Source organism: Schistocerca piceifrons, chromosome 3, assembly GCF_021461385.2.
Source record: "Schistocerca piceifrons isolate TAMUIC-IGC-003096 chromosome 3, iqSchPice1.1, whole genome shotgun sequence".
Classification (NCBI taxonomy): Eukaryota; Metazoa; Arthropoda; class Insecta; order Orthoptera; family Acrididae; genus Schistocerca; species Schistocerca piceifrons.
Genome location: NC_060140.1, coordinates 557023145 through 557145040, shown reverse-complemented (window position 1 = coordinate 557145040; position 121896 = coordinate 557023145). Strand labels below are relative to the sequence as shown.

The 121896-nt window shown below is 40.7% G+C and overlaps 1 protein-coding gene across 1 annotated transcript; it reads right to left on the bottom strand.

Moving 5' to 3' along the window:
* Positions 1-22024: 22024 nt before the first annotated feature.
* On the bottom strand, positions 22025-92053 carry LOC124789841 (zinc carboxypeptidase-like). Its single transcript, XM_047257348.1, has 10 exons — positions 92037-92053; positions 72242-72404; positions 67242-67378; positions 53516-53591; positions 50766-50910; positions 48071-48231; positions 37553-37637; positions 31332-31534; positions 30891-30975; positions 22025-22266 (listed from the first exon to the last, which is right to left on the bottom strand). The coding sequence occupies exons 2-10, from the start codon at positions 72395-72397 to the stop codon at positions 22058-22060; spliced, it is 1257 nt and encodes a 418-aa protein (XP_047113304.1). The 5' UTR covers positions 72398-72404; positions 92037-92053; the 3' UTR covers positions 22025-22057.
* Positions 92054-121896: the final 29843 nt, after the last annotated feature.

Here is a 121896-nt window from a genome sequence, read left to right as displayed (position 1 = left end):
TTCCAGTCCCTTGCTGAATTATCAACACAAGTGCAAGCACTAACAGTCCCTGTTTTTTCTTCTCACATATTGTGCATATACTATGACCAAACAGAAACGTGTGCAATGAAATGAAACTTAATTTGAAGAACTGGTGTCTATACACTTTTAAATTTACGACATGAGAAAGCAATTACAAAGTTACAAAATACATCATTAAAGAACATTATAGTACAGATAACATTTGTAGTAATATGGGCTTTACAAAAGAATAGAAATTGACATATACATCAGTGTTACAGGAATTATAACATAAGTACATAAATAAAATAATGAGAATAGTTTTCGGAACATTAACTTCATACAGGAGCATTAAAACAGAGCTGAATAAATAATATCTAAACATCTTTACAAAGTAAATAACATATTATTAATGCAAATTATATTTGAGGGTAACAGTATTCCTGATCATAGTGAATGTAGCTTAGTATTAGAAAAATTCTGACATAATTCTTATCAGCTAAACACATAAAAACAGGACGAACACAAACACACAAGGGTACACAAATACATAAGGGAAATGTGTAATACCGATGTCGCATCTTAACACTAGAGTGATGCAAAATGATAACTTACTTTACAAAACAAGTTACCTAATCCTTGAAAAAATTATGTATGCAATTCCTGTGATGGGAAATATCTATTTGTGCTCCCTTTTTAAAGAAGTAGATCATAAAATTATTATTTAATGCATCTGTAGAAAGAAAATAGTTATATTAGTACATCTGTCAAATTTTATTTTAACCCATGGTGCAGAGCAACTAGAAACTAGATGTTAAACAAAATGAGCGAATATATATATATATATATATATATATATATATATATATATATATATATATATATAAAGCAGAGCATGAAACATCATTCACTAGACATATGGCATTTCAGTAAATATCAACAATTACGAGCTCCAAAGTGTAACTATATGTCATCAAGTATGAGCGTGTCGTATTTGCGCTGTTTTCTACAAATAAATGTCAGTATGGGGGTTAATGGCCTGTTTTTTTCTCCACCTAATGGCTTTTTTTCAGGCGACTGTCATGCAGCTGGGAGCCCACAATGCTTGTAATTCTGTGTTAGAGAAATATTGCACCGACGTGTAAAGTTGTATATGCAAATACCATATTAGTTAGGGCTACTAGCGCTTGCCACGCGCTTAGTACACAAAGTAGGTGTGTACCTCCTGAGGATAAATGTAATTATACACTCAGATGTTACACATTACAGCAATCAAACGAAATGTATCACGGAAAACCTTTGTATCTTTGTAATTCAAAAATCTTTAAAATTAACCGTTTTGAGTAAAAAATTAATCACTCAATTGCGTGTACTGTAGCGCTAAACTGTACGTCTTGTTGTAAGATAATCTCTGTCATTACTTAATGTTAAAAATGTGCCAAGTGTCGTAATTATCGTCCCCCGTAACCAAAATTCTGCAAAAGTCAATGTACTTACCTCATCAAAAACAAAAGTGACCATAACCAAAATTCTGCAAAAGTCAATGTACTTACCTCATCAAAACAAAAGTGAAATGCTATGCATGTAGATATCGTAGTTATTATGTACATCATCATAACCAAGAAAGAACTGTACTATAATGTATTGTTGTGTAACGAAAAATATCTATCTCACTGTAGCTATACCACAAAAGTTACTACTAAAACATGTTTTACTTTCCAGAATAATACAGAAAAACTGTGCAGATATAAAACACATAAAGTGCAAAAGGAATAATGTAAATTTTGTTACTCATTAATGGCACCATGACATAATCGTGTAGCTGTCAAATAAACTAATCACTGTGTCATCGGTCATCTCTCAGAAATTCTTTAAATCCAGAATGTCTTTTCAAGTAAACCAATATGTTGTATTAAAATCTCATTAGCAGTATATGTTCCAAATATGTAAGCTTATAGTCGTTACAAAATCGTGCAACTGACAAGCAAGAATGTACACACAATAACATTGTGTCGTCTGTTCACTACAAAAATGCATTCTTGATTACTGTCTAAATAAGTTCCCTACGTTCTTGCCTGGATAGTTGACTTCAAAACATTGTTGCATGTTAACAGTTTCTAAGTGTGACAAAGCGTACTAGTAACGTGAAGTGAAAAATTTTGTGTTAAAGACTAACTCAGAAAGCAAATTATCTCTCAATAAATGGTTTTACATGTGAATTGTGGTGTAAACCTATACTCTTCCTAGTACACAGAGCTTCAGCTTCAACACAATTATCATGTGGTATGCATCGGTAAAGAATGCTCAAATTTTTCTCAAGGTTAGCGTCTATGTTATTTTTCACGGAGCCAGCCGGCACACGTGGCTGCTTGCGGTGCGGGTCATTGTCTATTGTCTCTTTCGAGCGTCGTTATTGGGATTAGGAGACCTAATTTCTACAAATTCACCTTGCCGGGAGGCCCCTGCCCTGTTAGAATCCCGCCATTTCTGATGAAATTCAGGTCTGTCGCTATGATTATAACGTCTGCCGTCGTGTCGGTAGCTCTGTAATTTCTTTCTTGTCGGTCACGTGGTGGAGAATTTCTCCCTGAGTAGTAACTGAGCGGTGGACCGTTGCATGTGAAGTTATTCTCTCTCCATTGATAATAATTATTTTAGTTTCCATATTGTTTTTTTCTCTGATCGTCTCTGTCATATTCATTACTACGGAAATGCGATCTTTCTCTGCAATTATTATTACTCTGCCAACGGTTGTCATACGGGTGGTGTCTGTTTTCGTCACGATTTGCGTTGTAAGAATAGCATTGTCGTGCCCAGTTATTATGTCTGTCGTCACGTAATTGTGATGGATGTGACCTGTAATTGTTGTTCTCCTGGTTTCGCGTCCTGCGATTGTCAGTGTCAATTTCCAATTCTTGTAACAGTCCCTGAAATGCTTCCCTGTTTCCTTGCAACGTCCTGCCAAAATAATATGTCGTAAATATTCAGGCAATTTGATTAAGCAAATGCGGATGATTTCTGAGGGGCTGTATGGATTTAACAGGTACTGATTCTTGTGCAACATGTCATCAAAATATTTGACAAGACTGGAGAATTCAGATTATTCAAAGTGTTTCATCATTACGATGCTATGTTTTACGCGATCTTGTGTAACTTGAGACCAATATGCTGAGAGCAACGCATGATAAAATTCTCCTTCACTGTGACAATCTTGAATGACAGAACGCATTCTTACAGTAGGATCAGTCTCTAAGTAACCACACATAAATTCTAATCTGTGCTCTAATGACCAGTTGTGAGGAAAACAATGAGAGGACTGATGAAGCCACTCTTGTGGATGAATGTCGTTGCCAGAATTCTTAAATGTTTTAAATTTACGTGTAGTAATAAGCAGCTTATAGTCAAAATCAATATGTCGGCGAGTCGCATATCGGTCATTGTTACGTCGTGTCGGCGGTTCCATCTCAAAATTCGGTGCACCTTCTCAATTTCTTTCATAATTTCCGAAGCGCCCTGTGTTATTATTTTGCGGCTTTTCCGTATTTCTAAGTCCCTCTTCCCGTATTGGAGCGCGAGTGTCCTCTGAAATATGTAATTCTTCTATTACTTGTGCCAACTGATCTTGTACTTCCCGGATTTCTTCATTGTGTTGCGTATTAATTTGATTCTGAATTTGTTTGAATTTCCTAATTTGTTCGTACTCTTCTGTGTCAGTAGAGACTACCGGTCTTGTGTCATTCAGATTATCATCTACCTTCGTAGATAAATTAAATAGCTGATCCGAAAGTTAGACTACTTTCTCTGATAATGAACTGATTTCCTCCGTGTGCTCTTTCTGAACCAAGTTTCAGAGTATTTACTGTGTCTTTTAAATTTTCCTGAGTTTTTGCAAGTTGCGTAATCGAATCGGTAGATGCAACGGAGTCAACTTTAGCTTGTAAGGTGTTTTGGTTTTTATGAACAGTAGTTTGCAGTTCTTTTTGGCTGCTTCGTGATTCTGTAATGCATTTTCATGCCGCGAAAAAATAGGTTGAAAATGCTCACAACATTTGTGTTTTTACGTCATTTCAGAAATTCTGACATTTCGATTCGATTTTAAGTAACTCAGCAGTTAAACCTTCACGTGTTTGTTGAATTTTGTTCCATTTGTTGCTGTGATTGTTTTCGATGTAGTTCTATTTGTTTTTGATTCTGTTTCATTTGTTGCATTAATAGCAATAATAATGTATTAGTGTATGGAACATGTTCCTTTGTGCCTATCGGCAGTGCATTTGCACCACCAGCATTCGCATTTTGAAAAGCAGAAAATGTGTCTTGACTTAATTGAAAAAAAGGTGAGGACGCAGAACCTGAATCTACGGTATTTGCAATATCGTGTCCTGTCATTTCGTGTTCCTGGGGCGAGCTGTTGCCGACCGATCGATCGACAATACTACCCTGTTCACTAGCTGTTTCACTGTCTATACGATTATTTATTGCCTGGTCCATTTCCCTATGCACAATTAACAAATTAATACTCTGAATATTTGTTAATCTATTACACGGTGGCGCAAACACACTACTCCCGTCTTCACTGTCATTTCTCAGTTTACTTAGGAGCCTAGTATTACGTTTTTCACACGCAAAAATTGTCAAAATATTTCACACGATAATACAGAAAAGCGCAATTTGAAGAGTAAAATAAGAAAACACATTAACATAGCACTGAAAATATTAGCTAATTAATTGGAAGCGCGGCTGCGAAATAATGGTGCTAATCTACATGCATGCCACAACTGTTTTACAGTACAACAATGAAAAACTACAACTACAAAGGAGATTCTCTGTACAGTTACGCGCTAGCAATAAACAATAACTACACTATTTACAAAAACTACAAGAAAAAATCAGATAATTCCAGTGAGGTATCCTCGGCTAAGGGTCGTCATATGGAACGTCTACTTAGAAAACTTGTGAATTACTGTGCTGATAAATTTCTACATTATTTGATTTTCAAACAGCTGAGCAAAACTGAACGTAGTCAGACATTTCTCTCTTTACTTACTCTGATCATCACTAAACTGACACACAATATTTTTAGCGCAACGCAATCTGACTTTCAATAATCCCTACAAAAGAATTACCCTGACTACCAATAACCTATACCTTTCATGAATCACATACCTCACAAAAATCTTCGGTAGTCGAACTACTGCTATACGGCGAGCGCCAATACTGACAGCTACATAAAAGATTTTAACTATTGAAGGCACTAACTAGTGATAGGCATAGTTAGCAAATGAAAGATTTTGATAGAGAACAAACAATGTAGTTACCTTAATAGCGTTCCAGAGTCATTATATATATATATATATATATATATATATATATGATTTTGTTACATCCAATTAAACAAATTTCCTTTTTCTGACGGACACACGTTCAGATCGTCCGCTTTGCTAAAGAATAAACAATGTATTTATCTTAATAATGTTCAAAAATCATATATATATATATATATATATATATATATATGTATATAGGGCTGGGGCCCATGAATGTACATATTTGGAAACATTCTAAAACGAAAACGTATGTGTTTTTTAACACAAACTTATGTTTTTTTTTAAATGGACATCCTATATTTTTTCTTCAGCAATCCATAGCATGACAAAGCACATACACAATGGCGTTGATTGAATCGCAATATTCCCGTTACATCCCGAGATATTAAGACGCGAAGTTGACGCTTGAAACACCCGACATGCGCTGCTAGCGCACGTCCTGAGGCTCAGGCGTGAACCCCATGCTGCCCGTAATCGCGATGTGATTGACATGCGTAATCACACTTCCATACTTATCAAGAGGTCCGAAACGAATAATGCGGTCTGCTCCCATCCTGCATTAACGTCGTACTTTCCAGCAGGTATTTATCCCATAGGCTAGGGGTGATGCGGTTCAGTAACATATCTGTGTTAGTCACAAAGTTAACTTCGCTTCTCGCTAATCCGTTACTAAAAAGGTAATGCCGTTCAACGTTAAAACTTTACTTTACTGTAGATCTAGCGCAAGTGACAGTTAATCATTCACTCGTAATAGTAAAATTCATGTTGATGGTTTTAGTGAAACGAGAAAGTGGACTAAAAGTTTTACCGTTTTTTAGGTAAAAATGTTTTGATTTGGGAAGTTCAGGTAGGACATAGAAGATGAATGTAAACATGTTAGTTTTATTATCACATAGTTATCAATGTTATGTTTATCTAATGCGTTAAATGACAAATTGTTGCAAACAAATGTTTCTTAACATCACTGGGTAAAATGGCCCTTTGTAGAAACTTACACTGTGATTCCAGCACTACATACTAAACATAGCGTTCACATCTCATGCTCAAAGTGATGCCCATTGGCCTGCATACATAGGGTCACTCTGCGGATGAAGGGTGCCCTACTTCGTGCTACTGTTTCCTCTTTGATGACTGTACAAGCATCAATAATGCGTTGCTTCATATCCTCTGGTGTTGTTGGTTCATGTTGGTAAACAGCATCCTTCACTGCTCCCCAAAGAAAATAATCCAGAGGTGTAAGGTCCGGAGATCGGGCAGGCCACCTAACTGGGCCACCTCGTCCAATTCACCTACCGGAAAACTTACGGTTCAGAAGTTGTCGTGCTCGTAAAGCGTTATGTGCAGGGCATCCGTCATGCTGATACCACATGATCATTCTCCGGTTCAGAGGTACGGTGTCCAAGAGAACAGGAAGATTGTGTCGTATAAATCTGGAGTATTGTCTGCCATTTTGGATGCCATTTATAAAGAAAGGTCCGATAATGGTATCTCCAATAATCCCACACCAAACATTAACTTTCCACAGACGCTGATGCTCTACTTGACGGAGCCATTTTGGATTGTCTGCGGACCAATAATGCATATTCCTCATACTGACAATTCCTTTGTTGGAGAATGATGCCTCGTCGGTAAAGAGAACATCTGCAAAAAAATTTGGATTAGTCAGAAGTTTTTGCTGAGCCCACCGACAAAATGTTACCCTATTGCGGAAGTCATTTCCATGAAGATCCTGGTGTAAATGAACATGGTAAGGATGAAATTTATGACGTTTAAGAATATGCTGTGCACTTGATTTCGACACACCAACTTCACATTCAATTTGACGTGTGCTGATATGAGGATTCACAGCTATGGTAGCGAGCACAGCAACTTCAGCACGTTCATCTGTGCGTGTTCTAGGACGATGTCGAGGTCTTGGATTTAAGCTTCCCGTTTCACGTAGACGAGATGTGAGATGACCAAACATTCGGCGCGAAGGCGATGGCTTGTCAGGGAATCGTCTTCTGTGCAGTCGTTCTGCCTGAACAGCATTTCGTCCACCTACAACAGGGTACAGTACAGGTATGTAGAGTAGGGTAGAAAACAGACATATTAACTTAATAATCATAATGTTCGCTAACAGTACTATCAACAAACAAGCAATCTCATAACGTATTTCCCGTCAACGTACATTCTCCATAGATCAGCAGCATTTCTACCATATCTTCATGTGTGTACATTATACTGTTCAGTATAAGTTCCACAACACAACGTTTATTCACAATGTGTACTACCTCCGTGCCGTCACTAGATTACTCTGATGCACGACTACACTGGCAAGCGGTGTACTGCACGCCAAAGCAACAACAAATGGGATGCTCGGAGGGTGGTGGAGTACAGGAGTTTGCATGGGTCGCAAATCATAAACAAAGCGAAGTGGTGACTGTGGCAGTGGTGGGAACTACGTTGGACACTTGACTAGGTAGAGCCAGGCCCTGCGCGACAGGCGCAATGGGTCATATAACGCATTAGATAAACCTTATTTTGGGTATGCAGGATAAATAAGACAACCTGACGGGTGTACACCGATCGGTACTGGTTCATATTGTGTACGTAGATACGTAAAACGTGCAAGAGGGAAACCATTATGTGCTTATGAGAGTTCATGGCAGCAGACCGTATTATTCGTTTCGGACCTCTTGGTAAGTATGGAGGTGTGATTACACATGTCAATCACATCGCGATTACGGGCAGCATGGGGTTCACGCCTGAGCCTCAGGACGTGCGCTAGCAGCGCATGTCGGGTGTTTCAAGCGTCAACTTCGCGTCTCTATATCTCGGGATGTAATGGGAATACTGCGATGCAATCAACGCCATTGTGTATGTGCTTTGTCATGATATGGATTGCTGAAGAAAAAATATAGGAGGTTCATTAAAAAAAACATAAGTTTGTGTTAAAAAACACATATGCTTTCGTTTTAGAATGTACATTCATGGGCCCCAGCCCTACATTGATACCGGTGAAAGTCGTTTTCCAATAGCTGTTATTGTTCCAGAGATATTTTGGGTTGACAAGATAGCTGGGACACCCTGTATACAAGGCGAGTCACCTAACATTACCGCTGGGTATATTTCGTGAACCACATCAAATACTGACGAATCGATTCCACAGACCGAACGTGAGGAGAGGGGCTAGTGTAATTGGTTAATACAAACCATTAAAAAAGGCACGGAAGTATGTTTTTTAACACAAACATACGTTTTTTTTAAATGGAACCACGTTAGTAGTGTTAGCACATCTGAACATATAAACAAATACGTAATCAGTGTCGTTTGTTGCATTGTAAAATGTTAATTACATCCGGAAATATTGTAACATAAAGTTGACGCTTGAGTACCACTCCTCCGCTGTTCGATTGTGTGTATCGGAGAGCACCGAATTACGTAGGGATCCAAAGGGAACGGTGATGGACCTTAGGTACAGAAGAGACTGGAACAGCACATTACGTCCACATGCTAACACCTTTTTATTGGTCTTTTTCACTGACTCACATGTACATTACTATGAGGGGTGAGGTACGCGTACACACGTAGTTTCCGTTTTCAATTACGGAGTGGAATAGAGTGTGTCCCGACATGTCAGGCCAATAGATGTTCAATGTGGTGGCCATCATTTGCTACACACAATTGCAATCTCTGGCGTAATGAATGTCGTACACGCCGCAGTACATCTGGTGTTATGTCGCCGCAGGCTGCCACAATACGTTGTTTCATATCCTCTGGGGTTGTAGGCACATCACGGTACACATTCTCCTTTAACGTGCCCCACAGAAAAAAGTCCAGAGGTGTAAGATCAGTAGAACGGACTGGACAATTTATGTGTCCTCCACGTCCTATGAAACGCCCGTCGAACATCCTGTCAAGGGTCAGCCTAGTGTTAATTGCGGAATGTGCAGGTGCACCATCATGCTGATACCACATACGTCGACGCGTTTCCAGTGGGACATTTTCGAGCAACGTTCGCAGATCATTCTGTAGAAACGCGATGTATGTTGCAGCTGTTTGGGCCCCTGCAATGAAGTGAGGACCAATGAGGTGGTCGCCAATGATTCCGCACCATACATTTACAGTCCACGATCGCTGTCGCTCTACCTGTCTGAGCCAGCGTAGATTGTCCATGGACCAGTAATGCATGTTCCGTAGATTCACTGCTCCGTGGTGTGTGAAACCCGCTTCATCGGTAAACAGGTAGAAATGCAACGCATTCTCTGTTAATGCCCATTGACAGAATTGCACTCCATGATTAAAGTCATCACCATGTAATTGCTGATGTAGCGACACATGAAACGGGTGAAAGCGGTGACGGTGCAGTATGCGCATGAAACTACTTTGACTCAGTCCACCGGCTCTCGCAATGTCCCGTGTACTCATGTGTGGGTTCATGGCAACAGCAGCTAACACACCAACTGCACCCGCTTCTCGTGTGACGGGCCTGTTACGGACCCGTTTGCGTGCTACGACCATACCTGTTGCATACAGTTGGCGGTAGATGTTTTGCAATGTGCGGCACATTGGATGTCTCTGTCCGGGTACCGTTCTGCATACACCCTGCAGGCTTCAGCTGCATTTCGTCGACACTCGCCATAGATGAGTATCATCTCCGCCTTTTCAGAGTTCGAATACACCATGGTCACAGTTCCTATAACACAACACTATCACAGACGTCTGATAACACGGTGTACTACAGTTGGTCTGCGTGCGGAGACGAATGCAGAATAACAATAGCAGCAAGCGCTACATGTGGACTCTGCGACAGCTAGACCACACCACAACAGTGCACTACAGCCACACTCGTAAACACGGTCGTCATCGTAAACATGTCCCTGCAGATGCTGCTCGCCGACCATGGTCCGTGTTTGTTACAACATGCAACTGAACGTCGGAGGTTTCAAGCGTCAACTTTAGGTTACAATATCTCCGGATGTAATTAACATTTTACAATGCAACAAACGGCACTGATTACGTATTTGTTTATATGTTCAGATGTGCTAACAAAACTAACGTGGTTCCATTTAAAAAAACCTAGGTTTGTGTTAAAAAACATACTTCCGTGCAATTTTGTATGGTTTGAATTAAACAATTACACTAGCCCCTCTCCTCACGTTCGGTCTGTGGAATCGGTTCGTCAATATTTGATGTAGTTTACGAAATATATCCAGCGGTAACGTTAGGTGACTCACCCTGTATATATCAGTTCATGACATCCATCTTTACAAATTTCCTTTTTTGGCAGACACACGTCCAGATTGTCAGCTCAAAACTCTAGCATCTCCCTCTCCACATTCACCACCGCTGGCGGCTCACGTCCAACTGCAGAACGCTACGTGATGTCCACATCCAACTGCCCAACACTTCGCAAGCGAATATTCCAACAATGAGTCCAGCCAGCCACAGACTGGACACAGCACAGTCAGTAGTTTTCATACAGAATGCTAAGTGGCGTTACCAACATAAAAACCTAAACAGCCCACATACAAGGTTATTCCATTCGGTGTTCTCCCTCATGGTGCGACGATCAACTTTGAATTTATTGTGCTACCCGCTGGAAATTGAAGGAATGAGCTCACCATTTCGTCACCACAAACATGCAAACGAACTCTTTCTCCGTGATAATGCAAGGCCTTACACAATTATGTCCAGAGCCCACGTAGCGTCATTGGACTGTTCTTCCTCAGCCACACTACAGCTCTGATCTAGCACATTCCGATTTCCATGTGTATGGTCCAATTAAGGATGCACTCCGCAGGAAGCAGCACATAGATGGTTGAGAGGCTACTGATGCTGCAAAATGTTGACTCTGACATCAACCAGTAGAATGATACCACTCTGGCATACGGGAGCTCCTAGTAATGTGGCATAAGACAATCGCATTGAACAGAGATGATAGTGAAAAATAGTTTTGTAGCCAAAAGAGTGCAGAACAATATGGCGTATTGTAGTCCTGAATAAAACCAATTTGTTCTTAGAGAAAATTATGTTGCATTACATACTGATGGCCCCTCGTATTAGCCTCAGATTCATATTGTTACCTCATATTAAAATCAGTTATCTCTATTCTGATACGGTTTTGGATCGATAATGTCACATCCACCTAACAGTGTACCTGAAGTGGGAACACAAGACAGCATAGATTAGGAAGTAGGGAGATCTCAAATCTGAATGGTCAATTATAAATCTACTTAATCTTTGAAATCTATTCATTCTATTTCTCGTGAGCTTTAATAAATACTGAATCCCCTGTTTCAATCTTGTAGTCTGTGTCTCTGTTAAGAATTGTCTTGAGTAGTTAGGCAAAGTCCTGATCTATGGAGCTGTGCTCTATTTTATGAATGTTCATGACCCACTTTTCAATTTGTAAACACAATCTGACCACAAGTGATGAAATGAATTTATCATAGTACACACGCTTACGTAAATCTGGGCAAAAGAAAAGAAGAATAAGCATATCTTATATAAAAGAACATCAAATATTAGGTAATAGCTCAATAAACAGCACTAAAATTATGTCGTCTGAATACATTGAGCTTGCAGCCAAATACAAGGCAAAGAGGATGGTTCCTCCTTACTGTAATTACGGAACTTGGATTCAAAACGATCTATTAAAATAATGCGTCAACAAACCAACATAGTCATAATGTAGCGCAATACAAATCTGCACATACTATTGGAAATAGGAGAAGGCATCACCGAATTCACATAATTCAGTCTGCAAACAGAGCTTCAAAGCCAAAATAATATTTAACAGTGTTGCGTGTACAATATATGTGCCATAAAATAATAATAATATTGTGTAATTATAATTAAGATTAATGAAGTAATTAACAGTGATATTAGATTTACACCGAAGAGCCAGAGCAACTGTTACACCTGCCTAATATAGTGTAAGGGCCCTCCGAGCACTCAGGAGTGCTGCAACACGACGTGGAATGGACTCGACTAATGTCTGAAGCAGTGCTGGAAGGAACTGACATCAGCTATTCTGCAGGCCTGTCCATAAATCTGTAAGAGTACGAGGGGGTGGTGATCTCTTCTGAACAGCACGCTGCAAGGCATCCCAAATATGCTCAATAACGTTCATTTCTGGGAAGCTTGGTGGCCAGCGGAAGTGTTTAAACACGGAAGAGTGTTCCTGGAGCCACTTAATAGCAATTCTGGACGCGTGGGGCGTCCCATTGTCCTGCTGGAATTGCCCAAGTCCGCCGGAATCTACAATGGACATGAATGGATGTTGGTGACAAGAGAAGATGCTTACATACGTGTCATCTGTTAGAGCCCTATCTAGACGTATCAAGGGTCCCATATCATTCCAACCGCACACGCCCGATACCATTACAGAGCTTCCACCAGCTTGAACTGTCCCCTGCTGACATGCAGGTTCCATGGATTCATGAGGTTGTCTCCATACTCGTATACGTCCATCCGATCGATACAGTTTGAAATGAGACTCGTCCGACCAGGCAACATGTTTCCAGTCATCAACAGTCCAATGTCGGTGTTGACTGGTCCAGGCTTTGTGTCTTGAAGTCATCAAGAGTACACGAATGGATCTTCGGTTCAGAAAGCCTATATTGATGATGTTCCGTTGAATGTTTCTCTCGCTGACACTTGTTAATGACCCAGCAATTTGCGGAAGGGTAGCACTTCTGCCACGTTGAATGGTTCTTTTCTGTCGTCGTTGGTCCGGTTCTTGCACGATGTTTTTCCGGCCGTAGCGATGTCGGAGAGCTGCATTTTTACCAGATTCCTGACATTCACGGTATACTCGGTAAAAGATCGTACGGGAAAATCCTCACTTCATCTCTACTTCGGAGATGCTGTGTCACATCGCTCGTGCGCCGTCTATAACACCACGTTCAAACCCTCTTAAATCTTCATAATCTCCCAGTGTAGCAGCAGTAACCGATCTAACAACTGCGCCAAATACTTGATTTATGTAGGCGTTGCCGACCGCAGCGCCGTATACTTCCTGTTTACATAACACTGTACTGGAATACGCATGCCTATACCATTTTCTTGAGGCTTCAGTGTATTAAAACTGTATTGAACACATTCTTCATAACATAATGTTCCTGTCGAATGCGAATAATGAAATGCACAGCCACAAAAGGAATAGCTGGTTAAAGTGGCCGGTTGCGGTATTCCTGTTTCTTAAGCTGAGTAGAAATAGATGCAAATTCATAGAAATTAGTGACTATAATCTGTATCTACTGAATTATAATATAGACTAGATTAATCAGCTTTTAACGTCCCCACAGAAAAGACCCTCTACCACGCACCAGTTAATCATTGTCAATCAAACCATCCACATTCATTCACTTTGGAAAAGTAGCTGATCTGATTTTCTCGTAACATATGCGGCGACAGTTAGACGACGCCAAAGTATTTTCTAGCGCGTTTGTTCTTTGAAATAACAGAGATGCATATATGAATTCTCCATGGTTGTTAGAGTGGTAACTAGGACAGCTTCTGGAGTAGGGATTGAGTGATTGACGTGTTTCTGAGAGATACACATTCTGATTTTCTTCTGGCTAAATCGAGCGAATTAACTTTTGTGCCACTAGCGGTTTGTTTGAATAGAAAGAGAGTGTAAACGGAAAATAATTAAGACGTGGAATCACCGGAGATCTGGACATGTAATGGAGATGGAGTTAATACACAATTTCCTTCATAAACAAGGTTTGTGACTTTTTGTTCCGGAGTGAATGAACGAATGAGTTTTTTCTGAACCATTTGATGATCACGTTGGCCCTGTAATTAGTGGGGAAGTTTCAGCTGTGTCGAAGAGAGCCTGGAATCACTGAGTCTGTGTTAAATCGTCCAAAAAGGCTTCGTACACATCTGGAATTCGCAATCTTTCGTAAAAGGAACATATTGTCTACACGATTGATTCTCCCGACTGAATGCAGTGTTTAACAGTAATAATAAATGTAAAGATCTCTTACAGCAAGCCAGCCGCTGATTACCAAGACGAAGGACTCCACCAAAGATCCTATTTGGCTGATTTCACGTAATGAAATATTATATTAAAAACTGTACATAGATAAAGGAGAGAAAGAGAGAGAGCGAATGAAAATAGAGATAATACTAATATTCCTCCATTAGTCTAACTTTTCGCCTGTCTTATCACGGATCAGCCAAGACACGGGAGGCCCTTACATTACTGTATAGATTTATGAGTTAAGGTGAAAGGGTCTTAAAGGCAACAGATACACGTCTATACAGACAAGACATTACACAAAGTTAGCGGCTAGCTGCATTCATCATCTATTCATAGAGGAAGAGACGACAACTTATTATCATGTTAAAAGCTTAGGATCAAATTAAGTGGTTTAAACAATTCAGTTTCCACAACTGGCAGTATGACCACTCAGCTTTAAACAAAAAAAAAGAGAGAAGTGGGTAAATACTGTTTTAACAAAGCACTAAATATATTTTATCGTGAAAAATGATTCGAATTAACTTTTCACAAATAAAAGTAAACTGTGTTCTTCCACTCCCGTACAGATTTCGTGAGCCCAGAAGGAGCCCATATGGTACTGAATTTACTGCATTTCTGGCCTTGAGTCTGAAAATATTTCTTCGCAGTTCGTGCAGTCTCTGCTTTCATCATTGTCGTCAAAAAGTATTCTTGTAGGACTGGGTTCGGTTACCCACTCCTCGTAATTTTCTTTTTACTGCCTTTCTACTCTTCGACTGCTTGCCGTTTTACCCTCTTTTCATTGTCTTTTCCTTCTCTTCCTTTATTTGCCCTTCTATGACAGTGTTCCAAGGACTTCCTCTAAGTATTATGACAAAACTCTTCTTTCGGTCGCTACTAGAAAGTGGCGAGAACCCACTGCCGAGATGGTCACTTCGCCCGCATTGCCACCTTTACACAAGGGCTATACACCATCTAATAGAATGAGCGAACCTTCAATAACTGAAGTACGATTATGGAGGCCAGATATGATACTTTCAACACAATCTCGATCACAGAACACAACGTATTTGTCATCAGGAAAAATAAAGTCCATAAAAGCTATCATAACTCCGAGGAGCAACATAGCAGACATGCTAGGGTCCACAGGGTGACTGGACCTTTCACGGAGAATAAATTGAGGCACTTCCCGCACGATGCCAGCAATTCATAGCTCCCGGATCACCAATGTGCACTCCTCGACACAATAAACAGATTGCTTAGTTTCTTGCTGAATCATTGCTTACTCTTCTGTGTTGAAGAGTTGGGAATGAAAGACCTAGTTGCAATTGCACTTAATTCGTATAATTATGTGTTTGCGACTGTTGTGTTAAACATTGCGTTTCCAACTTAATTCTGTGGTTTAAGGATTCATACTTAATGCATAGCTTAAAAGATCCGGCCTTTTCCTCTTACTGCTCACGAGAGTAGCTCACTTGTAATCAGAACACATGACTTACTCAGTACTCTTCAGATCATTCAGACTCAGACCGGGAGAGATCGTGTGATGGCTCTTTCTGAAGTCTGTGTCAAAGAAATACATATGATCGGATAGTCTGTTTCTGTATCATTCGGGTCTCGGTCCGGCACACAGCTTTAATCTGCCAGAAAGTTTCATATCAGCGCACACTCCACTGCAGAGTGAAAACCTCATTCTGGAAACATCCCCCAGGCTGTGGCTAAGCCGTGTCTCCGCAATATCCTTCCTTTCAGGAGTGCCAGTTCTGCAGGGTTCGCAGGAGAGCTTCTGTAAAGTTTGGAAGGTAGGAGACGACATACTGGCAGAAGTAAAGCTGTGAGGGCGGGGCGTGTGTCGTGCTTGGGTAGCTCAGTTGGTAGAGCACTTGCCCAGTAAAGGTAAAGGTCCCGAGTTCTAGTCTCGGTCCAGCACACAGTTTTAATCTGCCAGGAAGTTTCATATCAGCGCACACTCCGCTGCAGAGTGAGAATCTCATTCTAGTATAATAAAATCTAATGAGGCACCGCATGGAGAGCTGCATCAAACCAGTCTCGGGGCTGAAGACCACAACAACAACAACAATGAGGCACCGAACTATTCCATTCACCATAGTGAGACAAGCGCTTTATCTCCTTTACAGCGGCTATCTATAATTGAATTCTAAATTAGCTTCTGTCGCTTTCATTCATAGTTTGAACTCAAAATCAGAGTAGTTTCGTAAGTCGATAATATCCATTCTTGGAAAGAGCTTAACCATGTTGTAGATCTATCTATCTATAATTGAATTCTGAATTACCTGCTGTCGCTTTCATTCATAATTTGAACTCAAGAACAGAGTAATTTCATAAGTCGATAATATCCATTGTTGGAAAGAGCTTAACCGTGTTGTAGATGTCTTATTCAAGTCTTTAGTAACTGTTGTGTCATTGCTGAGCTAAAAAGGTGTGTTTGACAAGCACACTATTAAGTTCTCAGAATATGCCATTTCTGTAAAAGGAATTTAGCCTGGCCACGATAAAATTAGGGTAATCGAAAACTTTATTCACTACACAAATATGACAAGTCATACACTGTACCTGGAATCTGAAAATTTTATAAGAAATTTAGGAACACAGGTAACTTCAACTCTAGATTGTGTGAATCAACTAATAAAAACGTGTCATGATACTGGAATGAATAAGTGCCAAGTGAATTTCAAAATGTAAAGAATTCTTTGCTTCCTGCTACATTCCTATACCATCTTGATTAATCTGAGTATTTTTTTTTATTTAGTAGTAGTAGTAGTAGAAGTAGCTTTATTCATCTGTAGATATCTTTTTACAAGGATATAGGACATGCCAAAGTATTCACAAGTTTAGACCAATTTAAAATAAGCTAATTCGTATACACATATATTTACAGACTTCTACTTAGACATAAATATTAGATTTACTCCTGGTGTACAATACTTTTTTTTACAAATAACTTATTAAATAGTGTAATGCCACACTGTTCACTCATATCTCACTATCAGTCACTGCTCACACTATACACTCATTGTTTCATAACACTTCACTCACTACACATACACACACACACACACACACACACACACACACACACACACACGCACGCACGCACACACTGGTCTTCCCTGGGCCATTATCTGTACCGCAACTTCCCATTTGCTTTACTGACAAGCTGAGTCAGCATCCCTCCATAATGAGTGAGATGTTGAGCTCAGAAAGAGGAAGATGTGTTAGTATTGTGCTATGCATAGCTTGGGGGTAAGTATTTCTAGAAAGGAAAAAATAGGAAAAAACATAAAATGAAGGTGTTATGTGGAATGTTGGATGTTTTATAATCACGTTTATTATTACTTATTTGTAGAACATTTTTTATCAAAGCGCTACTCGGTTTTATCTAAGTAATCCTTTTGTCTATAAAATGTATTGCATAACTGATGCCTTTTTAAATAAGTGCATTTTTGCAATTTCCTTAATTTCTTTTGGTAATTTATTGTACAGTTTTATTCCTTGGTAGAAAATGCTGTTTTGAGTTTTATGTTTATTTTTTCTTGGTAAAAGTAAGTTGAGTCTATCCCTTGTTGCATGATCATGGACAGAGCTGTTTGTGCAGTAATTACCAATGTTATTTTTGATTTCTAACTGACTCGTAAATGTATTCACATGGAGCAGTTAAAATCCGTAGTGTTTTGAACAGATCTTTACAATGTGCTCGACTAGTACTTTTGGTCATTATTCTTATGGCTCTTTTCTGGAGTTTGAAAATTGTATTCATATTTTGTGCGTTTGTTTCCCAAAAAAGAATGCCATAGCTAAGAATTGAGTGTACATATGAATAATATGTAACTAAAAGACACTGCGTGTTACACACTGATGATAACATTCTAAGGGCATAACATGCTGATGACATTCTGTTTGCAAGTAACTTTGTGTGTTCACGCCACTTCAACTGAGAATCAATATTCATTTCTAGAAATTTTCCATTTGTTACACAGTCTATAGAAGTGCCATCACCATTTAATTTAACATTGTCATTTTTCCTCTTCAAACTGAAATTCATGGCATTAGTTTTCTTTATGTTCAATGTCACTTTATTGTTTATTGGCCAATCATAAACTTCCTTGAAAGTTTCATTTGCTTCCTCGGCAAGGAGCTCTCTTGTTTTCTCAGTTACTATAATATTGCTGTCATCAGTAAAGAGAATTTTTTCACCATGAGTAATACTAATGGAAAAGTCACTGATGTATATCAGGAATAGTATTGGTCCTAATATGCTACCTTTCGGAACCCATATATTGACGTATTTTGGCTCTGATAAGTGTTTTACTACATATTTAGATCTATTTGAAGTATGAGTTATCTCTACTCTTTGTAACCTGTCTGCTAGGTATGATCGAACCAGTCAATAGCTACCCCTCTTAATCCTAATACTTCTAATTTATTTAATAGAATCTTGCGGTCGACTGTATCAAACGCCTTAGAAAGATCCAAAAATATGCCTGTGACACACTCATCTTTATCAAGAGCATCAAGTACAACTTTTGTCAATTCTACTGTGGCTGGCTCCATATTTTTGCCACTTCGGAAACCAAACTGTGGTTCGCTTAAAAGATAGTATTTATTCAAGTAATTCGTTAATATGTCTTTCATAATTGCTTCTATTATTTTTTAGAATATTGACAGCAGCGAAATTGGCTGGTAATTTTCTATGTCTTCTGCATTATCTTTCATAAGCAAAGGTACAAGTATTGCCTGTCTTAACTGCTCTTGAAATGTTCCTGATGTGAAGGATTCATTTATTATATTTGCTAAGGGGCCTTGTATAATCCCAATGCAGTGTTTCAGTACACACATTGGTACTTTATCTAAGCCTACTGACCTTTTATTTTTTAGTTTTTGAACAGTTTTATTGACTTCATTCTTTGTGGTTGGAAGTAACATCATTGTACTTAGTGCAACATTATTTACAGGTGCTATATTTGTTTTGCAGAATTTTTGCTGTAACTTCTCTGCAATACTTGAAAAGTGCTCGTTTACATAGTTTTGCTAATTGTTGTGGATCATTTATTACCTTATCCCCTCCCTTAGCAGTATGTTATTCTGCGATTGTTTGCCACTCCCTGTTTCCTTTTTTATAACACCCCAGATTGTTTTGCCTTTATTCCTTTCACTATATGTTATTTTGTCATTAAATGACTTTTTTGCAGCATTTCCATGGACAGTTCCAAGACTGGTATTGGTACAGAACTGTCGGCAGGGTATTGTCGAAATATGAACGAAACTGTTCCATACCAGAATGGAAACTCTGGTAATCGTGTGGGTTTGCACTAAATCTAGCTTTTCCCTATCTGGTCAAATTACAAAGTCATATATTGATCACCACACACTCTTACTTTGATGTCTGCAAAGTTAACGAATCGTCTGATCACATACGTGTCATGTGACACACTTAACGATTTCGTTACTGTGCTGGCAAGATCGCTTGCTGTCCAGCGCTCATGTGTGTACTGTACATAATCATCACTGTTTATGAAACTGTCAAAAGACAGTTTTAGCTTAATTTTAACATCCAAAAAGTCAGTTTCTTCTGGTTTCCTATAGTGCTTTGCAGGGTATCCCTCAAATCTATCACAATCCCATGTCTTCTTCTAACTCTTTCCTTTTCTGTTTTACTTTCACTGCAAGTCTTTTGTGAAGTTAGATCTCCAGATCAGTTTCCTCTTTATGAAAAAGTTCAGAAGATGCCTTACTTCTTTTATTCTTTTGAAAACCTCATATTCGTTTACCTGTTTTCAAATTTAATTCATTCTGTTCTTCCCACAATCCAGATTTCAAAGCTTCCAAAGCAGTTACTGTCCTTCATTAAGATTTCTATGCAGTATGCAACTGCACTAAAACTATCTCAGTCTACAGATCTCTTTCTTACATCAGTTCATGTTGCCCTTATTGTCAGTAATCTTTAAAGTTTTATAAACATGTACTTTGAAATGCGCTCTTTCTTATTTGTTTGGTACAACTTTCTGCTGTAATTATCATAACCCTAAGTAAGTGAAGTACTTGATTCGTTCATATTTCTAATTATTTAGTGCATTATTTGCTATAATTGGTGGTTTTGCTACTTTCATCACATTAGTTTTGAGACTGTTGATAAGAAAGTAGTATCTAACCGATGTTTTTTCTTATTGCACCAACCATTTCCTGAAAATCTTCTTCATTGCATTAATTGAGCACGTAAACTACTTTAACTACCTCTTCTCAAGCTCTTACTCATTCTATATTATTGAAGGCTTCATCTACAAGTCTGTCACTACGAATATCACTGGAGAATACGACAACGTTGTCTCACATCTTTTGTAATATTTATTGTACCCACTTCTTCCTCCTGCACTCTCGCCGTTGCTCTTTGGCCCAGGGTGAAGTTCCATTAGTGTCTTCCAGCTTTCAAGTCATGTTCTACTTCTTTCAAAATTATGAGTAGTGTGTCTATTTCACTTCAGATAAAGCTTTCTCGCAGCCTACAAACAAAACACAATCATCTTGGAACTGATTTTTATCGTTCTTACCATGAACGTCCAGAGCCATCAAACGGCCTGTCTTTCTGCCTTCCCTTTCTGAACCCAAAATGATCCTCTGACAAGGTTTTGTTTTCCATTCGCCCCAGTGTTATGCCTCATATCAGCAAATCTCGTATGATATCTTGCACTTTTTTGGATATGGCTTCTTTGGTATAGGCAGAATGACTCCTAAGTCACATTCCTGGAGATCAAATTTCGATGGCGAGTAATGATAGTGTTTGTGGTGTACAATGTTCTGAAAAATTCAGCATATCAGTCCCCAGTGCCATTATTTTCCTAAAATCTGCTGCGGCATTCTTAACTTCTAACTTTGTAATTCTTCTAATTTATTACACCCGTCCATGTAAGTTTGGGTTTCATATATTTCTTCTATATAATGACTCCAAACCTTTTTCATTGTCAATGAGTCTTAGCCTACCATACTTTCCCACCGGTAACTTCCGTGCTTACTTCATTGATTTTCTTTAGTTTCTTTCTATGGCAAATTTCTAGCTTGTTTTTACATTTATTCTGTCGTTCCAATTCTTCTGCAAACCCTAACAGGGTAAAAGTAGCTTCTATCCAGAACACGTGTTAAAAAAAACTCGAAGCACACTACCTTAGTGTTTAAAGAATTCTGTTGCACAGAGGGAACTTATACTTAGTGGAAAGTCACGGTCGACTTCAGCTACAGAGAAATGAGCAGTGGAACCACTAATTCGAACGAAATAAAATGTTTGTTGCAGTACAATATGAAGGCCATGTTTCTAATTCAACCCACCTCCTGAGCAGACCGATGACCTTCGATGTTTCGTTCTTTAAATGGGAACATGTACTATACTTTGTACGGCGAAAGAAGACGTTGTTACCAGATAATGATTATGAAACGTAAATCTTCTATAGGGCTGTAGCAAGACTGAGGTGTTTTCATAGAGGCGTACACAAAATAATATTATGTTGTTAACTGTAATTCGTGAAACACCTACCCCAAAACCGCTTTGACTGCGAGGACTCTTATTTCGCCATAAGGATATAAGCAAAATAGTGATGCAACACTGTCGAGTATTGGTGTCTACTGTATTACATCACAGCAGAGACGTCTTCAGATCTCGTCGAGATCGTTAGGAGATGGAAAGGTAGTAGTAGAGGTGAACTAAACACAAATTTTTAGTGGGAACCTAGTTTATTTTTCGTTGGTTACAGTCAGTGGAGAAGGGTCTCTAGTGGAGCTGTTTCTTGCTGCGGGAAGCGGCCAGCACATCCTCGAGGACGGACAGGACGCTGTCGAAGGTCTCCTCACTGGTGGGGATGATCTGGTCGGCGGGCAGAATGAAGCCGTAAAGGCCAGTGTCCCTCAGCTCCCACACGAACGAGTAGCGCAGTCCCAGCGCACCCATCGACCAGTCGATGCTGGTGCCAGCCGCCGGGTCTGCCAACCAGAGAGAGACATATTCAGACATCTGCTCTTCTGCCCTTCTACTCAGTGGTCGGTAGTCCATCGTTTCTGCACTGAGCGTCTTGTAGATAATCGTAGGTAGCTGTATTCACAAGGCATTCATATGGTATCCCATAAAGACTATGAACAGAAACTCAATTCAAGTAAAAACAATACCACAAATAATAAATTTTATTCCAAAGTCATTGATGAAGTTCTAAGTAAAAAAATGAAGAAGCAAGTCAGAACCCTACTTTACGCAGTGAACAACATGGATAGACCGAAAAGGAAAAGGTGCAGTTTACCTTTTGTGGGAAAAATTTCAAAGCAGAGAGGTACAAACACACAAATCAGGAACAAGGAAAACTTAGAACGTAATCCGAAAGAATTAGCAAATTATGTGAATACCTACTTTAGCAGCATTGCAACGAACTTACAGAAAATTTTCCAAAAGATGCTAATCAACCAATACAGAAGCATATAGCAAACTCAATGGTATTGCTTCCAACTACTGAGGAGGAAGTATGCAATGGTGTAAGACAATTAAAGAATAAAAACTCAGCAGGTTTAGATGAAATCCCAATGTGCGTGCTGAAAAAATGCATAAACTGTATCGAAGCTCGACTAACAGAAATCACAAATGAATCCTTCAAAACTGGTTGCTTCCCTGACTATCTAAAGCATGACAAAATTTTACCAGTTCACAAGAAATGTGATGTGGAAAACGTTGAGAACTACAGACCAATAGCCCTATTGTCATGCTTTTCCAAAGTGATAGAAACAATAATGAAAAATAGGCTTCTGAGCTATCTAAGTAAATTCAACCTCCTATGCAATGACCAGCATGGTTTCAGGCCTGGTAGAGATACAGAATCTGCAATAGTACAATTTACAAAAACAGTTTTAGAAGCATTAGACGAGAATAGCTATGTAACTGGCCTTTTACTAGACCTGTCTAAGGCATTTGATACAGTTGACCAACAGAAGCTGTCGCATAAATTAGAGGCACTAGGAGTAAGGGGAGTGGTTCTCAAATGGTTTCGTTCATATCTAGAAAACAGAGTACAGTCAGTAGAGATAACACATGTCTCCAGTGGATCAAAGTACATTGAGAAACATATATCTGATCCACAATATATCAATATTGGGGTCCCTTAAGGAAGTGTACTAGGCCCTGTATTATTTCTGGTGTTTATAAATGACTTCCCGCAACATATCAGCCATGGAGAGAAGATATTGTTTGTGGGTGACAGCAACATAGTAATCACCAGTAAGACACCAGCACAAATGTTGGGAAATTCTACTGAAGTGCTGAGGGATGTTCACAAATGGTCTCAGGAAAACAAAGTAATTCTCAACGTAAAGAAAACAAATACAATAAGCTTTAGAATGAACAGAAAACAGAGTCCCTTAAATTTAAAACTAGATAACATCTCCATAGATGATGTACCCACAACAAAATTCTTAGTGTTGCACATTGACTGCCAAATGAAGTGGACTGAACATGCTATGAAACTGTCGAAAAAGATATCCACAACATGTTATGCAGTTAGAGTCCTTGTGTCTGCATGAAGTAGTGAATGTTTGAGAACTGTATCCTTTAGTTATGTTCATTCAGTAATCAGTTATGGTATTATTTTCTGGGGAAACACTCCTCAGAATTTACAAACAGTATTTAAAATACAAAAGAGAGCAGTAAGAATTATAACAAAAAGCAGTAAGCGGGCCCACTGCAGGGAACTTTTCAAAATGTTAGAAATTCAAACTGTTCTTTGTTAATTTATATTCCAAACCATAGTGTACATCAAGAAAAATATAGAAAATTATAGCACGAATTGCTGTTTTCATAACTACAGTGCTAAAACAAGTCACTGTCTTCACTTAGACAGGAAGAATAAACATAAGACTCAAAATAGCTTCTTGTATGAAGGTGTAAAACTGTATAATAAACTACCGCAGACAGTAAAAGAAACATATAACATGTACCGCTTTAGGAAGAACATTAAATTGTTTTTCCAGGTACACTACTTTTACACTGTAGTGACTTCCTTTGTACAAAATGATTGTAAATAGTTTTTGTTGCACAATATTTTGATAAGGAGCAAAAATGATTGTATTTATACGTCACAATGTTTAGCTACATGTAACAACAAACTGTATAAATATATGAATGTACGCAACTGACAACATCCATACATTTTAAAATGTCCACGGATGGCTAAATAAATAAATAAAAATAAATAAATAAACAACCTAAGCAATATTTTAAAATTATAGGGTTTCTCAGTACTTTCCTACGTCCCACAGAGAGTAAGAAAGATGCCTATTCAATTGAAATCATAAAGAACCAGACATCGTGGAAGGCAGTACTTGTAAGATCATCAGCAGAGAGTATCAGTGTCGCTGTATTGGACAGAGTGGAAGGTCAGTCTGCTCTAGGCTCAGAACACGCCACAGAATTTGGAGATTAAAGAATGCAGATTCAGCCTTTGCCAAACATTGTGTGAATGAAATCCACACACACACACACACACACACACACACACACACACACACACACAATAGATTTAGAAGTCCTACATATGGAAAGAAAGAGTGTGAAGCTCACGCGGTTACATATTCTAGTGTTACGAAATACGTAGACTGAATTAGTAGACGCAATTGTTTTTCACCACTCGTAGACAACATTGCAACTCCTACATAGAAGAAGAAGAAGCTTGGTGCCTTCATTAACAAATCAAAAATTTGCTTTTATGTACATAGCTCTATTCAAATGTGCGTTTAGTCGTTTATTGTAAATGCTGTGCGAATGAATTTCGTAAATGCTGTTTTAAAGAATTTTTGTAAATCCACGTGTAATTTGTCAAAATTGTCAACATACGTAACTTTAAGTCATGAATCGAGAGATTTAAAAAGCTGACGTGTATATCTTAGCTTCTTTCTCATTTTCGGGATCAGTTATGTGTTAGAAAATAGCCTTATAACCCGAAAACTAGGTCGTATAGTAATAATAAAATTTGTGAAACAAGGCTAAAAATGTATTACGTTTAGCTAATGCAATGTACGCTGATGAGGAAAAACGTTATGACCACCTGCTTAATAGCTTGTTTGTCCGTCTTTGGTACGAAATACATCATTGATTCTGCATATCAGGGATCCGACAGTTTGTTGGTAGCTGTGTGGAGGTATGTGGTATTAGATATCTACGCACAAGTTACGTAATTTGCGTAAATAACGGGCCGCTGATTTTCGTACGAGGTGATAGCGTCCGGTAGCGATCCACACGATATCCATAGGGTTTACATCAGGCGACTTTGTTCGCTGAGACATCAACGTGAGTTCACTACGATGCTCCTCAAACCACTGTTGCACGGTTCTGGCAGCGAGACGCGGACAATTATACCGCTGAAAGTAGACATCGCCGTCGGGGGAGAATCAAGCATGAATGCAGATGGTTCGCAACTGTCAGCTTGTCTTCAATTACTACCATACGTCCCAAGCAGGCACAGAAGAACGTCTCCCATAGCATAATACTGCTCCCACTAGCCTGCGTTAATTCCGTGGTGTACGTTTCGAGCCACCGTTCACCACGATGGCGGGGTTTGTGGAGACGACCAGTGAGACACGTTTCCATTGATCGCCGGTCGAAACGCGATGATCTCTGGCCCACTGCAATTGTAATTGACGATGTCATTGAGTCAACATGTGAACACGTAGAGATGGTCTGCTGCGGAGCTCCATCTTCAGTAGTGTACCATTAACAGTGTGCTACTGGGCACAGATACGGCAAATCACTATCTACCCCACTTTACAGATCAGGCAAGCCACCTAACCCACGTTCTCTGAAGAGTCGTTGACGTTTAACCATTTATAGCCTAGTGGTAGTTTCATTGTCCTTCTGCCTCTTTCCCCAGATGCTCACGACAGTACCTCGTGAGTATTTGACTAGCTTCGCCGTTTTAGCGATTCTCGATAACAGGCTCCGCGTGATAATAATGTGCCATATGTTAAAGTCACTTATCTCAATGGATTTTCTCACTTACAAAACATATCGTCGATAGGGCAATGCCCCGTCCGTGTCTGCTCCTCTTACATACTTTTTTACCACGTCGTGTGCCCGTGACGCCACAAAGCGGCATCCAGCGTCGAGGTGTACAATGGTCATAATGCTTTGGCTTATCACCGTATAATGTTTCACCAAAAACCCACAGCTGAATCAATGAAAATGAATAAGAAAATTTAATATGTGCACAGTTGCTAACGTTACGGTTTAGGCAATCCTGAACAAATATCGGCGTGTACCATCAGTGGTGAGGGCAGCAAACTCACACAGAAGACGGCCCCATACGTACACGTTGTTCATTGTACTGATTCAGGTGGCGGCCGGCCTGTGTGATGGAGTCGTGTCAGGGACCTCTGAGCGTTGACGACAGTCCTGAGCTGCGCGCACCGATTGCCGGCTTTTCGTTTGTTTGCCACTTCTCGGTGTTACGCACAGCGAACGGGGACCGCACGGAAGTTATGGGGCAGCGGTCATCGGGGACAGGCTCTCTCAATCTGTCGTTACCACCATGCCGTGTACCGAATACAGCGCCCAAACAGAAGCTGTAGATTCACCAGCAAAGGTAGGAACGTGTCAGCTTGACATTTTCTCGCTGGTGTGTGTCTGAAATTCGACTATCCAGGGACATTAAAATGATGCTCAACTAAGGCTGCTACAGGAGGCTGTCTTCCACGTCATGTTCATGTTGTCCGTGGAATTTTTTGATGTTGCCTACAGTACGTAAGCTGGTCTCTCCCACAAGTCTGGGACCCTGTTATACATGTCAATCTCCTCCTCGTTCACTCTTGTTTGCGGAAATTAGTATTAAATGTCAGTTGCCATGTACTGGCGTCTGTAATCACGTGTTTAAGTGTTGCAAGGAACTAACAAACTCTATTGAGAAGTAGAGATTTCCAAGTGCCTCAGGTTACGGTTGAACATACCAGACGTTCTTTTGTAGAGTTGTATGTGAACATAGTAAGTATAGTGCACCAGTGGCGTTAAAATACGAAGGCTCTCTAGTTTGTCCCAAGTGAATTGATGTACACGCCATTTATGCTCTTGTGTGAATATTCACTTCAAAGTGTTTGCTTAAACATTTGTCTCAATATTTTGAGTTTTAATATTGGCCATTAGCACTCAGTTATCTTCTTTCCTGTATGATTGTGCTTTGATAACATGTCTGTGTATGTTTTTATTATTTGTTGTTTTAATATAAAGTTCATGAGAGATTAAAGACATACGTTTTCATGTCAGTTATAAGACTAAAGATTCGTTGTCTTGCAGCTACACGTAATAAATATAGTTCGAGACCTATATGCTTTTATCAGCCAGCATGAATTCGTTCTTGCAATAATGTGTGAAGTTCAGTTTCGGCTTCTATTAATAAATGATGAAAAATTGGTTCAGTAACGGCACCGGCATCTTGCACTCTACACTCCCACATTTCCTGTCGTTTCATCCCTACTATTCACACAAAGTGCCATATTTAAATCATGATGACTTCAGACCATGAGGTTTGGGCTACCGTATGATGCAGCGCTTCATGTTAGAGTATACTTATTCCTGCCTAGGTATTATTCTCAGCTGAAACCTGTTTCACCAGGGACAAAATGATCAAAAGTCGCAATAATCAGTCAGTCATTGACAACGGCCTCACTACGGTTGTGAAGAGGCGTCAAATAAATTTACAGTGGACGTAGTAACGCAGTCAGTCAGTAGATCGGTTTCTGTTTCAATCCCATTTCACCATACCAGTGTACACTGTATGTATGAGAGAGAAAACTCCTTCCGTATGTGTATCTGATTCCATCAAGACGGAGGCCCTCCGAATTTGCATATCTTAAAAAAATGGCTCTGAGCACTATGGGACTTAACTACTGTGGTCATCAGTCCCCTAGAACTTAGAACTACTTAAACTCAACTAACCTAAGGACATCACACACATCCATGCCCGAGGCAGGATTCGAACCTGCGACCGTAGCAGTCGCGCGGTTCCGGACTGCGCGCCTAGAACCGCTAGACCACCGCGGCCGGCGCATATCTTTCTCATAAGTACAAGAGCCTGAGGTTTACACTAAATTCTTTGAAGTGCACATCTTTCCAACGCCATCTCCTCTATTTTTACCAGGTGAACAATTCTTTGCCGGAAAACTTAACCAGCTTTCAGTAAGAAGGACTAAGTTTTTACTAGATTTCTATCCTGACAATTCCTTCCACTGACGATGATACCACTGGAAAACGTTTTTTTTTTTTTTTTTCATTTATTCAGATTTTCCGGCACTACATCTTGTTGCACCTTTCACCAACTCATTTGCTGCAGGTTATTGCTATGTATCAACGTCCCACTGATAAAGGGAAGCCTACTACAGGTATACGGAATTCCTATAACTACATATTATACGTGTATGTTGTAAGTTGTATGTTGTGCTTTCTTCACGTTGTATAGTTAACCCCCGGCTCCTTACTGTAGGGGCCGTGAAAGCCGGTCGACTGGGCCCTACGTCTCGGTTGTAATGTCGCACTACGCGCATTGTCCGCCAGCGTCATTCGAACAGTGAAACAAACATAACGATTGTAACAATGAAGTCTGTGAACGCAACAATGGCAAGGCCAAATTATTCCATTCCACAGCAAGGACGATTTGTATGCGTGTGCAGAGCCCGCTAGTATTGTTCGGAGATTGTTTGAACAGAAGTTTCCAGGTCCTCGAATTCCGAGTCGTGATGCAGTTCACAAATTGGTGAATAAATATCTTCATGGAACAGGAAGCTTTCATGACAAGAAACACAGACGACCACATACAGTGTTCACTGCCCATCTGGATGACATAGCATGTCATCTGTAAGATAAAAAACCTCTTAGACATCTTTCACAGCAAACGCAAATTTCTTGCATCTTCGAACAAAGAGCTGAAAAGTTACTTGGATTAACGACCAATAAAGTACAGTAATGCAAGAACTTAAACCTGGTTGTCCTGTGCACGGAGTTAGGTTTTGTGAATGGTTTCGGAATCAAGTGCTTGACGGTGAAACGCGTTCTTACCTCATTCTGTTTTCAGAAAAGCCTGGTTTTATTTGCACGGGTTTGTTAATTACCAAAACTGTCGACATTGGAGCGCCAATAGACATGTTCTGCGTCCTGAGAAACTCTTTCACGACCAGAAAATTGTAGGGTGGTGTGCAATTAGTGATGACTGAATAATAGGCTCAGTTTTGTATAATGGCAAAGTTAACGGTGAAAGTGATGTGCAAAACATTCTGCAACCGTTTTTTAATGAATTGAGTGAAAGTGAACGAAACTTCTCGTGTTTTCAACATGATTCGGCAAAGCTCATACGACCAATGTTTCTTTGCACTCATTTCATGATGTGTTCCGTGATAGACTGATTTGCAACGATATTTGGCCTGCTCGAAATCTCGATTTAATCTCGTGTGATTTCTATTGTTTACGGAGCACTAAACGATAAAGTGTACACCATAAATCCACATAAGCTACAGGAATTCAAGGATAATATCCGCGAGTCAAGTAATTCAGTTTCTAAGAGAGAATTACATCGTGTGATGAATAATTTCTTAAGTAGATGTTAGAAATTCGTGGAAAATAATGACAGACCGACCCAGCATTTCCATGAATTACATAGGCAAGTACAAAATTTATTTAAGTATATTTTACATTTAGTACTGCGTTTGTAGACGCGTGACACGGCATCTAATTCGCCGGGCAACGGAGCGCTTGTTATCCGCCATCTACTTCGCTGTACGTGTGGCCTCAGATAAATGGATCACTCCGTAAGTAAAAAGATCTTTGACTGCACTATGAACGCTACAAATCCAACTTTGGTACCGGCATCTGGTTTTGCACTAATCTGACGAAATTACTGTAGATGCCACCACGTTAATAAGTACTGCCTTATTAAAATAATATCACCTACATTGGCGAAACATACAAATGAAACACTTGTACAGGCCGCTGACTAAACGTGTCAGTTACTCCTCATTAGTTGAAGTAAGCCTGGTGTGGTTTGCTCTTTCTCGAACGAAGCGTCCGTTAAGAGAAAACCGTTTCTAATCGTATGATGCCGGGCGCCACTGCATCTCAAAAAAAAAGGCTCTGAGCACTATGGGGCTCAACTGCTGAGGTCATTAGTCCCCTAGAACTTAGAACTAGTTAAACCTAACTAACCTAAGGACATCACAAACATCCATGCCCGAGGCAGGATTCGGACCTGCGACCGTAGCGATCTTGCGGTTCCAGACTGCAGCGTCTAGAGCCGCACGGCCACTTCGGCCGGCACTGCATCTCATTCGAGAAATAAAGTTCTTATGTCCAGATTCAAGAAATAGAAACATTTGTTCTGACTAAAGTCGTCTGTCGACGAAAAGTATAAAATAAAGACAGACAGATAGAGAGTCTTAGAGAGAGAACACATTCTGTTGGTATGAATCATTTTTTTGTCTTCCATCAACGCGGCGGAGAAAATCACCTCTGTCTAGAGACAGTGTTGTTAAATTAAGTACTTTATACATGGTTGGTTTCGTTAGACATAGTAGTTACCTCACTGTGCGATACTTACAGATAGCGTCGACGATGCTACCGACGGTGTACCGGGTACCGTATCTGGTTGCCAGAACCTGGGCTGCTTTCTCAACAATTTGTTGCTGTAACAGAGAATAATGTCTGCTTAGTGTTGACATACTAGATTATTTTCGAGATATTCCAACAGAAAACTCCAGCCGTATTATTCGTCTTTCGCCCGTAGGTTACCACAGTTAAAGAGTATTACTGAACAGATGCATTTCGCTTTTCATTGTAAAGCATCTTCTGATGCGGTGGATGACCATGCAAACAAACGTATCAACTTATTACCCCTTCATTCAATTAAGTGTTTCTGCACTTCGGCCGAACATACTAAAATATCCATCGCCTTGAGAGTCATACTGTAACTGGTGTGAGTGTGGGTCTAGTGCCGATTGAGACAGCTTTTTAAGTTAACAAAAAATGTAGCGCCACTCACCAGTTCGGCGGCGTTGTCGGCGACGACGCTGGACACACCGTAGGGGTACATGAGCAGCTGCGAGTAGCTGTGGAAGCTCAGGTAGACCTGCAGGTCACTGCCCAGGCCGGTGAGGAACTCAGACAGGGTCTTGGTCTCCACCTCGGAGAACGCCTCCGACCCGGCGAACGCCTCGGAGCACGAGATGGAGCTAGCGCCCTCCTCTGTGAAGATCCAACGACTCCTCAGTCTTCAGCACTACAGAGCGTTCCTAATTAAGAAAGTTCTATTCATTGAGCAAAGCATTTGTTATGGAAATAGACTCGCCATAGCTATTCTTATCTTTCATTCTTCGTGACTGGTTTCGGTGCCGCAGCCACATTCTCACGCAATCATTCCTGCCATCGGCCAAACCGTAAGCCTGGGATCCGGCATCACCAATGGTCACACCGAAACTACTCTGGCATTCCTATGAAATCTTAGTTTAACTGTAGCCGGTTGTGATGCCGCATACAAACTTGATAGTTTAGCGATCGGATGATAAAATCTTCGATATTTATCCAATATCACGGACTTCGAACGTGGTCAGGTGATTGGGTATCGCTTGCTTCTACGTCTGTACGCGAGATTTCAACACTCCTAATCATCTCTTGATCCACTAGACCTTTTGCTTAGTTACACTATGTGATCAAAAGTATCCGGACACCTGGCTGAAAATGACTTACAAATTCGTGGTGCTCTCCATCGGTAAGGCTGGAATTCAGTATGGTGTTGGCCCAACCACAACCTTGATGATAGCTTCCACTCTCGCAGGCATACGTTCAATCAGGTTTTTTAGGCAATGGAAGCTCATTCTACACAGAGTGCTGCACTGAGGAGAGATATCGATGTCGGTCGGTGAGACCTGGCACGAAGTCGGCGTTCCAAGACATCCTAAAGATGTTCTACAGGATTCCTGTCAGGACTCTGAGCAATCCAGTCCATCCCTGGGATGTCATTGTAGAGTAACCACTCCGCCACAGGCCGTGCACTATGAAAAGGTGCCTGATCGTGTTGAAAGATGCAATCGCCATCCCCGAATTGCTCTTTAACAGTGGGAAGCAAGAAGGTACTTAAAACATTAATGTAGGCCTGCGCTGTGGTAATACCATGCAAAACAATAAGGGGTGCAAGTCCACTTCATGAAAAACACGACCACACTATAACACCAACGCCTCCGAATTTTACTGTTGGCGTTACAAACGCTGGCAGATGACGTTCACCGGACATTCTCCATGCCCACACCGTGCTGTCGGGGCACCACATTGTGTCCCGTGACTCATCACTCCACACAACGTTTTTCCACTGTTCAGTCGTCCAATGTTTAAACTCCTTACACCAACCGAGGCGTCGTTTGGCACTTACCAGCGTGATGTGTAGCTTATTAGCAGCCGCTCGAGCATGAAATCCAAGTTTTATCACCTCTCGCCTAACTGTCATAGTGTTTTCAGTGGATCCTCGTGCAGTTTGGAATTCCTGTGTGATGGTCTGGATATATGTCTGCCTGTTACACATTACGACCCTCTTCAACTGTCGGCGGTCTCTGTCAGTCAACAGGCGAGGTTGGCCTGTACGCTTTTTCTAGGGATGTTCAGGAGTGTGGAAATCTCGCGTACAGACGTATGAGACAAGTGACACCCTATCACCTGACCTCGTTCGGAGTTCGTGAGTTCCGCGTAGCGCCCCATTCTGCTTTTTCATGATGTCTAATGACTACTGAGGTCGCTGATACGGAGTACCTGGTAATAGGTGGCAGCACACTGCAGCTAATGCGAAAAACGTATGTTTTTGTGGTGTCCGGATACTTTTGAACAGATAGTGTATATTATGGTAACAGGTCGGCACAGCCTGTGCAATATAGGAACAGGAATCTGTGGAAGAAACGTAACTTTGTTCTCGGGAAACCGTGACTGTGCAATAATGAGCTACTCCTATCGTGTATCGGATGTAGGAACCATGAGCATACGATAAGAAACGCTTGGGCAAATATCGAGACACTTAGAAAGTCATTTTCCCATTGATTCTTATACAACCGGGACAGTGAAAAGTAGCTCTACATGCTAACTTTCATTGATGATTGCCTTAGATGATTTTGTTACTGTTCATGCAGTTAGGTATTGATTAAGCATGAGGAAATAATTTCATTCCATTCTTAGAACAATTTGAAGTGTTTTCGTTTCATTCTATTGAATTGCTTTAGTTAATTTTTGGTGCGAAATATCTGGAGAGGGACTTTGGCTTTGTTCATGCTGAACAAGACCATGTGCCTTCAACGATGGACTTCCTCTTTGTTTATTATGTTCCGTGTTTAACTTGATAATAGTGTACGACATTCAATTTCTCTAAGCTGTTTTTCGATCTCAATAATTTCTTGCGTTTTGTCCACTCCTCAAGTTCGTTATTTAATGAGCCAGATGTGAAATGTTATAGTGAGTTTGCAACTGTTCTTACGAGTTTATTGTCTTCAACAGGCATTCGTATTCGTGTTACACTTTTCCGCAAATTAGCTCTCGCAACGCAGGACTTTATTCTCGTATTTTGATATATGGGGCTGTGAATGAGATCACGAGATTAAAGGCATAGGCCATTCCATTATTCCCTCCCCCCCCCTCTCCTCCACCAAGTATGAAGTGGTATCCGCGTACAGATTGGAGTACACATGTTTTACATAGCGTCTTTAGTTTTTTGTGTTCAAGAAGCGAGCAGTTCGCATGTTTATTGTTGTTAGTTCCTAAGTGTAGACGTGTCAAGAAAGAACATGAGACACTTTACCAGAATTGCAGCTGTGATGACTCGGACGAAGGTGTTGTGCCTTCCGGTTAGCCAGTCTCGCTGTCATTTTTAAAATACCAGCTGGCCCGTTTGCAGCAACATTTTCGAATAAGGAAATCCTTCTTATGGCTGTTAGAGAGAGCAGATGCAATGTCAAGTGTAATGGCGTGTTTGAGGGATTATTTTTGTTCAGTTGTGCTTATTATGATGTATTGTGCAGAATTATACATTCAAACAGTGTACATGACTGTATACTGTACAAACTGATTAGCCAAAACGATACGACCACCCACTTAAAAGCGTGTAGGTCTGTCTCTGGAAATCAATTCAGCAGTGATTCTACGTGCCACGGTTTCGACAAGTACTTAAAAGCTTTACAGAGGTTTGTGGCACCAGATGCCTACGCTCAGGTCGCACATTTCCCGTAATTTACGGGCGGTTGGTTTGTGGGCGCGGAGCTGGCACCCGATAGCGTGACGGTTGGGTTTCATAAAATTCAGATAAGCCGAATCTGCTGCCCAAGACATTAACGTGAGTTCACTACCATGCTCCTCAAACCATTGCAGCACGATTCTGGCCTCGTGACATTGACAGTTATCGTCCTGGAAGATTCCATCGCTGTTGAGGAACACATCAAGCATAAGCGGTTACAAGTGGTCCCTAAAAATGTTCACATAGTCTGCAACTGTCACGATGCCTTCTAATACCGCCATAGGTCCCATGGAGGCCCAGGTGAATGTCCCCCATAACATAATACTGCTCCCACCGGCCTGTGTCCCTGGCCTGGTGTAAAAATAAACTAGATTCATCTAAACAGGCGATACGATTCCGTTCATCCGCGGTCCCATCTCGATGATCCCTTGCCCACTATAATCATAACTGACGATGTTGTTGGGCCAACATGGGAGCACGTATGGATCCTCCACTGTGGAACATCGTTTTCAACACCGTACCCTGAAAAGTGTGCTCCAAAACACTTGTTCCTGCATTAGCACTGTGTCGCGTGGTCAGGTCTTTTAGGGACCGGGCAAGCCTCTGGTCCCTATGTTCTGTGATGAGGGACGGATATCCAACTTCTTGTCGGCTACTCGTAATTTCTGTGTTCTTCGACCACTTTCTATATATACTCCCAACAGTAGCACGCGAACAGTCGATATTCTTCGTGGTTCCCGAGATGTTCGCTCCTAGACGCTGGGCCACAGTAACCTGGCTTTCGACAAAGTCGCTTAAGCCGGCGGATTTCCGCAACTGCACCACTTATCGTCGCAAGAATGACGCCCCATTCGTGTCCGCTCCGCTTATATACACTATGTGATCCAAAGTATCCAAACGCCCTCAAAAACATTCGTGTTTCGTATTAGGTGCAGTGTGCTACCGCTTACTGCCAGGTGCCGGCCGGAGTGGCCGTGCGGTTCTAGGCGCTATAGTCTGGAGCCCAGCGACCGCTACGGTCGCAGGTTCGAATCCTGCCTCGGATGTGTGTGATGTCCTTAGGTTAGTTAGGTTTAAGTAGTTCTAAGTTCTAGGGGACTGATGACCTCAGAAGATATGTCCCATACTGCTCAGAGCCATTTGAACCATTACTGCCAGGTACTCCATATCAGCAACCTCAGTAGTCAATATATATCGAGAGAGAGCAGAATGGAGCGCTCCTCGGAATTCACGGACTTTAAAAGTGGTCATGTGATTAGGTGTCACTTGTCTCATAAGTCTGTACACGAGATTTTCACACTCCTAAACATCCCTAGGTCCATAGTGTCCGATGTGATAGTGAAGTGGAGACGTGAACAGACACGTACATCACAAACGCGTACAGACCGACGTCGTCTGTTGACTGACTGAGACCGCCGACACTTGAAGAGTGTCGTAAAGTGTAATAGGCAGACATCTATCCAGACCATCACACAGGAATACCAAACTGCATCAGGATCCACTGCAAGTACTACTACAGTTAGGGGGAGAGTTGAGAAAACTTGGATTTCCTAGTCGAGCGGCTGCTCATAAGCCACGGATCACGCCTGTAAATGCCAAACGACGCCTTGCTTCGTGTAAGGTGCGTAAACAGTGGAAAAACGTTGTGTGGACTGACGAATCACGTTACACAATGTGGCGATCCGATTGCAGGGTGTGGGTATGGAGAATGTCCGCTGAACGTCATATGACAGCGTGTGTAGTGCCAACAGTAAAATTCGGAGGCGGTGCTTGCACCCCTTTCACAGCAGAGGCCTACATTAACGTTTTAAGCAGATCACCGCTTCGTACTGTTGAAGAGCAATTCGGGGATGGCGATTGCATCTTCCAATACGATCGAACCTGTGGACGGCCTGTGACAGAATGGTTACACGACGATAACGTCCCTGTAGTGGACTAGGCCTCCACAGAGTCCTGACCTGAAGACTGTAGAATATGTCTGGGATGTTTTGGAAAGCCGATTCCTGCCAGGCCTCACCGACCGACATAGATGCCTCTCGTGAGTGCAACACTCCGTGAAGAATGGGCTGCCGTTCCCCAAGAAACCTTCCAGAACCTGATTGAACGTATGCCTGCGAGAGTGGAAGCTGTCATCAAGGCTAAGGGTCGACCTACACCATATTGAATTGCAGCATTACTGATGGAGGGCGCCACGAACTTGTCAGTCATTTTCAGCCAAGTGTCCGGATACTTTAGATCACGTAGTGTACTTCTCTTACCGCGTCACGTGCCCTCAGTGGCACCCGGCAGCATATAACCTCGCGGTAGGCAGTGGTCATAATGTTTTGGCTCATCCGTCTATTAACGTCTTGCAACACATATCTGCAGCCCGTGTGAACTGTTGAAAAGGTGCATATTCAGCTTATAGCTGTAGAAGTTTTTATTATACTGTTGCAGTTTCGGCGTTACCCTATTGTCAGACATAAGTAATAAGACGCCATGTCACGCCAAGTTATTTGTAGCGATACCGTGTAGGGTCGTGCTCCACTTTGCAGCAATGGAGGCACCAGCTGTGCCCACTCATATTACTTATAACTTACACGGCATTAATTGCGTTTGACAAAAGCATAATGTAGAAACTGCAGTAACACAATAAAAATTTCTACAACCCTAAGTGGAAAATGGCGTACAATGAATACTGTAAATACTTCGAGTTCTGCAATATCGTAAGCTGCGTACTACATCCTACACACCCCACTTTTAATTTTTTGGTTTCCTTTGTCAAAAACGACATTGCTGTATAGGACTTATCGTTCAGCGATTATAACACTGATGTAACGGGTTCAGGAAACTGTCGGACTAGGGTTCGAACTGGCTGCGCTCAGGGTTTTTTCTATGGAGACTGATAAGACTGCAAAAAACATAGTAAATTATTGATAATTATCAAAGGAAGTTATACCCTGCCGATAACGCTGTAAAAATTTTGCACCGACGCATCAGCTGCTCCTCCGCCCTCTTACCTGCCCAGTGGAAGTCCCAGTTGCGGTTTGGGTCGGCACCCACGCACAGATTGTACGGCTTACGCGTCTTGCGCCACATTCGGTTCTGAAAAAGAAATAAACAACGAGAAGAAATTAATACCATTGTATTACATACGTACACTGGGCATAAATTACATACATACATTAGCCATTCAAGAACCCAGCAAGTTGTGACCAACATCACTGTCAGACTCCATCATGTTCTACCCTATAACGTCGTGTTCCCATTGCCCACTGTTCACTTCAGAGTTTACCATGGGAATGCATGCATTAGGCCGCGCCGTACTCGTGTGCGTTAGGCCGTGGCGTACAATCCGACTAGCGGCCGGTGTTGTTTATGGGACAAAGCATTCGTGCGTACGACTAGTGTTGGACCCACGGGAAATATGGGCCCTGCGACGGACATGTGACATCAAACTAGTCGCCTTGCCCGACATACTTCGCGAACACTCTTCTACATCAAAGGCCAGGCAAGAAATCAGGATGTCAGGGATAAGATACCCAATAAAGTCTTAACGTTGTCATTAGTGATCGAGAGTGGGAGCGTATTTAACCGCGCATCTACCAAGTGGTAAAGTGGTCTCAGATAACAACTTGCTCGCCGCTGGATAAGGTCGCCCACACATCCGTATATCTCGTTGGCCCCAGGTGAGTGTAGATTACGTAACAGGCAAATTCTGTGCATTGAGCTATACGATATGAATCGAACGTAGGCTTTTACGCAAGACATAGGCACTTAACAACATGTATGGTGAATGGTGAAACACTTACCACTCTTCTGCAATATTATATACAACTGTTTAACAATAAACGGCCAGCATACTTAAATCATCAGCGAAGATATAATTCGCTGTTGCTGTTCATTGAGAATATCTATACAGAACAATGAATGTGAGAGATTAAAATATGGCACAAACAGTCAAAACGTTTTTATTGTGGGACCAAATTCAAATAACAAAAGTAAAAAAACACTTACTTGACATGTTACATGCATAAAAAATTATTACTATTAAGAAATCATCAGAATCCGTTTTATCAGAAATTACAGCTAGAGATAACAGAAACAAGACTTAAGAACAGAATGGAGTTTCTGAGAAGGACTTGTATAGGAAGCCACTGATCAAGCATTTAAGTAGGAGGGATTGCAGTAAATCATTTACGTTGAAAGTAAGGTGAATTTAACTTTTAATATGCTGTTCCATGTTAAAGTAAAACGTAGCTGTTCAGTTCAAATAAATGTATGTGCCTTACGTAAACAAAAGCATTTGCTGTGGTCAAACAGCTCCTCTGCAGTGCTTGTTTTGTCTAGTATGATCATACAAAAGTAACTCAAGGATTCTCTGGAGTTGTACAATAAAAGGCTAGGAGAAAATGTTGTATCTTCGAAGACTGTTTAGACTTTCATCCTGCAATACAAGTTCAACAAATTTTCTTGTCCCATTTTCCAACAATAGCATTCACGCATTGTTATTTGGGCAACAGAATAACTGACGATGTATCACGTTTCGGCACCTACTTCGATGTATCTGCACTCGGTAGCTGCCTAAACAAGCTGGTTTACCATCTGAAAACTTATGTAACATAATTCTATGGCCAAGTAAATGAGAGATCAAACAATTTATTCATAGTTTCAAAGGAAAATTCTTCCTACTTTCATTTTTTTCAGTCATTTCCGACAGATGATGAGAAGATTTCAAACAGTTTAGACGTTTCTGACAGGTAAGGGAAACAGATATTTTCGACAAAAGAAGATAAATGTTACGTTTTCTGGTAGTCTTTACACAAACGTCTGTTACAAATCCTTACTGATAGTGTCAATAACAGTAAATTAAGTGTTCTTGAAGTTTATTGCTGGTACACAAAGTATCAACAATCTTTCCACAACATACAGTGGCAATAATTGTACATATACTCAAATTGTTTTACTCACATTCTAACATACTGCTCAAAAGCTGCAGGTGAGTCTACATGGTACTGCCTTTTCAACATTATATTGCAGCATAAGGGTTCCTCAGGCTGATAGACACAAATGAACTCAAATACGAGACGCAATGCATACTTTTCTATAAATGAAACGTGGTATCGCAGGAATGACAAATGTGATCGAATGAAGCGATCGATGAAATGCCAACATTTGTGAAAGCAAATCTGGGACTCACCCACCGAAATGAACTCAAAGCTAATACTTAACGTAGACTGGCTGAAATGGCGCAAGAGTGCGCCTTATAAAGCATCGCTCTGGAATATTAAGCACTTTCGATTATTAAGTTATAGTGTGAAAATCACGTAGGTTAAAATGATCATTTCTAACTGGTAGTTGAAACCGTGGCGGATTTCCGCTATTCTCTTACTTGAGTAAATGGCGTGATCTGTGCATCTTTCCAGTCTTTCTGCTGGATATGACTGCTCAGTATGGAGCTGTTATATCAACACACTCAGAAGGGAAGATAACTGGTATACAATCTGGTCTGGAATACTTGCCTTTATTTTATGATTCAAGATGCTTCGCTGAACTAAGAGGGTCACTTGTAACTTATGCTGGGAGCTGTTCCTAATTCGAATTCTGGAATATTTACTTCGTTTTCTTCGGTGAATGAACTTCGGAGAACTGTGTTTAGTAACTCTCCTTTACTGGTACTGTTATCAGTAACATCACCATTGAAATCACCCAGTGAAGGTATTGATTGTATCTTGGAGATGGTGTCCTTACATACGATAGAAACCTTTTCGATATTCAGCAATTTCGAAACAAAGTTTACCTGAGGAGTAACATCACCATTGAAATCACCCAGTGAAGGTATTGATTGTGTCTTGGCGATGGTGTCCTTTACATATGATAGAAACCTTTTCGATTTTCAGCAGATTTCGAAACAAAATTTCCCTGAGGATACTATTAAAAGCATTTGGCATTCAAGTCCGAGCTAAATTTCGAGCTTCTGTAAAACGTCGCCCAACTTCGAGATTTTGGGTTCTTTTGGATGCTTTTTCGGCTTCTGCAACAGTATTCCGAACTTATAACGATCCTACGCCCTCTTATTTATTCGTAAATATAGTGTTCTCGTATCGCCTTTTATTGCAAGTGTCCGGTCATGCCTCTTAAACAGCATGGCCTTGCTACAACCTTTGCTTGTTTTTCGTAACATCTAACTTTGGACTCGCGAATAAAAGTAATATTAACATTCTGAACACTATTTTAGATTATACTGAACTCTCTTACTCACGTTTGTATCATTCTGTATATTAAATACGCTATCGTGAATCTTCTACAAAGTCTAGCAGAGAACCTAGGTGGGCGTAGAATCCAGAAACAAAGTATACACTTAACTTCTTACCGAAAATTATCTTTCTTATAATTAATGTTTTCCACTAAAGCACAGTGTCAGCATTTACCACTGGGTCAGGAACAATACTAAATCTCCTCGAGAATTTCTCTTTTGAAAATCAGTAATTCTGCTTCGTAATACCAGTTTCTGTATCCTGAAGGGACGAATTTGGAATGTAAGTCTGTTCATTAAACTCAGAGTTTTTAACGAATTTATATTCTAATAAATGGAATTATTGTTTTCCGTAACAGAACTAAAAAGATCTTAAAGGATTCCTTTTTTAATTACTTTTATATCGACTTTGCAAACCAAAAATTGAATTGGTAATTGTTTCCAGACTGAAGCTACTTTAATCTTTATATTTTTGCTACATGGAGTTAAAGAAACAGGAATTTAATCAGATGCCAGTGATCAATCCAAGTTGTGCGTCCCCATGTTCTTACTGTAATAAATCGTATAAAAATTTCATTCACTGTTGTTACTTTTCCACAGAGTAAATAGTACTTTTACGATAGGATTTAAGTAAAGTGATGACACGTACCGTACTTCAAATAAGATTGTGAGACTTTTTAAATTAACTGTCAATATATTGAACCAAAGACACCTTTTATAATAGATTACGTTAACAGAAGCCTGGCTTCCTGCGTATGAATAATGAAATAAACTGTCTGTAGTCTGCCTTGTCAGATGTAGGAGACTTGAAAATGTCGAACATAAATACTTACAGCGATTCTTCACGTTCCTTATTAATTAGACCAAAGTCTCCGTAATGTCTACATTTGAAAAAATTTTTGAAGTAAGATTGTGCGATTCTTGCAACACCATATTCTGGCCTGAAAATGTCTTGTATACACTGCAACGATTTACGGGAGACGACTTATTATTGCAGAAGTGCTAATTAGCAACTCCTTCCAGAAATTGTAACAAAGTTAGGCAAAATATTTAATATGTTGAACAGCGCACCAATACGTGACCTCACTCAACCACTGATAGCTAGCTACTTCTTACATTTCAGTTTGTTTGTGATATACTTTGTTCCACGCAGAAAGCTTTCACAGAATGGAAACGGAAAGACACAACTGGCAACCCTGTGTAGACGCTATCCTCTGAATTAGTTTACTGCAAATTTCTCCCTCGGAGAAAGGAAAAAACTTGGCCGTCCCCATGCCTAAGGGGCATCCTTATTTCTTCCGAAGAAAACTGCTCTTTTCGTATCAGTAAAATATAGCATGCTGCGGAAGAACTGACAATTTAGAAAACTGACTGTTTTGAACCATTACATAGATAATAACAAAACATATGTGCAGTGACTAATTACAATTTACTTTTAAAATGGTTCGAAAACATCTCACCCTCATAATCGTCTTTAAATATGCAGTCCATGTCAGACATGGACAATACGCTGCCTGAATGTAAAAGTAACACTGTTCTGTTAAAACGTGTTTTGTGTACCATAACCCTCAACTCACGTCGATTGTTTTTCTGTGACTGTAAGCCACATCTGTTCTACGCTTCCATTGTTACTTTGAAAGAATTGGAAAGTGTCACTTAGAAAGGTGTCAAGCGAATTTTTATCTGCTTTTCCAAAAAGATATATTTTGCCTTTGTCTTTGGCGGATTTTGACGTTACAGTACCCAGTCTCGCTATAGCGACCTAGTGGTCACTAATCCATGCGTCGTTCAATAAGCTCCCTGTCTGCTCATGATTGTTTGTTGTTAAGTGTTCAAGTACGTTTTCGTAATCATTTTTACTTCGGGTGGGCTCCCGAAATTATTGCTCAAATAATTTTAGTAGTAAGCACTTGTAGAATTTAGGAAGATATTTTATGCCACCACCAACTTTAAACACGAATTTTCGCCGGTATTTCGAGGGTGGATTAAAGTCACAACTAATACCTGTATAGTTGTATGTATGTGGTACCTATCTGAAATGAAATTAAAATTTTCACCGAACTTTTCATCAACTGAATTAGGAAGATGATAAAGGAAACCAGTTATTAATTTGTTGCAGTTTTCACCCATACGTATTTTTGGGTTTTGTGACAACTTGTAAATTTTATTTTATTTTGATGTACACTATGTTTAGAGAGTGGTATTTAGCAAATTTGAACTGAATACTTTCCATGTAATTTAATGAAAATCGTAACAAAATGTTCTCAGTATTTTGAGGCTGAAAGTTAGTAACATTAAAGATATTTTTATACACGCACACATATTTAAAGGTCGTATATCAAAAACTGCAAATGTAAAGGTTTTTTTTATGCGCGTAGAACATTTCAAAGAACTTCAATACATAACCTACTTCAAAAATGAGTTTTCCTTGGTAATATTAGTTGGATTTCAGCTGTAGAGAGATACCATCTAAATCTATCTAAATAAAAAAAACAGTGGTTACTATATTCACTAACGCAGAAGTAGTTCATAATCCGGTTTAGAAAATCAAGGACATTAAGATATGCAGAAAGATACTCGACGAAGGTTGAAAAATAGACGGACCTGTGACTGACCAACTTAACCAGCCGTTGACTATCGCTAAAAAGACGTGAGAAACACTTCTCTTATCATACCTCAGTAAACAGTCTGTGTTTAGAGCTTGGTGATGGAACACGGAAAGAAGATTTTCTTTCCAAGAGATGTGGGTGAGACAATGTGTGGGGAAAACGTGCATCACTTTATACAAGTTTTCGCTCGTTAATGACTTATGTTTGCGAATGTGCAAACAGTCGGTTTAAGGGCAAGAAGTTGAGAAACGTAGCAAAACTGAGCTATGTGAGTTTTGTTCATCAACAGTGCTGTTAAGAAATATATCATGGACGTGCTTCACTATCTACGACTCCAGTGATTCAAAACTAGGGAGTGATCGGGAACTGATTCAGAATTCTGGCAGGATCGGAAAAGTCTTTTTCCATCTACTCATAGAATTGCACCTGTACTTGAGAACAACAACGAGTGTACATGGTTTTATCTCTCGACAGTGCTTATGAGGAATCTTGTATAGTAATGATATATCAATGCATTTTCGTATTTCATTCGAGAAAAAGACTGATGCCAAAGTTTTGAGTGGTGTCGGTGCGGAACGTCAGACACTTAAGTTAAGAATACTACAGAGGCGAAACAGACAGGTGAACAATGTAAGTCTAGCTATTTCAGCATCTCCTTCAGCTGGTGGACACAACAGTATCTCTAGTTAGGTATCGTACACCGAGACGAAAAAAGTCGTGCAATACCTCCTAATATCGTGTCGGACTTCCTTTTGCCGGGCGTAGTTCTGTAACTTGACGTGGCATGAACTGAACAAGCGTTGGAAGTCCTCTGCAGAAATAATGAGCCACGCTGCCTCTATAGCTGTCCATAACTGCGACAGTGTTACCGATGGATGATTTTGTCCACGATCTAACCGAGAAAGTTATGTTGAAGAAAGAAACAAAGCCAAACAGATAATTGCAGCATCCAAGAAGAAATCATGGGAAGACTTTGGAAACAGGTTGGAGACTATGGGTCAAGCTGCTGGAAAACCATTCTGGAGTGTAATTAGTAGTATTCGAAAGGGAGGTAAGAAGGAAATGACAAGTATTTTGGACAGCTCAGGAAAACTGCTGGTGAAACCTGTGGATGCCTTGGGGAGATGGAGGGAATATTTTGAAGAGTTGCTCAATGTAGGTGAAAATGCGATCAGTAATGTTTCAGATTTCGAGGTAGAATGGGATAGGAATGATGATGGAAATAGGATCACATTTGAGGAAGTGGAAAAAATGGCCAATAGATTGCAGTGCAATAAAGCGGCTGGGGTGGATGAAATTAAGTCGGAACTCATCAAATACAGTGGAATGTCAGGTCTTAAATGGCTACACAGGATAATTGAAATGGCCTGGGAGTCGGGACAGGTTCCATCAGACTGGACAAAAGCAGTAATCACACCAATCTTTAAACATGGAAACAGAAAAGATTGTAACAACTACAGAGGTATCTCTTTAATCAGCGTTGTGGGTAAAATCTTCTCAGGTATTGTTGAAAGGAAAGTGCGAGTATTAGTTGAGGACCAATTGGATGAAAATCAGTGTGGGTTTAGGCCTCTTAGAGGCTGTCAGGACCAGATCTTTAGCTTACGGCAAATAATGGAGAAGTGTTATGAGTGGAACAGGGAATTGTACCTATGCTTTATAGATCTAGAAAAGGCATATGACCGGGTTCCTAGGAGGAAGTTATTGTCTGTTCTACAAGATTATGGAATAGGAGGCAAACTTTTGCAAGCAATTAAAGGTCTTTACATGGATAGTCAGGCAGCAGTTAGAGTTGACGGTAAATTGAGTTCATGGTTCAGAGTAGTTTCAGGGGTAAGACAAGGCTGCAACCTGTCTCCACTGTTGTTCATATTATTTATGGATCATATGTTGAAAACAATAGACTGGCTGGGTGAGATTAAGATATGTGAACACAAAATAAGCAGTCTTGCATATGCAGATGACTTAGTTGTGATGGCAGATTCGATTGAAAGTTTGCAAAGTAATATTTCAGAGCTAGATCAGAAATGTAAGGACTATGGTATGAATATTAGCATCTCCAAAACGAAAGTAATGTCAGTGGGAAAGAAATATAAACGGATTGAGTGCCAAATAAGAGGAACAAAGTTAGAACAGGTGGACGGTTTCAAGTACTTAGGATGCATATTCTCACAGAATGGCAACATAGTGAAGGAAGTGGAAGCGAGGTGTAGCAAAGCTAATGCAGTGAGCGCTCAGCTACGATCTACTCTCTTCTGCAAGAAGGAAGTCAGTACCAAGACTAAGTTATCTGTGCACCGTTCAATCTTTCGACCAACTTTGTTCTATGGGAGCGAAAGCTGGGTGGATTCAGGTTACCTTATCAACAAGGTTGAGGCTACGGATATGAAAGTAGCTAGGATGATTGCAGGTACTAGTAGATGGGAACAATGGCAGGAGGGTGTCCACAATGAGGAAATCAAAGAAAAACTGGGAATGAACTCTATAGATGTAGCAGTCAGGGCGAACAGGCTTAGATGGTGGGGTCATGTTAGACGCATGGGAGAAGCAAGGTTACCCAAGAGACTCATGGATTCAGGAGTAGAGGGTAAGAGGAGTCGGGGCAGACCGAGGAGAAGGTACCTGGATTCGGTTAAGAATGATTTTGAAGTAATAGGTTTAACATCAGAAGAGGCACCAATGTTAGCACTGAACAGGGGATCATGGAGGAACTGTATAAGGGGGCTATGCTCCAGACTGAACGCTGAAAGGCATAATCAGTCTTAAATGATGATGCTGATGCTGATGCTCTAACCTCTCGATTATGTCCCATAATCTGGCGATCTGGGTGACCAAATCTTTCGCGAGAATTGTCCAGAATGTTCTTCAAACCAATTGCCAACAGTTGTGCCCCAGTGACATGGAGCTTTGTCATCCACGAGAATTCCATCGTTTTTTGAGAACATGAAGTCCATGAATGGCAACAAATAGTCTGTAAGAGGCCGAACATAACCATTTCCAATAAATGATCGGTTCAGTTGGACTATAGGACCCAGTCCATTCTGTGTAAACACAACCAACATCGTTATGGAGCCACCATCAGCTTGCACAATGCCTTTTCAACAACGTGGTTGTGTGGCTTCGTGGCCTCAATACTACACTCTGATCGTACTATCAGAACTTACCATCTGAAATCGGGACTCATCTGAGCAGGCCACGGTTTTCCAATTGTCTAGGGTCAAATCGATTCGGTCACGAGCCCAAGGGAGGCATTGCAGGCGATGTCGTGCTGTTAGCAAAGGCACTTGGGTCAGTACCCTGCTGCCATAGCCCACTAACGCCAGGTTACGCCACTCTGTCCTAACGGGTACGTTCGTCGTACGATCAACACTGGCTTCCGCGGTTATTTCACGAAGTGTTGGTTGTTTGATAACACTGATAGCTCTACGCAAATGTCACCGCTCTCGGTCGTTAAGTGAAGATCGTCGGCCACTGCATTGTCCGTAGTGAGAGGAAATGCCTGAAATTTGGTATTGTCGGCACACTTTTGACACTGTGAATCTCTGAATACTGAAGTCTCTAACGATTATCGAAAATATTCTATGCAACTAGCTCCAACTACCATTTCGGGTTCAGATTCCATTAATACCCTTCGTGCGGCCATAATCACATCGGAAAACTTTTGACATGAATCATCTGAGTACAAATAACATCATCGCCATCGCCATACATTATACTACTGCCACCTGCATGTGTGCCTATCGCTATCCCATGACTTTTGTCACCACAGAGTATGATAAAAGTTGCCTTGCGTTGTCGAGTTGTAATGTTGGGGAGCTCGATTAGCTGAAGCGTACGCACCTATGAAATGGTAAGGTTGACGGAACACATTCTGAGACATCGAGAAATAACGTATTTGCAAGGAGACTTGTGAAACTCTGGGGCTGAGAGAGCATATCCTGAGGAATCAAGAAATAACTAATCCGCATGTAGAGTATAGTGTAAGGGTTAAAAACAGCAGTGTGACACCACAGCTCGACTACAGTAGGAAGTTCAACTGGATCTAGGTTACAATAGTTATGAAGAGAAGATGAAGCCTTGACAGACTGGATTACACTAGCGTGCAAGGCACAACAGCAATATGATGCATATGCTGTCATGTATTCGATAGCACCTGCGAGTAACGAAGTTGACAACAGAATCGCAGGTTTCTGTCATACCCCCACATCAGCCGTGCCCACCCACTGCGTCTAACCTACTGCGGCTGCGTTTGACTAGAGACCTCTGCCGCCGCAGTATGAGACAGCCGGTGGCAGCCAGACAACCCACTCATACTTGGAGCCTCTTCGCTACGTGACGCTACGCAGACGCCGCCTAGTCGTGACTACGACAGTATCATTCTTGCCTTGGTTCAGAGAGCCTCATTCTTGTTAACACTGAGAGCAGGACCGTATTTCTTGTTGCATTATTTGTAGCGAGAAATAAAAGTTAAGTAAATCTTCTGTTTACTGTGTTAACTTGTTCGTCAATCGTTTGTACTTCTTTCCAGCTTTCCTACGACGACTCTGCGCAGCACCCTGTAACCCACGTCTCCTAACCATTGTATACGAAGTCGTACACAACGGTGCGGTCTACGAATCTCAAGAATTTTTTGGGAAAACAGTTTTGGCCACATTTATCAGGCAGCCACTTACGTCCGTCCAGGTGTACTCGTATCCGTCGGGGTTGGTGCTGGGGAAGATGTAGAAGTCGAAGCTCTCAACGATGCTCCTCACGCTGGCGTCGGTCGAGGTGAGGATCTCGTTGATGAACCACGTCACGCTGGCAGCGCTGATCCACTCCCTCGCGTGGATGCCTGCAAACAGCGCGTTTTTCAGACTCTCAACGACATTCTAATGAAATTATTATAGAAAGGGCAGCTCTTTAGCTCTTTTATGCATGATGTATAAATAATAACATCGACAACACTTAGTATACTGCACGACGCGCAATGCAGGGTTGTGATGCCGTGGGGCGTCGAAGTTTGAGAACGATGGCGTCAAAGATTCTTCAATTGTTTTCGGTAAACTTTTGGCTAACAAATAATTTGGCTTGTGTGTAAAATTGAGGAATAACACTGCCTGTGGAATATTTAGTGTGTTGAGCTGGAGGATGAACTGATCATTTTAATTATGAAACTTTGCTCCGGAAGTGAGGAGGAATGTTATTTGTTAGGGGTAATTCTCTTTACGCTGATAGTTAAGGCGTTGCGAAGTAAATCATGATACCAAACACAACCCGAAGTTGTTTGGTCATGTCCCTTCTCCAGCGTACGACAGTATCTTAACTATGCATTTCCGGACAGTAGTTCTTTCTTGAAAAATAAACAACATGTGGTCCCTCGCTACATACTAAGCTTTGTCGGTGATTTAGTGACACTTTGTAGAGAGAATGAATCGCTCAACTTCTGCACCTCAACTTTTGAGTCCTAAAAGACGTCTTTGATGTCTTTTTATTTATACAGAGACTAGAGACTCATAAGTAATGACTAATACGTCCTCAAATCATCCTTAATAATCAGACTTTTCGTTTAATATAACTGTGGTATTTTTTTCGACGAGATCTGTATGAGACGATTTCAGTCATATAACGCTTCTGTAGAACCGAAAACAAATTATGAAATAAAATCATATTGTGCTTTCGTAGTATTGTTCGGCGGTGCGAATGAAAATGTACGCCACTCTCGGCGGAAACATGTGCCGCCGGGTTGTGGCCTCAAGTCATACGTAAAAGTTAATATTTATAACGGTTCTAGGACACTTCAGTCAACTCATCCAAAGGTAACATTCAACTGATAAATTGCACTATATCCGCAGCGTTTCTACTGGACATTAATATGTGGTGTGTCCATATTCTGCCCTTATGACGGTTTAAAAGCCAGGGACACTTTTAATCAGGTGTCTGAATGTCCGCGGAGGAATGGCAACCCGTTCTTCCTCATGAGGAGAAACCAGGAAAGGTCAGGTTGTTGGGCATTGAAGTCTGAAGTGAAGTCGACTTCCCAATTCATCTCAGAGTTCCAGCAGAGACTCTGGGCAGGCCAGTTCATTTCAGGAGAGTTACCGTCCACAAATCATTTCCTCACAGATGCTGCTTTATGACAGGGTGTACTGCCATCTTAACACAAACAGTCATCGTTTCCGAACTGCTCCTTCACTCTACGCAGTGCACAGTGTTGTAAAACGTTTTCATATCCTTCCGTACTGCCGGCCGCTGTGACCGAGCGGTTCTAGGTGCTTCAGTCTGGAACCACGCGACCGCTACGATCGCAGGTTCGAATTCTGCCTCGGGCATGGATGTGTGTGGTGTCCTTAGGTTATTTAGGTTTAAGTAGTTCTAAGTTGTAGGGGACTGATGACCTCAGAAGTTAAGTCCCATAGTGCTCAGAGCCATTTAAACCATTTTTTTAACCTTCCGTACTGAGTGTTTTTCTTAAGTGCATCAAAGGCACCACACCCTAACCATGAAAAACACAACGTGCCCTAACACTACCTCCACCACACTGCACTGCTGGCAATACACACGACGGCAGATAACGTTCTTCACGCGTTCGTCAAACCAAAGCGTTTCACCCGATTGCCACAGAGTACAGTGTAATGCATCACTCCGGATCACTCGTCTCCCATCGTCCACTGCCCAGTGGCGTCGCTTCGTCGCTCTTTGCAGCACCTCAAGCGTCGCCTGCCACTGGCTACAGAAATGTGCCACTTATAAGGATTTTCTTGACCATTCAGTCAATGTGTTCACTAGACTGTTGGTAGCACTTTGCAACTCATGAGTGGTTCCTTGTGCTGACATGATGCGATTTTCTTTAACCGTCCTCTCTCGTGCTCGATGGCTCCCGTCCGTCTGCACATCAGGTTTGTCAATTCTTTGTCTAGCTCTGTTCGTGCCTACGCATTTCGTCTTCACAATCACATCACGAACAGTCGATACCGGCAGCTTTAGAGGGGTAGAAATGTCCTGATGGATTTCTTAGTCAGATGACATGCAAAGACTAGTCCACCATCGAAGTCAGGTAGCTGTCCTGACTGTGACTGCTTCTCTGCTGACATCAGAATACTTCCCGCCTCATTTTATACGAAAGGCTCCGCATGTAGTGACATCTAGTGAACAATTCCGAATTGTATAGGAGGTCCATCTGCTTCTGATCAATTAGTCCATCTCTTGGGTCGACGGCACAGGATTCCATCCAGAGTTCATGGAGAGTAGAGACTCAGCAAAGCATATTAACAGAAAAACGGTAACGGGATCTTGTTTAACGCAAATGATAGGAAAATTGATTAAGCACTGATGATCGACTGACAAATACTGAATGCAAGAACGGTGATGGCTCAATTGTTTACTCACCTCCCTCGATGACGACTGCGGGGTTGCCGGTGCCGTAGGAAATTTTGACTCCGCGGATTTCGCGGCCCTCATAGGTGCTGCCGCCCACAACTGTAGTCACTACGCCGGAGTAGGAGTCGGCCAGCGAGTCAAGCCACTCGTTTATCTGCACAGAGGAGGATGCACGTTTATAGCAACACATGTGCTTGTGCTGATGAGAGGCATGCGATGTGGGGAAGCTGAAGAACGAGAAACTGGAAGCCAGTGAGGATGTGTGACATTAAACATAGAGTTAAAAGGACACAATTAGAATGTGTTAGACAGGAAAGGCAAAGTAAGAAGTATATGTATTATTATTTACAGAAGAAAACATCTAACGATAGAATACGTGCAAAGGCAGGAGTGCGCAGAGTCAGAGGTGGGAGTGTGCAGGACCTGTTGTAAGGTGGACATGTCTTCTTTTTATACGTTATCGATGTGCACGTCAGAGAGAGAGCAAGTTACTGTTAATCAGTCTTTGGTCTTGTTGTGGCACAGTCTTCGCCTTTGCGCAGTCTGCTTCTTTCTTAGTTGAAGTGTGGTAGGTTATCGACGTATTTAGCAGTGCTGTGTTGACTTGTGAATGAATCTGTTAGATGAACAGAGAATTATTGTCAACGCCAGAAAGGATGAATATGACGTACATATTGGAAGGCGAAAACACTATAAATTTTGAATAATGTTATTTTTTTAAAAAAAGAGAAGAAATCTGAGGTAAGACTGCAACACTCCGCAGCAAGTTTGTCGGAATGATTACTGTCAGCCAGTTAACTTTCTCAGAGCTGAGAGAAAGACCACCCCACTTCCCTGGGTCATGCACTAACATATCAACTGATTAAGCTGTTTGATTTTTAAATATTGTCTGTTAACATTGTACCCTTTTTAAATCGTTGTTCACTTTGTCAAGCATAATATTATCCAGACCAGTGTTAGGTTTACTCTGTCTTTTGGATACAAACTTCGTTCTAAAACCATTGTCTTTGGAACATCATTTCATAGGAATAGTTACTCTCCCCACCCTACTGTTCAAAGAAGTTTTTTCATTACCACTTTGCGCTATACACTGTAGTATGCAACACTCTGAATGTTTATATAAATGATATGACACAGTTTCAGTGTCTTTACTGGTCTCATACAGATATGAATTTATGTATATAGACTGAAGCGTTGAATGAAGATTTGTACCAAAGCCGAGAACTGAGGCAGGAGAGCCGGCTTCAGTTCTCGGCCTTGGTACAAATTTTCACTGTCCGCTTCAGGCTATACAAATAGAAGATTTTGAATATTGTTTGGAAATTTTATTTTAAATTGAAATATAGATTAGCTGCTGCCTGGTTGCTGTTTGCTTTCGAGAAGTCTGCAACAATTTTGTCAAGACGTGGGGTTAGTAAAAATTTTGGTTAGCGCCAGATAATTGTTTTACTTCAGTTGTGCATTTCATATAAAGAAGAGCTGTATTCAGACCAGTTCCAGTTCAATCCAAATTAGGTTCCTTTAGTCAAAGGTTAGCATATGAGTTTAAGTTCGATAACAGTTTGTGGGTACATAGTTTAAGTAATACATAGACTTTTTATAGAATGGAAGGTTAATTTGGGCTAGATTTCATACAGAACCACATAATGGGGAATTTACACTGTGGTCATGGATGCTAGGGTGCCAGGTAGCCAATAACAAGGTAAAGACAGCAGCGAATGAATTGGAGAACGGCGTAGTACTGTAGTACTGAACTCCATACAGTGATTACAATCGTTTAAACTGACAGGATTACGTAACTGTTATGCGAACACATAACTTGGTAAGCCTCTTTTCTCTCCTAGTGTTCACATGGTCCAGATTTCCTGAAGCTTCATAAGTAGCGAAATAAATTTCTCATGTGTTTAATACTAATATATCGAGTTTTGTTATCTCCCTTCTTCTTTATGGATGTATGGGAACAGAATCAGTTGATCGATGTTACGGAGAAGGTTTTGGAAGTAATTTCCTAATTATCTATAATATAAATGCACTGAGAGTCATCATTATCAGTTATTTCTATCACTAAGGGAAGTGATCTCACCAAGTATTGAGCTCAGATATGTCGGTAACTTCTTCGTTCGTGAGCAACGATCTTTGGCGATATGCAGCCAGTTGATCTCAATTATCTTCCGCAGGTCTTCGAACATCGGTCCGGTGGTTTTCTTCGTGGTCGGTCTCCGTCTCTTAGACTCTATTCCTGCACTCCCTTTGCCCGTTGGTCATCATATCTTCTGGTAACATGCCCTGCCCATTCCAATTTCACAGTGTCTGTCCTGTCCAGGATGTCTTTGTGTTCTGGGTGTATTATCCATAATTAGTACTTCTTATTGTATTTGCTTTACGTATTCAGCTTCATAAGAAACAGCAATTAACTTCTAATGTATCATATTTTTATTGTTCATCCCTTAACGCAAATGAAGCAATAGTAAAATATAGTAGTCATGTTTGTACGCCGATTCCACGTCATTGGCGCCTTCCCAAGCGTGAACCAGGTCACTGAAGCAGTTATGTGCAGGCCAACAAAATTTGGAAACAAAATGAAGAAGTGATTCAAAGTAAATGCATAGTTACAAGTAATTTTATGGAGATTACTAAAGTACAAGTCTGCTTAAAAGTCTCCAAAGAATTAAACTAAGCATTTCACGATAAATTTTTAAATCTTAAATTTCCTCTCTGTCGTTTACTTTGCGACTAGTATACCGAAAGTATCGACTCACCTCGTCCAATGTGTGGTAGTCGTCCCAACCAAAGGATGCCCTCGATTTCTTTGCCGGACGTTCATTGTCGATAAGCCTGCAATAATGGAGAAAACGTTACTCGAGATCAACTTATAATGACTAAAGAGGTGTATGATCGGTAAACCTAGCTGTAATTAAAATGTGATCCATTTTCCCAAATTAATTATTTCTAGAAAAATTGTGTCAACAATAGTCCAACTTGTTGATCGACCATTTCTGCGCGACTCTTGAAGTTCATGTGCGTGAAGTACACGTTTATCACCATCGAATTCTGGAAGCAGATCAGCGCTGGATGAACATTGCGAACATTAATGAAACATTTATTTTCCATCATTCCCGCTACAATCAGACGCTGCTGCCTTTTCCGGTTGACTGATCCATATTTTCGTTGGTCCGCTGTGGTTTACACGCGAAAACTAACTTCGGCAAATGATGGACTCCCACTCACAAGGTGTGATGAAACGGTACGATCTTACAGAATTTTATTTGTATATCTTTTTATAAAAATGCAGTAAATGAAGCAGGCAAAAAGGAATACAAACGTCTCAAAAATGATATCGACAGGAAGTGCAAAATGGCTAAGCAGGGATGGCTAGAGGACAAATGTAAGGAAGTAGAGGCTTATCTCACTAGGGGTAAGATAGATACTGCCTACAGGAAAATTAAAGAGACCTTTGGAGATAAGAGAACCACTTGTATGAATATCAAGAGGTCAGATGGAAACCCAGTTCTAAGCAAAGAAGGGAAAGCAGAAAGGTGGAAGGAGTATATAGAGGGTCTATACAAGGGCGATGTACTTGAGGACAATATTATGGAAATGGAAGAGAATGTAGATGAAGATGAAATGGGAGATACGATACTGCGTGAAGAGTTTGACAGAGCACTGAAAAACCTGAGTCGAAACAAGGCCCCAGGAGTAGACAACATTCCATTGAAACTACTGACGGCCTTGGGAGAGCCAGTCATGACAAAACTCTACCATCTGGTGAGCAAGATGTATGAAACAGGCGCAATACCCTCAGACTTCAAGAAGAATATAATAATTCCAATCCCAAAGAAAGCAGGTGTTGACAGATGTGAGAATTACCGAACAATCAGTTTAATAAGCCACAGCTGCACAATACTAATACGAATTCTTTACAGACGAGTGGAAAAACTAGTAGAAGCCGACCTCGGGGAAGATCAGTTTGGATTCCGTACAAATACTGGAACACGTGAGGCAATACTGACCTTACGACTTATCTTAGAAGAAAGATTAAGGAAAGGCAAACCTACGTTTCTAGCATTTGTAGACTTAGAGAAAGCTTTTGACAATGTTGACTGGAATACTCCCTTTCAAATTCTAAAGGTGGCAGGGGTAAAATACAGGGAGCGAAAGGCTATTTACAATTTGTACAGAAACCAGATGGCAATTATAAGAGTCGAGGGACGTGAAAGGGAAGCAGTGGTTGGGAAGGGAGTAAGACAGGGTTGTAGCCTCTCCCCGATGTTATTCAATCTGTATATTGAGCAAGCAGTAAAGGAAACAAAAGAAAAATTCGGAGTAGGTATTAAAATCCATGGGGAAGAAATAAAAACTTTGAGGTTCGCCGATGACATTGTGATTCTGTCAGAGACAGCAAAGGACTTGGAAGAGCAGTTGAACGGAATGGATGGTGTCTTGAAGGGAGGATATAAGATGAACATCAACAAAAGCAAAACCAGGATAATGGAATGTAGTCGAATTAAGTCGGGTGATGTTGAGGGTATTAGATTAGGAAATGAGACACTTAAAGTAGTAAAAGAGTTTTGCTATTTGGGGAGCAAAATAACTGATGATGGTCGAAGTAGAGAGGATATAAAATGTAGACTGGCAATGGCAAGGAAAGCGTTTCTGAAGAAGAGAAATTTGTTAACATCGAGTATAGATTTAAGTGTCAGGAAGTCATTTCTGAAAGTATTTGTATGGAGTGTAGCCATGTATGGAAGTGAAACATGGACGGTAAATAGTTTGGACACGAAGAGAATAAAAGCTTTCGAAATGTGGTGCTACAGAAGAATGCTGAAGATTAGATGGGTAGATCACATAACTAATGAGGAGGTACTGAATAGGATTGGGGAGAAGAGGAGTTTGTGGCACAACTTGACCAGAAGAAGGGATCGGTTGGTAGGACATGTTCTGAGGCATCAAGGGATCACCAATTTAGTACTGGAGGGCAGCGTGGAGGGTAAAAATCGTAGGGGGAGACCAAGAGATGAATACACTAAGCAGATTCAGAAGGATGTAGGTTGCAGTAGGTACTGGGAGATGAAGAAGCTTGCACAGGATAGAGTAGCATGGAGAGCTGCATCAAACCAGTCTCAGGACTGAAGACCACAAGAACAACAACATCTTTTCTACAGTGGAGACCCAGAACTCTTCTTATTGCTACGCACGTTCTTGAATATCTATCGAGCTTTTTTTAAGCTTTTCTGTTGCAGTCGCGTATACCGTAGCATCAGAGGTATATAAAACGCATTATTTGTTCTAATGGAACATTTTCCAATCATATTTTAGATCTTGTAGTAACTTTGCCTAATGGTACCATAACTCCAGCTTTCTTTTTTGATATTCACAACTACAGATTACGGTGAGATTAACGACGACGTGACTAAAGGTTTTTTGGAAATTTTTAGACGAGGTTAATATGATTTTACTTTCAACAAAACGAATAGTATTAACCGCTACATGTCAGTGTAGCTCAACACCTTCATTCCCTTAGATCATCTATTTATTGATTAATTCATCTGAATGCTAACTGAACAGAACGGTCACAGAAGGCATCTCCACAGAACATTCTGTGTAGTATTTAAGACTCATACGATCTTCGCAAACCCAAGTCGCGTCCTGCTCCGCCGCAAAGACAGACGTATGAATCAGTGTCAGTTTGAAGAAAACCATAATATGAATACCGGCTAATATCTACACCTACAGCTACATTTACATCAACACTCCGAAGGCCACCCGACGACGTGTGGTGGAAGGCACTCCTGCTACCACTAACTGATTCGCCGTATCCAGTTCCATTCGTGAATGGCACGTGGGGGCAATGACCGTCTGTAAATCTCTCTATTAGCTCTGATTGCTCGAATTTTGTCGTTATGGTCATTTTGCGAGACGTATATGGGAGGAAGTAACATTTGTCTGTCTCTACCTGGAAAACAATCTCTCAGAATTTTCGTAACAATCGTATCCGTGGTGCACAACAACTATCGTGCAGCTTCTGCCACTGGAGTTTGTTGAAAGCTACCGCGCCATCTAAACGATCCCGTGACGGAACGAGACGATTTTCTTTGGAACTTGTCCATCTCTGGTTTCAAGCCAATCTGGTTAGGGTCGCAGACTGATGGGCAATACCCTATACTCGGTGGAACAAGCGTTTTATAACCCACTCCTTTCACGGTTGAGTTCATCTTCTTTTCCTAAGGTATATTTTATGTGTTCATTGCAATTTAGGCTTCTGCTGCATATTTTACGGTAGAGTAAGCGTACTCATAGCTATTTGTCATTCAATCACAAAATTACTCTGCCGCTCTCCCCTATTTTCATATAGCTGAAAATATAAGATGCTTCTCTATCTCAAAATTTTCCAGTAGCTCTCTACCTTAAAAAAAAAATGGCTCTGAGCACTATGGGACTTAACAGCTGAGGTCATCAGTCCCCTAGAACTTAGAACTACTTAAACCTAAATAACCTAAGGACATCACACACATCCATGCCCGAGGCAGGATTCGAACCTGCGACCGTAGCGGTCGCGCGGTTCCAGACTGAAGCGCCTAGAACCGCTCGCCCACTCCGGCCGGCTCTGTACCTTCAGTTTGCGACGGTTTTGCTTGTGCTACCAGCCATTGTAAAAGTACCAAAAAGGTGAGTTTAGAAATTATTCGCATATACGAGGGTCATCCGGGAAGTTAAGAACGTTTTGTTTTGACACGTCGCCGTGTCCCTACCCCACCACCGCCGCCCGACCACTGATCTTGGTACTCGTCCGCTTCACTTTGACGGCAGCTGCGATTCTATGCGGTCGCTTACTGCTTAGCTGTGCCACTTTAAAAAGCGTGAAAAAATTGACGATCCGGTAAAGTGTGAAGGGCGTAGTATTATCCTCTTTTTAAACCCACAAGTCCGACCTATCGAAATTTATAGACAGATAAATGAGTTCTAGGCAATGTGATGAACGAAGCGCAAGCTTAGAAGTGGCGTATCATCTTTAATGGCGGACCGAAATATGGTTCAAGACGAAGATCGCTCGATCTGGCCCTCATTGGTGACTAATAGAGCAAGGACTGAAACAAAACTCAAAGATAGGCGTTTCGTAAATGCAGTGTCTTACTGTCTCTTCAATGACTTCGCCGCGCTATTAGAAACAACAGCCACCGAATGGTAACCAGCTGAGTCACCTCTTTCACGATAATGCTCGTCTGCATGCAGCGGGAGAGACACAATGCTTGCTTCAGTGATTTCAGTGGAAAATATTTCAACATCCGCCATACAGTCCGGACTTAACCCCATGTGATTATTCCTCAAATTAAAAGCCTTTGGTGTAGACAATGCTACGGAAATGATGACGAACGTAAAGAAGCCGTTATCAGTGGTTCAACAACTTGGCGACAACCGGGTATGGAGAAGGTGTAGCAAACCTGATAAAACTGTACGACAAGTGCTTAAATTTGAGCAGTGACTGCGTAGAAAAGTAGCTTGGGTATAAAATTGTTTGTAAAATAAAGTTTCTTCTAATTGTATAAAATAAAAATATCTGCAGAAAAAACGTTATTTTAAACATTTAAAACTTCAGGGCTAACAGGCCGTGGTCGATTTATAAAACATTCTCCTACCGTTTCCCCTCCGACTGCAGGACACACATTCAGAGGTAAAGTGGCAGTTTTAAGTGATGTCAGTACCAGCCGTGAAAGCTTAAACTGTGTAGTCAAACCGTTATCTACTTTGCGAATGACACTCGTATCTCAATCCTACCGGCCTGACATCAGATTAGTAGGTGCAAAACCAGTGTCTCTCGGTTAAGAACATTGTCATTACTAACGATGTATTACAAAAGGAAGTGTTAGTGTATTTTATGATTAATGAAAATAGACTTCATTGTATATTATCAGAAACTGTTCTTCGTTCCTCCACCCCTCTATCATATACGAAACTACGAGAGGACGTTGAAATGTAAATTACACATGTCGTTCCATTCTAGGACCTTTGCACAACAAGAGTTGTGCATTACCATGTTGCCGTTTTCCTTCACACACACACCAAAAGTTCTGCTGCGGTACAGATAACAGCCGCCCTGTGAACCATGGACCTTGCCGTTGGTGAAGAGGCTTGCGTGCGTCAGCGTTGCAGGTAGCCATACCGTAGGTACAGCCACAACGGAGGCTTATCTGTTCAGGCGGCCAGTCTAACGTGTGGTTCCTGAAGAGGGCCAGCAGCCTTTTCAGTAGTTGCAGGGGCAATAGTCGGGATGATTGACTGAAGCAGCCTTGTAACATCAACCAAAACAACATTGCTGAGCTGGTACTACGAACAGCTGAAAGTAAGGGGAAACTACAACCGTATTTTTTCCCTAGGGCATGCAGGTTTATTGTATGATTGAATGATGATGTCTTCCTATTGGGTACAATATTCCGTTCGGCGAATACTCAGGAGGAAGTAGTTATCAGGAGAAACAAAACTGGCGTTCTACGGATCGGAGTGTGGAAAGTCAGATCCCTTAATCGGTCAGGTAGGTCAGAAAATTTAAAAAGGAAAACGGATGGGTTAAAATTAGATATAGTGGGAATTAGTGAAGTTCGATGCCAGGAGGAAGAGGACTTCCGGTCAGGTGATAAATACAAAATCAAATAGGGGTATTGCAGGAGTAGGTTTAATAATTGAATAAAAAATAGGAACGCAGATAAGCTACTACGAATAGTATAGTGAACGCACTATTGTAGCCAAGATTGACACGAACATCACGACCTCCACAGTTGAACAAGTTTATATTCCAACAAGCTCCGCAGATAACGAAGTGATTGAAGAAATGTATGATGAGATAAAAGAAAAATTCAAATAGTTAAGGGAGATGACAATTTAGTAGTCATTGGGGACTGGAACTCGATAGTAGGAAATTGAAGACAAGGAAAAATAGTACGTCAATACGGGATGGGGGATAAGGAATGAAAGAGTATACCGTGTGGTAGAATTTTGCACACAGCATAACTTAATCATCGCTAACACTTGGTTTAACAATCAGGAAAGAAGATTGTGCACCTGGAAGAGAACTGGGGACACCGGAAGGTTTCATAATGACTCTATAATAGTAAGACACAGATTTAGGAACCAAGTTTTAAATAGTAAGATATTTCCAGGGGCAGATGTGGTCTCTGACCACCATCTATTGGTTATGAACTATAGATCAAAACTGAAGAAACTACAGAAAGGTGGAAATTTAAGGAGATGGGACCTGGATAAACTGAAATAACTAGTGGCTGTAGAGAGGTGCAGAGGGAGCATTAGAGAACGATTGACAAGAACAGGCAAAAGGAATACAGTAGAAGAAGAATGGGTAGCTTTGAGAAATGAAATAGTGAAAGCAGCAGAGGATCTAGTAGTAAAAGGTCGAGGGCTTGTAGAAATTCGTGGGTATCAGAAGAGATACTGAATTTATTTGATGAAAGGGGAAAATATAAAATGCAGTAAATGAAGCACTCGAAAAGGAATACAAACGTCTCAAAAATTAGATAGATAGGAAGTGCAAAATGGCCAAGCAGGAATGGCTAATAGACAAATGTAAGGATGTAGAAGCACATATCACTAGGGCTAAGGTAGATGCTGCCTACAGAAAAGATAAAGAGACCTTTGGAGAAAAGAGAACCACCTGTATGAATATCAAGAGCTGAGATGCAAAACCACTCCCCAGCAAAGAAGGGAAAGCCGGTAGGAGTATATAGAGGGTCTAGACAAGAGCGATATACTTGAGGGCAATATTATGGAAATGGAAGAGGTCGTAGATAAAGATGAAATGGGAGACATGATACTGCGTGAGGAAATTGACAGAGTACAGAAAGACCTAAGTCGAAAAAAGGCCCCAAGAGTAGATAACATTCCGTTAGAGCTACTGATAGTCTTGGGAGAGCCGGCCATGACAAAACTCTATCATCTGATGAGCAAGATGTTCGAGACAGGCGAAATACCCTCAGACTTCAAGAGGAATACAATAATTCCAATTCCAAAGAAAGCAGGTGTTGACAGGTGCGAAAATTACCGAACTATCACTTTAATAAGTCAAGGCTGCAAAATACTAACACGAATTCTTTACAGACGAACGGACAAACAGGTGAAAGCCGACGTCGGGGACGATCACTTTGGATTCGCTAGAAATTTAGGAACATGCGAGGCAGTACTGACCCTATAACTTATCTTAGAAGATAGATTAAGGAAAGGCAAACCTACGTTTCTGGCTTTTGTAGGCATAGAGAAAGCTTTTGAAAATGATGACTGGAACATTGTCTTTCAAATTCTGAAGGTGGAAGGGGTAAAATACAGGGAGCGAAAGGCTGTTTACATTTTGTACAGAAACCAGGCTGTTATAAGAGTCGAGGGGCACGAAAGGCAGGCAATGGTTGAGAAGGGAGTGACGCAGGGTTGTAACCTATACTCGATGTTATTCAATCTGTACATTCAACAAGCAGTAAAGTAAACCAAAGAAAAATTTAGAGTACGAATTAAAATCCAGGGAGAAAAAATAAAAACCCTGATGTTTGCCGATAACATTGCTATACTGTCAGATGCAGCGAAGGACCTGGAAAAATAGTTGAATGAAATGACATTGTCTTGAATGGAAGATATGAGATGAACATCAACAAAAGCTAAACGAGGACAATGGAATGTAGTGGAATTAAATCAGGTGATTCTGAGGGAATTTGATTAGGAAATGATACCCTTAAAGCAGTAGATGAGTTTTGCTATTTCGGCAGTAAAATAACTGAGAATGGTCGAAGTAGAGAGGTTATAAAATGTAGATGGGCGATGGCAAGCAAAGCGTTGCTGAAGAAGAGAGATATGTTAACACTGAGTATAGATTTTAGTGTCAGGAAGTATTTTCTGAAAGTATTTGTATGGAGTGCAGCTATTTATGGATCTGAAACATGGACAATAAATAGTTTAGACAAGAAGAGAATAGAAACTTTTTAAATGTGGGGCTACAGAAGAATGGATTAGATGGGTAGATCACGAACTAATGATCAGGTAATGAGAAGCCCTCGCCCCATGAACCATGGACCTTGCCGCTGGTGGGGAGGCTTGCGTGCCTCATCGATACAGATAGCCGTACCGTAGGTGCAACCACAACGGAGGGGTATCTCTGGAGAGGCCAGACAAACGTGTGGTTCCTGAAGAGGGGCAGTAGCCTTCACAGTAGTTGCAGGAGCAACAGTCTGGATGATTGATTGATCTGGCCTTGTAACACTAACCAAAACGGCCTTGCTGTACTGGTACTGAGAACGGCTGAAAGCAAGGGGAAACTACAGGCGTAATTTTTCCCAAGGGCATGCAGCTTTATTGTATGATTAAATGATGATGGCGTCCTCTTGGGTAAAATTTTCTGGAGGTAAAATAGTCCCCCATTCCGATCTCCGGGCGGGGTCTACTCAGGAGGACGTTGTTATCAGGAGATAGAAAACTGGCATTCTACGGATCAGAGCGTGGAATCTCAGATCCCTTAATCGGGTAGGTAGGTTAGAAAATTTAAAAAGGGAAATGGATAGGTTAAAGTTAGATATAGTGGGAATTAGTGAAGTTCGATGGCAGGACGAACAAGACTTTTGGTCAGGTGAATACAGGGTTATAAATGCAAAATCAAATAGGGGTAATGCAGGAGTAGGATTAATAATGAATTAAAAAAAATAGGAGTACGGGGAGGCTACTTCAAACAGCATAGTGAACGCACTATTGTGGCCAAGATAGACACGAAGTCCACGCCTACTACAATAGTACAAGTTAACATGCCAACTAGCTCTGCAGATGACGAAGAAATTGATGAAATGTATGATGAGATAAAAGAAATTATTCAAGTAGTGAAGGAAGACGAAAATTTAATAGTCATGTGTGACTGGAATTCGAGAGTAGGAAAAGGAAGAGAAGGAAACATAGTAGGTGAATATGGATTGGGGGTAAGAAATGAAAGAGGAAGCCGTCTGGTAGAATTTTGCACAGAGCATAACTTAATCGTAGCTAACACTTGGTTCAAGAATCATAAAAGAAGGCTGTACACATGGAAGAATCCTGGAGATACTAGAAGGTATCAGATAGCTTATATAATGGTAAGACAGAGATTTAGGAACCAAGTTTTAAATTGTAAGACATTTCCAGGGGCAGATTTGGACTCTGACCACAATCTATTGGTTATGAACTGTAGATTAAAACTGAAGAAACTGCAAAAAGGTGGGAATTTAAGGAGATGGGACCTGGATAAACTGACTAAACCAGAGGTCGTACAGAGTTTCAGGGAGAGCATAAGGGAACAATTTTCACGAATGGGGGAAAGAAATACAGTAGAAGAAGAATGGGTAGCTCTGAGGGATGAAATAGTGAAGGCAGCAGAGGATCAAATAGGTAAAAAGACGAGGGCTAGTAGAAACCCTTGAGTAACAGAAGAAATATTGACTTTAATTGATGAAAGGAGAAAATATGAAAATGCAGTAATGAAGCAGGCTAAAAGGAATACAAACGTCTCAAAAATGATATCGACAGGAAGTGCAAAATGACTAAGCAGGGATGGCTAGAGGACAAATGTAAGGATGTAGAGGCTTATCTCACTAGGGGTAAGATAGATACTGCCTACAGGAAAATTAAAGAGACCTTTGGAGAAAAGAGGGCCACTTGTATGAATATCAAGAGCTCAGATGGGAACCCAGTTCTAGGCAAAGAAGGGAAAGCAGAAAGGTGGAAGGAGTATATAGAGAGTCCATACAATGGCGATGTAATTGAGGGCAATATTATGGAAATGGAAGAGGATGTAGATGAAGATGAAATGGGAGATACGATACTGCGTGAAGAGTTTGACAGAGCACTGAAAGACCTGAGTCGAAACAAGGCCCCAGGAGTAGACAACATTCCATTGGAATTACTGACGGCCTTGGGAGAGCCAGTCCTGACAAAACTCTACCATCTGGTGAGCAAGATGTATGAAACAGGCGAAATACCCTCAGACTTCAAGAAGAATATAATAATTCTAATCCCAAAGAAAGCAGGTATTGACAGATGTGAGAATTACCGAACAATCAGTTTAATAAGCCACAGCTGCACAATACTAACACGAATTCTTTACAGACGAATGGAAAAACTAGTAGAAGCCGACCTCGGGGAAGATCAGTTTGGATTCCGTAGAAATACTGGAACACGTGGGGCAATACTGACCTTACGACTTATCTTAGAAGAAAGATTAAGGAAAGGCAAACCTACGTTTCTAGCATTTGTAGACTTAGAGAAAGCTTTTGACAATGTTGATTGGAATACTCTCTTTCAAATTCTGAAGGTGGCAGGGGTAAAATACAGGGAGCGAAAGGCTATTTACAATTTGTATAGAAACCAGATGGCAGTTATAAGAGTCGAGGGGTATGAAAGGGAACCAATGGCTGGGAATGGAGTGAGACAGGGTTGTAGCCTATCCCCAATGTTATTTAATCTGTATATTGAGCAAGCAATAAAGGAAACAAAAGAAAAGTTGGGAGTAGGTATTAAAATCCATGGTGAAGAAATAAAAACTTTGAGGTTCGCCGATGACATTGTAATTCTGTCAGAGACAGCAAAGGACTTGGAAGAGCAGTTGAACGGAATGGACAGTGTCTTGAAAGGAGGGTATAAGATGAACATCAACAAAAGCAAAACCAGGATAATGGAATGTAGTTGAATTAAGTCGGGTGAAGCTGAGGGTATTAGAGTAGGAAATGAGACACTTAAAGTACTAAAGGAGTTTTGCTATTTGGGGAGCAAAATAACTGATGATGGTCGAAGTAGAGAGGATATAAAATGTAGATTGGCAATGGCAAGGAAAGCGTTTCTGAAGAAGAGAAATTTGTTAACATCGAGTATAGATTTAAATGTCAGGAAGTCGTTTCCGAAAGTGTTTGTATGGAGTGTAGCCATGTATGGAAGTGAAACGTGGACGATAAATAGTTTAGACAAGAAGAGCATAGAAGCTTTCGAAATGTTGTGCTACAGAAGGATGCTGAAGATTAGATGGGTAGAGGAGGTGGTATTGAATAGAATTGGGGAGAAGAGGAGCTTGTGGCTCAACTTGACTAGAAGAAGGGGTCAGTTGGTAGGACATGTTCTGAGACATCGAGGGATCACCAATTTAGTATTGGAGGGCAGCGTGGACGATAAAAATCGTAGAGGACCAAGAGATAAATACACTAAAAAGATTTAGAAGGACGTAGCTAGCAACAGGTACTGGGAAATGAAGAGGTTTCCACAGATGGAGCAGCGTGGAAAGTTGCATCAAACCAGTCTTTGGACTGAGGACCACAACAACAATAACAATGGATAACAGGTGCATCACACCTGTGACAGTGAAATGAGGCAGTAACTGGGAACATTCTCCAAACTAGAAGAACGTGACGCAGTGCGATTCCTGTGAGCAAATCATCTAAATTACACACAGATACATTTTGCAATTCAGCAGTATATGGATCAAATGGCCTGTTTCGTCCAGCCGTAGTAAAATGGTGCCCGTAATTTTCACCAGGGCAGCGCAGACGTAAGTGTTGCTGATGGAGAAGAAAGATCACCGATATCGACCGCAGACAACAATGTTCAGGTATATCTGCGGAACAGATTCGCAGAAATTTCAGTTTTTCCACTGATGAGGACGTTCACACAGTGGTTCTCGAACGGCTCTGTGACCAAGAAGATGTATTTTATCGTCGAGAAATTGAACGATTGACAGAACGTTCCGCCCATTGTTTACAAAAGTTTGGTCAGTATGGTGAAAAATATTGTCAATCACCTATGTCAATTTCAAGAGTAGTGCAGCGTTTAATAAACCTTACTTGGTCTGCCATAACAATCTGTAACTTACTTTTCGAAGACCCCTCGTAATACAGATACTCTTTCCCATATCGTGTGTATGCTCTTGAACGAGTTCAGACCACTCCGGTCTTCTGTCTCTCCTGTATGTTCATTCTAACAGCACTATTACTATGATAATTCTCTTTTTTTTTTTTTTCTTCACACTAACCCAATAATGAGACGACTCTCGTGGGTCTACAACAAGTCAGAAAGCCTAAAATAAAAAACATAAACCATTCAAATATAATACTCACTACCCACATCATTTGTCAGGAGATAGTCACAATAGGTGAATACATTACAGTAAACTGGAACTGTTAATATTTACAGAATTAATACACTGTCAAAATGAAACATAGTCATGCGCATTAAATAAATGTATCATACACAAAACATTTTATCTTCACTGTTGTGACTAAGTGCTGTCAAAACAGAAATCTAACAGACTTTTTTATTTAAGCTTGTCTAACATTCCCTCTTAAGATATTCATCTACAGAGTAGAAGGAATTGCCTGTCAAAAAGTCTTTAAAACTGCGTTTGAACTGCACTTTATCTGAAACCAAGTTTTTAATAGCTGCTGGGAATTTATTGAAAATACGTGTTCCTGAATATTGGACCCTTTTCGAACGAAGTTAAGTGGTTTTAGGTCTTTATGTAAATTGTTCGTATCCCCAATATTGACATTATTTATTGAGTTATTGGTTGGAAACAGAGGTTCGTTATGGAATAAATATACTGAGAAGCAGTGGTTAGAATACCCAGTTCCTTGAACACGTTTCTACAAGATAGTCTTGAATTTGCACCACAGATGAGTCTTTTTACACGCTTTTGCACTCTAAAACCTTCTGCTCGGTTTGACGAGTTACCCCAGAATATGATCCCATATGACATAATAAAACGAAAGTAAGCAAATTATACAAGTTTATATATATATATATATATATATCCTACAGCTGCCTCCTGTAGATATGGACCTGTTTAGGTGCTTCAGCAATTTTTTGGTATTCCCTCCCCAACTGAATATGTTATCGAGTTGTAGCCCAGAAATTTAACACTGTCAACCTCTTCGATTTGCATGTCTTCATATGTTATACAAATTCTGGAAGGAAATCTCTTACATGTTCTGAACTGCATATAGTGGGTCTTTTAAAAGTTTAATGACAGTGAATTAGCCGCAAACCATTTATTAACGCCAGTGAAAATTTGATTAGCACCAATTTCTAAATGCCTAGTTACGCTAGGAATACTACAAGTCCGGAATTAAATATTTAAAGCGACTGATATCGATCACAACTCACAAATTAATAATTTCTCTGGAAACAAAATGTCTGTTTTTCACCGTTCGTCCGAGGCTAATCTTTACGAATGAAACTCGAACTGGAACACTTGCTGTAGCACAAAGAGCTTCTTGAGTTAAGTCATCTGATCACTTCTCTCCATCCGTCGCAAAGCTTCCACTTGCACAGCCGTTGCAATAACATTCACGTCGTTTTAGGAATGACAGTGATCGGATATATTAAGAGGAGCACCACTGGTGTGCTCATGGTTCGCGTTGAAGTTTTGTGCTGTATATGTGTTGCGACCCCTAACACAAAGTGAGAAAACTAATACTGTTGAATAAAGAGACTTACTTTTGCACGTCTTCTACGTAGACAGAAGACTTCATACCCTTCTTTTCGAGTGCCTCCAGAAAGCTGTTTTGCAATTCCGGCGATACCATCACGTCTGCCGTTCTGTTGGCGACACTGGCGTCCTTCCAGAACAGGATCTGTTTTGGAAACAAAAATCGCCGCTCTTGTAACTCATTTTAGAAACTATAGGCATCACAGTAGCTTTCACCATGAAATTTAATGTCGTTTGTATTGTGGGAGACACACTGGTGGCAGCTGCCTCGCTTCTAGACTAGACAAGGGGCGAACGGTTTTGGAAGTGGAAAAAGAAGCGGCGGATCAGCAGGATCAGCAACAGGCTCACACTGTTACAGGTAGGCTACTAAGGCACCTTTAAAAATCATTACTTTATCATTATGCTTTTGGACGCACATACAATGTTATTAAGAATTCTTTAGAAACTAAAGGCAGACGAATCATATTGAAAAATTTAAGAGAATGCTTGTACAAGTTGACGCTGTCATCACAAAAAAATTTTGTTTTTCTTCTAGCAACATTGTGTTCTATAAGTTGTGAATTTATTTTCAGTACCCAGTTACAGATGTTTTGTTTTGTAAATGTTATGTTTTGTGCACGTTTTCTCTCTAACAAATATTTAATTCAGCACTAAGCAGTTTCCTTTATGTTGTCGAATTTTGATAAGTTTCTTAGTAAGTTTATATGTTTGTCCTTCCTTATTTAAATTTCACGCAATAGTACTAATGAGAAAAGTAATACGTAAAAACGAAAATATTTAACGAGGAAGCATAAAAACTGGTTACATCGACAGAACACAGATATAGCCGGTACAATTAGCTTTCGGAAGAAGAAAGGGAAGAGAACGTCTTTTGTTCCGCGCTTTCGTGCCAACTGCGTGTGTCGCTGGCGGCGTGTTTGTTGTACACATCCTGGAGTACGTATATGGTAGAGGCTATCCAGAGACAGGTTTGTTATCACTGTAGCAAAGCAGTTTTATTATGAAATTTCAGTGGGCGCTGAATTCGATGTGCACACTGTAAGTCCATAGATCGTTAACGACAATTGGACGTGCTTTCATTGAAGAAAAACCAGCACCATTGGCTGATCAATGTATGCACTGGTGCGCCCCAGATCAAGAGTCAAGGACTACTGAGCACGTTGCAAACTAATTATGTTTGCTCATATCTGGTACAGTTACGTGACCCTTCCTTCGGAATTTTCAGTTAAATACAGTCGTTAGCAAATATATAGGGTGATTCGAAATTCCTCTTACAGGCTTCTAGGGGCTGTAGAGGGGCTTAGCAGATGAAGTATTGAAAGGGAACCGTGTCCGGAAATGCACCGTTCGAATACTGGATCACTTTCAAATTTCCCACTTCACAATCTGAGAAGCGGACGTCGTCGTCAGTCCCTGCTGTAATTATGACGACACACAGCGCCTTCGTCCGACTACAACAACGGCTGCGAGATAGCTGGGACGTCCGAAACTACACGTCCTTCGTCACGTAGAACAGAAGCCGAGGACAAGTATTCGAATAATTGGCCGTGCCATGTGCTCCTGTAACACACAGCTCATAGCTCATAGTCCCCGCTATGTGCGTATCGTGAGACGGTTTTCCTTACCAAACCTTCGTCTACTATGTGTCTTCTACAACTTTTAGAAGCCGGTTAAAGGAATTTTGAATCATCTTGTAAACAGGGAGTCCCAAAAAAAAAAAAAAAAAAAAAAAAAAAAAACAAGAACAAACTTTAGAGACAGGTTCCTTACCTCAAAGCACGAAAAAAATGCCTAGTGAACAAGGCCTTGAAAGTGCATATCTTAAGAGATATGAACACTTGTTCACCTTCGATACTACGAAACACTTTTCTTCTACTGAAAGCTCTTTGCTCCTCATATTTTGGGAGGATGCAGTATCTATAAGAACAACAAAAAATATCTTGTAAACATGGGCTCTAAACTGCATACCTTAAGAGCTATGAGAATTGTTCGGTAGAAGAGATGTGTTTCACACTAGCCAAGATGAGCAAGTGGTCATAGCTCTCAAAGTGTGCGTTCAATGATATTACAGCGTCGTTTGCGTTCTCGTTGTTTTCAGCAGTTTCACATTTTTCGTAATTTATGTAAATTATTTCAGTCGTTCTATTTCTTTCGTAATAAATGTTTGTGCTTACCTCAAAATCGGGTCACAGGGTCTCTATAAGGAATCCTATGGTAGTCAGTCGCCTTTTTCCATCTCTGTAAGATTTATTCCTCTATTCTTAAATTCTGTAGTTAATGTTTCAATAATTTTGTGCACAGCTATTTATAGCGACGGATATATACCAAAATGCTGCGATTTCGTTATAGTTCTAACTTGAGTAAATACCTGGTTTTCTTTGTTCACAACAGTCGCAAAATACGATTCCTATCCGAAACATTGTCAAACATCATAAATATTTGAGCAATCCAACTCACGCATCAGCTTCACTGACAATTTCTTTAATGTAACGAACTGGTCAATGGTATTTCATGTGATATTCACATTGCAGTAGACTTGTCCTCTGTTTCCATTAAAACAATGCTGGCAATTACATAAATAGTTTCATGAACAAAGCCATGTTTGCTCTATTCCCCCTACAACTGAATTAGTGCTGTACAATGGAGTTCAGATTAATGGGATGCAAAAATACTGGCAGTTTGTGGGGCAGCGGGTGGATATTTTTGTTATATATAAATGTAGAATGTAATGTAGAAAAGATGCATTTCCCGGCCGATTAGCATATGTGGGGCGGCGGGTGGAATTTATTGTTGTTATAAATTGTTTCCTATTATTTATTTAATGCTGTTGTTTGCCGTTCTCAACACTGGCTCTCTAACTACAATATTGGCAACCAGGAAGTGATTAGCAAAACGTGAAGCCTGTAATTAGAATTCCTTAGTGCCCACTTCATCTGTGAAATACACTTATAGCTACAGATTATAGCTCTGAGGAATTAGGAGATTGTCTGGGATTCATAATCAAAACCGATTCTCTCTAAAATGTTCACTATATTCTGAAAGTCACAGACCAAAAAAGAATCCACACAATCCAACTACCAGAGCAGTTTAGAGTCTAATGCGCTGGTGCAACTATAACTGTTCGAATTAAAGGTTTAAGTGAATGCTCGCCATAATTTGATAATAATGTTAATGAAACGCCACGCTAAATAATGGTAGAATGTTTGTCCCGTGGCGGCACGTGAAAATAGGACCTACGCAAACTGAAGATAGATCATTAAAGTCATCCCAGAATTAACACTTCACTCGAAAACGATTTCATAGTTACGCGTATCCCGAGTAACTTACTACGGCATCCGAGGTTGTTTATAGCAATGATACCGACGCGACGCGACTCCCGGCACAGGTGGTGCGCAAATCAGCGTCTGGAGAGAACTGGGGCCTTCCCAGTTCTCTCCAGACGCTGATTTGCGCACCACCTGTGCCGGGAGTCGCGTCGCGTCGGTATCATTGCTATAAACAACCTCGGATGCCGTTGTAAGTCAAACACTTATTCAGTTGAAGCTTCTCATATCTTTATGATTATAGCGGTCTCCCTTCAACTTAAATATAAACATCCTAGCCTTATTCATTCGCCTACTTAATCTATCTTGCTGGGGCCTTCCCAGTTCTCTCCAGACACTGATTTGCGCACCACCTGTGCCGGGAGTCGCGTCGCGTCGGTATCATTGCTATAAACAACCTCGGATGCCGTTGTAAGTTACTCGGCATACGCGTAACCATGAAATCGTTTTCGAGTGAAGTGTTAATTCTGGGATGACTTTAATGATCTATCTTCAGTTTGCATAGGTCCTATTTTCACGTGCCGCCGCGGTGCGGACGGCTAAGGGAACGCCTGATCAAATCGGCTCTCCCGACTAGCCGCTGGGCTAGTAATGCACCACTTTAAGTTATCGAATAAATCATTGCTTCCTTTGCTGATGGACGATGAAGCTCTCAATTTAAATGTGCAATCAGCACACAGGTAAGTAATCATAATAAAAGTCTGACGTGGCTAAGTCAAATATTTTTTTTTGGGCGAGAGAATTAATTTAATTACACTACACGCAGTAGATGAGCTCTGAACTTGCCCTTTGGAGATACGCTGTCGCTATAGTTTTACAGTTATTCAGTTGAAGCTTCTCATATCTTTATGATTATAGCGGTCTCCCTTCAACTTAAATATAAACATCCTAGCCTTATTCATTCGCCTACTTAATCTATCTTGCTTCCTTAATTTTTAAGACAAAAACCAGAAAATCATGAATTTCAACTAAAATTTTAATTTGTGAGATCCAGAACACTGTTTCTACTAAATTATTATGAAAAAGGAATCTAAATAGAAATTTTTAAGTTTCTAGCTCTTTTCTGTTGCGCCAGTGATTTTTACAGAAAAACATCCAAATTTCGAAAATGGTTAAAGTTACTGAAGTCATATTCAACACATATTGATTTAGTATTACTCCTGACATGCTAGAGACGTTTCAGGTCATTTACTTGATTTTTAAAGTATTGCGCAACATTTATGACGTCAGAGCTAGTTACAGCAGACTGGCTGGCACACAATGGAAAGACTGATGTGAATTTTATACGGCGTGAGTAGGCTGCTTCCCTACAAGTTGCGTATTTTAATACCATTGCTATATTATTGACATTACTTGTAAGATATTAGTACCTTACTATTGCTTTCATAGAGCCAAAAATAACAACCAAAAGGCAACCTTCCACGTAATGCAGCACAACAAAACAGTCGAATACCATTCTTTCTAAGAAATAACTCTGCGCATTGGATATATGCTAAACCTGGTATTAGATCCTTTATAGCGAACATATGTCACGAGTGATTCGTAGAAGAAAATCAATCAATCGAAAATGCTACATCACGATCTTGTAAATGAGACCAAAAAGAAGCAGCAACATGGATAGATTAAAAAATATGCGAGAACAGTCAGTGTATTTGAAACTACCGTCAGCAGAGGGTACTTACGTCATTGTAGTACTTGCTGGCGAGCTCGTTGAGAAAGTGGACGTGGTGCTTGTTGGTGGGCACCACGCGGTACACACGGTGGTCGTCGAATCGCCGGGGTTCCCCAGCTGCCAACGACAGCGCCGCCAACACCAACAACGCAACTCTCCACAGCATCCTGAAACTGGAACCAGTGTCCTTCGCTACGCTGCAGTAATCTTTGTGATGTTGGACAAGCGACTAACAGTAATGAAACCGTAGGAAGCAAAGTAACACTCAGGAGTCTTATTTTAAGCTTTTAGAACAAACACTAGACAGCGCTATTGAGATTTGACATTACTATTATCTTAAAGTTTGTCAGCTACTATTGTTTTAAAATTTGTCATTTGTTACTTTTTTAAATGATGGCTGTCAGGAAATTAGCCATATAATATGATCATATGCAGTATTTCAAGAAACATTGTTCTTGAAAAGTTGAAATTTCACTCGAATGCTTTTGATGAATGATTTTTAATGAGTTTTTTAGCGGTGTAACTCAGCAGCAAAGATTCGAATATCTTCATTCAGATTATGGTAATCAATCACCTTCAGAAATGGTTGTTTACAATTCTTTACAGAAATTCGGCGTAGAGGTACTTTCATAAAGATAAATCCTTAGTCAGGTTCAAGACTGAGGTTTATTCGATTTTTCTTAATCATTTTGTGACTTTTCGATACTCAGGGTTGACAAAAAATAAAGTCACAGCCCCTATTCAATGCTGCCCAAATCTAACTTACGGATTTTATCAATAATGTATGGTGAATTAAACTAGCTGTAGTCTGTTCCAGGAGTATACTTCTAGAGTTCACTTATACTATGTGCTACAATCCATGGAAGGTTCATTATTCAGAACCATGTAACTATACCATAGTATTTACTTCATAAACACAGTTCACAATACAAGTTCACAGTAACAACAACCATTGGCCATATTTTGCCACTGTTGTCAACCTACTCTTGGAAGCTATTCAGAAATAAAACTATTGTTGGTCTATACAACCTACCACACATCTACAAATATTCAATCTGAACTACCTTCTGGAGTCTCTTTAAAATTTATTTGCAAACATGCATCTCCCCTCCGGTTTAAATGAATTGAGGTCACCAATACGAAATATAAATACATAATTTATAGTAGAATTAAGCTGCATGACGTCTAGTGATGTTTTAAAATATATTAGTATTAGCTTAAAAGAGTTTTCCCTTCGTGTATTAGATTGGTCGGAATGTATTTTACTGTGGTAGCAACCATATCTGAGTGACTATTTTTTTTTGGCAGTTCGTTCCGCCATTTTAGAAAAACAAGGATTTTTTCGAGATTTAAAACAACTGCTAATTGATGTCTAAAATGTCTCGTCTTGAAGGAATTCTTGTGCTGACTCCAAATCTGGTCTTAGATGTTTAATGTTTCCGCAATTATGGATAATTCAATTTTATGATTGAAGTTTTAGTAATATTAATTTCACTGATGCATTTCAGTTACAGTTGTGTATTTAAAACATGATCTTTGTCCTCCAGCATTTGTTTAACCAATGTTATTTTAGAAAACAGTCGATTCAATGAATTATAATATTGCATCGCCATAACCTTTACAAATATGTGATACATTTTGAATTTAGCCAAATGAGCAGGTCACCTACGAAACCAATAGATCTGTAGATCTGTAGTTGTTATTGTATCTGTAGTGTTATCAATTCCTCGTAGCGAAAAATGAGGTGACGAATTTAATTGATTTCAGCATTCGAAATATTCTGTTGCTTGGTGTCTCGCCCAACTTTGCTTCAATAACTGACAAAGAAATTATAACTCAATTCACTCCAGTTCCCAGTTGGGTCTGTACAACTTCAGTGTAGCTCAGAATCCAGTTCCTGCCAATCAGTGTAAAGAAACACACAGAAAATTCTGCCAAGGAAATGCAAAATTCATATACCTCATTATAGTAGGAGAGTAAATTCGTTATATTCATTCGAGTGGGAGACTAAGTAGCGATCAGTTGTATGGGTGTTTCAAGAAGAACCGAAACCAACAAACGTGGTTCGTTTGTGAAACACTTCCAAGAAAAATATGACCTGCTTGTTGGGTTAAACTGAACAAATCACAAGCACTGCTTTAGGCTTTCAACGACCAGATCACGCAAAATCGTATACAACAATTTGTTTGCCACACGCCACGGACGGAAACTGGGAAACAACCGAAAACGTCCCATCAGTCTTCATCACAAGAATGATAGCTGCTACGCACCAGGTCGAACAGTTTATTATTTAACAGAGGAATTGATGTGTCACTGCCCCATTTTGGTTTATTAATCGCCTAAAGATTATTTTAAGTATGGTTTTGACCTATTAATATCAGGGTGGAATGGATATTTCCAGAATATATTTGAACGAATGCAAGAAGTATAACTTTTAATGGAGAATATTTTGGCGAACCAATAAGGCTATTTGTATGAAGAATATGTTTCTCTCTCCTTTTTTTAATAAAAACTGCGAAGGTAGCCCTAATAACAAATAAGACAATACTATGAAATCCTTATGAATTTCTATCCGTGTCACGATGCACACTGCCAACGATTGTTTTTACCACCTCTCCAGGCAGCTTTTATGAAGGTGTCTACTTGTGATGTTAAAATATTTTTTATATTGTTGATCAAAATTCATGGACTCCATCAGTAATACTGAAACGTAGGTTCGCAGTTTAGTAAAATATCTGAAATAACGAGCATATATTGGGCACATCTCGTAACTGTTATGAGGCAGCAACATGTATCACGTTGTATAAAGCGGTTACTGAAAGCTATGAAATACAGTTTTCTGGATCCTCGAGTAATATTTCCAGCAGCCCAGTAAAGTAGTCTTCGAATCCAAACCTCGACTACAGATTCCGTCAGATCACAAACATTGCTGTATAACATTTGAGCCAAAGAAATGAATAATGCGTATCACCTGTGGTACCATGGAAACCCAGGCGAATGCCCCCCCCCCCCCATAGCATGATACCGACGTCGACAGGGACTGCCTCGTCGGCGCAGTGCATGTTTCCAGTAGCCTTTCGTATGAATGGCGGCCTAGTGTAAAAATAAATTTCATTCCTCTGACGAGGCGACCCGTTTCCTTTGACCTGCCTTCAATCTCAGTGATGCCATGCCAACTGGAACCGCAACTGAGTTGTCTTTGAGTCAACATGCGAAAACACAGGAGTCCTCTGAAGCGGAGCCCCAGGCTCAACAGTGAGCGCTGAACAGTTCCTGCACCACGATTGTACTCTGGCGTCAAATCTGCCACAGATAGCCGCCGACCCTGCTTTGCACTGCGCAGATGTTGCGAACATGTTCTGTGATGAGGCGTGGCCGTCCAACACTTCGTCTGCTACTTGTTATTTCAACATTCTTCAGCCACTTTCCATGGATTCTCACATCAGTAGCACGTTAGCAGCCCAAAACCTTCGCCGTTTCCCTGATACTTGTTCCCATTCGTAGGGCCACGGCAATCTGCCAGCTTTATCGTTGCTATCACAAATCCCCACTTGTCTCTTTTCCTCTTACGTAATATGTCCCAAGAGGAATGATCAATATTCAGGGATGTGACAGAAAGGCTCATTTGAAGCAAAATAAACTCCATTTGGTCATATGCCCTATTCGAAATAGTTCCATTTAATATCCATTTATTTGTGGACCACTGGGGCACACTTATGTACCTCAACTTCTTGTTGTTGTGGTCTTCAGTCCTGAGATTGGTTTGACGCAGCTCTCCATGCTCCTGTGCAAGCTTCTTCACCTCCCAGTACTTACTGCAACCTACATCCTTTTGAATCTGCTTAGTGTATTCATCTCTTGGCCTCCCTCTACGAGTTTTACCCTCCACGCTGCCTTCCAATGCTAAATTTGTGATCCCTTCATGCCTCAGAACATATCCTACCAACCGGTCCCTTCTTCTAGTCAAGTTGTGCCACAAACTCATCTTCTCCTCAATTCTATTCAGTACCTCCTCATTAGTTACGTGATCTACCCATCTAATCTTCAGCATTCTTCTATAGCACCACGTTTCGAAAGCATCAATTCCCTTCTTGTCCAAACTATTTATTGTCCTTGTTTCAATTGCATACATGGCTACACTCCATACAAGTACTTTCAGGAACGACTTCCTGACACTTAAATCTATACTCGATGTTAACAAATTTCTCTTCTTCAGAAACGCTTTCCTTGCCATTGCCAGTCTACATTTTATATCCTCACTACTTCGACCATCATCAGTTATTTTGCTCCCCAAATAGCAAAACTCCTTTACTACTTTAAGTGTCTCATTTCCTAATCTAATTCCCTCGGCATCATCCGACTTAATTCGACTACATTCCTTTATCCGCGTTTTGCTTCTGTTGATGTTCATCTTATATCCTCCTTTCAAGACACTGTCCATTCCATTCAACTGCTCTTCCAAGTCCTTGGCTGTCTCTGACAGAATTACAATGTCATCGGCGAACCTCAAAGTTTTTATTTCTTCTCCATTGATTTTAATACCTACTACGAATTTTTCTTCTGTTTCCTTTACTGTTTGCTCAATATACAGATTGAATAACATTGGGGAGAGGCTACAACCCTGTCTCACCCCCCTCCCAACCACTGCTTCCCTTTCATGCCACTCGACTCTTATAACAGCCATCTGGTTTCTGTACAAATTGTAAATAGCCTTTCGCTCCCTGTATTTTACCCCTGCCACCTTCAGAATTTGAAAGAGAGTATTCCAGTCAAAATTGTCAAAAGATTTCTCTAAGTTTACAAATTCTAGAAACGTAGGTTTGCCTTTCCTTAATCTTTCTTCTAAGATAGGTCGTAAGGTCAGTATTGCCTCACGTGTTCCAACATTTCTACGGAAATCCAAACTGAACTTCCCCGAGGTCGGCTTCTACCAGCTTTTCCATTCGTCTGTAAAGAATTCGCGTTAGTATTTTGCACCTGTGACTTATTAAACTGATAGTTCGGTAATTTTCACATCTGTCAACACCTGCTTTCTTTGGGCTTGGAATTATTATATTCTTCTTGAAGTCTGAAGGTATCTCGCCTGTCTCATATATCTTGCTCACCACATGGTAGAGTTTTGTCAGGACTGGCTCTCCCAAGGCTGTCAGTAGTTCTAATGGAATGTTGTCCACTCCCGGGGCCTTGTTTCTACTCATGTCTTTCAGTGCTCTGTCAAACTCTCCACGCAATATCGCATCTACCATTTCATCTTCATCTACATCCTCTTCCATTTCCATAATATTGCCCTCAAGTACATCGCCATTGTATGGACTCTCTATATACTCCTTCCACCTTTCTGCTTTCCCTTCTTTACTTATAACTGGGCTTCCATCTGAGCTCTTGATATTCATACAAGTGGCCCTCTTTTCTCCAAAGGTCTCTTTAGTTTTCCTGTTGGCAGTATCTATCTTACCCCTAGTGAGATAAGCCTCTACATCCGTACATTTGTCCTCTAGCCATCCCTGCTTAGCCATTTTACACTTCCCGTCGATTTCATTTTTGAGATGTTTGTATTCCTTTTTGCCCGCTTCATTACTGCACTTTTATATTTTCTCCTTTCATCAATTAAAGTCAATATTTCTTCTGTTACTCAAGGGTTTCTACTAGCCCTCGTCTTTTTATCTATTTGATCTTCTGCTGCCTCCACTACCTCATCCCTCAGAGCAACCCATTCTTCTACTACTGTATTTCTTTCCCCCATTCGTGACAATTGTTCCCTTATGCTCTCCTTGAAACTCTGTACGACCTCTGGTTTAGTCAGTTTATCCAGGTCCCATCTCCTTAAATTCCCACCTTTTTGCTGTTTCTTCAGTTTTAATCTACAGTTCATAACCAATAGATTGTGGTCAGAGTCCAAATCTGCCCCTGGAAATGTCTTACAATTTAAAACTTGGTTCCTAAATCTCTGTCTTACCATTATATAAGCTATCTGATACCTTCTAGTATCTCCAGGATTCTTCCATGTGTACAGCCTTCTGTTATGATTCTTGAACCAAGTGTTAGCTGTGATTAAGTTATGCTCTGTGCAAAATTCTACCAGACGGCTTCCTCTTTCATTTCTTACCCCCAATCCATATTCACCTACTATGTTTCCTTCTCTTCCTTTTCCTACTCTCGAATTCCAGTCACACATGACTATTAAATTTTCGTCTCCCTTCACTACCTGAATAATTTCTTTTATCTCATCATACATTTCATCAGTTTTTTCATCATCTGCAGAGCTAGTTGGCATGTTAACTTGTACTACTGTGGCAGGCGTGGGCGTCGTATCTATCTTGGGCACAATAATGCGTTCACTATGTTGTTTGTAGTAGCTTACCCGTTCTCCTATTTTTTATTCATTCTTAAACCTACTCCTTCATTACCCCTATTTGATTTTTTATTCACCTGACCAAAGTGTTGTTCCTCCTGCCACCGAACTTCACTAATTCCCGCTATATCTAACTTTAACCTATCCATTTCCCTTTTGAAATTTTCTAACCTACCTGCCCGATTAAGGGATCTGACATTCCACCCTCCGATCAGTAGAAGGCCAGTTTTTTTTCTCCGGATACGTCGTCCTCTTGAGCAGTCCCCGCCCGGAGATCCGAATAGGGGACTATTTTACCTCCAGAATATTTTACCCAAGAGGACGCCATCATCATTTAATCATACAATAAAGCTGCATGCCCTCGGGAAAAATTACGCCTGTAGTTTCCCCTTGCTTTCAGCCGTTCTCAGTACCAGCACAGCAAGGCCGTTTTGGTTAGTGTTACAAGACCAGATCAGTCAATCATCCAGACTGTTGCCCCTGCAACTACTGAAAAGGCTGCTGCCCCTCTTCGGGAAACACATGTTTGTCTGGCCTCTCAACAGATACCCCTCCGTTGTGGTTGCACCTACTGTACGGCCATCTGTATCGCTGAGGCACGCAAGCCTCCTCACCAACGGCAAGGTCCATGGTTCATGGGGGGAGGACTTCACCTTAATCACTGGATTTGTCATGATAGTACAAGTAACTGGTCAGCAAGACCGCCAGATGTTAAGCTATTAGATTTTTGCTTATGGAGTTGGATGGTCTGAAATGTAGAAACGAAAACTGAATTCTCAAGGTGTGCTGACTGGTCGCATCATGGACGTTGCTACCCTCAACAGGGAACATGCAGAGGCACTCGAACAAGCAAGGCAACATGTTCTTCGAAGAGAGCGGTAACACTCTGGGAGATTTGATCGTCTATTGTGAACTGTATAACATGTAATGTGACGTGTACGATAATGCTTAGAAGTGAATGTGTTAAAAATATGTATTTTTCAATTAATACTCTGAGAAACGCTTGATGTAATGTTTATTAACTGTTGCCGGTGTGTACATGCGTAAACCTGTAGTTGTATTCAATTCTACAGAAACTAAATAACTATAGACACGAGTTTCATTCTGTGTTGGAAGCAATTTGGACCAGGGCATAAGACCACAAGATTTTTTTTGTTTGAAGTTATCGGTCCTGTCACATCCCTGACTACTGGCCTTTCCTCCTGAGACAACCCGTGTGCTTCCCTTATCAGGTTACGTGTCGATAACGCCACGAGTGACAGTCTGTCTCCCCAGGACCGTGGTCATAAGGTTTCCGCTCATCGGAGTACACTGGCTGTACTGTTTTTATGTTTAGCATTTCAGTAGGAAGTTGCTAAACACTATATTGGCAGAAAAAGCACAGTGTGTTTTGTGCTTTTCGAAATTAAGTCTGCTGTTTCAGTTCAGCAGACGAACACCTGTCAGAGAAGCCTTAACGAACAACACGGTAAATGAGAGGAACTATATGTTAAAGAGCCCAGTAAACCTCAAAATGAATTGCCTGAAAAAGTTGCACTAATGAAGAGAATGACAGATGTGTCAGATATCTATTATGTAAATTGAAGGTGGAGTGGGAAGAAAGGAAAGGAAAAGGGAGAAACTGATGATATCAACTGCACCGGGACTTGATGCGGAATCAGCAGCGACGAGTGAAAACGTGTGCTGTACCGGTGACTTTGATCCGGAATCTACATCTACATCTACATGACTACTCTGCAATCCACCTTCACAATAAATCTCTGTTATTCCATCGCCGATGAGTGAGCGGAAAAATGAACATCTATATCTTTCCGCGTGGGCCCGGTTTTTTTTTTTTTTGTTTTATTATGATGATAGTTTCTCCCTCTGCAGATCGGTATCAACAAAATATTTTTACTTTCGGAGGAGAAAGATGCTGATTGAAACTTTGTAAGAAGATCCCGTCTCAACGAGAAACGCCTTGCTTCTAATGATGTTCACCCCAAATCCTGTATCATGTCCGTGACACTCTCTCTCCCGTTTCTCGTGTTTCTCGATAATATAAAACATGCTGCCCTTCTTTGAACTTTCTTGATGTAGCCCGTTAATCCTATTTGTTAAGGACCCACACCGCGCAGCAGTACTTCAAAGAAGGACGGACAAGCGTGGTGTATGCAGTCTCTTAAGTAGATCTGTTTCATCTTCTAAGTATTCTGTCAACAAAACGCACTCTTCGATCCACCTTCTCAACAATATTTTCGATGTGTTCCAATTTAAGTTGTTCGTAACAGTAATTCCTAGGTAATTAGTTTAATTTACTGCCTTTAGATTTGATTGGTTTATTGTGTAACCGATATTTAATGGATTCCTTTTAGCACTCATGTGGATGACGTCACACTTTTCATTGCCAACTGTCGCACCTTGCAGGTATCTTCTGCAATTGGTCTTGATCTTCTGGTGACTTTACAGACGATAAATGACAGCGTCATCTGCAATCAGCCAGAGATGGCAGCTCAGATTGTCTCCTAAATGCGGGTCGTTGTGGCCCAGCGGTTCTAGGCACTTCAGTCCGGAACCGCGCTGCTACTACAGTCGCAGGTTCGAATCCTGTCTCGGGCACGTATGTGTGCTATGTCCTTAGGTTAGTTAGATTTGAGCAGTTCTAAGTCTAGCGGACAGATGACCTCAGATTCGAAATTGAAGCGAAATTAAAGTAGATAGTTCGTGTGAAATAGTATGGGTAGAGGTTATACCCGACAATCGGACTAAACTATTAATTGCATCGTTTTACCGATCCCCCGACTCAGAAGATATAGTTGCTGATCAGTTCAAAGAAAACTTGAGTCTCATTTCAAATTAGTACCCCGCTCATACAATTATAGTCTGAGGTGACTTCAATCTACCCCCGAAATACTGGTAAAATTATACGTTTAAAGCCGGCGGCAGGCATAAAACGTCATCCGAAATTGTACTGAATGCTTTCTCAGAAAATTATTTTGAACAATTAGTTCATGAGCCCACTCGAAGCGTAAATGGTAGCGAAAGAATACTTGATCTTTTAGCAACAAATAAGCCTGGACAAATAATGAGTACTGTGACGAATACAGGAATTAGCGACCACAAGACGGTTGCTGCTAGGCTGAATACCGTAACACCTAAACCATAAAAAAGAAACGCAAAGTATATCTATTTAAAAAAGCTGATAAAATGCTCTTAACGCCTTTTTAAGAGACTGTCTTCACTCCTTCCGATCTGATCATGTAAGTGTAGAAAAGCTGTGGAATGTTTTCAAAGAGATAGTATGGACAGCATTTGAGATATATACCACATAAATTGCAAGATACCTCGTGTGGGAGGGAGAAAGAGGTGTCAATTTTGACTTAAATTCTATAAATGAAATGCAAGGAGTGCTGTTCAGCATATAAGTGGTTGATTCACTGAAACTGCATTAAATGACACATGCAGTAATTATTGAAATTTTATCAATTTCATTTAACAATCACTCACAAATTATTCAAATAATGATAAACAAAAATAAAAAATTTGGGTCGCCAGATACTGTAGAAAGTGTCAAATAAAAAAACAACAAATAGAATTGAATTGGCACCAAGAGCTCACAACAAGTGAATTATATAAGGTGCCTGCCCTGGTATTTGCCTTTTAACATTAGCATTATATGACTTCATTCTAATTTAACATAGAAATAAATTACGCGAGATGGGTTGACCTGGTGTATTAAATGAGGAAGGAATAAAAAAAATAACAGCTGAAAATATGACTCTCTTAACGGACAATCGGTGAATACTGTGCCTTGCGTCTGTATGAGCATCTGACACGTTGCAAAGAAATTGAGGAAAGCGAAAGAAGAATGCGGAGCTAAGAAGGCGGGCGTTTTCTTTATTACCATGTTCATAGCGTGGTCGGCGTAGCGGTGGAGTCGGCTGATTGCGTGCGGCTGCGTCAAGACTCTGCCGGCGTCGTAGTTGATAGCGTCTAACATGCCCTTCGCTGAAAATAGTGACCGAAACCTGCTACTGCAAGTTATCATTACTGGACGACGGTATGCGTCCATCTTCAAGTGCAAACCTACGTGAAACTGCATTAAACAAAGCTCAAAACTGTTCTAACGGTACTACCATCACCGGACATGTAGTAAATCAAAATGTGATCCTGAGTTAAGAAGCTCTTGATAACGCGCACAGTGAGTGAAGCTTGCCTACTAGGATCTAACAAACTTAGCTCCCTATGCTGTTTGCGATGAATGCAAAGTGCATTGTCTCATGACAAGCGATAAGAAAATCCTTGCGACTTATCGGAAGCAGTCAAGAGTGAACTCCTGCCTCCTCAGAGGCAATATTCAGAATCCCCATACTAGTACGCTCCTCGCACCTGGAGAGAGAGAGCCGCTCCCCTCCAGCGTCTTGTCTCCGCCCTTCCACAAATTACGTAGCTCGTACCATTTTTCAAAGCGAACATTAGATTCTTGCCAGTGAAGAAGTCCCTTTCAAAATTTCCTCCCTCCTTGCCATCGCATTCCACGAGGAAAATAGAGCGCTACTCTTTGTGAGACAGAGTATACAAATAAACCAAGACTTCTCCCTTTGAGTATTGCCGATACGTTCCCAGGTGCTCTGCTCGCGGGAAACGGCCAAAATTCGCCGGGCCACTTGAGATTCTTGGACACTCAAGTCGTGCTGTTGCTATTCAACTTGCTGCTCTGTCCGCGTTACCTAGAATCGTGACAAAACTGTTTTTCGCTCTAAGTTTGTAGTTTCCGCTGCCTCGGGCACACGTGCGAATGTCCACGGCTTCCCTTGGCAGCGTGTTGATGTATGCAGCGTCTTCGCCTGTCGCTAATCCTGTGGGGGCCTGCCCTCTGTGAAGTGTGCCGACATGGGCGCGAGACCGCCGCTCGCCCGTGGGCGCACTACCTGTGTCCACCTGGTCGCCGGGCTTCCCAGTTAGGAACGCATCAAAAGAATTCCTTTCATGCACAAAATGTACCAAGTTTGCAAAGAGAAGACTCATAGCCCTATACCAGGGCCGCACAAACACGGAAAACCGCACTCGTGCAAAGCAAGGTGCAGCGAGTGCCTGCACAGTGCATCGGTTCAACTCGGCATACTTCGCCTCAGCTCGGCTTGCTAGGTGAGGCGGACGCTATGCGCTGCCGAATGCGTTGCCGGACGGCTTAGTCAATATTGGAATACGTAAGCGCAAGACAATTATCGGAATAATGGAACCATCTGCTCCAAAAAAAGGGAAAATTGCCGAAAGTCAATTTAAACCGGAATGGGAACTCTCCTACTTTTTTGTGCGTTCTGACGATAAAGCCAAATGTCTAACCTGCGGTACACTAATTACATGTGTCAGAAAATCGTCTATTGAAAGGCACTACAGCAAATTGCATTCAGAAAAGTATAGTGATATAACAGGGGATGCCAGAGAGGAAGAATTACGGAAGTTGCAAACTCTTGCAGAAGAGAATTCTGTATCTACAAACGAGGTTTGTTGCAAGTAATTTAGCATTTATATTTTGGTTAACGGTCATGCGAAACGACATAACATTTGTTTAGATTCCTTAGTTTTCGTTTTCGCATAAATTATTTCTAACGTATCTTTTTTTCTCTACTTCAGGGTGAAGAAGATGAGGGGTGTAGCGAAAGGACTCTCAGAGCTAGTTAAAAAGTTGCTCTACGTTTAGCAAGAGCTGGGAGGTCATTTATGGACGGGCCATTAACAAAAAACATTATGTTGGACGTAGTAGAGACAATGAATCCCACATTAGCTCCCGCGTACAGCAGAATACCACTTTCCAGAATGACAATACATCGGAGAATCAACAACATTGCTGAGAATTTGCATGAACAACTGGCAGCCAAAATTGAAAGCTTCCTAGCGTACTCCATCGCACTTGATGAGTCCACGGATATTAACGACACGGCTCAGTTAGCAATATTTTTGCGTGGCGTAGACGACGACCTACATGTAACGGAAGAGCTCCTGGATATGATTTCGTTGAAGGACACTGTTACAGGGGCGGATATTTTAGCAGCTGTTGAAATGGCAGCTGAAGGAATAGGACTCCCTTGGGAAAAGCTGTTTTCCGTAACCACAGACGGGACACCAGCAATGCGCGGTAAAGCAAAAGGGTTTATTGGCCTACTGCGGAGAAACTTAACATGCCGAATTTTCCTTCCATTCATTGTTTTGCACACCAAGAGGCTCTTTGTGCGAAAGTTATCGGTCTTCAAGATGCGATGAAGGTAGTGGTGCGTATCGTGAACTACATTCGTTCTCATGGACTCACTCATCGTCAATTCAAAGAATTTTTGATTTGCTTTGAAGAGGAGTATCCAGATATTCCCTACCACGCTGAGGTGCGCTGGCTGAGCAAAGGGAAGGTGATTTCCCGAATTTTTCGACTACGCCACACTGTGGCTCGGTTTTTGGAGAGCAAAGGACGTCTGGAGCCACTTTTTCATGACCCTGAATGGGTAGCTGATTTAGGATTTTTAGCAGACATTATGGCTCTCCTAAATGATTTAAGTCTGAAATTCCAAAAAGAAAACAGTCTCATCAACGATATTATCAGCAAAATAAACGCTTTCCAGTATAAACTGAAGTTCCTCAAAAACAACCTTTCAGAGAAAAATACACAACACTTTCTTGAATTAGGTAAGCGAGATATAAATTGTACCTTTATTAAAACAGCCCGATTTTTATAACCGCTCTAATCAAAACGGTACTATGTTTTTGTTTGACAGCATCTGTGCAGTAAGGAGCGCGCTTTGAAAAATACGTCGAGGAGCTACAATCCCTTGAAAATACGTTTAACGACCGATTCCAGGTAATGTGCCCGTATATGACATACAGCTAAATAAAGGAGATTGCGTTACATATGCGAGTGTAACATTACATTAAAACCAATAGTAAACAAGGTTCGCAGAAGAGCTTCTGTAAAGTTTGGAAGGTAGGAGGCGAGGTACTGGCAGAAGTAAAGCTGTGAGACCGGGCGTGAGTCGTGCTTCGGTAGCTCAGATGGTAGAGCACTTGGCCGCGAAAGGCAAAGGTCCCGAGTTCGAGTCTCGGTCGGGCACACAGTTTTAATCTGCCAGGAAGTTTCATATCAGCGCACACTCCGCTGCAGAGTGAAAATCTCATTCTGGAAACATCCCCCAGGCTGTGGCTAAGCCATGTCTCCGCCATATCCTTTCTTTCAGGAGTGCTAGTTCTCCAAGGTTCGCAGGAGAGCTTCTGTAAAGTTTGGAAGGTAGGAGACGAGGTACTGGCAGAAGTGAAGCTGTGAGACCGGGCGTGAGTCGTGCTTCGGTAGCTCAGATGGTAGAGCACTTGCCCGCGAAAGGCAAAGGTCCCGAGTTCGAGTTTCGGTCGGGCACACAGTTTTAATCTGCCAGGAAGTTTCATATCAGCGCACACTCCGCTGCAGAGTGAAAATCTCATTCTGGAGTAAACATTACATGTTTATTAAAATCTATCGCATTTTAGTACTTCCAAACAACGGCTTACATTACTTTCATTTATTAACATTGGCTTTGTTATTGTTTCAGGAAATTAGCTACTTGCAGCCAATTCTCGACGTTTTTGTGATACCTTTTTCGATGGATATTGAAAATGCGCCTTCAGATTTACATTTCGAACTATTTGTTTTGCAAAGCGATGTTCACCGAAAGGATGTGTTTTACAATACAAAAGGTTTGCTCCATTTCTACCAGAATTTGCAGAAGGAAGAATTTCCCAACTTACACAGAGAAGCAGTGAAGATTATTTCTATGTTTGGTTCCATTTGTGTAAGTGAAAGGTTTTTTTCTGTTTTGTCTTGTACAAAAACTAGATTGCGTGCGAGTATTTCTAATTGTAATTTAAAAAATTCTCTCAGAATTGCTGTCAGCCAATCTCTTGTTCCAGATCTTAGTAGCATAATTGCAAATAAAATAAAGAGCACATAGGAAGATACATTCGTGTTGAAACTAAATTTAAAATTATTACCATTACAGTTATTATATAAATCTCTTTTGTACCGGTACACCAAACTAAGCTCTCCACCTAGTGTACATTAGTATTTGGCAATGACGAAGACAACAGGGTAAAAGCTTTTAAACAGTTCGAGACAGGCGGCGCGAGCGACACAAGCTAAGGGAGTGAGAGGCAGCGCTGTTGCGCAAAACCGAGGAGTGGGGAGTCTGCACCGTCGTCAACATAGCGCAGCCGTCTTCTGCACTCTGCACTGTGCGATGCATCGGTGCATGCACTTTGTGCGGCCGTGCCCTATACCGATGCTTATTGACACAATAATTCACCTCCATCACACTTCATACATTGCAATAAACTAATGACTGATTTTAAAAGCAATTATCTCCTTTAATTATAAACATGAAAAGATTTGACGCTTTTCAAAATTAATAAGTGATGGTACTGATCCCCCATGGTACACAAAACGGGTCAGATCGCTGCTGCAGAAACAACGAAAAAAAGCATGCGAAATATAAAAGAACGCAAAATCTACACGATTGGCGAAGTTTTACAGAAGTTCGATATATGGCGATTACTTCAATGCGAAAGGCTTTTAATAATTTCCCTAATGTAATTCTGTCTCGAAATCTGGCAGAAAACCCAAAGAAATTCTGCTCATACATAAAGCACACCAGTGGCAAGACGCAATCAATACCTGCACTGCGCGAAAACGACGGTGAAGTCACTGACGACAGTGCCACTAAAGCAGAATTAATAAACGCGGTTTTTCCGAAACTCATTCACCAAACAAGACGAAGTAAATATCCCCGAATTCCAATCAAGAACAACTGCAAAGATGAGAAACATAGAAGTAGATATCCTCGGTGTAACGAAGCAGCTTACATCACTTAATAAAGGCAGGGCCTCCGGTCCAGATAGTATATGTCAGGTTCCTTTCAGAGTATGCTGATAAAATAGCTCCATATTTAGCAGTTGTATACAACCACTCGCTCACACAAAGATCCTTACCTAAAGACTGGAAAATTGCTCAAGTCACACCAATACCCAAAAAGGGAAGTAGGAGTAATCCGCTGAATTACAGGTCTATATCACTAACTCGATTTGCTGCAGGGTTTTGGAACATATACTGCATTCGAACATTATGAAGTAACTCGAAGAAAATGATTTATTGACACATAGTCAGCACGGTTTCAGAAAATAACGTTCAAGTGAAACACAAGTGGGTCTTTATACTCATGAAGTAGTAAGTGCTATCGGCAGGGGATGTCAAAATAATTCCATATTTTTAGATTTCCAGAAGGCTTTCGACACCGTTCCTCACAAGCGTCTTCTAAGCAAACTGCGTGCCTACGGAGTAACAGCTCAGTTGCATGATTGGATTCGTGATTTCCTGTCAGAAGGGTCACAGTTCGTAGTAATAGACGGAAAGTCACCGAGTAAAACTGAAGTAATATCCAACGTTCCCCAAGGAAGTGTTTTAGGCCCTCTATTGTTCCAGATCTATATTAACGACTTAGGAGACAATTTGAGTAGCTGTCTTAGATTGTTTGCAGATGATGCTGCCATTTACCGTCTTGTAAAGTCATCAGATGATCAAAACGACTTGCAAAATGATTTAGATAAGATATCTGTATGGTGCGAAAAGTGGCAGTTGACCCTGAATAAGGAATAGTGTGAAGTTATTCACATGAATACTAGAGGAAATCAGCTAAAATTCGATTTCGCGATAAGTCACACAAATCTGAAGGCTAAATTCAACTAAATACTTAGGGATTACAATTACAAATAAGCTAAATTGGAATGATCACATAGATAATATTGTGGGTAGAGCAAACCGAAGACTGCGATCCATTGGCAGAACACTTAGAAGGTGCAACAGGTCTACTGAAGAGACTGCTTACACCACGCTTGTCCGCCCTGTTCTTGAGTATTGCTGTGCGATGTGGGATCCGCATCAGTTGGGACTGACGGATGACATCGAACAAGTACAAAGAAGGGCAGATCGTTTTGTATCATTGCAAAATAGGGGAAGTAGTGTCACAGACACGATACGTCAATTGGAGTGGCAATCATTAAAACAAAGGCGTTTTTCGTTGCAACGGGGTCTTCTCAGGAAATTTCAATCACCAGTTTTTAACTGCGATTGCGAAAACATTCTGTTGGCACCCACCTACATAGGAAGAAATGATCATCACGATAAAATAAGACAAATCAGGGCTCGCACAGAAAAATTTAAGTACTCGTTTTTCCCGCGTGCCGTTCGTGAGTGGAACGGTAGAGAGACAGCTTGAAGGTGGTTCATTGAACCTTCTGCCAGGCACTTTATTGTGAATAGCAGAGTAATCACGAAGATGTAGATGTAGATGTTAAGTCCCACAGTTTTTATAGCCATTTGAACCATTTCGAGTGTCAGTAGAGCGTTCTCTTCGAGATAATTGTCAGTGTTCAAACACAACATATGTTCAAACTTTTGCTGCATATTGACGTTAATAATATGAGCATATAATTTAGTAAATTACTGCTACTGCCTTTCTTGAATATTGGTGCGAGCTGTACAAGTTTCCAGTCGTTGTGTACGGATCTTTCGTGGAGCGAGCGGTTGTATATGATCGTTAGTTATCTAGCTGTTGCACCAGCACACTCTGAAAGGAACTTAATTGGTGCACATTCTGAACCGAAAGACTTGCTTTTGTTAAATGATTTAAGTTGCTTCACTACTCTGAGAACATCTGCTTCTGAGTTACTCGTGCTGGCATCTGTTCTTGATTCGATTCCTGGAATATGTACTTCCTTCTCATTGGTGAAGGAATTTCGGAAAGCTATGTTTAGTAACTCTGCCTTGACAGCACTGACACGATTGCATTTCTTTTGCTATCGTGCAGAGACGACACTGATTTTAGCTGGCCGCTAGCATACTTTATATACGACCGGAATCTCTTCCAGTTTTGTGCCAGGTTTCGAAATAAAGTTTCGTTGCGAAAACTATTATAAGGGTCTCTCGTTGAAGTCCGTGCTACATTCCGAGCTTCTGTAAAAGATCGCCAATCTTGGTGATTTCACGTTCGTATAAATTTGGCATACTTTTTTCGTTGTTTCTGCAACAGTGTTCTGACCTGTTTTATGTACCATGGTGGATTAGCTTCACCGATTGTTAATTTATTTGGTATAAGTCTCTCAGTTGCTGTAGATACTATTTCTCTGAATTCAAGCTACATCTGGTCTGCACATAAATTATTAATTTGGAGGAGTAGAGATTGTCTCTCAGGAAGGCTTCAAGCGAATTTTTATCTGCTTTCTTGAATAGATATATTTTTCTTTTGTTTATGAGGATTGTATTCAGTCTGCTACGACAACCCTGTGTTCACTAATCCCTATATCCATTTTTACGTTCGTTATTATCTCCGGACTACTTGTTGCTAGGAGGTCAAGAGCCATTCCGGTTCAGAGCGTAGTGTGGACTGTTGGGGTTGGGCTGGGTTGTTTGGGGGTAGAGACCAAACAGCGAGGTCATCGGTCTCATCGGATTAGGGAATGACGGGGAAGGAAGTCGGCCGTGCTCTTTCAAAGGAATCATCCCGGCATTTGCCTGGAGCGAATTAGGGAAATCGCGGAAAACCTAAATCAGGATGGCCGGACGCGGGATTGAACCATCGTCCTGCCGAATGCGAGTCCAGTGTGCGAACCAGTACGCCACCACGCTCGGTAGTGTGGACTGTGTCATTGTGAGTGGATCAGTACAAAAGTGACGATGGTACTCAAAGTGAAGCAGCAGGTGTTCGCTGTGGGAAGTTACATGACAAAAAAGTCGTGGAAACGGTGTGGTCAGTTGTTTGCTGATAAGTTTCATGATGTCAAAGTGCCAGCGAAGAGTGCCATGCAACGCTTGATTCGAAAATGGCGTCAGACGGGATCTGTTTTCAGCAAATCAAAAAACATTCCGAAACGTACCCGCACACCAGAAAATCTGCTTGTAGTTCACCAGAGGATGCTTCAGAGTCCTATCAAATCATCCCGAAGCCTGCCGGAAGAGACCGGCATATCACGGCGATCATACGGACAAAAACTCCACCTCGACCTGCATATGCATCCCCAGCGAGTGTCTGTTGTTCATGCATTAGAACCAGCAGATGCTGCTCAGCGCCTCCAGTTACGCGAGCGGCTGTTCAGTGAGATAACAATGAATGGCTTGCATATGAACCTGTTCTTTCTATCTGGTTTCACCTGATTGGTTATGTGAAGTCACAGAATCACAAGTTTTCGGCAGCGGAGAATCCGCATAACTTCCACGAAACACCACTGCATGATCGAAAGGTTGGTGTTTGGTGTGCAGTGTCCATGTCGCATTATTGGTTCCAATTTCTTTCATCGTACGCTAACTTCGGCGCGTTACATTCCCTACATTTTGAAACCATTTGTGGTAGCACTAGCGGAGGAGGAAAAAACAGTTACTTCCAACAGACTGGAGCAACTACCCATACAGCTAGCCGACCGAACCTTGGAGTACATTTGCACACTCTTCATCGTGGCAGGATTGTTAACAGAACTCACTCTGGCCACCCAGGACACCTGATTTGTCCGTATGCGATTAATTAGAGTGGAGGGCCCACCAGTCTAAGGTGCACCGCAACAACCCTCGGAGTCTTCAAGAACTACAGCTGATCATTTCGGATGAGACTGCAACAGTTCCAGCAGTCCAACTTCGATCCGCCTCCAACAGCTTGCTGACTAGGGCCCTGAAGTGCAAAGAGATGAATCGTGGTCATTTTCAACGTCTCCTGTAGTCAGGTTAGTACTGTACTTCCTTTCCTCTGCTGTGTTTCTTTGTATCCTGAAACCCCGTTCTCCAGCCCACTTTTATTTGCCCGAACCTGTAGTAGACTTGCTACGGGAAACGTTATAAAGAGGCGTGATTTTCACTGATAAGTTTATTTTCCATGACAACGGCTCCGAAAATCTGAAATGTGTCTTAAAGTTGATTTCAGAGAGAAATGCGAGGTGACTGAGTTCGTCTGTGTTGTCCCCAGAATGGAAGTGTGGCGCTGGTAAAGTGACACAAGAGTTATGGGTCTCTGTTTATAGAAAAAAATTGCTTAGAGTGGTAGATAAATACTCATGCTCTAATTGCTCTATATCACAAAAGTGGATACAATGAATCAAGTTTCTTTCTAAGCTGTAGCTACAATTGTATCCTACACGACTCAATATCACCAACAGAAACAAAGCACTGTTCGCAGAGAATTTCGCTACAAATAGTGCCCGCACTGGAGATTATCAGACCTACGAAAACTTACCTCTTCTGACAATTCTATTAGAAATTTTTAAAAAAATTGTTTTTTGAGAAGAGATACTATTATTCTGCCGAATACGGTCACTAACATCAGTAAATTAGGTATTTCAATGCAAAAGTAGAAACTCAGTTCTCGTAAATTTAATCATTTTGCAGACATATAAAGATACGGTGAAGGAAGTTCGTACTTACTGTAGCAGCAGGTCCGTGTGCTTGCGAAATCTCGGCTCCGTGGTATTTTTATAGTGGACCGGACGCTTTATCGTCACTTGAGCAGCCAATAGGCCACAGGGTCATTCGAGCACGTTCTCCTGATATCTTCAAGTGCTAGCTAATCGATACCCGGGAATCACTTGTCCATTAATTGTGAAATCAGTTCACAAAATATACGTGCTAGATACAAAGCGACTGGTTTTATTGTAGGGATGACACGATTATTAATTTTTAAAACACCAAACCTGTTTCAAGAATTGTGTGGCAATGGATTCCTTTTTGAGTGAGACAACGCCTAAAATCGAGAAAAGTCTAATTAAAAAGAAATTGCTAGTGTGAGGGAGGCCTAAACGGTGATGGACAGAACTGAAAGATGGTCGTTAAGTCGGTGTTCCATATCTGTGGTTTTCATTTGTTTCCTGCAATTGTAAATCATTATCAGCTTTACTGCACTGGGACAAAGATACAAGACCGCGCTGCACGAGTAGGGGATAAGATCCTTGACTCTGTTTTTAATGTAAACTGAGGTGCGCTTGCTTGTCCGTCAATTGTACAGGGCTGAGACATTCTTATTTGAGGCATAGTAGCCTGCAGTTGAGTATTAGAGAAGGAACTCTAATGTTTGTAGATCTGGGAGAAAATATCTGAAATACTTTATTACGGAGATGAAAACTAGTTTATAAAGCTATTTGATTGATTGTATTGACGGAAAAGTTTGTTGGAGTACTATTTCAAGGTCACTCATGTAAGTGTAAGAATGAAGTGTTTGTCAGAACTATCAACACAAGGAAGTCTTTGTCCCTTAGATAAGTAATAATATTCAAGATTTCTTTTAATTTGATCTCTTTGTTTCCGTTACGTCACCAATTACGTAATTGGTTGAAAAGTTTGTAATTTTTGTAATGAGGGAATTTCGTAATTTTTAGACTCTTCTTATGTTGTACCGTCTTTTTTGACAATAACCAGTGTTTAACATTTCGAGAACACTTTTCTTTGAAGCAAAGCTCTTCTCCATGATCCCTTGTGAAGTTTTAAATATAGTAATTTGTCGTGTGTGTATCCTACCTTACTACACTCGCTTATTATTTCTGACAAGCAAGGAAAAAATTGCAGTAGATTTTTTTTTGTTTAGGTGCTGCGTTTGCTGATTTCAATTCGCTTTCTAGAACATCAGTCCATCAGACCGTGTATACTGAGCAAGAAGTAGGTTACTTTTCTTTCAAGGGTCTGTCTTGTGGGCAAACAGTACGTCGTCAGAATTTTCGAGTGTTGTACTAACTAAGCGAATTAATTTACAGTGAACAGTGAAGGGAATATTAAATAGTTATTTTTTTGTGTTGAATAGTATTTTATTTTGTGGATATTTCAAGTCAGATATTGCACTTCATTTCACGTAACTTTCACAACGTACTTCAATATCCAGCTTCAGTTAAATATTTTTCACTGAGTGCACAATTCGTTTCTTTTGGGATTTAATTAGATTCATTTTCATTATTTCACATTCAGAACTTCATTAAGATTTAAGTTTTCTTTCATGACTCCGTTCACACGCGCCGCACAGGACCAAACAAGAGTCAGTTTTGTTTAGCAGTTGAATTCGATAGCTAAAGCTTATGTTACACGAGGAGCAAGTTTTTGAAAAAAAACGATATTCAGTATTTCACATATAGATAAATTATATACGAAGCTTACGCATATATTTGAATGGATACCACCTCCAATACGAAACCGCAGCAGATCACATTGTCCTTGGAAGGGTAACGTGAAGTAAAGAATAGTGAATTTCAGATTACGAGAGCAGGGTATCCAGAAGTCAACATACTACCAGCAACTCATTAACGTACCGGTTAGTCCTGTTTACAATGGTAATACTTCCTTTTTCAGTAGAGTAGCAATGGACAGACACTAGTCTGTGCAACAATCGCCAGATACGATTCTCCCTGACTAGTGCTCGATTACGTCACATTTGTACACCACGTACAACGTTCGGTAGAACAAATGTTGAAGTGACAATAACTCCGTAGAGGAGTCTTAGGTTCGGCTATGGGATGCCTCCGAAAAAGCAAATGCCAATTAGCAATTAGGGAAACAAGAGAGGCAGCGGTACCATCAAAGACGCAGGAAGCAGATGCAGGGTTCGGAACGATCGTAGACAGTATAGTCATAGATGGTTTTCTAGTTGAAGAGCGCAGTATGAGAAGTTAGTAACCGCCTGTAATAACACGATACACATTTAGTAATACTGAGAGGATTTGAAGCAGAGTCATATACCAAAGCAGTGAAAAAAAGACAAAAAGATACGAATCCACTTGAAATAAATATTTGAAGCCAATCTGGAAGAGTAAACTTACCAAGAAGTCTACAATACAGACAGCTTGAACAATGAATGTAAAATATTTGTTATACCTTTTGTCGCCTTCTTTCATATCCCATTACTAGCAATAAGCAACCGATTTGGGTTACTAATGGCATTAGGGTCTACAATATTATCTACGAGAGTGTGGGAGTTGCCTCATAACATGAAGGGCAGTCACACTCCGGCATCAGAATTTCACTTCAGACAATACTGCAAAGTTCTGATGAATGTCAGGTTAAAGTAGTGGTTCCCAAGCTGTGGATAGTTACCACCTGAGGGGTAAAATGAAATTTTCTGGGGGGTAAAAACGGGTTCATTTGTGTTTCCGTCACGAAACTTAATAATTTTTAAAAGATTATTACTATCATCACCTTTCATAAGACCATAACAATGATTACATAAGTTCCCAGTAACTAATTTTTTTTTCAAATACTACCATTAACAAGTGACACAATGCAGTGGCTGTTACATCCTGCGAAATGAATGTACAAGTAATATCTTCTTCACATAGTGCCTCCACTACACACATTTCCTGTACGCTTACCTCTACGTATGAAACGTCCCCTTAAAAAAATTATGAAAGACTGTGCTGGTAAACTTCTATGTTATTTGATTTTCAGATTTTCAAACAGCTGAGCAAAACTGAACGTACTCAGACATTTCTCTCTTTACTTATTCTGATCAACACTAAACTGACACACAAATATATATATATATATATATATATATATATATATATATATATATATATACAGGGTTATTACAAATGATTGAAGCGATTTCACAGCTCTACGATAACTTTATTATTTGAGATATTTTCACAATGCTTTGCACACACATACAAAAACTCAAAAAGTTTTTTTAGGCATTCACAAATGTTCGATATGTGCCCCTTCAGTGATTCGGCAGACATCAAGCCGATAATCAAGTTTCTCCCACACTCGGCGCAGCATGTCCCCATCAATGAGTTCGAAAGCATTGTTGATGCGAGCTCGCAGTTCTGGCACGTTTCTTGGTAGAGGACGTTTAAACACTGAATCTTTCACATCACTATGCGTGAAACTTACCCGCACGCGTTCAACCGTTTCTTCACTCACTGCAGGCCGACCCGTTGATTTCCCCTTACAGAGGCATTCAGAAGCTTTAAACTGCGCATACAATCGCCAAATGGAGTTAGCAGTTGGTGGATCTTTGTTGAACTTCGTCCTGAAGTGTCGTTGCACTGCTATGACTGACTCATGTGAGTGCATTTCAAGCACGACACACGCTTTCTCGGCTCCTGTCGCCATTTTGTCTCACTGCGCTCTCGAGCGCTCTGGCGGCAGAAACCTGAAGTGCGGCTTCAGCCGAACAAAATTTTATGAGTTTTTCTACGTATCTGCAGTGTGTCGTGACCATATGTCAATGAATGGAGCTACAGTGAATTTATGAAATCGCTTCAATCATTTGTAATAGCCCTATATATATATATATATATATATATATATATATATATATATATATATATATATATATATATATGGCCCTGATTAACAATAACCTATACCTTTCATGAATCACTTACCTCACAAAAATCTTCGTTGCTCAAACTACTGCAATATAGCGTGTGCCAATACTGCCAGCTAAAAATAAAAGATTCTAACTACTGAAGGCACTAACTACTCATGGGCATAGTTAGCAAATCAAAGATTTTGATGGAGAACAAACAATATATTTACCTTAATAGTGTTCAGAAGACATAATACATATATCAGGTCATGACATCCAGTCTTACAAATTTCCTTTTTCTGACGGACACACATCCAGATCGTCCGCTCTCAAAAAACTGCCATCTCTCTCCCCAGATTCACCACTGCTGGCGGCTCACCTCCAACTGCACAACCCTACACGCTGTTCACATCCATCTGTCCAACACTACAATAGCGAATATTTAAAAAAAAAATGGCTCTGAGCACTATGGGACTTAACTTCTGAGGTCATCAGTCCCCTAGAACTTAGAACTACTTAAACCTAACTAACCTAATGACATCACACACATCCATGCCCGAAGCAGATTCGAACCTGCGACCGTAGCGGTCACGCGGTTCCAGACTGTAACCCCTAGAACCGCTCGGCCACCCCGGGCGGCGAATATTCCAACAATGTCAACTAGCCACAGACTGAACACAGCACAGTCAGTGATTTTCATACAGAGTGCTACGTGGTGTTACCAACATAAAAACCTAAACAGCCTACTTACACGCCATATTATCATTCCATGACAGTAAAATGGAGACACACGCGTCGTGAATGCTTAAATATCTCATGAAAATGGTTTCTCCGAGCTGTACATAGGTCCAGAAATGGATCAGAAATTGTGTCATTATTTACTTCGCAATAGATAAACGAAGTAATTGTAGAACATAGCTACTACATTGCTCTGGGGGCCTACATAGTATTATCACTATTATTACATTTATTATTACTGGTGGCAATGGTGGAGACAGAAACATTGGTGCCAGCCAGAAGTCTTCCAATTTCCGCCGTTTCAGCAGTATATAGTCCATGAATCAAGTGATTTACAAACAAAAAGTGTAGACGCACATTTTAACTTGTGTAATTTTAGATGTGGTTTCAGGGTCGGGATGAAGCAGGCCTCATTATGGAGAGGAGTGCTGCAGAGCAAGCATGTTTTTTAACAGTTGTCTACCCTGAATGCAAAGCTTTCTTTCCTCAGAAGGTGTTGTAGGCAGCACTCGCTATCCACTCAGAATTGCATCTTTCTGTACAAAACAAAACAAAAAGTTGTAGAAGTAAGCAGTACCAATCGACCAATCGAGTCATTACTTCGTTGTCTAATAAAACACCTGCAAAAACTAAATACCACTAATCTTTTGGTATTTTACGAATTAAATTGTTCAAAGAAAATTCTTTTCCATTCTACTGTTTAGTTACGCGCTAATGTCAATGATGATGGGGGCAATGGGCGGAGTGGGGGGCACGGGGTTGGGTTCCAGTTAACATCTGATTACACTGGGGGCTAATGGTTTCAGAAAGATTAGAAACCACGAGGTTAAATCAGTGCGTTACACGAAGAAAATAAATAGCTCTCAGAACGCAATTACAACTTTATGGTGAATTATGGAACAGGTATCACAGCGGAAAGTGGGTGTTCACCATAGTACACTTATCTTGAATGAGGATGAAACTGATACACCAGAGGTGTGCAAAACACACTGTCTGACAAAAAAGTGAAGTACGCGTATACGTGGTTGTGTGTGAATGTAACATCTTACGCGTACATACGAACGGCAGGTAAGTAAATAATTAGAGGTGCAATTCTTTGTGATAGGTGAAATGGCCACCAGACTGTGTTAGTCTCGTTCGTGTACAGTACTGTTAACAGGCCTGGTGGACTATATAAGGGGCGTGTACAGTGTCAGATGTTGAATGACTGCGTTATCAGTATGTGACATAGTCCGTTAAATTTCGGGCATGCAGCAGCGCAAATAAAATTTCCTACACTGGTATTTCGGCTACGTATCGTCCGGTCATCCTCAGAGTGAGTCACAAGATTTTACTGTTTAATGTCCCGTCGACAACGAGGTCATTAGAGACGGAGCACAAGCTCGGATTAGGGAAGGATGGGGAAGGAAATCGGCCGTGCCCTTTCTAAGGAACCATCCCGGCATTTGCCTGAAGCGATTTAGGGAAATCACGGAAAACCTAAATCAGGATGGCCGGACCCGGGATTGAACCGTCGTCCTCCCGAATGGGAGTCCAGTGTGCTAACCACTGCGCCACCTCGCTCGGTGAGTCACAAGACTGACGACAACAGGCCGAGCAGCCGCAAGAAGTTGAAAATGCACATCAAGTATATGACATAGTTTGAAAGGTTCCTCACTGTGTGTCTCCCTTTGGCCGGTCAGTCGAACTGTGTAATATCCACATTTGTGGGCATTAGGATGTGACAGTGGGCCCATCTTGGACTGCGTGGGAACATGGGGGCCGGCATACTCGTCGTCGAATTTCCGATCGTTTTCACCATAACTTCATAGAAATTTTGTTCTAAAGATGGAGGATAGTCTTTCCCTTGGTATCCTGCCATCCTGTAGTTTTGATGTTTCCAACTGTGCATTAATGAACCGCTCCGATCTATGTCTGGAAGCGGGCACAGTTAGCCTGTGAATATGCGTCGTTTCCTACCTGGAATGTTCTCTGTGGCCGGTCATGTCAGGCAACCTGCTCAGTTACATAGATACGTCCTGAAGAAAGCAGATTAATAGTATCCAGTGTTAAACATAGCATGTAATTTCTACAATTTATCGCTACTTTGGATACTCATAATTCTCGCTTTACTTTATTCTCCGAAAGATAACAGAGAAATTAAGAAATTTAGGTATATAAAAATATAAACATTTACATTGGTATGCATTTGGGCGGCCGTATGGGAGGTCGTGCATTATGACTTTCGTAAACCCCTCATCCCCACCTTGATTTGACGCCAGGCTCGAGATATTCACCCACTGGAATATCCCTAAACCTTTTGGCATTTGTGAAGACAATTGCAACCCGCTTGAATCAGTAATTGCGTCTCAGTGAGTAACCGATTTAGCCCTTATTCAGTGGCTAGGTTTCAAGATCATCCTCGAGTACTTTCTAATATCAGGCACTGTAACATCCGCCTTTCACTGTCTAAAAGTAAAAAAATGACAGTAGTTTCCCAACTACAGAAGCGTCACATTTTTTTTTTCTGGTGCGCAATTGAGAAATTTTCGAACGACGAAAGGAATATTTAGTTATGGCACGTAATCTACAGTTGATTCTGTTCTGCGAACTATTCTTTCCACATATAAAATTTTTATTGCCACCAAACATGAAACGAAAGTTTTGCAATAACACAAATTCCACATCCTAAAATTCATTTCACAGTAGGAACATACACAGACAACGAAGCAAATACTGAGGATCTCAAGCTACGAAAGATAACTGATAGACTTGATTTCGCAATATACGCAAAACCCACAACCATAAGCACTGTTTACAAGGAATCAAACCATACATTGGCACGCTAACAAAAAAGCTTCAGATTCGTGCACCCATAAACACTCAGAACTACACCCAGGTCTTAAAAATAACATAACAAATATCAGAGGAGAATAGTTAAAACACTCACATGACAGAGAAACTAAGCTGTGAAATTTACAAACAAAAAGGGAATGAATATTCCACACAGTGAACAGAACAGACGAATCCAACCGACAGACAGGGTAACACGCGGACGGAACGTAAAAATGATCCATACACAAACCAAAATGGTTCGTACTCACCAATAATAATAAAATAGTATACAGAATAAGCAACAATTTTAATAAACAGGGACTTCAAATAGGATATCGAAAAGACAACACAGAAAAAATTCAGTACACACGATACAGACAAATGTAACAGATGAGGCATATACCAACTTACCTGATCCTCTTAGCAGTCACTATAAGTGGGACACACTCGCAGAAATTTTAAAACAAGATATTCGGAACCCCCAGAGGACTAAACCGTTACAGTTCACGCAGTACGTATGCTCACCACTTAACATCCCACATCACCACAAATAACACAAATTTAAAAACACTAAAATCGAGCTACCAACTATACAAAAAAATTACCACAGCAGAAAGCCTCCGCACATAGAAGAATCGAAAAGGAAGTTTCTTTATGCAACTGGTTGCTGATTTTTTCCATTTGTTTTTCCGTAACTTAGTCTACAAAAATAGGTGGTGGCAGAGCTTCAAAACCAAACAATGCAAGTAAGAATGCTGAGTGCACAGTATATAACGTGTACAAATTATTTTTAGCATGGCAGAAGCGCAAAGGGAATCAGATCTGGTAAAGAAGTCAACAGGCCTAGGGAAGAGCGAAAACTAATAGCGTGAAATTATCAGATGATATGGAAGAAAACACGGAAGTGAACATAGATTTGGAAAAGTTGGAAGTAAAATGCAACAAAGATTCTGTTTCGCCATTCGATAAGGTGGAGGCAGCTGGAATAACGGCCATGATAATGGAAAATCTTTAATCTCTTCTGATATGGAAGTCCCTGTTTATTAAAATTGTTGCTTATTCTGTATACTATTTTATTATTATTGGTGAGTACGAACCATTTTGGTTTGTGTATGGATCATTTTTACGTTCCGTCCGCGTGTTACCCTGTCTGTCGGTTGGATTCGTCTGTTCTGTTCACTGTTTTGCATAGTTGATTTTTTAGATTGGCATGTTACATCAGGATTTTGCAGTTTAGTGTATCATCTAAGTGACCAGTTTTTAAACATGGAATATTTAATTAATGATTTTATTCTTAAATAGTACATTTGTACAGTGCATAGAGTGGAAATTCGCTATGGTATACTATATATAATTTTATTGTATTCATGTGAAACAGACATGTCTGTTGATTTTTATCAAATTATTACTGTAAATTCAGTTATACAGTTTTATCCTTGATTCGTATTCTGTTTTTAAACTGTCTTTGTATTTGCGAGGTTGGTAAGGTCATGATGCTATTAACTGCTCTGAACGGTTGCAGGACTGAAGATGGTATACCGAGTCACCGAAACTGGTTGCAATAACATAAAATAAAATCAAAACGACAACTGCACATGTTTCATTTTATTATGTAAGTGAACGGCCGTAGTCCGACAATCAGTCGTAAGGACGGACATACATAGAAAAACTTTATTTTTATTCTGTTGTAAAACGAAAAGAAATTATGCTACAAATATATCAGACACAAATTGTCACCAAAAGCTTATTTGTTTATTATCTGCAATTACAGTAAGCATGAGATGCTCATTTTCTGGAGTTGGCGGGCACGTCCCACAGGATAGAGACGTGGCTGTCGAACGCCTCCTGGCAGGTGGTGAAGATCTGGTCCGGTCAGCAGGAAGCAATCGGCACGCAAAAGTTTTACGGATTGCTGGGGACGCCTTGCACCCAGAATTTCCTGAACCCACAAAAATACTTGAACGTCTGACAAGGACTTTTCACTCGATTGTTTGATAACAATAGCGCTCTTATTCTGAGATGATGCCAGTGCTACCAAATGATTGAGGTGATATTCAAAAGCTGTCTTCTTAAATTTATTTTTTAGTCACTGGGACTCACAGTACATCTCCTTACTTGATTTATTAGCCACTGGTGTCCTCAATTTCTCTCTTCGCTTGTCAAATAACTATCATCATCCCATAATTGCAGTGCAAGACCTGATATGTCAGGCATCTTGACTATATTTATGCTTAACTTTAAATGCCCTCCATGTATACCAATTATTTTTTGTGTTCTGTCTTACTATATTTCCTTCCTGTTTACAAGCATGCATCTCTGAGGCAACATAGCTTGTAACCCCCGTCTAATCCAAACACTCTACCTTTAAGAAACCAAAACAACATCAGAAATAAGTGAACCACAGAATGAGCACCTATGTATGAATAGTCCCTGCAAAAAGATAGCATCAACATTACCTAAGTGTCAATATAAGTATACGTATCAAAGTGACAGTGTAAATATATATCACATCGAAGTTATAAAAAGCTCGTATGGAAACCGTGTGTGGGCATATTTGTCTAATATGCGTAAAATAAATGTCCAAGAACCTGTGAAAACACCAAATGTCTTTGTATTTGTATTGTTGGCAAGATGGCGATGCTGTTACTACTGTTTATGTTTACAGGCACCATGATGGTTTACTGAGTCATTACAATTCAACTTTCATACTCTGTGATGCAGCCGTGGTCCAGGAGCCAGAGAAATGGTGTTTTGGGATGCCACAGGTGGGTGTTGCTAATTCAGTCTCCCAGTATCCTTCCCTCTTCCAAATGCAATCACGGGAATTTCACTTTCGGTGGGAGCAGCAAATTCAAACAAATCAGTTGTGAAGCACTGACGGACAGTTCATTTGTAATATTACGAGCGGTGTGTCCTCCATCTAAACTGTCCAGATACACTATTGTCACCAACTGTCAAAAGCCTGAATAACCACCTTTTGCAGTGCGGGTCGCTGCGACAGCCGCAAGAAGGGAGTCGGTGAGGCCCTGGAGTGTGCCCACACGGACGTGGAGCCATGCCGATTCCAGTATCGCAGTCAACTACGCTAGGTTTTTCGGTTCAGGATCACTTGGCCGAACAGACAACCGACCGGGTTTAAAACCTGGGAGTCTGGTGGCCAGGGGAGTACGGTAAACGCATCCTGTTGCTCCTCGAACCACGCACGCACAGTGTGAGCTCTGTGACACGTCGCACTGCCTGCTAGTAGATTCGGAACACAGACTGAATGTAGGGGTTGGACATGATGCCTGAGGGTAGACACGTACTTGTGTTGAGCCATTGTGCCTTCCAGAATGACGAGATAACCCAAGGAATGCCGCGAAAACGTACCCAGACCATAACGCTCCCTCCTTCGGTCCAGACCTTTGCAACGATAGTTGCAGGGTGTCTACTTTCAAATGTTTCACGCCTTTCACGCCAACGGTCACTCGTCCGATGAAGCACGAAACGCGATTCATCTGAAGGGGCCTCCTGTCGCCACTCAGTGGACGTCCATTTGAGGTCCTGGCGTGCCAATTCCAGACTTCGTAGCCGATGTAGAGCAGGCAGCATAGGCTCATGAACCTGGTGCTTGCTGCGAAGGCTTTTGCGCTGCCACGTTCGCCGAAGAGCCGTTGAGTAGACACTGTTGGCAGCCACTTGCTTCATTTGGGTGGTCAGCTGCTCCAGAGTTGCCTGTCTACTCGCACGTACATATCTCCGCAGTCGTCATTCACCCCCGTCACCTATGACTCGTGAAACACTATAGTTGCCTCGGCGCCAGTTGCTACGTAGTTTGTACTTAAACAGCGGCGGCGAGCGAATAGTTTTACAAACTTAGCAGTTTCGGAAATGCTTCCACCTTTGGCCCAAAACCAATGATCATGACCTTTTGGACGTCAGATAAATCGCTCCGTTTCCGCATTATGACAACCACCACACTTTTTCCGGAGTTCCGCCGACACGCTTTATACACCGTCCACTGCTAGTGCTGCCACTTGCCGACTGTGAGTGGCTCCTGCACGTTGATGTTGAATGCAGGTGGTGGTCACTTTAATGTTTACATTAATTAATCAGCGAACTGGAAGCTGATTTGTGGGTCAGGTAGCTCGGTGGTCGCCGCCAGGCTGCTAGATGTGGTAGGCACGCAAGCGCTTGGGCAACTTCCAGGTACTGCAGGAAGCGGGAAGGGACGTCGGACGAAGAATAGCGGACTGCTGCGTGGAAGCCGCCTGGAAATCCCGCAGTGGCGAGAGTATACTGTGTCACCGCACTAATAAGGACGCCAAGCAGTACGGCGAGAATCTAACTGTGGTAAAATTAAAGCTCCAAATGTCCACCACAAACACTAAAATCACTTCCGGTCAAGCTACAGAAAATCCGAAGACAGCGTTTAAATTGCAATAAAGATACGAGTTCAATAAAATTATTAGCATTTTTATACAACAAATATTATACAAGTTATTAACATTTAACTGTAAAATTGCTTATAACAACAATGTCAAAAGTTACAGATGTAATACAAATATGTACTACACAACATGTGATTAGTCTTAGCTACAGTATGAGTATATATATTAAATGTAGTGCAGAAGAAGCAGACAAGCTGTTATAAATAAGTTATTTAATAAGTGAGTGCTAAAAAAAAGAGTTTGCTACACATACACTTTACACACACATTAGCTTCAACGTGAAAGATATACAGGGTGTTCAGAAATTCCCATTACATATTTCTAGGACTTTTAGAGGGTAATGAGTAGATAATATTTTGAATTGGAACGTATCTGCTGATACATACTGCCTCCATGCTTCTACTATTTGAAAACGAGTTGGTAACGCAACCACTTTTACAAGTAGTTGATGAGGGGTGACCCAGTACATCACTTGTTTTACAGTTCCACTCATTAATAGCGCAAGAAATTGCTCGTGTGCTCTTTGACGGGTTCTCTTCAGCGTGATGCAGTGCATTCCAACTCGGGCGAGAGGTGTCTACTTGGAGCGCCACAGTCACAGCTGCTGACGGTGGAGGTACACTTTCTCGAAGCCGTTGCGTAATTGTGGTGAAAAGACTATTCGACGAAGTGAATGTTGTGGAGAACAATCTTCATATAGGCGACGAATAGCAGTTCCACTACCGTGAGCTTCGGCATTCAAAAGAATCGTGTCGATGTATTCTGCAAACGTGCGTGGACTCAACTGTGTTGCTCCAACATCGCAGACACGTGAATGAGGCTCGAACAAGGTCAGAGACGTCCGACAGACATCAAACGTCATCAGCCGATCCGACCCAACCAGCCCTCTCCATGACTACCCTTTGAGTGCCTACGTAGCGTACATATTTCCAAACGGTTGTATCACGGAAACGGTGTTCCTCTTTAATATTATGAACTCACTTCCGTCTGCAGATCCTAGAAGTTTGTAATAGGAATTTCCGAATAGCTTGTATACTTTGTTTCAGTGTGTATATGTTTGTTTCATCAGAAAATTTGTAAGACAGGGCTTTTAAGTAAAGACGAGAATTCCAAGCACTATAAAATCCCAAAATATGCTTGCATTCATGCATTGCCACACTACAAGCAAGATCAAGTGAAAAATAAAATGTAACTTGTAATATAATTTCTTTTCCCAATTTATTTCATTCCTTTTTTTCACAGTTAACGATTAACAACATTTGTAAATTGTTTTCTTTGAGGGTGCTGCGTTTATCACTCAAAATATTTTTTTAGGCGCAAAATGACCAATCAACGTCACAAGAACGTATAGGCGCAAATTTGAACGATTGTATTTCTAACAGAGTGAGGTCACGTTTTTCATAAATACTTTCACCACAAAATTCTTTCTTCACTGAACAAAAGAATCCGTAGTCTGCAATCCTGTTCATGACGTTCTCCAGTTTGTTGGCACGCAGGGTAGCTGCGCGGCCTAGGGCGCCTTGCTACGGTCCTCGCGGCTCTGCCCGTCGGAGGTTCGAGTCCTCCCTCGGGCGAGGGTGTTTGTGTTGTCCTTAACGTAAAGTTAGTTTAAGTTAGATTAAGTAGTGTGTAAGCCTAGGGACCGATGACCCCAGCAGTCTGATCCCACAAGAACTTACCACAAATTTCCAATTTTCTCCAGTTTGTTCTTTGCATCTGCTATCACTTTCCGCTGGGCCTGACTAGGAATCTTTGGAATTACTCAGCAATGACATGAAGCCTATCAGTGGCAGACACATGTCTTCTAAGTTTGTTTCAGTAGAGGTCAATCAAGACAAGTTTATCTTAACGTTAATTAAATCCTGCTGCACATTTTTGCACTCAAATGCTGCTTGTGCATCTCTGTTACATACGACATCTGTCAACAAAACTTTTTGTGCCTAAAGGAAATATTTACTTTACAATTAAATTCTGAACTATTAGTTTTATTGCAATTATCTAGGTATCAATTGTATTTCTTACTGGCTTAATGGATTCAAAATTTTCGGAGTAAATAATTCCAGTCTCCAACTAAGTACCCCATACATAAGGTAGGGCTGGGAGGGTGACAGTAACTCAGGCAGATTCTCACTGTAAATAACTACACTTGCAGTGCAGACTATGATTCCGATTCCACCAGTGACGTTACCGACTACATCTGTGCAGCAATGCGCCACACAACTTCTCTCCCGTGCTTTCCAATGTGTGTGGCTTGGTGCATCAGCCTCGAATTGCTCTTTGAAGGAACGTTTCAGGGTGACATGTCAGGCAAACAACTTTTGGTTTCTTTAAAGGGCTTTCTTCTTAGTCATCAGTCTTGCCCGCCGTGAACTTCTCTCCTGTGCTAACCTCTTTATCTCAGACCAACGCATGCAACCTACGTCCTCAGTTATTTGCTGGGTGTATTCCAATCTGTGTCTTCGTCTAAAACTTTTACCTTCTGCAGCTCCCTCTAGTACCATGGAAGTTACTCCGTGATGTCTTAACACACGTCCTACCATCCTCTACCTTCTTCTTGACAGTGTTTTCCATGTATTCCTTTCCGCGCCGATTCTCCAGAGAACCTCCTCATTCCTTGCTTTATCAGTCCACACAATTTTCAACATTCTTCTGTAACACCACATCTCAAGTGTTTCGATGCTCTTCTTCTCTCGTTTTCCCATAGCCCATGTTTCACTACCATACGGTGCTGTGTTCCAAACGCACTTTCTCAGAAATATCTTCCGATCTGATAAACTGACTGTAAATGTAAACTACCACGACCGCAAATATCACATTTATTAAAAGATTTAGAGCTATGAAGCAGTGGTCAGATGATTTCTTGTCGAAATGCCGTCTTTCATCCCATTTTGCAAAGTAAATCTTCGAGGGGAGGGTGTTGTAGGTTATTCGAAGGTCCGATGCACATCCTATCTCACTAAAATGGGAGTAACGACTATGTTAATAACAAGCCAGGGAGTTCATTGGGCTTTCAAAAAAGCCACAACCTGAATAAGAGTTTCAATCTGCAGCGGAGTGTGCGCTGATATGAAACTTCCTGGCAGATTTATGTTGTGTGTAGGACTGAGACTCGAACTCAGGACCTTTACCTCTCGCAGTTAAATGCTCTACCGACTGAGCTACCGAAGAACGACTCACGATTCGTCTCACAGCTTTCCTTCTGCCAGTTTTAATCTGTCAAAAAATTTAATAACAGTGTACATATCACTACAGACTGAAAACCTCATTCTGGAAACATTCCCCAGCCGTGGCTAAGCCATATCCCGCCGTATCCTTTCTTAAGGAGTGCTAGCCTTGCAAGTTTCACAGGAGAGCTTCTCTGAAGTGTGGTAGGTGGGAGTTGAGGTAATGGAAGGAGTAAAATTGTGAGGACGGGTCGTGATTCGTGTTTGGGTAGCTCAATTGCTCGAGCACTTTTTCCTGCGAAAGGCAAAGGATCCGACTTCAAGTCTCGAGCCGGCACACAGGTTCATCCGCCGGAAAGTTTCTAGATGCAAGCTGCTTAGAAGTTGTCATCTACAGAAGACGACAAAACTTTGGGTTTCAACAACAAATTCACCTGACCACGGCGCAACAGCCCAGAATATTTTAATACGTGTTAAAGATCGAGCCGCAGTCTCGTTTGGCGCAGAACAAATCTTCACGTATTTTGACAAATAATACATTAAATTTTTACATAGAGATGACCCAGTGGCATTTCATTTGAAGGTCCATTGTGCCTCGCATCGAGTGGGTTCAAAGATTGAACAACAGTTTGAGTATCAAATGTATCTGAATCTGTAAGTTGCACCAGTATTGCCAATACCTTGCCGTATTGCGAAAAATAAGACAGATAACTTAGATATGTAAATAAGTTTGCGCCACTTAATTTGAAGGTCGATCGTGCCACGATTCCGTGAGATAACGGTAGTGCTTGCTATACTTGGCTCAGTCAGACCAATTAAGTAACAGGAAGTACGTTATACCGGTACGGCACTAAACCTGTAAACCGTGGGCCAGCAGCCATATAGTATTCCTACTAACATGATTTGAAACCTCTAACATATTGTAGCAAGGGAATTTCGTTTATTTGCGATTAGTGTCACAACTAGGACGTCTCAAATTGTTTAGCAATAGGACAAGGAGTGACAGCCACTGCCAATTTTAGATTTTTGTACACCACTTAATCGCATTACCGAGTTTCTGTTTTAATGAACTTTGCTGTGGCTAGATTGTGAAATGGCTTCCAAGCATGCCAAAGTAAAATTTTCCCAAAAAAGGAGAAATTTGAAGCTATGAACTGCAGAAAATCAAAGGTTCATGAAACAACGAAATACTTTTACGAACGAAAATTCTGTGTTTTTTTTTTTTTTTTTTTTTTTTTTGACCGTGTTTTAAAATCTTTTTTTTTCATTTTGCCATCACTAAGTTATTATTCACACGTAACCATTCTGCACGACAAACTTACCTTATTGTGACTACTTCAAAATAAACAAATTAGTTTTGAAATTGGACAATCAAGAGTTGATGACTGATACTGCCATATATAAATCTCATCTGTAGATCAAAATTCCTTGAAATATGAGCTCATTCAGTGGCCTGACAGAGAGCACATTCCCGCCTTACAGAATTTTTATATAGCCTTTGTCTAGTAAATATACAGGGTATCCTATAATTAATGGCGTAAATGCATAAAGTTGAAAGTACACGATACTAGAAGCAAAAACGTCTCAGTAAACATAGGGTCGAAAATGGATACCTTACGAGCTACGAGCAATTTTTCATCTTCAATAGTGTGAAAGAAATATCTTCTACTGCAGGCTCTTTGCTTTCCATATTTTAGGAAGTGTCAATACGGACCAAAACAAGAAAAAATGTCTAGCAAACATATGCTCTAAAATGCATACCTTAAAAGTTATGATCATATGTTTATTATAAGAGTTATATTTCAAAGTAACTCTTAAAGTATGCATTTTAGAGCAGATGTAATGGATATTTTTCCTTGTTTTGGTCCATACTGTCACTTCCCAAAATATGGAAAGCAGAGAGGTTGCACTAGAAGAGATTTGTTGGACACTATCGAAGATGAAAAATTGCTCGTAGCTCTTAAGGTATGCATTTTCGACCCTGTGTTTACTGAGACTTCTTTGCTTGTAATATTGTGTACTTTCAATTGTATGCGTTTACACCACTAATTATGATCATCCTGTATAAACTACCCCTTGTGTATTAACTAATTGTTAGACTTTGTCTCGGTATTAATGGACTGATAACGAGCCTCTATCTGACATGCAATTAGAACGTTGTGGTACTTTCGTACGAAAAGTAGTTTTCTCCCACCTTCATGTCTCTCGACTTGCAACTGTAGCAGCAATAATCATTCACCATTAGACATAAATAGCTGTGTAAAAGCAGGGCAAATACGTGCAGTCTTAGCTCAACATGTAAACAGCAGTACACATAAGTCACGTGACTATTTAAGTTTGATGTTAGCCACATTCTATACTCACTCTGTAGATATTCCTAGTCTATGACACGATGTATTGTACCTAGCTAGCTGGCGACTCCTGTGCGTTGTTTGTATCAGCCAGCCATGGTATGCATCCACCACGTTAGTCGCTATTCACTCGTAACGTGGAAACAGAGCAATGCACTGTTTATTTTTTAGAAATTTGAAACAAATGTTACCTCTCTTCCGGTAAAAATGGAGCGAAAACTACCAGTATGTCTATTATGATCCGTTTTTTAATATGTTAGGCTAATCAGGAACAAGCCCCAAGACATTGCAGTCGGAGTGTAGTCGAAGAGAATTCTGTATTAGTCCCCTTCCCGACCCTACGTAACAGAATATTGGGATGCTAAGTAACCAGTCATCTCTCAATGATGAGCCATTAAGACAGATGATTTAATATTACCGATTACGCATGTGAGGCAACGGCTGTTAGGTTTTTGCAGCAGTAATTGTTAGTGTTCAGTAGTAATTTTTATCCTACACACAACTCAGCAACGCGTTTCGAGGAACAATGACATCACGTTGTAAACTTAATTCACGAGGTTAAAATACTAAAACCTCTGCCACCATAACTGCAGCTTTAAAAAAATGTTACAAAAACGCATTGGACTACGGGTCATCGTCTTACGTTAAAATCGACGGCTTCTGTCAGTGGCTGTCCCATCTCACATTGCACCTGTCCCTGACCTGCAGGTCAGCTGTGCATTCCAAGAGCGTCAAGTTGGTGCTTATGCAGAGCTCCAGGAGTTGTGAAATGACAGCTGTGCGCTCATTTTGCGTAAACATAGATACTGGATCAACCATAGAGCTGTTTTATTGGTCGCCTACATTTTCCTCATTTCCGAAGTCTACGGTCGGCAGCTTCTAGCTACTTCGTTAAAGAGCCTCTGCAGATTTAAAGTTATGTTAAACGTTTTCATCAGGCGAAAATGCATATTACCACCCAGTTGTTTCATTTAACCTATATATCATCTACCGCTTTAGATCACAGACATTCATCAGTGGATGCGAGGTAAAAATGAATCAGTTTAAACCATATCCCATTTTCCTTCTAAGCTGATGCAACATCAAAGATTTGACAGTTAAATCTCCCAAACAACTATCGTAACCAGACCTTGAAATACTAACGAACATATCTCACAGTGCTTCAAGTTAAATAGCTAATACCAATAGCCAGTAGCTATTTGACTTGAAATGTGTGATACGTTCGTTGGTATTTGGAGGAGAGGTTACGATAGTTGTTTGGGTGGTTTCATTGTGAGAATCTTGGTTTTGCATCAACTTAATAGCAAATTGGGGTATGGTTTTATATTACATCCAATGACGATTGCCTTTGACCGAACCGTTGGATGATATAAGGGTTAAATAAAACATCTGATACTTAAATTCATTTTCTAAAGCTTTAATTATGTATCTGCTTCAAAATAATTCTTGAAAGACGTTAAGAAATCTCATTCCTTATCATTACGTTCAGCATTCAGAATATTGTCGTGTTTCGTTTCATGGATGTCGATCTCATATTCTTCCAGCAAGTCAAGTTTACTCCCTTCCTTTTCTGTGTGCAAGGTTTCCAAGTCTTCTTCCATTGCCATGAGGCATGACCCGTTTCGTATACATGATTCGAAACAGTTGATTTGTCATAATTACCCAGTCTGAAGGCATCAAATCAACACAGTATAATGTTTTTTTTTCTTTTAACACTGTGAACGCTGCAATTATGTTGGTAGACTAATTAGTGTTTTAATTTCATGAGACTAAGTTTTATAATTTGATGACGCAGGCATAGACCACTAAAATGCGTTGCTGAGTGTGCGTAGGACAAAAATACGGTTGAATTATACCAATTCTTACTGTAAGATAGAAGAAATGTCCTCACAGCTAGGAAAAGATGTACACCACTTTCTCCTGTAATACTTCCTGCTGTGAGTGTATGGGCTTGGCACTGTACTCTGTGATCATACACGTAAGACCGTGGCCTACTCATAGTTGCTCGAAACACGACAGTGTCAGCCGTTTAACAATCAGTATACAAAGTATAAATCCTTCAGAAGAGAATAACTGCTTATTGTACACTGAGAGTCACTTTAAATTCATTGACCTTCAAGCGCACTCTCACACCGGAAACACACACTTAGCCTGAATGAATTCTGCGCAGAAAGAAATAGCACTGTCGCAATCACTAATAACATCAGCTGTCGGGCGTCACAACAGCCTTTTCTCCTCTGTGAAACTATTTGTCAATAATCTTCCCAATCATGATACTGAAAAACGTGCATTTCATTCTTATTCGCTACGCACGCCTTTCATGTTTTACGTCTTTTATTTTATTTGCATTCGTTCCGCATTTTACAATTTTCTGGTCAGTGAGAGAAGACAGGGTTAGGATATTTTCGTTATTTGGGAACCCAATGTAGCGGTCTCCCTGGAGTGGCCATGATGGCTTTCCTTTTCCTTCGTTGTTCGTTGCTGTAGGGAGCATGTGGGATCAATTTGAATGCTGTGTAGTTGCCAAAGTTGAGCCCTTCCTAGTTTTACATGTTGTAGTACCAATGCTGAAGCTTAACTACTTACTCCCTTTTAACGCTGCTAAGTAGACTCCCTGGCAAAACTTCTTCTGACGAATCACCAGCCATTTTCCGGTGCTTGAGCGGCTAGCCATAACGATATCGTTTTTCGCGCTAATTCCGTGGCCTGTGGTTGGCCGGGTTAGGGGAGCACCAATTCTTGTGCCACGACGTTCCCAGCTATGCTTTGGAGATGTGGAACCTCGGTCAGTTCTGTCCTGTTCCCGCTCGCTGGTGGAGGCCTGAGGTCGCGATGCTGACATCGGTCCGCATGTGTGTACTCAGTGAATGCCAACTTGGTCATAATGCACTTTGAGCACTCGGGATTCGTTTCTCATACATTTTGTTTCGTAATTTCGATAATTCGTGAGTGATGTAGGTCTTGACGTCTGACCTCTGTCCGTTACGAGAGCCAGGTCAGCTATGGGACATACCTGGATAAAAGATTCTTGTCCTCAGGGTTGCAGTATCGCCTTCAGCATCACTCTTTAATATTTTTCTTGTGATACGTGTGTGGAGTTAAGTTTCTAGATTGTAACTTCGCGAAATGGACTCGTGGTCCTCTGTGCTAGAACACGAGACCACGTGGCGGGCAGTTGGTCTTGCGTACTGCTAATTCCATAGTAACTTCGAAGCTTTGCAGTGATTTTATTTTCTTCGCTTACACGAGTGTTGCTGTGACGAACATTCACGTGAGTTACTTGGTTTTCGGTGGGGAGGCCACTTTGGCACTTCCTTATTCTCGTATGTATCTCTTACTCTGTTTAGTCTACGGTAGTGGCGCATGCATGACGGTAATTCCACTCTCATGTTAAAGTCGTAGCGTATCCATTTAAGCACAACGAGCAGACCCCTTGTTCCTCTTCCGCACTCCTCCTGTTCTTCGCCATTGTAGGGAGGGCAGACTGCTGTATCAATCTTTCCTTCCTCCGCAAAATTATATGCTTAATGCAAGCTCTCGTTTACGCTCTTTTAGTAATAAAGATGTCATACTAAAGTCTATCTGCATTCATCAATTCAATGAAACTCCCCTTTCACGTAAGAGCAGCTTCCTACCTCCCATTAACCCTTAAGCTCAGCACATTAACTAATCAATAAATACTTTGCTTAGTCGGTCTCCATAAGGTCCTGCGGATCTCGTGCTTTTCTTTGTAGGGATCGAATTTTTTCTCGCTGACCCGTTGCGACCATTGCAGTTACGGAACCGCTTATAACTAACTCAAATTCTTCCCTTCTGAATAAGGTAAAAGTCATGGCTCACTGCGATTCATGAACAAAATTCCACTTGATGTCGTGAAAGTTGGTTCCTTATCCTGAATACGTGATGGAGCTTTTGAATTAAATAAGTATCGGCTATTCGTTACATTTATTTGTTGAGGAATCATTCCCCAATTCCCACAGAAAAGTACTTAAAACGAACAATGCATCACTTTTAGTATCCATCGGTCTTAATCTGCAGTTTCTAATAATCGTAAGGTCTATCCATCCTTTCCAGTCTCTAACAGCAATTTCCTCTGTCCAAGCACGCTCTCTACAATGTGAAGGCCTTTAGTCTCACTGCTGAATGTTCCTCCAGTAAACACTTCAGTGGAGGCTTTTATAGCCGAGTTTGGTTACTCCGATATTTCGACTCTTTCTGTGCTCAATTAGCCTCACATGTACAGTGCCCGACAAAAAAGTGAAGCATCTTGAAAGCATAGTCGGATGTCAACGGCAACCCGTACATGTACACAATATCGGCAGGCATGTAAATGGTTAGACTTGCAATTCCTTTGACAAGTAGAACGACCACCAGAGTGCTCTAGTGTTGTTCGTGTTTAGTGTTATTACCAGGCCTGGCAGGGAACATAAGGGCGCGTACGAGGACAGGTGATGAGAGATTACTGCGAAGAATCCTCAGATGCCTCATACACGTGTGGCACAACGTTATCAGCACTAATCATTGTTTAAATGGGGCATCATTGTGTGTCTGTATGTGCCGCCTGGTGGAATCACGCAATATCCACATTTGTGGGACATCAGGATATGGCATTGTCTCGATTTTGTGCTACATGGGAACGTGAGGGCAGGGAAACTCGTAGTTGAGGTTCCAGTCGATGTTGCCTGGAAACCTCATGAGAGGATCGCAGTATTATACACCAAGTGCGCCGCAGCCCCTTCACATCTGCACGGCCAAAGATAACAGATATAGGACTCTCTGCAACATTTTGTGTCATCCAGCACCATTACTCAGGGAATTACCACCCCACACATAGGCTACCGTTAACATCACACAGCAAAAGACTGCGTTTGGAATGGTGCCAAGAATGGGAAGCATGAGCTGCTCATTACTGGCGTCGCTTTGTGTTTAGTGATGAATCGCAGTTTCGCTGCAACCTGAGGTGAGGTCCCGTTCTTATAGTGTTCTGAAGAAGCACAGCAGTGTTACTCCTGTCGTCGGAAACCATCGGGTATAACATCGCATTATAACTGGTTGTGACTGAGGGTACTCTGACACTACGCAGGTACGATATGGATATCCTGCGTCCTCTAGTGTTACCCCTCATGTGACAGTATAGTGATGACACTTTTTAACAAGACAATGCTCGTCCACTCATGACACCTGATGTTGAGATCCTCCTGTGGCTGACAAGATCCCCCAATCTCTCCCCAATAAAACAAGTGTTCAGACGTCATCTCCATTCCGCTGGCAGTATTGAGGTATCAAGGACCATTTACGACCGTCCTTGGATAGCTTCAGGATACAAATGATTTTATCACACACGTCCCAACTGAAATCAATGCATGTATCCTGGCCAGAGGAGGCGCAACGTCATACTGATAAATGGACTCACACTGTCAAATTCTCGGTACTTCACGTTTTGGGAAATAGAAAATTTTACACCATCAAGAGCCATTCAGAAATTCGTCGTAGCTATATGGAAATGTTGGCCTCCTAAAAGGTATCATATGATTAACCTTTCATTCCATTTTGAATTCACATAGATCGTCAACATCAAGATTCAGTGTGGCCGGCAGCCAGGGCACTCTTTTACTTGTTGTGTTGAGGAAGCAACTAGCCTCCACACATTTTATTCTAGCACATGTTGCGTCACTTCATGAAAACTGATAGCTGGAGGAACGTATGAAAGTATATGTCTTTCCATTGCATCAAACACATGTTCTGTGAGTGGTAAATGAAATGCTGAGCAGATCAATCGAGGCTCCCTGCACACCTCGAACCTTTGGTTGTATGAACTACAATGTGGGGTCTTGATTCTCCTGGAAGTATACACCATTTGATACCCCTGTCACGAAGTATATGACAATAGGGTTTACCATTTCAGCTACATACTGACGAGACCTGAACCTCTCTCCAGCTGTTCCAAAATTATTTCTGTTTTCATATCCAATAATTCCAGATTTTGAAGAGTTGTGGCTCTCGAGAATGGCTGCTTACTTTCACCAGGACGTCCACAGTTCCACTTAACCCTAGCTTTACGCCATGCATATCTCCCTCGAATGCTGTATGGTGTCCATGGTGAGCAACAAAAGGAAACTTGTGACCACAAAGGAGATCCCAATAACTTTTCTCGACGGTTAGTGGTGAAGATGAAATAAACAAAGAATTATCAATACTAGAAAATAAAGTGTGACTTATATTTTGGTTAGAAAACATCGCAGCCGTTTCCGGAAATTGCTCTACAGGAAATGCTGCAACAAGCCACAAGCTTTTCTGAAATAATTTTCTTGTACAGTTACTAGTTTCGGTCCTGAGCCCAAAGTCAGATGGTAGCGTTGACTTCTTTGTAATGTTTACATTTGTACCCTCAATAAAAGCCCTCCTTTACATATTCCAACACAGAGATCTGATTTTCTTTTACGGTTCATGCTGAATAGTGACATGAACTAAATACAAGATGGTGTATACATTTGTTTAGATATGTTAAACTTGCAAAGCAGTCAACGCGTCCATCTGATGATGGGGTTAGATCAGAAACTAGTAATGGTACAATAAAATCATTTTAAAAACTTGTGGCTGGTTGTAGTATTTCCTACAGCTCAAACTGTAATTTCTTAGACTATATTGTTAATACTAAAGAAAACATTTTTGTAGTCCCACTCATGCCACTATACTTAAAATCTAAAAACTAGTCTTTTTTTCATGTTACCAATTTTTAAATGCAATGGAGTGGAAGGAATTGTCCAGGAGAAACAATTAGCGTTAAAACTTGGTTTGCTACATGTCAAACATTTTATTATATTGGACAAATGGTCACAAATTTTTGTTGCTGCCTGTTGAACTGCTTTATGAATGACTGATGGCTTTACTAATGGGTATTAGGCCATTTCTTCCTCTAACGTTACAGGTATGAATATCACTATTCTTCTGAAATTTTGATTATTATTGACGATGAATTTTATTAACGAATATTCATATTGTGGTGACACAGTTAAGAAACTCATCTTCTTGAAGAGGTATCTACATGCTGACCATCGAACACCACATATCATTCTTACTGCTTGCATTTGTGCAATCAGTACTTACTTATTCCACATGACATGACTGATCACAAATATGTAGGGTATGTTAGGAGATTCATTCGCTTGTTTCCAAGACTAATAAAAATACAGAGAACAAAGTAATCTGAAATAAATTTTTTGAGAAGCCCTGTAATATGCTTCTTTCATTTCGAGTATTCATCAATTTGTACACCTAAAAATTGGGAGCATTATACCCTATGTACTGACGCTTGCTCATGTGATACATAAACTGCTCGTATAACTCTGTTTCTTGAACAGAACTGAATGCAGTGCACCTTCTCAAAATTTAGGGTAGTCAGTTTAAAGATAACCACTCTGTCAAACATCACTAGCAATCTGTTCTGTAGCTTTCTCTCTAATGGTATGTTTTACAACACTAGTATCATCTCCAAATGGAACCACTTTTGCTTGTTGAATGTTATGTGGTAGGTCATTGACATACATAAGGAACAGGAGTGGACCAAAAGCTGAACCCCACTGGAGTCCCTTATACAACTTTTGCATTCTGTTTGTCAAGTAAGATTCAACCCAGTTGTGTGTAAAGAAATAAATTCCAAAAAATCTAAGTTTTTCTAAGAGAGTGACATAACCTACACAATCAAATGCCTTAGAAGAATCACAGAAACCAAATGGTGATAATTTATTATTTAAGGCTTTTAATATTTGGTGACTGAATGTGCAAACAGCATGCTCAGTTGATTAACTCTTCTGGATCCAAACTGTGATAAGCTAAGTAATCTTTTCTACTGATATGTGAGACTAATTTCAACTACGCACTTTTTCCAATTAATAAGAGAAAGATATTAATAGAGATACTGGACGAGAATTATTTTAAGTATTTCTTGTCACATTTTTCAGAAAAAGCCATAACAATTGCATATTTTAACCTGTCTGGAAAAATTCCCTGTACCAGTGACGCATTATGTATGTTACTAAGGACATTACTTGCTAAGCTAGAAAAACATACCTGAATTCTGTTTGAGCCTTGCGGGGTCGCCGCGTGGTGTCAAGCACCTTGTCACAGTCCGCGTGGGTCTCCCATCGGAATTTCGAGTCCTCTCTAGCGAATGAGCATGTGTGTCGTCCTTAGCGTAAGTTAGTTTAAATTAGATTAAGTAGTATGTAAACTTAGGGACCAAGGACTAAGCAGTTTGGTTCCATAAGACCTTACCACAAATAAAAAAATAAATAAAATTCTGTTTGAAATTCCATCACCACAATGTGAGCCTTATTTTACAGTTTTTATAATTCTTTTAATTTCTGTAAAGGCTTCTGGTGCTACTTCTAGTTACTTACAGTTTTGTGGAATGACCTTTTAGTATTTTCCCTTGCTGCTTCATCTAAACCATTTAATCTTCCATTTACTGCTGCAGACTGAAAGTGATTGTGAAAAGTACTTGCAGCTTGTGAATTATCAGTCACAACATTATCATTATTATCTGCATTATTAATTTCTGTCAGGACATGCATACTTCTGGACATATTAATGACCTCCCTTACAATATATCCCTCTTTTAAAGTATTCAAGTAATGTCAGCTCTTGACTTATTCTGATCTTAATATAAGTTTTCCCCTTTACTTTCTTAGACCTTTATATAAATTTCTCGCTTCCTCATACATGAGGTTTTAATTGTGAGTTATATTGATACATATTTAGTAAGAAATAAGTGTAATTTGACATTAGCATCTCTTTCTGTACATATATATCATCCCTCACCACTTATTTTAACTCATTCTTTAAACACAGTATCCTGTACTGATTAATAAACCTCACTGCTTTGTATGAACCTGACTCATGAGTGTAGGGTGTATTATTTATTTCCATTACTTGTACCAATGATCAGGTAGTCCATTACCTACTGGGTACATATTAATTGTTTCAGTGTGAGCACTGTCTATAAAAATGTTATGAATCAAGGTCCTACTACCTTGCCCCATATAAGTTGGTAAATTAACCACTGAACTCAGATTGAAACACCCAAATAATGATTACAGTTCATTTTCACTATCCATCTCTTTTAAAAAATCTACATTCAAATATCCAAAAACTACTAACTGTTCCCTTATGTCTGACAGATAGCTCAGTCATGCATCTAGATTTGTCGTTAATAGATGAAAGTTTGCTAGAGGGAGTCTGTAGACTGCTACAACTGCAAGAGAAGTATTCTGCACTAATAACTCACAAACACATACTTCTAGTTTCTGATCTACAAGCAACTGATTCTGTCAATATTCTTGATTTTATGCCCACCTTTTACATATGTTGCGACTCCTTTTTCAATGGTCATTCCACACGCAAATGATGCCACTTTATAATCCATTATATTTAATTTCTCTGTTCTTGTGATTGTAATGTGCTCAGAGAGACAAGGACATCTGTCACTTCAAACTTTTTCACATCTTGTAGGCTACAAGAAGACCATCTACCATGTTTCCAGCCCCTAATTTTCTAGAGAAATAAATTAATGTTACTTTTCTGGAAAATGTTATGTATATTATAACCTTCTTCTGTTCTAACTTTTTTCAGCCCATGTGTCTATAACCTGACTGCAACCTAGAAAATGAGCCTTTCTGTCTCCTGCAACCACAGGTATTTTACTTGTGGCTCCCCTTAGTCTTTCTACAAGATGCTCATCTAATTTGTTCTTCCTCTTTTACTCAGGTAGAGGTGGCAAATCACATAGTTTTCTTATCGTCTAATATGGAAATCAGTCAGTTTGGAACACATGCTTGTTGATGCTTGGAGTTGTTACGGTTTTATGTGGGCATAATGGTAGAGCAGAGTGAAGTTCATGGACATTTTTTGCATTCTCAAGATTCAGTTAGATAATGTAACTTATGTCTGAATCACTTGGCGTGCCCAGTGCATTAAAACTGTCCACAGATAGCCGTGAAATATCAGAGACCGGAAGATATTACATCGTTGACCTGCTATGGAGACCATTAACATGGCAATATATAAAATAGAGGTATTTGTTGTTATTTTCTTTGTAATCCGCCATGAAGCTATGTTCTGCAGAAGCATATCCATGAGAACAGTGAACTCTACCACATCTGCAACCACACTCAACAAATTGTAATTGTTCTATGTCTGTAATAAGCAGAAGTTTTACATCGGTAACTTTCAACAAAATCTCCCATGGTTAACTGGGTGATGTCATATAAAGGACAGGATCTAGCCTGTATGTTTCGAGACAGAGTGCGGAGATACATTCTAAGACATCGGCTAATAACAAGACAGTTTCGAACAATAAGGCAGAGTGATTTTTTAAAGTCTTTCATTTAAATAAACGCCACAGGTTGCACGCTTTTTGGTACTGAAATTCGTTCACTGTTGTTTCACTGTTTTGAACACCTTAATGCAACACAACAACTCATCCAACGAAACGGATTCACCAATCACACACTCATATGGAAACACCACTTTTTTATTAAACATATTAAACTGCTTGCTGTTGGGGAAATACATTAATTTTACTTTTTGAAATGAGAAACATTTTATAGAGAGAATGCCGGAAAACTGAAGACATCTATATACTGAAATTTTATCTCGCAATGATGTTTCACTGCAATAATTTTAGTAAATGTTTTAGACTTTTTCGTATTTGTCACAGTCACTGAAATATGTACTGGATTTATTTCCATCACTTTATTACTTTCACTTTCTTCCACTCGTTGGCATAGTTTCATAATGGACAAATGATCAAAATGATTCAACAAACTGAGATATCCTACCAGCTCTGTAAAATTAGGACTGTAATTTAAATTATATGTAGCACATGTAGCTTCTCGAAATCTATTAGTAAAATGTGTGATTCGAAACAATTTACCTAAAGCGGTCCATGAAATGCATTCAGCAATAAGGTACAGCTGTTTACTAAACTATTCCATACAGTCAGTATCTCAGTACAACTGAAGTCCTGAACATTTGTCACAACAAGTTCAGTGTTCATAGAAAGCAGTGCTATATGTTTTAAGTACACAAATTTCGCCATTAGCGCTAAGTAGTAACGAAGTTTGAATTGAAACGGTACAGTAGTTTCTGCTCTATAAGCAGCAGGTTTCGCTGCTCGCTCGCACCGGGAAATAGAAACAGAGGCGGCTCCGCAGCCAATTTCATTACACGACGCGGCCGGCCGTGGGTGCAACAGAACCCATGTGGACAGGTGGAAAGAAATGTGTCAGGCTTCATAATACGTATTTATATGTCTCATGTATTATGCATTTCTTGTACATGGATGTGAATCTGTACATGAACTTTCCTAATCCTCCTCACACCATTCCGTAAAGTGTGGCCAAATCCTTGTTGGGAAGTAGTTCTGTAGTATAGTAGTGCCAACCTTACTCCTGGCTAGGGGATCAGAGAGACAGCACAGGCAGGTAAAAGTCAAAGACTTTCCAGTGTCACAAGATTTGGGGTGGAGAGGTTGGTCACGGCCAAGTGATTCGACCACCCCCTCCACCAGGGCCCAGGAAGACCTCCGGGTGCCCGCCATATTGTAGGGAGCGTTACAGAAGACGGGTAAGTGAGCAGACGTGCCCTCAGTGCGTCTGTCTCAATGTTCACGCATGGAAGAGAGGTATTTGAATATTTGTACTAATTCTTTTATTTCCAGCTTCGGATTGTGCAAGGTAATGAATGTGCTCGTTTAATTCCGGAAATTTGACCCCCTGTGTTAAAGTATCTGGTCCTCAGTTTGCCCGTTATCCTCCTCACATAGTGAATGTCCTATGTAAAATATTGGGAGACTTTGGTGGTATACATTTGGCCAACACAATTCCGTCTTACCCATAGAAATGTGCGTGCAGATTTCTATATACTACATCCGAGCTATAAGTTGTAAAATTGTAATATCTGTAAACAGAGACAATTGCTGCTATCGCTGTAAAGTCGAGTGATAATGTTTAAAATAAGTAAGTAATCAACTGTCATCAATCTTTAACATACCTTAAAAATCACATAGAAGTCAAGCTAAAGGAATTTATTTAAAATAAAAGCTATAGAATGCAGTGACCCACACATCAGCATGTGAGCCCTCCAGCCCCTTGCCTAGTATCGTACAGAGAGGACACGCTCTCTAGGTAGCGCTCTCAAGCTCCTCTCCCCAGTTATCCGTTGCACAATTTTGATTCAGGGCTTGACATCAACTTTCATCTGGCGTCCCTAGGCAAGGAGGTAAGACGGTAAACTTTCAGAATATCTGCTTATATGACAAATGTTGCTTTAATTTCTTGGTATACTTCTCAAACTTTATGTCATTTTTCTCCACATTGGGCCTGAAGCAGTTGACTAATGTGAACTGTGAACAATCAACTAAATGTACAGTCAACAGAGTGGATAGGCTGAAAATAGGACAGACAAGTCAGACTCAAATTGGGAGCGATGGTGTGGTGG

Excerpts from the sequence above, each read along its gene's own strand:
- LOC124789841 (XM_047257348.1), bottom strand. The coding sequence starts at position 72,397 with ATGCTGTGGAGAGTTGCGTTGTTGGTGTTGGCGGCGCTGTCGTTGGCA. Across the intron at positions 37,638-48,070 it reads ACGAGTACACCTGGACGGAC|AACCGAATGTGGCGCAAGAC; the intron begins GTAAGTGGCTGC and ends TTTCTTTTTCAG. Across the intron at positions 31,535-37,552 it reads CTGGGACTTCCACTGGGCAG|AGGAGGGCGCTAGCTCCATC; the intron begins GTAAGAGGGCGG and ends GGATCTTCACAG.